This window comes from Equus quagga, chromosome 1, assembly GCF_021613505.1.
Source record: "Equus quagga isolate Etosha38 chromosome 1, UCLA_HA_Equagga_1.0, whole genome shotgun sequence".
Lineage (NCBI taxonomy): Eukaryota > Metazoa > Chordata > Mammalia > Perissodactyla > Equidae > Equus > Equus quagga.
In genome coordinates, this window is record NC_060267.1 from 75,780,707 (window position 1) to 75,918,422 (window position 137,716).

The following is a 137,716-nucleotide window of genomic DNA, read 5'->3' on the forward strand; positions in this document are numbered from 1 at the left end:
CATTTCTATGTCCTGACCAGCTAAGGCTCCCTCCCCTGGGGCACTCAGATGAGTATCTCCATAGGTGATCCACAACCTCTTCAATTTGATACGGTCTCTTTACATGTGTAATACATTTGAGGCTTTTATAGTAGAGAGGGCTTTTAAAAGATCTGTGCTCTAGAGAGAGGCTTATATGGTTAGATGCAGGAGGCATTTCAACATTCTTCAGAGCCAAGTCACAAGAGGTGGCGTTTTCTCCACTTAAATTTTTTTTCAATTGAACAAACACCTCTGTAGTCCTGTTGATGTGCCAGGCAGTGTTCTAAGCACTTTACAATATTAATGCATTTAATCCCCACAACAAAGTAGAAACTACTTTTGTCCTTGTCTTAGAGATGAGGAAGCTGAGGCACAGAGAAGTTAAAGAAAGTCACCCAGCTAATAAGTGGCAGAGCTGGACAGTCGGGCTGCCTTTGTACATGGGGATAAGAGTGACTTCTGCAGGGGTTGCTGGAGATGAGACAGTGTGTGTAAACTGCTGAACAACAGTGCCATTTGTCACACAACAAAATCCAGTAAATGCTAGTTCTTGCTGCCTCCCAGCCCCACATATGGGAGACAGGCTCAAAGCTGTCATCACAAAGATGATGTCAGGCCAGATGAAGTGGAATTTGGGTTCTTATAAACATTTAAAATCAGGAAACATTTTTATTAAATGATTCTACTTTTTGAAGACTAGTTGCATGGTCTTTGGAAGATCCCAGAATAAGTAAAATGATCATGAATATTTTTCTCCCTACTGTTCTCCTCACCAGTCCTGGGCCCAAGTTCAGAGGGAATGGAAGCTGCTCTCTAAGTGAAGAATCTTTAGGTGCCATGATGGATGACAGTGGAATGCAGGGACCCTTCCACCTTCTCTGCAGGCTTCCTAGGGTATAGAACCAAGTCTGCATGAGTGAGTGGATGACAGAACTGGTCCTCAGACAACCACAATGCCCTGAGCCTTAATGCGGCTGAGATGAGCTAGGATAGCAAAGTGGTGACTTTCTTTGAACACCTAAAGTTCCAGGGTTAGGTACCAAAGGGAATATGTCACACTGCTTTTATGCATGTTAACTGACCCACATCTGTTACAACTCCTACCCTTAGTTCCCAGAGAGGAGCACAGACAGCCCTTAGAACCAAATTCAGTTTCTCCCCAACAGCTTGAGCCAAGTGTCAATAAAGACATTTATTTTAGTTAATTTCAAATATTCATTGACCTCTTGTATCAGATTTAAGGCAAAGAAAAGATACATGTCCCAGGATTGCAGGCAAGGCTGTTAACTGAACCGGGGTTTAGATGATATAATCCATCCTTGGTTCCACCAGGGACACCTCACCCCAGGTGACAGGTCCTGCTGCTGGGGCAGAGTTGAGCACTGGGAGGCAGATCAGTTTGAGAGTTAGTGAAAAGAAGAAAACGCTTGGAGGAGGGCAGACTCTTGTAGGTGGCCAGCTGGAGGGGAACCTACCAGCCCTTCCTCCAAATCGAGGTGGGACCGCGGTCGCCTGCTGAAATGACAAGCCCAGCGTTCTGAAGACAGGCTCATCGTCCTCTTCACTCGGCCGGGCGGGGGCTCCAAAGCTGGCTAACTCAGATATCTGAACTCCTGTCCTCAGAATGCTCACCTTCACCTCACCCTGGGGCTCGTCTAGACCCAGGGCTGGCTGTGCAAAATCACGCTTAGGGAAGGGGTGGTGGACAAGCCTTTGCACCAGTTTCCTGGGTCTTCATCCCAGCCAGTCAATGTCATCGTCATCATCATCATCTCCAAAAAGGGGTGTTGGGGGCGGGCGTCCCTTCATGCTCTGACAAAACAGGAAAGAGCAGTCAGTCCTCTCTTGTCCCCGCACCAATAGACTTCCCACCTCGGCAAGGTGAGGTGAGCCAACATCTCTTCCCGGCTCCAGGTTGGAAAGGAGGGTGTTGGTTAGGGTTTTACTGAAAGGACTAAGCCTGAGGCCAGCAAACCTAGGCTTCCAGAAAAAGCTGAGACGAGCCTGCAGAGAAGGGAGGCAATCTTTCAACACAGACAAGAAGACCAACTCTGTTTGGCTGATTTTGTCATTTATTTGTGAAGCACATGTATTGATTTGACAGGCTTCCTCTCATGCGATAACTTACAGATTCCGTGTGCGGAAGGAAGGGTCGAAGGGGAGAGATGGGAGTAAGAGAAAGAAACAGAGAAGCAGAGCAGCCCTAAGGGAGGAGGATGCAGGAAGATGAAGGGAGGTTGAAGAATACAGTCACATTTGAAAAAACACTTGGTGTGGCCTAAAAGTGGCCTGTCTGGCTCTGGACGTGGCCCCACCATTTGAGAGAGTCGAACTGAGAGGCTTGATTACATTACCAAGTGGAGAATCCCAAGAGATGAAGAAAGCCCAGGAACACAGGGCCACAGCCTCCCACACCCCTGGTCTCACTGGCCCCTCCCTCGCCCTCCAACCTGGTAGGGGGATAAGGGGGATTAACAGGCCACGGAGGAGACGCTCCTCGCTTTTCATGATTTCAGCCCCTAGCCTTTTTCTTCTGGACTGGCAGGGCACAGGTCCCATGGGGGTAGCGGGGCTGATGCTGGAGATGCGCACACACTCAGTATTCTCTACGAAGGTGCTTTTGCCCTGTGAGTTACTCTGGCTCAGGATGAGTATGCACAAGGCTGGCCAAATGGAAGGCAGAGTGACACTCAGAGGTCTCTAGGCTAACCCCATCTCCACCACCGACCAACAGACCTGTATCTCTCTCTGGGTATCGTTAAGTGATCTCTAAACTCTGACAGCACAGGATTTTAAAATGTGGTTTGCTGTTTCTGTTTTGTTCCCGCTAAGGTTCTGGCTCTACATTTACCAGCTATATAACTTTGACCCAGCTATATAACCTTGGGTATGTTATTTAACCTCCCTGAGCCTCAGTCCTCTTTTCTATAAAATGGGATAAAAGTACCTACCTCACAGGGTTACTAGAGGATTAAATGAGAATCTCTGTGAAGTAGTTTTCAGAGTACCCAAGAAATAGAAGTTAACTTCATGGTAAGAGTATTAATACCAATAATATACTGCTAATTTAAAAATTCCAACTATATTTAGGGCAGTCACTTGGGATACTCAATTGGTTTTTCTGATCTTTTTTTTCTCTTTGAGGAAGATTAGCCCTGAGCTAACATCTGCCACCAATCTTCCTCTTTTTTGCTGAGGAAGACTGGCCCTGAGCTAACATCTGTGCCCATCCTTCTCCACTTTATATGTGGGACACCTGCCACAGCACGGCCCAATAAGCAATGCCATGTCCGCACCCGGGATCCGAACCAGCAAACCCTGGGCCGCAGAAGTGGAATGTGCAAATTCAACCACTGTGCCACTGGGCCAGCCCCTTTGTTCTTTGTTATTAAGTGCAGAATTCATATTCAGAATTCTCAAATGAAAATTTAATTCTTGGGAAGGCTAACAGGAAGAACTGGTGCACTTTCCCCAGAGGAACAGAGGCAAGAGGGGACAGTCTGGTACACACAAGCTGGATCTCAGTTCTGTCACTGCCTCTTCCCCAAGGTTTTGGCAAAAGGCAAACCTACTCTGGTTAACACATGAGAGGACAGAATTTGCCCCTATTCACCTCATATTTCTGTCCTTGGGGACAGACTGAGCCTGAAGCTGATCTGTGCTCTCCACCAACGTTTCACTCTAGTGCAATTCCCATCACAGCAGTCGAATGCCCCAGTGACAGCCAGGAATGCTTTAACTTCGCACAATGGGGAAGGGAAGGTGCAAGAACTGGGGTCTGATCCAGGCAGCGACTCGCCCTCCTGGCCTTCACTCTGGAGCTTTGTAAAGCGAGGCGATGCTATCAGCCCTTAACTCATTTTCTGCCCTGGCACATTGTGATGACAAAACAAGACAGCAGGTTGGAAAGCAGGCCGAGGAAGCAGAGATTGCTCAGAAACAGGTGGCCTTAGTAGGAGCCTGGGTTTTAGGCCTGGCTCCGCCATGAACTCCCTCTGTGGCTTTAGGCAAATCATCCTCCTGAGGCTCAGTCTGTCTGTGAATAAGGATGCCAGACAAGATCCTCAAAGTCCTTTCCAACTCTAAAATATAATATCCTAGTGGATCTGAGGAAAGCTGAGGCTTTAGCAGCCAAATTTTCTTCACTTTAAGTGGAAATAATTCCTGTGTGGACAGAGATTATGACCCCTTTTCAAGAATAAAGTGGTATCTGACCATCCCCACTCTGCTTACCGAGCTGCCCCCTCCCAGCCCCAAGCCTGCTCCCACAGGGCCCTGCACACAGCGCCCAGGGAGTGGGCCACCAACAGACTCCATGTCTCTTCTCAGAGCCAGTGGGGAAGGGTCCCCAGGTGGTGGCAAGAGGACTCGGCAGCGCCTGGGATTTCCTTACCACCTCGTCTTCATCCTCCTCCTCGGGCTGTGCTTTGGGTCTCAGAACTTTCAGAGTTGCCCCTTTAAACAGTTCATCGTCTTCATCCCCAGAGAGACTGAAAAATCAAGAAGATCAAGTCAGAAAATGTTGTTCCTGCTCCAGGCCACAGTGCCCACAGGCTCTGGGGTGAGAGGCCAAGAGCTGTGGTAACCACCAGGAGATCCCATCTCTTCACTGGCCTCCCAGTGCTCTGGACTCCCTCCATGACCTGCAGCCAGAGCGAGCTTGTAAGGCTAACTAATCAGACCGCATCGCTCTTCTGCTTAAATCCCTTTTATAGCTTCTCGTTGTACATAAAGTCCAAACTGCTAACAGTGACACAAAATCTCACGTGAATTGGTCCCTACGGAGTTTTTCGACCTCAGCTTAATACCACTCTCCTCCTATTTACTGTCCCTCTTTTAGCTCCTTGATTGTGTCACGTCCCCTCCTTCTGCAGGGCCTCTGCACATGCTGTCCTTGCTTTCTGCCATCTCTCCCTCCCGCTGTTGGCAGGGAAGGCTCCTTTCCAGCCTCAGGTTTCAGTTTAAACGTGACCTTCTCAGAATCCTTCCCTAACCACTCAAAGTAGAACAACTCCCCCTTTATTCTCTATTATACATCCTGTTTTGTTTTGTTTTTTAAGCACTTATCATATTCTTATAGTATATAAGTATTTGTCCTCCCCACTAGACTATAAGCTCCTTAACTCAGGAACCAACTCTGCCTTGCTTACCACACTATCATGGGGCCTACCACAGAACCTGTGACATAGTAGGTATTGTTGAATAAATACACAAATGAAGGAATGAATAAGTGAACCAGTGAGTCAAGTCAGTTTCTGAGGATGAGTTGCCAGCCCTGGAAAAACCAGAGACAACCTCCACACAGCCACCTTGTTCCTGAAACTCTGCTCCGGGGCACATACCTGGAATGCTGGGTACAGGGGGCTGCTCCTGCAGCTGGAGAACCTGCCTCTGGGTTCGATAACTCCTTGGAGGGACCAGCAGAGCTAGTGACAGCCTCCTCTTTCTTGAGTTCTGGAGGCTGAGGCTCTCCTCCTGGACTTTCAGGCCCTAAGGCCAGTGGGTTCCCCTTCTCGGGGTCTGAAGTCAGGGACAGTCTCGGGGAGCTTTCTTGCTCCCCAACACAGGGATTTCCCAATGGGCTGGCAGCAAGTGTTTCCTCACACTCAGAGTCCACAGTTACAGGGCCCGGAGGCTTCGGGGGAATTGAAGTCGGGGGCCCCAGAGCTCTTTGGGAGGGGATGCAAGCCAGTTCCGGTGGGAGGGAATCACCCTTCATCTCCGAGAGCGCCTCTGCTTCTGAGGGCTCCCCTTCTCTTCTCTGTATATCATTCTGGGGACAGGAGAGGGCCTGAGGAGGCAATTGGACAGCTCCCTCGACTGCATGCTCTGACGACTCCATGGAGGACTCCCGCCTCTCCCTATTCAGGGCTGCTTGAGACAGTCCAGAACTGGCTGAGACTGACTGCTCCTGGGAAGGTCCTGGAGGCCGCTCCTCTCCTCCTTCCTCTTCTTCATGGCTGCTCTCTCCCTTCTCTCGCTCGTGCTGGTTTAACAGCTGAAGAGTCACCATCTGCTCAAAAGCCAAGGAAGAGGAGATGGTCACTGACAGGAAAACAGCAGCCACTCCTAGCCCTTCAGTCCTTACTGACACAACTGGTCATCTAGTTCAAATGACTGCTTCTTCCTCTCATCGGAGACTGCCCATATCTGTCCAGATAAAAGTCATTCCAGGCATCCCAATTACTGATGAACCGTCATGAATAATTTTTTATTGATGATCCCTTAGAAGGTACTTAGCAACAAGATACCCATTTCAATGCATCAAGCAACCACTGGCTGTACCTTGATTGTATGCATGATGGTTCCCAGAATGGTCCTGCCATCGTAAGATTCCTCCAGTTCAAATTCTCCCCGCAAGTCATGGAATACCTGGTTCATGATCTTCTTGACCTGCATGAAGATGTGGGGAGAGAAAACAGTATCAAAATGCAAGCTGCCAAAATTAAGTGGTAAGGGATGCATGTAAATTCCAGAGAGGGGTCTGCAAGGCTTGAATGAAGCCACTTAGAACTCTGCAGAGGAACACAGCTGGCCATGAACCTCTGAGACACTGCAGGCTGTCACTGTGGAGAGGACAATGTTAAATAATGAGCAGCACTTGACAGGAGGGCCATCAAGGACAGGAAAGCTGTGGTACATGTGCCCAGGGCTGCATTTATTGATGCCTCCCTCCCACCACGACTACCATTAGAGCTGCCACGGGCTAGGAGATGCTGGGCACACTGCCCACTCCTCTCCCGTGATGTAGAGGCACTTCCCACATCTGCCACAACCTCAGGATAGGGCCCTTTGGGGTTTGACGCCAAAGTGACAGGTTCCAAAGGGTTAATTTTTACTTAAGTCAGACAAGTATTATCTGTATTGCTCAAGTTAAGAAAAAAGTTATCAACACAACAAACTGGCCACATTCTTTCTGAATACCTGACATGCACATTCAATCTCTTGAGATGACACGGTTTTCTGCTTCTTCAAAATACAAGCTCACCTTCTCTGAGGGGTCAGAAGCAGCAGCTTTAACCCCAGACATCTGGGACTTGTTCTTCTCCAGGTCCCTGAGGTGGTGTTCGTTTTGCTCTGTCAGGGCTGTGACTTGGGCCTGGAGGGCTGAGCACTGCAAAATGAACAGATGTGGCTATGCCCTCGGGAACCTGGACTAGAGGTGAAAGTCAGGAATCCCAGGGCGAGGAGAACCATCTAAGAATCATGTGTTAACCTCACAGGGGTTTGCTGCTGTCCACACCAGCCACCCCGACTCCAGGCCTGCTGACTCAGAACATTCTATTTCCTCATCACTCAGTCTCAACTCACAACTTCTCCTCCACTTTCCCAACAAGGCCATTTGCCTCATTCCTAATCAGGTCAAGAATAAAATGAAAAAAGAGGGGTATAACTCTATTCACATAGCGATATGAACACTGGACATGAGAAACAACCTATTCACTTCTAAGACTGCCTGCCTCATCTCTGAATCACAGATTTTCAGCTGGCTACTTGAAGGAGAAAATGACCTCCAGATATGGGGACTTTCACAGCATGGCCCTAAGCCATCTCCTGTCTCTCTCGTCTTATGCCAGATGGCCCACCATCCCCACGCTCCATCCCATCGGTGCCTTTGCCCAGGATTATCTGCCGCCTTCTCCACCTGACCAAAGCTGCTTGTCCTTCTTTGCTCTGCTTCCCTATGCACTTCCTCTTCTGGGCCTCACAGCACTTAATGCTTCTCTTTCTTTCTCTCTCTCCCCCTTTCTTGACTGTGAGGTTCCTGAGGGCAAAGTTCTTTATAAGCCCTTCTCCTAACACAGTGCCTGGAACACAACTGGCACACAATAAGTATTTGCTTAACATATGAAGGATCAAATAATAATGGAAAACATGTTCCAGAAAACTATGCTGCTTTTTCTTTTTCTAGGTCACTGACCTGTCAGCCCAAACAAGTATGGGAAAGATTACCGAAGAACTAAGAGCTGAACAAGTCTGGTTTTGTTTTCAAGCTATTAACATCTTTTAGGTTCAAAAGGATCTACAAGACTCAAACAACCTGTTTGCCTCAAATTAACTGGGCTGCCTACGCCCTCTGGCCCAGGAAAACACCTACCTTTTCCTGCAGCTGGAGCAGCTTCTGCTGGTTGGCATCTCTCTGCGCACACACCTCCTGGTACTGCTGCAGGTGTTCATCCTTGGCGGAGGCCAACAGATGTTCACACTTCGCTTCCCACTGGGTCTGGAGCTCAGCCTGGACTAGAGACAGCTGCCAAGAGAGAGTAATCACCATACCTGGGGGATCCAGTCACTCCTAGGGAAGCCCATCTTTTATAAGGCAAAAAAAAGTAAGCTAACAGCCCAGATTTAACAGGGAAACAACCATCTGAAAGACCTTGATTACTTTGAAAGATACTCCAATCAGATAAAGGTGTGACTGTCCAGACAGTCCCTAGAGGGCAGGGCAATAATGTCATCATACTTTTCAGGGTCCGGCCCTCAGCTTCATAGGTTCAGAAGAAACGTTCCTGTCAAAATTCCCAGAGGTGATCAAACTGAGGGAACCAATTCACTCTAATTAAACATACAAACATGAATTTATGAACTTACAAGGAGGAAGGCTGCTGTCAAATGGACGAGATCCGGCTGTATCCTGACACTCTCCCTGGTTTACCTGCCTGATTACCTAAATAAATCTCTTCTTTTCAAGGATGATAATGTGCCTGAAGGATGGTGTCTGGTGGTTGACGACACTGGCCTTATCATGTTTGGAATTCTTCCCCCCCCCCCCATGTTTTACTTATATAAGTAAATTTTCACTAAGCTTTAAAAAAGGAAAGAACATTCTCCATTTGACATCTGGCTTATCTGCATATATCTGGATTGCCTTCTTCCACCTTTCTCCAAAGTGAGAGCATCAACTATGAGAAATGTCAGCCTAAAGAATAAGGAAGCAACTAGAAGCTTTTCTGAGTCCGTCCTGGCTTCCTTTTATTTCCAAAGTGCTTCAGTTTTCCATTACCTGCTCTGCGGTGGCCTGGTCTGTGGACACCCGAGCCTTTTTCAAGAGCTGTCGAAGTTTGTCCAATTCCTCCTGGTAGGACTTGCGAATTTCGTCTATCTCCTCTTCAGCCTGACAGCGCTCTTGAGCTGACTTCTTTTTCCTTTCTGAGAGGTTCTTAGGAACAAGAGAACCATCATCAGCTCTAGCTGTTTTATAGAGGATAAATGAGATGGTGGTGGTGGTGGCAGTTAACCTCAGAGTCCTTATTACATTTTTAAAAACAACTCAATTTTTAGTTTAATTTTCCCTATACATTTAACATTGTTGGCTACCGGGTGAGAAAAATTGTGACAAGAAGAAGGGAAACAAGAAGAGTTTTATCTACCATTCTATTAAGAGATGGGGAACATCTGAACAGTGGTGAGGAACAGGGAAGTGGATGGACACCCTGCTGGTAGGAAAATAAATGGATATTCTCTCTTTGGACGGCAGTTTGGCAGTCCTGTGAAAGGACTTTCAAAATACGCAAACCCAGAAATTCGACAAATTATAATTTATCTTAAGGAAGCAATAAATCATCTTTATAAAGATTGTGTGTTACACATAGTGGTCACTGCAGTGGTATCTATAAGAATGAGATACAGAAAACAGCCAAAAAATCAGAAGGAATGGGTTTTTAAAAACCTAATAAAATCATGGAAGAAACTGGAAATGCAGACCAAGATTTATCCCCTAAAAAAGTGCTAAGCCAAAAGTGCTTTACTAGAGGGTTTTACTGAAACCTCAGAAAATTATTTGTTCTTTTCATAGTTAACCGTTCCAGAACATATAAAAAGAAAGAAATAGTCCCACTTTGTTCAATGGGGCTAGTATTACTCTGATATTAAAATTTTAACACAACAAAAGATACTACACATAAAGTTAAACAGCAAATGAGAAAAATATTTGTAACATCTATCACTGACAAAGGATTAATACCCTTAATAGCGTTTACAAATCAAACTAATATTACAATAGGAAAGAGGGCAAAGGACATTAAAGAGAGAATTCACAGAAAAAATACAAATAGGTATTAAACATATGAAAGCTTTACTACTAACAAAAATACATAGTAAAACAAGATAGCATATTTTACCTATCAGACTATAAAGATTAGAAAAACTGATATATGCAGAGTTGGAAAAAGTACAGAGAAATGGGTTTGCTCACGCAGTGCTGAAGTGTAAGTGAGCACACTTCTTTGAGGGTAATCTGGCAATATTTATTTTAAAAATGTAGATGTGTAGCATTTCCTCTGATCCAGCAATTCTAATTCAAGCAATCCATTTTATGGAAATGCTCAAATGAATTCACAAAAATAGTTATAGTACAAGGATGTCCACAGCAATGCTTGAAAAAATAGAAACAGAAATATCCATCAATAGGCGAATAAATTAATGATACAGCCTCACAGTAGACTACTATGCAGTAGTTAAAAAGAACAATCTCATTCTTATTAGTACATTGTCCATGAGATAAAAAGAAAAGAGCATTAAACATGATCTTACTGTTAATGAATGATATCACTGTACGTTTTGTGTATTATGTTTTAGTGAGTGTATATATGTTTTATACACAGAGTCAACAATCTGGAAGGATAATCATACACAGTTTATAGTTGGTACCTCTAATGCATGAAATTAGCAGGGAAAAAGAAATTTTATTTTTTATTTTATACTTTTCTGTATTATTTGCATTTGTTATAATGAGCACATGCTACTGTTATTTTTAAAAGAAAAATACAATGTTTATTCAACAGTTAATCCTGGCCACTTGGTCCAACAGAGCAACTTCGGCTGTAGAACTTACCTTCTCCAGAGACTCCTTCTCAGCTCGAAGGTCAGTCAGCTCCTCCTCCAGGGACGTCATCTTAAGTTCCAGCTGTCTCCGGCTTTGCTTTTCACTCTTCAATTTGGACTGTGCTTGCTCAGAGGTTTCTTGGAGCTCTGGGATATACGAGCAGAGAGACTCGGCTGTAGAAGCAGAGCTGCGGTGGGCTATACAGCATCCCAGCAGCTCCTTCAGAGCTGCACTCCCATCTCCCCATCCTACCACACAAGCGTCTTCCACTCACTTCCTTCAGCATCATTTCACTGACCAGCAATAGGTTTACCGAGCCATCAACTGACTCCTCCACCAACCCATATTTATCTCTGTAAACATGTGTCACCTCTACACATACCAAACGGAAAAGAAATGTTCCAAGCAGTCAGAGACCACCTTCAAACATCACTCCCACAATTCCATTTCAGTCACCGTCTCAACATACCACACAGATCTTTGTGTATTAGTATTGGTCCAGGCCCTTTCTCACTGCCTGGCGAAGATATTCTCAACTTTCTTGGTAGCTCAGACATTCTACCAGGAGTTTACTTTCAAAACGTCCCCTCTCAAATAAAGCAATTTGGTATATTTCTTAAAATATAACACATCAAAATTAATTTTGTTTGGAAAATTTTTGAGACCCTTAAGGTGCTCTTGCGGAAATTATCCTAGGGCACCACACAAACAGAAGAGGATATCTGTATGACATTCAAATCTAAGACTATCCCTCATGGGTACCCATGTGATGCTCTAAAATGGAAGGGATTTATCTTCAAGGTATCAGTTTACCAAGTGACATCTGTGTTTTTTAGCTTTCTTTTCACGAAAGTCAACTTGGCTTCTTCCCGACTTGGCTGCTGCTCCAGCTACACCCCGCCCACTGGTCCCATCTGTGCCTCCCACATTTGTTTCTATACACTGAGGCGGATGAATCAACATGCTGGTCTTCTTCACAAATCTTCACTCAAATCCCCATGTCTTGAGCAGCACCTCTGGCCGGGCACTGAACTTACACTAATTTGGAGGAAAGGACTTCACAAAGATGAGCAAGACGCCATCTTTGCCCTCCAGAGGCTTGCATTCACCAGGAAAAACAGACACATAAATAGCACTTATCAAAGGCTAACTCTGCTAATGGTCATCATAATGCATTCAGAGACAAGAAGGATTTTAAAGGAGATCAAATATTCTAGAAGAAACTGGGAAACTTTCTGAAAGAGGCATATTTTGGAGAGAAGTGAAGGTAAGTATTAGTGACGGTGAGCACACCAAGTCCAGAGAACAGGAGGAATAAAAAGCAAGACAGGAACTGCAGGATGTGCTGAAGCAGCAGCAGGCTGATTAATAAGCCCAGAGCCAGGAGGAACTGAGCAACGGAACAGGAAAAAGCCAAGCTGGAGAGGCCCTGAGTGCCGGGCTGAAGGGCTGCGATCCACCCTCTAGGAAAGAGGCAACCACCACAGGAAGCACCTCCTCCTGAAGTGTCGACTTCCACTGAGCCACGAGTTCCAGGAACACACGAACTCGTCCAGGCCTATGAGGCCAGTTACAGTACCAAAGATACTGAAGGCGACACTCTCCCAAACAAAGCGGAACTGCGGCCACTGATCAACTCTAAATGCACAGTCAGTTCTGTTGTTGTCCCTTATGTCAATCATGTAGGTTTACACTGGTCCACCTTGATTTTTGGCTCAGTCCTTCACAAACTTCCTGAGCGTTATGCCAAACGGCCTGGGAGGAAGGAAACTGTTGAATTCCTTAAGTTTAAAAGGTCAAAGTTCCAGCCCCTCCACCATGGACATACCCGAGAGCTCTGCCTGCAGTTTGGCAAGCTGGCCCCGGAGGAGGTCTGTCTCCTTCAAGCTGTTGGTCAGCTGCAGCTGCAGCTCGGTTTCCCTCTTTTGGTGAGCAGTCATTTTCAGCTGCAGATGAGAGACCTGCGCGGTGGCTGCTGCTAACTCTTCTGTCACCTTGGCCTGAATAAGTAACAAAGCATGATGTCACTTTAAACATGGGTGTTCCTTGTCTCTAAGTGAAGACCTGACCTCACATACTCCATGCTGACTGAACTGGTAGGAAGCGACCTCAGGCCACCTTCAATCTGTATTAAACCAAAATTACGCCTTCATAATCTGCAAAGTCTCTGACTCAGGAATTCCTTTGCAGAAATTTGTCCTTAGGAAATATTAAGCAAGATTACAAAAACCTGCTACAAGGATGTTCAATACAGCACTGTTTATAGTTGAAAAAGAATGAAAAAATGCTGAAAAATGGGCTTAAGCAAATTATGATACATCTATCCTATACGCAAATATTAGAATGGTGCTGTGAAGGAACAGTTAATGGCATGGGATACAGTCATAACCTACTGTTAAATGTTACCAACCTGATACATGAGAAATGGTATTCTTGCTGTGTTCTAACTTTTCTACGAACAATATGTATTTTTTTAATAAGAAAAGGATATTTTAAAATTTAAACTGAATGCCTCCACTGGCAACCAACTTCTGAGTCTATAATTTCTCCGTAGTAGTACTATAATGTAAAGATCAGACACGTGAGAGTAATTGCTTTGGAGATTCTTAGAAGAACACAGCAAATAAAGAAGGGAATCTTTCAACTTTTTTGACTGCTCAATGTATTTTAAATGATGCTCTGTACTAGCCGAACAGGAGCTGATGAAACCAAAATGACGACCCTGGAAAACCCTCTAATGATATTCTGTGTATTAAGGGTGATGATACAAATGATGATGACAAGAATGGTCAATAAACAAGAAGGGTAAACACATACCAAACACCACACTCGCTGTACCTGCACTGATGAGACGACAGGAAGGGCCGTGATGGGCTGCTCCACTGCCGACTAGTCTGATTTTTGGACAGCCACATATTTATGGGGTTGGCCTGTCTCTCCTGTGCTGTGACACTGCTACCACCCTACTCCTCCTACACTATTATACTTGACACACAGTGTTACAGTTGTCCACTTTCTTATGACACTGGTCCCTTCTTAGGGTATTGACTGTGCGCACCGCAGTTTTAAACTTATTTATTCCAAAGCCTTTGTAAGTTTTCTGGCTTTCATTCAAAATCTGATATTTTGGTTCTCCTAAAGGTGGGGAAATAAAACAAATTAAAACTGTATATAAAATAAAAAGAAATATGCTATGAATGAGTATCTGTGAGTACAGTGACAAAGACTCTCTCCGGGACCAACCTTCAGGCAGGCTCCTCTGAGCCCTTGACCTTCCATCCTGTCTTCGGCCTGACCAGGCCCAGTTGTAACACAAATCCTGCTAAGTCAGTTTAGAGAGAATCTCTCCCTTAGATATCTGATCACGTTCTTCATGCCCCACCTTTGACAGCTAAGGCCTGTCTTTAGCAAGAATCCTATTAGGTCAGGTTAGAAGAATCCCCCCATCCATGATGTCTCCTCTTGGTAATTTTCCATCCACTGACCCCCTCACCCTGCTCCTTAGCTATAAATCCCCCACTTGCCCTTACTGTATTTGGAGTTGAGCCCAATCTTTCTCCCCTACTGCAACAGTCTTGAATAACGTCTTCCTTACTCTTTTAATAAGTATCAGAATTATTTTTCTTCAACAATATGCCACCTTTAGAGTGAGCTCTACGACACTTATTTTCGCTGTTCAGCAGCCTCAGGTTTTCACTGTTAAACACAGAGGACAATGGCAGCTAGAACTTCTAGAAAGAAGAGGGGTTTTCATCTGCCCCAAGTAGAATAAGTTTTACTCACTGTCCTGCCCAAATGGCCTAATGGACACTGAACTAACACAATGCTCAGAGAGCTCTGCATCTACTCGTGGCTCGAGAGTTCACTAATATCGAGCGAGGACCACTTGCACAAGGGCTTGCAGAGGCTAAGACCACTGGAGGGGATGAATCCCAGAGGTCAGGCAGTGGGATGATGGTCCCTCTCTCACCAAAGGACAAGCAGAGTGGAAAGTCACTCAAAAGCTCTTTTTATCTCAGGTCCTTATATAGAAAGGCCTATTAGAAGCGTGAAAAATAATACTCTCAACCAGACACGCATGTATGTGCATAGAGAAAACAGTGAAGGGATGAATAATACATTCACAATGGTGATCTTTGAGTGGGAGGATTACGGGCAAATTATATTTTATGCTTGGTTACCTGTATTTTCTAAATTTTCTAGAATGAACAGATACAACTTTCAGAATCAGAAAAAAGTATGTGTGAATACATATATGTGTGTGTATGATTCTAATTTTTTTAAAAAGTAAAGGTTGGCAACATCAAGTCAGAAAGGAAAATACCAAAAACATACACGATGGATGGGATGGCTCCCTGGTTCCCACCCTGGGTCAAATTCTGTTGTTGACATGGAGAGCTGGGGAAAGAAAGCAACAACAAGAACCACCAAGAATTCGGAAAAACAAGTGAAAAAAAGATTCAAGTTAAAAGCAGAAAAATGGTACCAAAGAGAGACCGTAAAGTGACAAAGGAAAAAGCTGACTGGAAGTGAGACCCTGGGCAAGTCTTCTACTCTTTCTGGGCCTCAGTTTGCCCTTTGTAAAATAGGAAGGTTAAACTAGATGACCTCTAATAGCTCTTCCAGTTTTACCATTAGCCCATGGTTTCATGTGGAAATATTAACTCTGTCAGAGAGAAAAACGATTAATTTCATTTGCCATATCATATATTCATCGAGCACTTAACCATAAGTTTATGAGTTGTGTTTGAAGGCAGGGAACTGCCTCCAGGGACGAAAGGACCTTAATTAGCACCCTTTATGAGGAGAGACCACAGGGAAGACTGTTAAGTAATTAAGAAGTGTATCAAAAGAAAAACAGGGGAGAGTCGAGGCTTGCAAAGTTTCACTGAAATAAAGGTGAGCAAGCGAAGCATGTGGTACTTGGCATCTGACTCATCAAGCACAGTCATACTCAGCCCAGGAGATGCTCTCCAACAGACATGCGTAAAGCATGGCGCCGGAACCTAGTGGGGGGCTGACAGATGTTAGCTGTTATTACTGTTGTAACCACTGCTGTTTTTGCTATTACAAACAAGAGCATCTACCAGGTTCAATGCACTGTGCCAGACGCTTTTGGAGTTTATCAATATGAAACATTTGGGTGGATTAATAAGCTAATTCAGGGGGTTGGCAAACTGACCCACAGGCCTGCAGCCTGTTTTTGTAAATAAAGTTTGAATGGAACACACCCCACTGATAGTCCACATGAGAATCACATGGTGAACTGACTAAAAACAAAGGCGCCTGGCTGCCACCTCCAGAGATTGTGGCAAAAGGAATCACTGACAAGAGTTGTGACTCCTCCCTGGCTGTGTATCAGAATCAAGGGGAGTTTTTCTAAGTTCAGATTCGGACCTTGGCTAAATACGTTGAATTAGAACCTCAAGGTGAGGTTTAAGAATATTTGTTTTTAATCAAGCTCCTCAAGTGATTGTGAGGCAGCCAGACTGGTGTTTGGGGACCCAGTGATCTAGAATAAGCTATAGTAATCATTTTAGACTTGAACAGTAACAGCTAGATGAAACAACATATTTGGGTACCCCTGCTAGGCCTAAGGACTAAAAAAAAAAAAGGGAAGAGAGAGAAAATAAAAGTAGAGGAAGGAGAAATAGCAGTAAAGAGTGCATTCAGTGTGGAGTGGTGAAATTGACTCCATTACTATTTAATGATACCAATGTCACAGGCTGCCGATCTTGGCCTAGACATTAGAGGTCAGCCACAACAAACAGGATGGTGAAAAGTAGCAATGGGAAAGAATCAAGTTGAGGACTGGACAGAGCTGGGCAGGGCAAGGCATTGCTTATTTGAGGATAAAGGGTCAAAGATACTACTTGCCAGGATACTTGCCAGTTCTCTACTTGCGGAGAGAACGCAAAGAATATTAGCATGAGACAGAAGTAAGGAGTCCTCATCATTACCAGAACATGAGAAAGCAAGTAAACCCCACGAGTTACACAGTGCGTTCCACCCAACTCTTCACGTTTTCAAAAACAATTCAAATACAAAATATAAACTATTTCTCAAACCTCTGGGAAAACAGCAGATGAAAGGGTTGAGAAATGCCAGTTGAGAAGTGGTAGCCCAAACAGGGAATCCATTCCGGATAAACAGTGTCACCGGAGCAAAGACAGGAGGAACGGGCTTCAGAATCAGCTGATCCCAACCCAAGACCGACTAGAGTCTTCCTCACAGCGACTCCAGGAAGAGGTCAAATTTCCTGATTCTAAACTGACTGAAGTCAAACAGCAGTACTTTACTGTTTTTAAAAGACTGGCACCTGAGCCAACAACTATTGCCAATCTTCTTTTTTTGGTATTTTTTTTCTGCTTTTCCCCTCCAAATCTCCCCAGTACATAGTTGTATATTTCAGTTGTGGGTCCTTCTAGTTGTGGCATGTGGGATGCCAGCTCAGCATGGCCCGATAAGCGGTGCCATGTCTGCGCCCAGGATCTGAACCCGCGAATTCCTGGGCCACCGAAGTGGAGTGTGCAAACCTAACAACTCGGCCACAGGGCCAGCCCCAAACAGCAGTACTTTAAAAAGCTCTGGCAGACTCAGATGAAGGAACAAACTAAACAACCTCAAATTTCACTAAAAACACTTGTTATGTGCCATAACAGGAATTGTCTGACTAGTTTCTAAAAAGCCGTATAATTCTTACCTCAATTAAATTACTCAGATGAGTGATAGTTTTTGAGTCAACTCATTGCAAAGCGTATTATAAAACAGACTCTGGGTGGTAGATATATTGAAACCTGTCAGAAGATATCTAGTTCTCTTCCCAATGATGGCAAAAACTCTGCTGAAAGCAGACTGGTAAGTACGTACACAAGCCCACTCCTTAGCTCTACACATCCTGACGGGCTTTCTCTCCCCAGTTACTTTACCTTCTCCTGCTCAGCATGCAATACTCTTGCCTGTGTGTTTTCTGTGGCTGTTTGAAGTGAGTTGTTCCTCTTCTCCATCATCAGGTTACTCTGCTCAACATATCTGAAATAAATAGGGGAAAAGTCAACATTTATCAAGCACTGAATGTATACCAGGCACAACCCAATGCACACTCAGTCCTTACAACACTGGCTCCTATATCTTCATCAAAAACAATCTGAAAGCATTTGGTTTTCCTTACATCTGCAGCCATCAAATTTGGAGGCAGGAATCTGAACCAGAGGTGAAGTGATTTGCAGAATGAAGAGGAGAGGAATTTGAAGCATGTGTGGTATGGGCGGGGTGGGCGGGGGGAGATGAGAGAGGAAACAGATTGGAGTGAGGCTTCAATGAAGAGGGGAGAAGAAAAGAAAGCCACCCCACACACAAACACAAACACCATGTGGGAGACAAGAGACATTGGAGAAGAGAAATACAGGAGAATGGAGTTTTTTTGTTTGTTTCTTTCTTTCTTTGCTGGGTAAGATTCACCCTATTATGCGACAACTAATATCCATCACCAATCTTCCCTTTTGGCTTGAGGAAGACTCACCCTGAGCTAACATCTGTTGCAAATCTTCCTCTATTTTGTATCTGGGCCACTGCCACAGCATGGCCACTGACTAGCAGTGTAGGTCCCTGCCTGGGAACTGAACCTGGGCTGCCAAAGCAAAGCACACCAAACTTAACCACTAGGCCACCAGGGCTTGCCAGAGAATGATTTTTTAAGTAAATGCTATCTGCTGTGCCATGTTCCCTTGACTCCCCCATAATCTTCAGAAGGAGTTATAAAAATTACAAAATGCTTGGGTTTTATATGGAAATCAGTGAAGTTCTGGTTGAGTTCTGGTTGATAAAATAGAGTCAGCCCACAAAGAAGAGAGAAGAGTTGACAGAGTATTTCTAAGAATTTTCCAAATATTATCACCACTTTTACACATGAGGAAACTAGGGCCAGCAGGAATAAAGAAAATGCCCAAAGCACGTAACAAATGAGGAGCAGAGCCGGGATTCCAACACAGGTCTGCCTTACATCGCAGCCTACTGAGTTCTTTCTACTGAAATAGCTCTCAGAAACATGCAATAATTCACGTGACAGGCAGGAAACAGAAACAGAAATACATATAAACTTCCCTAAATAAACATGTTTGTTTAACTGGGGCATTTACAAGTTAAACCGTTTTGTCCGTCTTAGCCAGTGCCCCGTACCTGTCATTACCTCTGATTTCGTTCAATCAGTTCACTAATCTTGTCATTCTGTTCTTCTATCCGACCGCTCTTTTCAAAGATCTCTTGCTTCAATCTTTCGTTCTCCTATAAATTCAAAATATATGATGTATAACAAGTTTTTAAGAGAAAAGTGTCAGATAAAAGGGAATAAACTTGAACTGACAGGGGACACTGTTACATATTTTGAGACAAAAAACTAGAACTTATGTCCACAGAGACATAATACTTAAAACAACACATCAAATTATACCTGATGGATACAAATCACTATATCCAATAGATTAAACATAGAAATGGCTATAAAATGAATCAAAATTCTGAAAGATCGTCAAAAAGAAATGTTTCCTTCCGACCAGACAGTGATAAGTTACTTGGATCAAATTAAGCCATAATGGATTTTCCAGAATTTCCCAACTCAGCATAGCATTTATCACGTGCTCTCTGCTTTGGGAGTGGAGGTTTTAAAGAGTAGCACGTCTTGGGAGACTAAAGGGGCAAGGCCTGCAGGCTGAGTGCTCTGTTCTCGATCACTCTCACCTGAACAATTCGTTGGATGTTGCTCATAATCATGCTTGTTTCCATTGTAACCGACATGCTGGGAATGAGCAGGGAATTGCCAGCACTACGCTTCTGTAACTCATCAACCTGCAAGAGGGGTGCCAGAAAGACTTTGTGAGAAATTTTTAAATGAAGAAATAGAATTTACCCAAAATCTGACCACTTTTCTGAGGTGACTACCCAGTTTCTGAGGCAATCTCTAACGTAACCTAGAGTTTTCTTCTGCTAACTGGATCCCAATATAATAACCAACTTCTAGGGAAATAACTAACTACTGTGAATACAGGAGACTCAGGAAGAGTTTACCAAAGCCCTGTTTGTACCCCCGATCACATCCCCACTTTCAACATAGCCCCAACCCTGACTCAGTCACCTTAGTCATGAGATGATCCATTTTATCAGCCACTTTGCTGACTGCCATTCGAATTTCAGTGTTATGTTGCCGGGCTTCAGTCATGAGAAATGAAGCCATGTCACCTGATCCTAAACAGACAGAAACCAAAAAGGAACTTACAAAACTGGAGCAGAGGATATTGTATGAGGCAGCCCTTTCAGCAGAGGAAAGAAAGAAATGAACATTTCCAAATAGTAGGAAATGCTGTAGGTGATTCACACTGTCAGGAGACATAGAGAAGACAGAGACACGAGAGCTCCAAAGTTAATACCTAAGCCATGCACCTGCAAAGTGCACGAGGGATACAATCTGGTCTAAGGGGACAAGATGCCCACTTTGGTCTGCCATAGCACAGATTGCTTCTCCATTCATCCAGCTGAATGCCAGACATTGTACCAGCTACCAGCGATAGAGAAATGAATAAAATATGGTTCCTGCCCTTGGCAAGCTCACAGTCTGGTGGGGAGACTCACAGGTAAACAGATCATTACAACAGAGTGTTTTAAGTGCAAAAAATGGACCATGTACAAGGTACAAAAGGAGCACACAGAAAAGCCAGATTAACTCTTTGGTGACCCATGTACACATTTAAGTCTCTGGGAGGAAAGGAGGAAGGGATGGTAACAATCAGGGAAGGCTTCGCAGTGGAGATGGCAGATTTGATGGTTTCCCAGATAGAGGAGGGGCAGGGCTTCCAGACAAAGGCTGCACCCAGGAAACCCTTACCACTCCAGGACCATAAATTATGTTGTAGAATATATGCGCTTCCTCCTACCACTGTCCTAATACCAAAGGTGGTTACTGTGGCGAAGACAAGCTGCAGAACAAGAAGGCAGGCTACCATCCCAGCTGTTTACATTTCATTTTATCCTTTAACACACGACAACCTCACTTGTCCACGCATATAAGATATCTGAAAAGTTACCCAAGTAACTGTTCACAACAGTTCCCTGTGGTCAGGGAGTTTTCATGATGGGGGACAGTAATTTTTTACTCTATACCCTTTTGTGTTGTTTGACTTTTTTATAAAAGTATATTATTTTCATAATTTAAAAATTTTAACAAAGTAGCTTTCTTCTGAGATACTGAATACCCACAAACAGCTATCATGCTTTCTCCCAATTTCCTACAATGTTTTACTCTTTTACTATTTTCTGTAAACTCTACAGAGCCACGTGGACAGAGGAATTAAAAAGGGCTGGTGGGAGAAAATGCAAGAAACAAAACACAGACAGTGGGCATGAGGGGTTTTTTAGTATGATGAAAATGTCCTAAAATTGGATTGTGGTGACGGTTGCACAACTTTGTAACTTTACTAAAAAAAAATCACTGAATGGTACACTTAAAACCAGTGAACTGTATGGTATGTAAATTACACTTCACAAATCTCTGTAGGGCAGAGATTTATTGGAGTAAAAATGAAAAAAGGATGAGAGGAAGGAAGGTACAGGAAGAGCAGAAGACGAGAAACCAAACCCCCTACCTTGAAAATGGGGAGCCTGAGAGAGTGGCGCTGGGTACAAGGGCCGAACGGGCTGCAGCTGGGAGGTGACGGCTGATGCCTGGGGATAGGCGTAGGCCTGCATACCTGCATAGGGCTGAGAAAATGCCAAGGGACAGCCAGTTTATAAAACATTCATACCTCTCTTTTTTGCTTAATTTGTCTTTGATGGAATAAAATGGATAAGCTGGAAGGAGACTCAAATTTATTGAAGCTGGAGATGGATGAGCTCAGGGTTTGGTACTGGATAATAATTGCAGCAGGAAAGCTACCTATGTGATCCAGTAGTACCCAGTCACTGAAGCCCTACCCAAAAAGTAAGGGGAGGGGGGTCTCAGGCCACTCTCCGGTCCTCTGGTGATATGATTTAATTAAGCAGGAATTCAGCCATCGGGCCTATTGATGGTCTAAGAAATTTTAAAACTAAGCAAACTCTGCTTAATTTCCATTCAGGTAAAAGGAGAGGAGTTCACTGAGATTCCAAATTAAATCCACCAGTTTTCAAAGGCTGCCTCTCCCCTGCTAGATCCTGATGCTTTCCTGTGTGGCCAAGAGCTCTCAGTTTCCTCTGAGCTTTGGTCACCCCAACTATAAAATGAAAATAAGAATACCACTTCTTAGGGTTGTTGTACGGACTAAAGGAAGTGATATATAGGTAAAGTTTCTAACAGCTCGTAAGCGCCTGGCAGATAGTAAATGCTCTATAAACAGCAGCTATCATTTTAATGATGATGGTTATTCTTCCTTGAATTAAGGAAATCCAGTTCACTTCCAAGGACAGACATAACAACCCATCCATTATTTAAAAAGAAAGGAAAAAAAAAAATCTTAGGGGCCGGCTCCATGGCCGAGTGGTTAAGTTGGCACACTCCGCTTCGGCAGCCCAGGGTTTTGCCAGTTCAGATCCTGGGCACAGACATGGCACTGCTCATCAGACCATGCTGAGGCAGCATCCCACATAGCAAAACCAGAAGGACCAACAACTACAATATACAACTATGTACTGGGGGTTTTGAGCAGAAGAAGGAGAAGAAAAAAAAAAGAAGATTGGCGACAGAAGTTAGCTCAAGTGCCAATCTAAAAAAGAAAATCTTAGGCGGCCAGCCTGGTGGCACAGCGGTTAAGTTCATATGTTCCGCTTCGGTGGCCTGGGGTTCACCAGTTTGGATCCCGGGCACAGAACTACACACCACTTATCAAGCCATGCTGTGGCAGGTGTCCCACAGATAAAATAGAGAAAGATGGGCACAGATGTTAGCTCAGGGTCGAGCTTCCTCAGCAAAAAGAGGAGGATTGGTGGCAGATGTTAGCTCAGGGCTAATCTTCCTCAAAAAAAAAAAAAAAAATCTTAGTCTATACAGATACTAATTCTCCACTAGGGAGTGGGGAGAGGGTAAGGTGAAACTTTTCTCAATTCTGATACACCCTGTCCTAGTGGGGCATAGCCTGCCCACCAATGCTTCCACTCCTCCATTACGAATTACCACGGAAGCAAGGGCCTGTTACCACTGGGAGTACGTCTTATCCGTCAAATGTGTCAGGACAGAAGAAAAGGTTCACTATCCTGGCAACAGTCAGCAGAGAGACACAGGCTGCTGCCACTGTCTTCTGTGAAACCAGGAAAAACCTACTTTAAGAAATCACTTTTGGAGGATAACTAGATTGCAGAATTCAGCTGTGTGTTCCATAGTCTCCACTTTCAACTCATAACCATTCTGCTGAGTTATTTGATAGAAAAGAACACCAGAGACTTGAATACATACCCTTCAACCAGACATGTGTGAAAAGGAGAGGAACAAATGTTGGTTGGGCCTCTACTACGGGCCAGGCCTTGAACCAGGTGCTCTGCTCGTTCTCTCATTTAATCTTTACAACAACCTGTAAGGGAGGTAATCCTGTGCCTGGTTTAGAGATGAACAAGTGGTGGTTCCAGAAGAGGAAAAATCATAAACTCTAACTGTGGGGAACTGCCACTGTACGAACGGGGCAGGGAGAAGAAAAGAGACTGACTAGTACCGTGATAAATTAAAACTTTTAATTGATACGGCTTTAAAATGTTATTACCTGAAAGGACTGGGCATTTCCAGATACAGCTGAGTGGGAATCGAGAGGTGCAACTTGCATTAAGGCAGCAGAGGGTGCTTGGAGCCCAGAAACAGACGGCTGAGGTGCTAAGAGAAAGCAAGAAGTTTTCACTGTCATCCACCCCTTGCTTCTTGGTACAAGTCCAGACCAGCACCTTACACACCATCACGCTTCAGACTTGACCACTTTTCTCACCTAGTCCCCTAAAACCAACTCTACTGGAGTCTCAGCAATGGGCTAGTAGAAGGATATTGGGTGTTCTCAGGTCCATGTGACTCATGCCTATGATCCCATTAGCTGGCAGGAAGTGTAGAATGACATACAGGGAGATGTCTTATCAGCTGAATGCAGATTTCCAAAACTGATGATGCAACAGCAGGAGACACAGCAAGCAGACCAAACACACCTCCAGGTCTGAAAATGCCCTACCCAGGGACAAACTGACAAGTTTTACGCTCTAGCCCAGTTCTTAGCACTGAAACAATGCAGCCTAACAATCTAAGGACAGTGATGACAACTTTGGTGCTGACCCATTCAAGGCCACAGAACCCCCTTACCTTGTGAGGTCATCGGTGGTAGCACTGGATGGGCTGGCTGAAGAGAGGGCTGGATAGATGGAGGTGCCATGGGCTGCCCGGCTCCTCGCAGAGCATTCACATCCTGAAACAGGCACAAGCATGCTGCTTGCTACGTATATGGGCCCCTAACTGAAGACCCAGGCTGACTATTCACCCACAACCTGCTTACAGCCAGTGTTTTTAGGCAAAGAAGAGGAAGGAAAGGTGAGAGTTTAGGGCACGGGTTATGGGGAGAAAGCAGTCTGTCATGTACTAGAGGAGAGCCCTTCTCCCCATAAATTATATCAAATAATTAAATATCGTTAATTTCCTCAATCACTCTAAGTAGCTGATGCTTATTGTCTGAAGCAGTTAAAGTGACTGTTCTCCAGAATGTATCACTTTCCAAACCAGCAGCTACCATAAGACTGACCTAGTCTGTTCCCACAGAAGAGGGGTCTCTTGCAAGGAAACCCAGGGAATAAGGCAGCCTCTGCTCTTTGGCTATATAATCTCCACAGACCTCAAGGTACTCACTGAAAATCAGATAGAGTAGGATTCACTGCACCTCGTTACCATGCTGTTTTGGGATAATATAGTTTTAGTTTCCCCCCACATTCATTCTTTTCATAAAATCAAAGCAATGTTGGTCCCTACTGCAATTCTAAACAAAGTTATCCCACAAACATCTTCCTGATCCACACAAGGAAAAGAAAAACTTGAGACATAATATATAGTGACTGCGATCTGCTATGCTGCACTTTAAGGGTGGAAATCTCTCTCTGATCTTCTTTTTTCTGGGGGTGAGGAAGATTGGCCCTGAGTCAACATCCATTGCCAATCTTCCTCTTTTTGCCTGAGGCAGATTGTTGCTGAGCCAACATCTGTGCCAATCTCCCTCCATTTTGTATGTGGGACACCACCATAGCATGGCTTGATGAGCCATGTGTAGGTCCACACCCAGGATCCAAACCCATGAACCCTGGGCCACCAAAGCAGAGCATGCAAAACCAACCACGATGCCAACAGACCAGCCCCTCTCTGAACTTTTACTTTAGAATTCCTCCTTGTCTCCCAATATTCTCAGAAATGTATTGTGCATTTCTGGAAAAGCATCTCAGTTTTATATCACCACAGCTCTAATTCAACCTGTATTTCTAACAATAGAGTGAAAGCAATTATGCTAAATCAATGCAACAGAACACTGGGTTACCTTTAAAGGTAATAAAGCTTTGCTTTACGTACACTATTTATATTATTGATATTAACATAAGTGTTCACAATATAACATTAAGTTAAAAAATCAAGCTACAAAGCAATATATAAAAAACAATGCCCCAGGCTGGTCCACTGGCATAGTGGTTAAGTTCGTGCTCTCCCCTTCAGTGGCCCAGGGTTTGTAGGTTCGGATCCCTGGGCAAGGACCTAGCATCACTTACCAAGCCACACTGTGGCAGCACCCCACATAAAATAGAGGAAGACTGGCATAGATGCTAGCTTAGCAACAATCTTCCTTAAACAAAAAGAGGAAGATTGGCAACAGATCTTAGCTCAAGGCCAATCTTTCTCACCAAAAAAATAATGCCCTTTTTGTTAAATATGTCTTCTTACTTTATAATTTAAATATTCTACAATGAATAAGTAGCACTAAAATTTTTAATAAGAATATTATCTTATCCAAATTTCATTTCCAGAAACCAGATAAAAGCCAATCTTACAACAACAGGTCCCAGAAAGCCTATCCTCCTTTAAAATGTTAAATCTACTTAGAGCTCTTCCAGGAAGAAATAAAACGAAATTGTGAAAAATAAAGCCTATTTTGGAAAATTTTTTCTCAAGAGCATCACTTTTGCTTTGTCGTACACCAAAGTCAAAGAATCCTAAAAATCAGTCTCTGTTATGTGTTCCAATTCAATTGAGAAAGGATGATTTTATTCAGTAAGGAGCTAACTACTGGGAAAAGAACTAAGAACTAAGTTACTTCAGATCATACACCAAATTCCAGATGGATTAAAATTTTAAATATAAAAATGAAATAATAATAAATATTTTATAAATCACGTGACATTTATAATATATGAAAGTGGGAAGGCTTTCTAAGCATAATGTCAAAAGCAAAAAACAAAGGGAAAAAACTGATAGATTTGATTGCAATAAAATTCTTGAACTTCCAAAAAAACCACATCGCACACAAAGCCAAAAGACACAACAGTGTGATCTTTAGTAACACGTAACTTCAGTGGAAAGACCAACATTTTCCAAGAGAGTCTAAACATTCAATCATTAAGTAAGAAACTGAGCATCTTTTATGGGTTGGGCATCATGCTGCCTAAAGAGCGACTTTTACTGACAGTGGAGATCCCAGTAGAAGGCGAAAATAACTACTTAAAATGGACCACTTCTGGTGGTAGACGTACAGAACTGCTTCCATTTCTCAGTGGAAGTACTAATCACAGTAGAAACATATGTACCAATATCAACCTGTATCATTTTGAATATAAGCTCTCTAAATAATGATTCTGGGTGAGATGCAGAAAAAGCAGTAATTTCAACCAAAAGAACAGAAGATAGGAACATCTGCACTATTCATTCTAATACAGCCAGGGGACATACTTCAATTTCTGAATCATTGGAATCCAGCTGTGGTGGAAGGATGGGGAGCATGGGCTGGCCCATTTTAGCCATCCGAGAGATCAACTTGGCCTTGACTGTATCAGGATTCTAAAAAGAGAGGAAAGTCACAAAAATCACTGTAATCAAGGTTCATTCTCTTCAGTCCACTCTGTCTTTGGCTCTTGTATAAAATCCTTCAACAAGTCCCCCTGCCATATATATTTCTAATCATTTCTTCTAAAAAATGAAAATTAAAGATTTCTTGCCTAGAAGCATACATGGGTCACAATTAATAATAGCAGTAAAAAGAATTTCCCATATGTTGGAAGGGACAATGTAGTTTCACACATATTACTTCATTTCAATCAAGTCTCCCCACCAGGCATACTTACTCTCATTTTACAGATGAAAAACTAAAGTATAGATTAAGGGAGGGAGGCATTTCAGATGATAGTACTCTCTCAAAAGCCTGAGTGCCCTCAGCAGAGAGAGATTGAGAAGAGATTTGGGGAGAGAAGGAAAGAGGAGCTCTTTGTTCCAAATTTAGGTTCATTTAATTCTGACTTGGCATTGACTACACACCCGCCCCTGTGCTAGAAGCCTCTGTACCCATTTACTGGTCCAAAGTGCAGCCTTGAGTACATTCCCCTGAGGGTGCACAAGATGATCTATTGGGTGTAAAAAGAAATGATCATAATCTCTATTTTTAAATTATCTTGAAGTTACAGTAAACATAAGACATTAAGCTTGTTTACAGGGATGAAGAGTACGTTATATAATTTGTAAATAGACATACACTGGAAGGATGTGCTCATTTTTTTCTTAACACAATCAAAAAAGCTGGGTCCATCAAGAGAGGACTAGTTATATAAACCATATCCACACAATGGAATATTGTGATCTAGAGATAAAAAAAGAATGAGGAAGTTTTCTATACACTAACATGGAAAGCTATTGTCACATATATTCTAAAATTACGAGCAAGGTAGGTAACACACATAGTGCGCTTTTTTGTGTGACAAGGGAGAAAAATAAAATATACATTCCTATTTGTTTGCATCTACATAGAGAAAGTGAGAGAATATATAAGAAACTAATAAAAGCAGTTACCTAAGTAGGGGGGAAGATGGGAGGGGGTACATGAGGGTAGGGGTGGGAGTGAGTCTTCTCAAAAAGTGCATCTTGTTATTTTGTTTTGATAACTGTACCATATGCATATAATTACTTGTTCAAAACAAAAAATGAAAACTTAAATGTAAAAAGAAACAAAAGATGGTTAATTTTGTTATCTGAATTTTGCCTCAATTAAAAAAACAAAACTGTGAAAAAACAAAAGAAATAAAAAAAGGTTAGAGATCACTAGTCTACCAGAAGTTACTGCAGCTTAGAAACAGGTGACAAAAATAACTGTGTCCAGAGAGTACAACAAAACTAATGCTGAACAATTTTTGTGGTTGTTCAAAGATATGAGATTGTAAGTGTTTTTCAATTTTCTTCTTTCTTGGTTGAACCTTCTGGCTTTAGGAGGTCACTTTTTATATATATTTGATCAATTATTTGCTTTGATTTGTCAAATTCCTGATTTGGGCTGAAGACAAACAAGTCAACTAGGATTGGAGAGAAATTAACCATCGATTTTACTCCAATTATCCCGCTTCCCAGTGTGGCAGGTGAAGGCCACAGAGCTTCAGAACTTCAAGTGCTTCAGCTATCACCTCGTCTGCAGGTAGCAAACTCATGCCTTCACAGTCCAGGCAGGGCAGACACAAACCACAGTGGACGTCCTCCTAAAGGCATTCAGATCCACATTTTACTACGACAGTATGCTAGTCTTTTCATCTTTACACCTGGGCAAACACAGAGGCCCAGTGATCTGCTCAAAGCCAACTACCTGGTGAATTAGTACAGAATTCCTCTGAGAGAATGAAAGGATGAAGATATGTAGTGTTAGCAGTAATGAGGATAATAACAAGAGCCAATGTTAATTGAGCTCTTACAATATGCCCGACACAATACTGAAAACTCCACAGGCATTATTTCACTTAAACCTCATAAAAATCTCGAGAATGACTGAAGACATGCTATATGTAGACTCTGAGCTCAGTGCTTTGGAACGAAATCACAAGAACCCTATAAAGGGGCTGTGAGAATCATTCCATTTTAAAAATGAAGACACTGAGGACCAGAGAAGTTAGAGAATTTTCTCAAGGCCACACGCTTGTAAGAATAAAGATTTGGAGCCAGGTCTGTCTCTGCAGAAGCCCAGGCTGATCTACACTGACTCCCAAGTAAGGGGAACGAATAAAGCCTGAATCATTAGTTCTTGACATTTCTTTTCCCTCTAAGTGACCACACCCTAGGCACACGAAACCTTCTCAGCAAACGGGGGCGAGGGAGACAGACTCGTATACTCACTGTGTTCATAGAAAGCTGCTCGCTGAGGGAGTTAGATTTGGCACGAAGAGCTGGCTCCCTGCAAGCAAGGAAGATATATCCTGAGATGAATACAAAATCCATAATTCCAAGGCCAGATTATACTGGATAAACAAACTGTTTTTGAAAATATTTGCCAATCTAATGGCTGCAAAACAGAACTTGAACTCTTCTTTAGTTTGTATAATCTCTGAAAGCTAATAAAGATTAACAATTTTCCACTCATGCTTATTATTTATAGTTTTTTCCTTGGGTACATATTTTTTGTTCATTATGCCTTTTGCCCAATTTTCTTTCAGGGTTTGGCAGGTATTCTTACATATCTGAGTTCGTGCTTTTATAGACTATGAATATTAATCCTTTGTCAGAAAAACCTGATGCAAGTGTTTTCCCCATTTCCCTCATCCCATTTTTTCCCCTAGTTATTTAAAATTATTTTAGGGGCCGGTCCGGTGGTGCAGCAGTTAAGTGCACACATTCTGCTTCAGCGGCCCAGGGTTCACTGGTTTGGATCCCAGGTGCAGACATGGCACCGCTTGTCAAGCCATGCTGCGGTAGGCATCCCACATATAAAGTAGAGGAAGATGGGCACAGATGTTAGCTCAAGGCCAGTCTTCCTCAGCAAAAAGAGGAGCATTGGCAGCAGATGTTAGCTCAGGGCTAATCTTCCTCAAAACGATAAATAAATAAAATTACTTTACTTTTCAATTGTATCCCTATTTCTGAACCCCTCTAAGAATCATTTCTATGGACAATAAAAGAGCTTGCTACAACTCCAGTATCTTACCCTGATTTGAAAGGCGCCGACGTGGGTGTTGACACAATAGGATCAGCAGAGAGGCTGTCAGCACCAGGTATGGGAGAAGGAGCCGCCGAATCCCGGGAACTAACACTGTGCCCATCAGAGCCGGAATCTCTGGCAAATTTGACCTAAGGAAAGATCAAAGACAGGTGGAAAAGGCTACAAAAAAGCACCCGTCGCCCTCCATCCTCCCTTCTTTTTACTTATTCTCCATTACATAAGTCATTATCTGTTCACTGCAGGTGAATCAGAAAATGCAGATAAGCAAAAAAACAAAAAAAAAGAAAGAAAGAAAAAGATAACAGTCCCCTGCAATCCACCTACTAAGCAATAACATTATCAGAATTTTGGATGTAGTATTTCACATTTATATTACCTTTGGATGTGTATATCTATCTGTGTGCGTGTATATTTTTAACAAAAATGGGGCCATACTGTTTTGCAACCTGCTTTGCTCACTCACTGATACGTTAACACATTGCCATGTTACTAAATGATTAATCTATGACATCATTTTTAACTACTGAAGATTACGTCTAACTTCAAAGGTCATGCTTTTAACTGCTATTATCTACAGGAAAAAGTCTTCAAAGGATGGGGGGAACAGAAGTCATAAATATCTATGTTATTACAAAATACATTTCACCAATTCCTAGTTGTTGGACTTTCAATTTATTTCCAATTTTTCCCATCACAAACAATACTTCTATGAATAGCTTTGCATCTATATCTTTGCACATAATCATTTCCAAAGTATAAATTCACACAAGTTAAATTATTATATGAAAGCTTTGTTCATTTTTAAGAATTCTGATATACACCATAAAATGTGAACTACTTTATACTCCACAAGCAGTATATCAGTCTTTCTTAACACTCCTGTCACACTGGGTATTATCATTCTGTATCAGCCTTGTCAATTTAATAAGCAATGTTAATTTGTAATTTGTTGATTATTGGTAAAATAGATTTTTTTTTCCTATGTTTACAAAATGCCAGTCTTGATGGATTCAAATTGGTTTGTTATCTATCACCAGCCATGATTTCATCAAACTCAAAGGAAAATTGAGAGGGAATATTAAAGTTGTGAAAAGGGCAGCTGGAAGCATGTTAGTGACAGAGGGCTGGAATGGCCCCACAGACACAAGGTGTCCAATTAGGAAAGGCCCATTGAGAAGAAAAGCATACCCTTTGTTGTAGCAGGAACAACAGCCACAATGAAGATGACCGTGATATCTTTTATTTGTATTGTATTGTGTAGTTTATAGTAACAAACACTATCACATTTGGACCTAACAATCACAGCATAAAGCAAACAGGGTCTTTTTTTTTCTTAGGAGGGAGTAGCATTAATTAACCACAATTTGTTACAAAGTTTATTACAGAAATTATACATATTCATGATAAAATTTTTAAAAGGTACAAAAGGGTAGAATATCAAAAACAAAGGTTTCTGAACCTCATTTCCATTTTCCAGAGAAAACTACTTTTAATGCTTCCAGATACTGTCTATGAATGTATGGGCATACATATGTATTCATATGTATATATACAGCCATATGTATATAAGACTGCGCAAATATGTTTGTATATGTGTGTGTACACACACACACGTACACACAAGAGATCATACTATCCATATTGTTTTGCAACTTGCTTCTTTCACTTAACAGATTTTTGGATATTCTTTAAGAACTACATAAAAGTCCACTTTATGAAAAACCATAACTTAACCAGTCCCTTAATAATGGACACAGTCGTTTCCAGGTTTTTACTACTACAAACAATGTGACAGAGGGAGGAAACTATATATCTCTATCTATCCATCCATCTGTAGACATCTTTGCATACTTATGTAAACATATTGATAGGATAAATTTGTAGCCATGGAATTACTAAGTCAAAAGGTATGTACATTGGGTAGGAAGCACTATCTTATAGACAAAATAAAAAGAAGGTTAGTGTAGAGAAGTGATCTGCTCAGGCATGTCCTCTTCTAGACTCTGAATAGCGAGCCAGGAAGGACATAAATGCTGCTCTTTAGATTCCAAAGCTGTTGTTCTTTCCAACTATACCATTTCTACTTAAAAAAAAGACAGACGTCTTCAGAACCTGTTCTCAAATATATTTATTTATTCATTTTACTCAACTAGCAAAGAGAACGTATCAACCCAACACACCACCATTTCACTCACCCGCGTAATCTCCACCTCGAACACGAGGATAGAGTCTGTTGATGGAGTCCATCCTATTACCCCTTCAGAGCCAGCAGCACAGGCTGGAGGGATGATAAGCAACCGCTTCCCTCCTTTTTTCATGCCCAGCATTCCATCTTCCCAGCTCTTTAGGAATCGGAGAAGAGGAGAAGCTCATCAGACACAAACTTCCTCATAAGACAAAATGGGGTATAGGATCATCAGGTTTCACTCATCCACACTTTCAGGTTTGGATCCCGGGAGAGAGGTCAAGTTCAAATATTCCTCCCTCCCTCCATTTGTTATAAGAATATCTAGAATACTGTCATACATCACTTAACAACAGTGATATGGTTTGAGAAATTTGTCATTAGGCAATTTCGCTGTTGCGTGAACATCATAGAATGTACTCACATAAAACTAGATGGTAGAGCCTACCACACAGCTAGGCCAAATGGCACTAATCTTATGGGACCACCACTGTAAAGGAGGTCCATTGTTGACCAAAACGTCTTTATATGGCATGTGACTGTATTGCTTCTAAATTCACTTGTAAAAGCCAGCATATTCAGGACTGGATGAAATATATTTATCTTAGATAATGAGAAAAATTGGGAGGAATATAAGAATGGAATTAAAAGAGAAATAAAAGCTATCATTTATTAAACATATTTTTCCAAATGCTCTGGTAAGTGCTTTACTCATATTATGTTGTTTAATCCCTAAACAACCTCATGAGGTTAGTAGCATTACCCCCATTTTACAGATGAGAAAACTGAGGCCTAGGGAAGTTAAGAAACTAGCCCAAGATCAGACAGTCGGTACACTGTTAAGCCAGGATTCAACACTAGACTGTCCAGCTTTAAGGGTCTACAGAAACAAGTCTCCAAAGGCTTCTGGGAAAAGGAGTCATAAGCAATGCTATGAAGACACACTTTTTGCCCCGTGGATGAATGAGTACTTCACAATGCATCAGTATATCCTGACACAATTATAGCCCACACGTGTAAACTACTCTTTACTTTATAACACACTTGCGCAACTGGTAAAGAAAAAATTCACAAGGTGAACCCAGGGCCTCAGACGCGAATGCCGTCATTCCTCCCAGTGTGTCGTGGTTGTTTCCCACAATGGTTGCGAAGTGCTGGTCCCAAGCATCCCAGGGAGACAAGAACCACCCATTATAACACAGTGCTAGAAGAAACAGTTTCCCCTCTTTCCTTATTAGGCTATAAGAAGGATTTAGTAATTTCCCCAGAGTTACAGGATGAAAAAGAAAGGGCAGGGACTAGAAAAATGAAAGGTACCCATTCTTCAATATATCATCTCATAGGCAAAAATCTCCCAAATACAGATAATTTAACAAATTGTTATACTACTTTTTACACATCCTTTGCAGACTCTCAGAAAATACAGCCAGGTTAGAAATTTAACAAAATTGAATGTAAATGAAGCCCACTACAACTGATAATCCATAGAAAAACGCAGTTAAACCTTTACCTTGATGACTTTCCCTGATCCTAATTTCAAGCGAAGCAGCTTATCCTTGTTAGCAGTGGAGTCAAAAACCTGCAATGTTATCAAAGTACATGAAGTCAGCCAGTTTCAAAAATAATAATAATCATTACGACATCCAACTTAGCACATACCAGCACAGTACTTCTGGAATAGGGAATGTCAAACATGCTGGAAAAATTGTTCTTAAAAGACCTGAAAAGAAGGGACCACATCATGGCTAAAGGGTGTTATCTCACTGAATATCTCTGAGGCAAAGATTTCCAGGTTTGGAAAAAAATAAACTTCTACCACCAAGTATTTAAAAGCATTTTCATCTGTAAAGACTTCTCAAATAAATGATCTTATCTGATGCTCACACCAATCCTGCCAAGGAAGCAGCATAAGTACCACTGACCTCCATTCACAGATGGGGGAAAAAAAATTAAGAGCTTAAATGACTTGACAAGGTCAAGTTAGGATAAAATTGAAACGTGAATCCACATTTTTTTGACTCATAGTCTAAAGCTCTTTCTATAAGACCATACTGCTTTTGAGGGCTTAATAATATTAAAACACAACAAGCCCGATCTACTTACAGTATCTACTATAACAAAAACAGAGAAACAGCTGTGAGGAAGGTCTAAACAGAAGTTTTAAGACCTAATCTCATAAGAATATATTCAAGTTTAAAACTGGTATAGGAGGACAAGACATACATGTGAACAATTACCAGAAAGGACACTTGGAGTTTCCATTCTCTCTAAGCGGAAGAGACAAGTAGCACTGAGAAGATTTTACACACTAACAATTCATGACTATGCCCCAAAAGCAGTTGTAGTGACTAAAGCAGGACAACTAAATGATTTCTATTTGCCAACAGCAGCAATTCACAGTAATAACACCTTACGCTTGAATAGCCCTCGTGCTATTTAAATTACAAAAGAACCTGCAGGGTACGTTTTCTTACCTGGCCCAGCGCATGATTCTGCAAGAGCCAGCCAGTATAGGCCACTTCCAAGGAATCTCCAACTTCTACAGCAGGACCCTCTGCTACAATGAGGTCCTGCGAGAGCACTGCATCCAGGGAAGAGGTGCTGTTGCACTTGGCAATGCACACCTGCGCGACGAAATCGAAGCAGCATAAACTTAGTTTAAGCTCAGTAAGTACTCATCCCATTATTGTTAATGCTCTTTTCTAAACAGTGGCATCCCCTAAGAAAACCGATTAGATGTTTGGAAGTAAATCATTCGAAAGTCAGTAATCTTGCCCAGAATCAAAGTGCCTAAGAGTATGGCATTGGAGTCAGACTGTCTGGGTACAGATCTGGGCACTGCCACTTATTAACTTGTAACCTTGGCCAAATAACTTAACCTCTCTGTGAACTTCATTTCATAGAGGCTTTTTGTAAAATGGAGATAAAAGCTTTGTATATCTCCTAGGGCAGTTATGAAGACTAAGCTAATGGAGGGTACTTGGGCCAGTGCCTGGCAAATAACAGTAAGTACCCAATAAACATGAGCCACCGTTACTATACTGACTTACTGCTTCAGTGTTTGGGAACCTATGAAAGAAGGGACGCTTCTAAAAAAATTTCAAAAGGCATTTCTAAAAAGAATAAACTAGAAAAAAGGCCGTTTACAAAACCATATTGCATTCCAAGAATTCCTACCTCCATCCTTACCCTACAGATTTAGCCATATTGTCTTAGCACAAATCTTAGACAAGATTAAGCATTACAATATTAAGTAAATAAGATTTAAGTATTCTATAGTCAGTGTTTTAACATATACATTGGAAACTTGCTACTCATTTTCTTAAAAAAGTTTCGTTATTGTAACCAAATAAATGCTAACTAAAACAATGAGATGTCATTTTTTATTAAGCAATTAAGACTAAAAGGGAAAAAAAGGATAATTCTAAATGCTGGCAAAGGCATAGTGAGAGAACTGATATAAATGTGAAATAGTACAATCTCTCTGAATAGTAGTGTGCCAAAGTATATACAAAGTACATACAGAACCTAAAAATACTTGAAACCTTTGACTCAGTCTTTCACTTCTAGAAATCTACCCTAGAAAATAATCAGAGAGAAAAAAGGACACAGACTTATACACAAAAATGGTCACTACAGTATCATTTATTTCAGAGACTGAAAACAATCTAAATGCCTAAAGTAAGAGAATGGCTAAATAAATTAAAGAACACTTGTATTATGCACCTTCCAAAACTGTTTCCAGATAATTCTTCATTAAGTGGGTAAAGATGCATTATACATTGTTAAATAAAATAAGCAGGATATAAAATTCTTAAAGGGTGTATCTACTTACGTATACTATGCATTAAAAAAAAGAAACATAACATGTTGCTAGTGGTTACTTTGGGTAGTAAGATTATGAGTGGTTTTTTTTAAAATGTTTTTCTAAATTTTCTACAGTGATCATGTAGTAACTTTTTAAAAATTCTTTTAAAATGCTATTTTTAAAAGATAGCTTTATTTATTCCTTATTTATGAAGTGGAAAATGTTTTTAAAAAGTCAGTTTAGATTTAGCCTTTTTTCTCTTTAAAGTCTCATTTTCGAGCAATTTCAATAAGTGTTCCTATTATTTCCCTGGAATACAACAAGCTCAGGTGAGAAATTTAGTGCCTGTCACTAACAAAATATAGCAGGTTATAAGTTTTCCATATATTTTCCTAAAATCAAGGGAAATCTAGACTAGTGCTTGCATTTTCATGGGAAGAATAAGATGGTATTACCTGTTTATTGAACTCCACAGCAGCCTTTTCTGACTCAAACATGATGGACCAGTTTTGTCTCTGGTCATCATAAAAGGTGCTATAGTTATTGGGCCGAACCTGGGGAAAGGAGAAACGGTGGGATAACTCAACCAAGAGCAGCACGGCAGCTAAATCTGACTGCCTGAACCCACACAGAAGGGCCTTGACTCAGGTGACCCCAAAGAGAGATATCAGGGAACTTTCTTCTTCCTCCCACCCTCCACCAACTTCCCCTTAGTCCACATTCCCACAAGGCAGACAAGAGACCTTTCCGAGAGGCTCTGTTAGGATATCCACTCTGACAGCCAGGGCTGAAGCAGATCTAATTCCTGCCAGCTATGCACACACCAGTCTCTGCTATAAACCTATCCCAAAGGAACTAATTCCAACATGGGAAGTCTTACCATTAGCTCAAAGTTCAGATGAATTCTGGCAACAGTAACTCGCTGCTGTTGACTGATATAAAGAAGAATCTTATACTGTACTCAAGCAAAGACAGGCAGAAAAAAAAGAGAACAGAAGTCAAAAGGCAACACAAAATGAGCAGTAAGATGTCAGGGGTGGTGCTTCATAGAGGCATAAAACTCAAAACTCAATTCATCTCTTAAAGCTTGGATTTTAAATTCTATCCTTTGACTATCCATTTTAATCTCTTCTCATTGTGGTCTTTTTTTTTTTTCTTTTTAAGATTGGCACCTGAGCTAACAACTGTTGCCAATCTTTTTTTTTGCTTTTTTCTCCCCAAATCCCCCCAGTACATAGTTGTATATATTTTTTTAGTTGTGGGTCCTTCTAGTTGTGGCATGTGGGACACTGCCCCAACATGGCCTGATGAGCGGTGCCATGTCCGCGCCCAGGATCCAAACCAGCAAAACCCTGCGCCACCGAAGCGGAGCGTGCGAACTTAACCACTCGGCCATGCGGCCGGCCCCTGTGGCTTTACTCTTCAACTGTCATCAGCAATGTCTTTATTTCACTGGTGTTTTCATTTGTATGAATGGTAACTAAGACATATACAAATGACCAACAGGTACATGAAAAGATGCTTAACATCATTAGTCATTAGGGAAATACAAATTAAAACCACAATAAGGTACCACTTCACACCTACTAGAATGGCTATAAAAAAATCAATGGAAAAATAACGAAGTGTTGGCAAGGTAGTGGAGAAATAGGAACCCTCATATATTGCTAGTAGGAATGTAAAACAGTACGGCTGCTGTGGAAATAGTTTGGTAGTTCCTCAAAAAGCTAAACATAGAATTACCACATAACAGCAATTTTCACTCCTAGTATATACCTCAAAGAACTGAAAACAAGGACTTAAACATATACTCGTATGTCAGTGTTCACTGCACCATTACTCACAATAGGCAACAGGTAGAAACAACCAAAGTGTCCATTAACTGATGAATGGATAAACAAAACTGTTTATACACATACACATTGTTTACAACAATGTGTTATTCTCACACAATGGGATACTATTCAGCCATTAAAAGGAAAAAAGTTCCGATACATGCTACAACATGGATGAATCCTGAAAACAATATGCTAAGTGATACAAGCCAGACACAAAAGGACAACTATTGTATGATTCCACTTATATGAAATATCTAGAATAGGCAAATTCACGGAAACAGAAAGTAGATTAGAGGTTACCAGACGATAAGGGAAGGGGGGATGGGGAGTTATTCCTTAAGGGTTACAGATTTTCTGTTTGGGATGATGAAAAAGTGGAAATAGATAGTGGTGATGGTTGCTCAACACTATAAATGTAACTAAGGCCACTGAATTGTACACTTAAAAATGGTTAAAATGGCAAATTTTATGTTTCATATATATTTACTATACACATACACACAAAACTGTAGGGAAACAAATAATTAAAATTCAACCTCAGAGGGGAGGGAGAGACTATGGGAGCTCATATACAATCTTGCACCAGAAAGGGCTTTCCTTATCCCACGTTAGGTAGCTAGAGTGAGGGGCTGATCACTTTAATCCAATTCAACTATAGATAGACTGAGCTGGTCAGGGAAGGATGCAGGTTACTAAGAGCCTTCCCACCTCTGGGCTGTCCCTGCTCTCAAGCATCATCTTCCTAGGCTTTGGATTAAGAGCCTGGAAGGTCTCTGACTCCCCAGTCCTGAAAGTTCTGCCCATCAGAGATTCTGAGCTGCGTTCTTTAGCTTCCTCTCCAGGAAGTTCAAAATCTAGCAAACGTATTCAGAGAAAGGTTGTTGCTTATTGCTTGTTACCGGTCCCAGCACTATAGGAGGACTTCATGCACCACAAGATTGCAGATGTTTCCCTCTGCCTTTCCGGCACAGCCCCTGGACTTCCACACCATCCCAGAACTCGGCAAATGTTCCATGGAAAAAAAAACCACCTTGTATTTGGAGCTCCTCTAGTTTTTGCCAATGTCTCTTCCCCCCAGTATTCTCTCTGTCTGGCCCATACCTGAGGCTTAGTCTACTCCCAGGTGTCAGCAAAAGTCTCAAGGGAAGGAAACACTCAGTTCATTAGCTCTTCTCTAAAATTTTATTCATCTATTCCTCATCATTTCCACAGCTCTCCAACGAATTTTAAAATCGAATTTTTGCTATTTATCTGCTGTTTTACAGTTGTTACGGTGGGAATGTTGCCTGCCACAAAGTACTACATTCTATTAGGTAGTGAAGTCCCAACACCAGATTTTTAAAATCCAAATGGCAACCTCCAATGAATGAACAGATCTAGATAATAATCATCGATGGCTGCTAACATGACAAAATGAGAGACAACCAGACATTATTTACCTCCAGATGGGAGAATGAAAGAGACTAAAGGGACACAGTAACCAATTGCAATGCATGGACCTTATAGATCCTGATTAAAACAAACTGTAAAAAAAAAAAAAGAAAAAAAGAGACAATCGGAAATTGGAACACTAATAGTAGTGAGTGAGATCAAAGAATTATTGTGGGTGTTTTTTAGGTGTGATAACGGCATAATGGTTATGTTAAAAAATCCTTATCTTTTAGAGATACATACTAAAATATTTACAGCTAAAATTACATGCTGGAGATTTATTCAAAATAATCTCAGCAGGGGAAGAAGGAAAACAGGCAAGAGTTAAGACAAAATAAGACTAAAATAATTGTTAGAGCTCAGCAATGGTTATCTGGGAGTTCATTATCCTAGTCCCACTATTTTTATAGGTGTTTCCAAATTTCCATAATGAAGTTGTCTATTGTATTAGTTACCCTGAACAGGTCATCTTATCTCTCTGGGTCTCAGAGTCTCTGAGGAGGATGGACTCCATGGTCTCTGGATCTCTGAAATTCTGTAATTTCTTATACTTATTTCAACCATGTTCAAAACTTTCTGGAGCAGAATTTGAAGCTAGATACAACCCACAAGTAAATCAGTTCCAGGGCTTCCAGCCACCTCTTCTCTTTGACCCAAACCAACATTATACGGTGTGATCAACTGCCCATCTCATAATCAAACTTTCAAAGGACAAACGCTGGTCATTCATGCAGCTTAAAGACATAATGCTCTCGGTAGTACACTCAGTGTTGTTTATTACCTAACAAAGGAATGTCCTTGGTAAATGGTTTACTCCAAAACTCTCCAAATTCTTAAGCTAGGTCCATATCACAAAGGTGAAACAAAGATTTTGAGTGGTCGGATTTGTTTTAATGCACAAAAGTCAGCAAAATGTGACTATAAACATTACTGTATACCTGACACTAAAAATTCACATTCAATACAAACAATCATCTTAATCCTCTGACACATGAGACATGGGGCAAGTTGGGATAAAAACCAGCTCGTCGGTATGACATGGGACACCTGAATGTACATGAGACGTAGGGACATTCTCACCTCTCTGGCTGTGTGGTCCCCCAGGACTGCAGCACCAAACTTGCCCTGCTTTATGTATTGACCATTTACGCTATAGAAGCAAGAAAAACAACAGGTATTAATACTTTTAAGTAGAAGCAGCTTCTTTTTCTGCCATATAGAAGTGGCGTATCTAGTCATTCAGCCTCTAGAAACAGACAGAGGTGAGCAGTTCATAATTTAAAGCTCTTACACAACTTCTTTACTCTTTAAATTCACTATTCATGATAGCTCAGTGGAGTGGCTTCCTTTGAGCACTTAGAAAGGCAGCTGTTGAGGATACAAGCACTTCCTAGAGAGAGAAGACAGGATAACGGCACTTCAAAGTTTTATGTGCAGAATTCTCCAACTGAAATATTGAAAAGCATTACTGATACTTTGTCTATGGAAGGACTGAGGAGCCATTTTGCAATGAACAGAGGCTTACAGGGAAAAGATAGGGGCTTAACCCACCCTCCCGCCCGCCAGCTGCAGAAAGCACTCCTTCTCAGCTGCTTACCATCGATATGCATGGACTACTGCTGCAAACAGTATGGTGGGAGTGCCTGTGGTGGTGGGTGCTGCTTTTGGTGTTGCCTGATTTCCTGAAAATGAAGAAGAAAACAAAGTTGTCCTTCATTTCTTGCTTGAAACTGATTTTTTTTTTGTTTTAAAGAGTGGCATCTGAGCTAACATCTGTTGCCAATCTTTGTTTTCTCTTCTTTTCCCCAAAGCCCCCCAGTATATATTGTATATTCTAGTTGTAGGTCCTTCTGGTTGTGCTATGTGGGACGCTGCCTCAGCAAAGCCTGATGAGCAGTGCTGTGTCAGCACCCAGGATCCAAACCGGTGAAACCCTAGGCCACCAAAGCGGAGCAGGCGAACTTAACCACTCGGCCACAGGGCAGCCCCTTGAAACTGATTTTAACCATTAAAGCAGCTTCAAAATTCTTCTTTACACCTTACAGTTAGTGGTATAATGGTTTCATGACCATTATCCTCATTGGATCAACAAGACAGTCCTGTAACCTCATCTAGGGGTGAAGACACTGGGGCTCCAAGCAGCAAGTGCCTCACACGATGATAGTAGCCAGCCTAGGACTGGAACCCAGGACTCCAGCTCCACTCCAAACAAGTCTTTGGGCTAGAAAAGAAGCACTGGCTAGAACGTAAGCTCAAATTCCATCTACTTTCTTTTCTCCTTCCAACATTTTGACAACTGTAATAATAAAAATAGTTCTTTCCTCTTTCCTTACTTCTCGGGTAGAAAATTTATGACATTCAGATCACATCAATTACTTAACTTTTGCAGTGGTATAGAGTAACACTGACGTTTTAAAATAGTATATTTAGAGTAAATCGCATATTACACTCTCCATATGAATATGTTGATGGAAGACTAGTAAGAACACTGGCATGGATGTAATAACTAAGAATTTATTTTCAAAAGTATCCTTGTTTGATTTTTTTGTTTGTTTTGTTAAAAACAAGACAACAGGTCCCAAATGGAGTCACTTATACTAACTCCCACATCACCAAACCAGGACTTACAGTTTCGGTTCTCCCAGAAATGGAATCTTAAACCAGTCAATCAGGAATCACCTGATCAGCACCAGTTAGGTAATCTGCCCGATAGACTCCCGCCATCCCCTAAAGGAATGTAACCTCACAATAACCAACTTGCTTATTTGCCTAGTACAACCTCCTTGTTCCCCCCCCGCCCCAGTCGGTCTATAAGTCTTTCATTTTGCACAGGTCCTCAGAGCTCCTTTCTCTCTGCTAGATTGGATGCTGTGTGATTCACGAACTGTTAAATAAAGCCAATAAGATCTTTAAAATTTACTCAGTTTTTAACAGTACTGACATTTTTGTCTGATTATAGAGTACACGTATATGATAGAAAACTTGCAAATATAGAAACACATAGAGAAAGTAAAAATGACCTGTAATCTCAACACCCAAAAAATAAATTTCAATAATTTGATGTATTTATTCCTAGTCCTTTTTCTATACACACAGGCTTTTTTCTTATATTTTTCTAAACAAAATTAATGATATGATTTGACAACCTCCTTTTCTCACTTAGTATAAACATTTCCTTATACTCTTCAAAACAGTCTCCAAAGACAAAATAGTCCTAAAAATGTTTTTTTGTGATTACATAAAATACTACATTACAACTTTACTAGAATTTATCCAATTTCCTACTGTTTGACATGTCTTTGGACTGTTCCCAATTTTTCTCTATCATAAATAATGCTATGGTGAACATCCTTAAAACACATTTTTATTTTTTAGGAAGATTAGCCCTGAGCTAACATCCGCCGCCAATCTTCCTCTTTTTGTTGAGGAAGATCAGCCCTGAGCTAACATCTGTGCCAACCTTCCTCTACTTTATACGTGGGATGCCTGCCACAGCATGGCTTGCTAACTGGCTCGTAGGTCCACACCCAGGATCCAGACGGGCGAACCCCAGGCCACCGAAGCAGAGTGCACGAACTTAACCACTGAGCCTTGGGCTGGCCCTAAAACACATATTTTTATATGCATCTCTAATTACTTTCTTAGACTAAATTCCTAGAAATAGAATTATGAAGTGAAGGAATGTAAAAAATTCTAAAGTTTTGTTACATCCTGCCCAAATGCCCTTGTGAAATGCCATACCAGTTTCCACTCCCACCAGCAGTATGAGTATACCAGCTCGGCAACCCTGGCAGCAAGAGAGGATAATCTTTTTAAATCTTTACCAAGGGGAAGAGGGAGGTAGAGAAAAGGGAATGCCATCTCATTGTTGTTTTCATTTGCATTTATTGATTAGAAGGAAGCAGACATTTTAACACTTTCTATAGATTTGTATTGACCATTTGTTTTGATGAACTGCCCATTTATGTTGTTTATTTTCCTAGTCTGGTTTTCCTTATCATTTTGTAAAAACCTATGACATAGTTTTGAATTCATTAGCAATTTCCAGCTGTATGTAATACCACGATAAAACTTTTCTCCTGCTAAGCAGTGTACGACAGAAAGAAAAAGTAACTAAGGCCAGAGTTAGGTTAGCAGGCCAAGTCTGAAACACTGAGAAAAATTACTGTCTCCCAGGTCCGTCTAGCAACCTCCTTCAGGTTCGTTCAGCGTCTCCCCGTACACTCTTATCTCCCTACCTAATGCCCTGGAGATGGAAGGTCGGTCGTGGATTTGCTAGAGGGATGAGTGAATTAGATGCCCACAATCATGTGACCTTCTCATTGGTGTAACATTTCTTCCTCTCTGAAATGACGGTTGTACAGTCTTGAATTCTCTACTCACAAGGACTTCCTTTTTTTTTTTCCTCCCCAAAGCCCCAGCGCATGGTTGTATATCCTAGTTATAAGTCCTTCTAGTTCTTCCATGTGAGCCACCACCACAGCACGGCAACTGACAGGTGGTGTGGTTCCCGGAAATGAACCCAGGCTGCCAAAGCAGTGAGAGCGCCGAATTATAAGGCATAATCTGTTATATTTATTAATTCTTGTATTCCTTCTATTTTAGTCTTTGTTTCTGAAACAATTTTTCTTACATCTCTAATTCTCACCTGAGTCCTGTCACTTACTTCTGAGATTTTCTAATTCTCATTTACGTTCTCATTTCATGTCTTATATTATTTTCTTAATGTTAGGTGGCTGTAGCTTTTATCAATTTGTACGAGACATTCTCACAGAATAGAACTCTCACTGTCTATAAGGATATTATTCTGCTCCTCGCTCTCCCTGTTCTTATAATAACTTTGCATAGAGTTAGACTCTGACACTGTTTTGTTGCTCATTTTTAAGAGAAATTTGCTTTTCTGAACTTTTAGAAGGAGGTGTGGGTCAGCATGGCTTTCCTAATTCCAGAGGTCCCGCTTCTGTTTTTTGTTTTTGTATAGAGTTCAAAAATAGGGTGGCTTCCTCCCAAGATTTCCTAACTCTATTTCCATGCCTACTTTTATTTGATCCTCTCTCCTTCGACTCTAATATGCCTATTCTCAGTTTTAATTCCACTCCCAGCAGGTTCTTCTCAGTGTGAGTACCTGTCCTGGAAGGTCACCACAGTGGGTGAATTTCAAAAGTTCATGGGAGCAAAACGGCTCCAGTTCTTTTAGTCCTCCTGTCATCCACCCCTTGTACGTACCCACTAAGTGGGCAAAATGCTTTTCAGTTTCAGCTTGGTCTGCCATATTTTCTGTGGAGACCTGTTGACTATTTTGGGTCCTCCTTTCTCAGATTCAGATATCCTCCCAATGCTTCCCTGTTTTTTCCCATGCAAATACTGATACCATGCAGGCCTCGTGGCTGTTAGTGGTATGTCCATACCTGCTTGTGTTTGGGGATTCATGAGGATTCTTTTTCAATTGGTTTTGTTGTAAATATCATCCACAGGTTTGTCTTTTATATCTAGTTGCTCTGCCCATTTTTATATTGAGATCTGAAAAGATTCAAGAACTACACTGCAGCCATCTTCCTCACAAAGACTTCTTATATAAACATTCTTTGAACAGAAAGGGCCACCTGTATTGCTTTTTATTTTTTTACTTTATTTTTTGGTGAGGAAGATTCTCCCTGAGCTAATAACAGCCATGCCACTTTTCCTCTATTTTGTATGTGGGATGTCTCCACAGCGTGGCTTCATGAGTGGTGTATAGGTCCACACCCAGGATCGGAACCCGAGAACCCTGGGCTGCCGAAGCGGAGCACACAAACTTAACCACTACACCACCAGGCAGGGCCCACTACTTCATTTTTTTATTTGTAAATGCCCACATAAGACTGTATAGGTAATTTTTTTAAGTTGAAATGCCTCTATAATTCCCCTTTAAAAGTATAATTAACTCATAGCTGTTTTCTGATTAAAAAAATTAAGTTACTTCATTCAGTGGGAACTGAGGTTATTTTCATCCACATCCATTAACTCAACCACTTTAAATTGAGTCAGAAGCACACTGCTGATGAAGAGATGTGCCAGAGGAAATGTAAAGGCATAGCCTACTAGAAATTCAGCCAAGTAATAGCTTAGAGAACAGGACCAGCAATCCACAGCAAAGCTGCCAAAAGGGACAGGTAAGATTTAGAGCAGCGGGTCAGCAAACATTTTCTGTAAAGGGCCAAACAGTAAATATCTTAGACTTTATAGGCCACATGGTATCTGTGGCAATTATTCAACCCTAAGTATCCTAACAACATCCTCAGTGCCAGCATTGTGCCTAGCACACAAAAGGCACTTAACACTTTCATCTTTATCCAATAAATATTTAATTTTATGTCCCTCATCAACTGTTCTGCTCAGGGCAGTTTCTATCAGTCCCTCACTCCTCTTCAGGTTCTTACTCAAATACAGCAAGGTATAGAGGCAAGAAGAAAAGCTTTGCACTAAGCAAGGTTCAAATTTCAACTCTGTCACTTACCACTGTATGACTTTGATCAAGTCCCTAAACCTCTCTGAGCTTCTAAAACGGTGGTGAGCTCACCTATTTCACAGAATTGTTCTGAGAATTAAATATGAAAAAATATATAGGGCCTGCCCCAGTGGTCTAGTGGTTAAGTTCAGCATGCTTCACTTTGGTGGCCCAGGTTCAATTCCCTGGCATGGACCTACACTGCTCTGCTAACAGCCAGGCTGTGCTGGCAGCCCACATACTGAAAAACAGAGGAAGATTGGTACAGATGCTATCTTAGAGTGAATCTTCTTCAACCAAAAAAGAAAAAAGAAAACATATGTAAAGTACCTGAGACCAGATATATAGCAGGCATTTTAGAAACATTAGCCCCTCTTTCTCTCCCTTCATTCAACAAATGTTCATTCAATGTTTCCTGTGTCCGTCATGATGAAAGGTACAGGGGAAGAGCACTGAGCATCACCTAGTTGGGAAAAATTCGCTGTCTATACCCATCCACCTAACCCATCCAGGTGAACGAAGTGAAAAGCAGCTCTTCCTTCCAGCCAAAACATGGGATAGAACCTACTTAGAGTGCCCTGTGCAGAGTTTTGAAGAGTGGCGTCCACATGGGGCAGATGTGCTTGCCTACGACCCTCCTCCATCAGTTTCCAACAAAGGGCACACTTTCTAGCTGCCGGAATTCAGGATCTCAGAGCTTAGATAGGCACACACCATTAGTGGTAAGCTTGGCCAGACTGATCAAGAATGGACGACCTGGGGCCAACCTGGTGGTGTAGCAGTTAAGTTCACGCACTCCGCTTCCGTAGCCCAGTGTTCACCAGTGGGATCCTGGGTGCAGACATACACATCACTTATCAAGCCATACTGTGGCAGGCGTCCCACATATAAAATAGAGGAAGATGGGCACAGATGTTGGCTCAGGGCCAATCTTCCTCAGCAAAAAGAGGAGGACTGGCAGCAGACATTAGCTCAGGGCTCATCTTCCTCAAAAAAAAAAAAGAATGGACGACCTGGCATACCACTTTTGGAAGGCTGTTTACCCTTCCGAGTAACCTGTTAGGGGGCCCATCCTAAGCTCTTAACTTACCTGTTGCTGCTGTTCCCTGGCCTTTCTTAGGCTGCTTTGGGGCTGTGTATTGGAAGAATTCATTTCCATGGCCAGCAGCTGCCTGATCCAGTCCAAAGAGAGAAGCCAATCTGGTGCTGTTAGTAGAAAATGAAAATGTCATTTCATTGGACATATCTCAAACCTGGAATCGTTATAAAAGCTGCTCACCTCTAACCTTGAACAAATACCTCCTTGACTGTATATCCTACCATTCCATACTGAAAGTGGCAGCTAAGCGTCTTTGAAATCAAGATTGTATTTCTGATGTGAACAGCATCAGCTGACCTTGCACGTCCACAGGACTTTGCTCAAGGCATTTCTTCTTCCTGGACCTCAGCTTCTGCATCTGTAAATTGAGAGGACTGGTCCAGATGCTCTCTATGGTCTCTTGAAACTGTAAACTCTTGCCTTCAGCAAGTCATAGTTTCCTACTTTTTACTAGTTGGTTAAACTGAAATAAAACTGTACTACAAACTTATTCCATCAAACACGGTCCCATTTATCATTTCATTTAACAGGCAGAACCATTCCTTTATCATCCCTTGCAATGACTCATGCCCCAATCATTCCACTGAAATTGCTCTTGCTAAGGTCACTAACAACCTTTTTGTTACTACACACAGTTTATCAGTCCTTATCTTATTCGGCCTTCATGCTGCCTTTTAACACTGTCAACTAATTTGTTCTTCAAACAAACTCTTCTCCTGACTTCTGTGGGGACACCTGTAGGGGTGGGTGGAGAGGCTGGCCCAAATAAGACATTAATAAATGCCAACAGAATCCCTCTCTTGTTGTCTTCCCATCTCTCTGGCTCCTCATTTAACTCCTTGGACTCTTCCTCTTTTGCCCAACCTTTAAGTGTCCATGTCCCCGAGACTTCATACTCTCTCTCCCTTGGCAATCTAATTTCTTTACCTTGGTATCCAGTACTATTCAAATGCTGATGATGTTCAAATCTGTATCCCCCGCCCAGAATTTGCTCCTGAGTGCCAGACAACACAGATACCCCACAGGCAACACAAATGCAATATGTCCAAACCAGAGCTCCTATCTTCCAATCCGCAATGCCCCAGCAAAACCCGTTCTTATTCTTGTGCTCCCTCGCTGGGTGAATGACATTTTGTGTCGGGGTCCCCAAGACCACGCCCAGGTTCAGTGATTTTCTGGAAGGACCACTGGATTCAGCATATAGTTGTACTACTCATGGCTAAGATATATTACAACGAAAGGATACACAGCAAAATCAGTAAAGGGAAAAAGCGCATTGGGGCAAGTCCCGGGGAAACCAGGAGCAAACTTCTAAGAGTCCTCTCCCAGTGGAGTGACACAGGACAAGTTTAATTCCTCCAGCAATGAGTTGTAACAACATGTGTGAAGTGTGGTCTACCAGTCACTAAAGACTCAGGCCCAAGGTTTTTTATTGAGGGCTGGTCACATAGAAACCCTCTAGCACGTACCAAAATTCTAGACTTGTGGAAGGAAAGCAAGGTTCAGTACAAACAACTGTTTGTACAGACAGTTTAGGAACAGCAAGCACTCATCATTTACAGAAAGCTCTGTATCAGTGTGGGGAACTGTTTGCCAATCAAGCTCCCAGGTGTCAGCCAAGTGCCAACCTTGTAAACAGGACTTTCTAAGGGTAACAGTCTCAGGTCTACTGTGTTAACTCTTTTCTGCAAACATCCACAACCAAAACTGAAACCTAGGCATCATCCTTGACTTTTTCCCCCTGGTTCATGACCTATCCTTGAGTCTATTTGATTTTACTTGCTAAATATTTCTTTAACCCATTCACTTCTCCCCATTCTCTCTGTCACTTCCCTAGTTCAGGCCACCATCACATCTAACAGCTTGAAATATTGCAACCTCCCAACTCATCGCCCTGCCTTGGTCTTACCTCCTCCCTACTGCACCCACAGTCGTCTTTCTAAAAACCAAATTTGACCAACTCTCTTTCCTCCTTAAAACCCTCAATAACCCCTCAATATTACCAAGATAAAAAAAAAAAAAAAAACACCAAACTCCACAAGACAGCTTTACAAGGCCCTGCAAGACCTCGCCTCTCCTTACTTCCCCAGCTTCCTCTCTGGCCATTTCTCATCTCCAAGTGTGTGCTACAGCCACACCAAGGTACTTTTAGTTTCTCAAATAAGGCAAGGTCTTTCCAAACTCCGGCCCTTGCGTACGCTGTTCCCTCTGCCTGAAGCATTCTTCCTGTTCCTCCTCTCCCCTGGAAGCTGCCCCTAATCTCAAAGTCTAGGTTAGATGATCTGCCTAGGGGCTCCCGTAGAACCCTATACTTCATTCATTCAAGAAATATGTGCCACACACTGGGCTAAGTGCTGGGTACACACCTCTGAGCAAAACTGGGTTCTATTTTCAAGGAATTTACATACCCTAACAAGAGAATTAGACATTACATAATATATAGCTGCCAACTGTAATATGAGAATGTATAACAGGCAGACACATACTCTATAGAGGTATCATGGTAATTGATTATTTATTTTTATTTATTTATTTTTTAAAGGTTGGCACCTGCACTAACATCTGTTGCCAAACTTTTTTTTTTCCTTCTTCTTCTTCTTCTCCCCAAAGCCCCCCAGTACACAGTTGTGTATTCTACTTGTGAGTGCCTCTGGTTGTGCTATGTGGGACGCCGCCTCAGCACAGCCTGACCAGTGGTACTATGTCCGCGCCCAGGATCCGAACCAGTGAAACCCTGGGCCAGTGAAGCAGAGCATGTAAACTTAACCACTCAGCCTCGGGGCTGGCCCCCTGATTATTTACTATAATCACCACTTGCCTGTATATTTTGCCTACGGTCTAGTATGTAAGAGGCCCAATAAATAGACTCAAAGTCTAGTCTAGCTCTGAGCTCCTCTTCTGCAGAGGCATCCTTAGTTTAGGTGAAGTAAATATTGAAACTCCCTAACAACTTTTTTTGGACTTTCTCCCCAACAACTTTAATGTATATTACATACTAACATTTTGCAAAATAAATTTAATATGATTTGAAACTATCACCTTGTTTTCTCAAGGTGGTGTACTTTAAGTTTTTTTCAAGTTTCCTGTAAATGGGGCCAACGATGCCTACTTTAAAGGACTAAAAGGTTTAAATGAGGTTGCAAGTGTAGAGAGCAGTGCTGGTCTAAATAAGACATCGACAAAAGCTTATGAAATTTAGAAGAGACCAAGATGTCTCCTTTTAGCCAGGGTAATCTGGGCAGATTCCCTAAAAGAACAGGATTCTGGGAGAGTTGGGCAATGCCTTTAACACAGTGAAAAATTTACAAAGCTTAGAACCTAGTTAAGATATAACAGCTTATGTGCAGATAATTGATAAGAAAACAATATCTGTGTTAGCTTCATTAAACTATGGGTATTGGATTTACTATTTTAATTCTGCAGGCATGTTTTATTTCAAGGGAAAGACAAAAGTGTCATAGGTGAACTATATTTCCATAGATGTCCTAAAGGTCAGCCAATTGATGATTGCAAAATTAATCCAAAAGCCAGGTCAATCCAATTATCTTTCAGATTAATTCTATTTTCCATTAATATTTTTATTTTATTTATTTTTTTTTTCCTTTTTCTCCCCAAAGCCCCCCAGTACATAGTTGTATATTTTTTGTTGTGGGTCCTCCTAGTTGTGGCATGTGGGACGCTGCCTCAGCGTGGCTTGATGAGCAGGGCCATGTCCGCGCCCAGGATTTGAACCAACGAAACACTGGGCCGCCTGCAGCGGAGCATGCGAACTTAACCACTCAGCCACGGGGCCAGCCCCTCCATTAATATTTTTAAATGAACTGTATACAGACTGAGGGGCATAAGTTTCTTGTCAATTATTACATTTTTCCACTTTTAAGTGTTCTGAAATGTACATATCTCCCTAACTATGTTAGCAAGAATGGGCTTGCTAACTCCGGGCTTACGTCTCTATGTTTATAATTCATGGGAAAAGTCATTACAGTATTAATTATACTTTAAAAGTAATTGTTAGCCAATGTATTTGGTTGCCAGTGTCCCTATTTATCCTTAGTTTTATACTCCTTTTCTTTTCTCATCATAAACAATAACACACACATTTATGTCGTATGTTTCAATAAATGGCAATTCTTTTTGTTGTTAAAGTACTTCTTTTATGAACTGTGGCATCAAATAGCTACTCCTACAATAATAATAACGGCTCACAGGCAGTCTGGTGGAAATCAGCTTGCCTGATGTCAAATCCAGGCTCTTTTGCTTTTTAGCTGTGTGACCTCAGGCAACTTACTTCTCTGAGCCTTAATTTCCCATTTGTAAAATGGATACAACAGTGAAACTAGCTCATAGAGTAGTAGGGAGAAATAAAAATGATAATGTGTATATATTACTTAGCACAGTGCCTGGCACTGAGTAAGTACACAATATATGTTTTATATACATGTGCACATATTCTATTACCTTAAAATGTCGATTCAACTCAGCTACCCCTGTAAGGGAGAAAGCATGCCCAACAGATGCACAAACTGACCTGCAACTATAAACTTACATCAGCATAAATACAAAACCACAGAACTGGGAAAGGTCTCAAGGATCATCCAGGGCAAATCCCATTATTTAACAGGCCAAGATATGGAGAGCCAAGGATGGGAAGTGACTTGTCCAAAGTCACACTCCTAATTGGGGGCAGAATCAACATTAGAATCTAAGCTTTTCCATATCTTTTACAGAACTCGAAAATGCTTCTGATGACCAGTTCCAGATTTACCTTTTTTCTACCTATCCACTGGTGATCTATCATTACCATGCCTACATGTAACTTTTATATAATCTAAAACACGGGTATATACATAACTGGTCCCTTAAAAATGCTTTGTGATTATTATTACTGGATTGATTTTCTTCTAATACAAAAACGGAAGTTTCTGAGGGGTAGGAACTGTGCCTTCTTCCTGTCTGCATTAGCTAAAGCCAAGTAACAGACACTCAGCAGGCACTCACATATTTCTTCATTTTAAAGTCACAATAGTGGGGAAAAGGCTCAAACAAAAAACAAAAATAAAAGCAAGCCTCCTGATTACTATTTCTAGGTTAACCATGGACTTTAAGAGGCCTGGAAACTTGAAATACAGATTATCAATCATCTAAAAAGCCATCCTAGCACCAATACTCCCACTTCTATTAGGCTTGAATATCCTAAATGGAGTCAAGTCAGTCATATATGTAAATCAAGAATATCCAAAAATTAATAAGCAAATATATTTACAGTAAATTACAGTTATAAAGAGGAACTGAAAAGCAGCTGCAGCACTCACTGTCATACGTTCTACTTCCTTAGAGAAAACCAAAAAAGGAATAGCTGTATCAGAGAACGCTGGTGAATCTTTCTATATTCTCAATCTTAAATTTGATTTGGCTTTTCTGGTTATTACTGGGAACAAAAATAAATTATCTGTATAGCTTTGTTAACTAAGACTTTTATCATTCAATTAGCTGTTGTCTATGTTTAGGAGCACAGTCACATGCCTAGAACTCAAGTGTTTCCGGCCCTTGATGAGCCAGCTAAGGAAAGCAGTATAGCTGAGCCACCAAGAACTTATCTCAGGCCAGGAATCTGGAAAAGAGCACATGACTGTCATTATCCACCCTGCAATTTTCAGTCAGCAGGGGACTGCTTGTTGCATGAAAGTTGGGAGCCCTAACATTCATTTACAGACTTCCCCCAAATACTTGCACCTAGGGAAGAATGTGAATTTAAAGTATATACTGTAAACTTTCAAAAGGCACAGCCACATACAAAATAGGCTTATACGAAAAAACACTAATTCACAAGCCTCAATACACAGACAACAGCAGCAGGTTGGACTGTGTGGAAATTTTAGTGAATGTTTTGGGTGGAAGAGGGAAAAAAGGAATCAAAACACAGCTTAACTCTGAGCGACTAAAAGAAGCCCAAGTGGAACTAAGCAGATGTAGGCCATCTAAAGTGGGTGTGGGGTAGAACAAGACAGTGAGAGTGAAAACAGGATTTCAGGATAGGTAATAGAGCTAGTCACAGTGTAAGCCAAAAGATCCTATTTAAGACCAAAAGAGAGCCAGTGTCATTTTATGGTCATTCATGTTTTCAACTTTCCATCAGGCCTGGAAGCAACTTGAAGGCAGGTACAGTAGCTTAATCATCTTCGTAACCTCTCAGCATTTAATAGAATGAGGGATATATGTTGGTGTATTCATCATTCTTCAGTACACTTTGAAATCTGTTAAACAGATGTTCAAAGAAAGGCTCTGCAAGAATCAGAACTTGGCAGCTCAAAAGTTTGAAGGGAGTCAAGCTGTCTACTGACACAAGACAAGGCAAGGCAAAGGCTAAACTGATTACTGAAGAGATAAAGCCCTGCCTCTTGAAAACTTGTACCCTGGGCTAGTATAACAATGACAGGGTGGGGTGGGGGTGACGGGGGAAGGAGGCAGGGGATAGTGACCACAGTCTCTTACATTGGTTTTAAGGATTAGAGTGCAAATTCACAGCTTTATTCATTCAACAGGCACTTCCTAAGCACTCGATATGTGCCAGGCACCGTGCTGAGCGCTAGATAGAGATGAACAAAAGCAGCCGCAGTCCGGTCAGGGACTCATAATCTAGCAAGTTCAGTATGCAAGGATAGACGTAAACACGCCTAGCTGTGGGAAGAAGGGAAAGGAAGCAATTTATTCTGCCTGGGGCTGCAGGAGAACAGAAACCATCAAAAAGGTGACATCCGAGCTGGGCCCTGAAGGATGCTGGAGCTGACCGACCAAGGCCAGTTCTTAAGTCGTCACCGCCTCGTCCACGAAGAAAGTCTCATATCGGCCCCAGTTGACTCCTATAAGAACTCTGAGGCGGGTATTCTCATCAGCAATCACCCCCATTTCATAGAAAGTGAAATTGTGACCCAGAAAGGGAAAGGCGAACCGCAGGGTCATACTGTGTGTCAGGGGAGAGGTCAGGTCCAGGATCCAGATGGACAGACTCAGTTTCGAGCTTTGCCCACATTCAGAGACCTGCAGAGCACCGGAATGTGGCAAGGGTCTGGACCCGGAAGTGAGGAAGAGCTCTGATAAGAGATCTACCCCTCCAACCTTCTGCCCGGCTCTCTCAGCCACGCCCTCTGTCCCACGCTTCTCAGTCACTCACCCACCGCTAGGCGAGAGAAAGTCGGTGTCGTCTTCATCGCCTGCACCGAACATTGCGCAGGCTTTGGTCCCGCTGCTGTGATGATCTCGGGGTGTTCTTCGGTTCTTTACGGGATGTCGCGAAATGCCGCGGCAGCGTCTGCTTTCCGGCGGAGAGAAGACACGCCTCTGGAGGAGGTAGAGCCAGGCAAAGTGGGAGGACCTCCAGCCAGCCCAGGCTGCGAAATCCGCGGGAACGCCGGAGTCCTGCGCCCCTGCGTAGAACTGGTTGGCCAGCGCGGCAGGCGGGGCGGGGCAGGGATCGTGCTCGGTGGAGGCAGCCGACACGTTTAAGCCGGCCGAAGTGGAGGGGGCTTCTGAAGAGTGGTGGAGGGGTGACGGGCCAAGATTCTGAGACGGAAGCGCCGGTGGCGGGACTCGATCTGGGAAGGTAAGCCCGTCCCCTTCGCCTCTCTTGCAGCCCAGGCACGGGCACAGTCCTTTCCCCTCCGGGACAAGGACCCTCCACGCCATTCTTTGCTCGGCAGAAGGAGAAAGGGCCTCGGACTGGCCGTCTGGAGCCTTGAGCTTTCGGCCCGGCCCCAACAGTGACATACCTAGAGTGACCTTAGGGCAGGATGTTCGGTGACTCAGTTTCTCCATCTGTAAAAATGGGCCGGACGCCCCTACCGCTTCTCCCCTGTGACCGACCTCGCTGTATGTTCAACGGGCTATTTGTCCAGTGCTTCCTATGCCGGCTGGTCAGGAAGCTTTTAGACCTCAGAGGTCATCGAATTCAATCTGTGCCTCGTAATTCCAAAATTTGCTGATAGGGAAAGGAAGGAACGAAGCACTCTGAAGACTAGTCCGAGGCCACGCAGAGTAAAGGGCAGACGGGCTGGATCTCTGGTCTCCTGACTCCGGACTCAGCTGACTGCTGAACAAGAACCTTCCCAGACCTTGGACACTGTATGCCTTACAGAGTGGTTATTGCGAGACCGTGGCGTACATCTTGAGAGAAGGCCCCTCTCTAGAGTCCATCTGTGCAGGAGAGCTGGGATGTTCTCGGGATGGGTAATGGAAAGGAGGAAGTTTTACAAGCTGGCAATCCACAGCCCCAACCTTGGCCTGGGTTTTGCTTAGTCGTCCTACGCAGACCTAAGGCAACATCAATTGTTGCTGACTTCTCTGCCTCTAGTTTGCACCCTCTCTGTGTCTTATATAAGTGTTTCTTTGGTTACCCTGGTGTAATTCTTGGCACAGTCTCTAGGCCTGGCTTAGCCAAGGTGTGGATAAGCAGCTAATGTCCCACTGTAGCGTCCGTTTCCATAGATCTCACTGGAGTTCTTTTTCTCCGGGCTTCTCTCAATCAGGTTGACACAACAGGTGTCCCTTACCTGAATGTTGTCATCTATTAGCATGAAACTGAAGGCAAGTGATTTGTAGCTCTCCCCCAGAAAACTCCGTACCTCTTGGTACTTCCCTTGTTCCACTTTTTATTATAGTTTGTGTACTTCTACTAAATTGTAAGCTCCTCAAAGACAGGGACAGTTTTATTCATCTGGGTGTCTCCTGTGTCACAGAGCACCGTCTTGCCCATAATGAGCTAATTTCTTGTTCGATTGAGTAATTCTTCCTTTATTCCTTAATTTACTCTTTCAGGATTTTTTTCCCCGTGTGACTTAAAGAGCCCAGTAGTGGTTCTCACCTTCTATAGATAGCTTCCAGAAAGATAAAAATGCTGTACTAGCTGTGAACTGAGTTACTTAGTCTCTTTTGTTAACTGAAGACGATTTTACTAATGTTTAAAGCTTTACGGGAAGGGAAAGAGGGGAATAGGGTAGCGAGAAATATTATATGTAACTCTAATTTTTGTTAGTAAATTATTCCTCTGTTAAACTGAGACAGAGGACTGTTGTCCGCTTCCTGTGTTTATTTTACAGATTAAGATGGTCGAAGTAATGAAGGCTGACAGTGTTAAAGCAATGATGTAACGGGAGGCTAAGCACTATAACAGGAACTTTTTGCAGTAGCTCTGGTTAGAATGTGGACTTGGCTACTTCTCAGGGAAAAAAAAGAAGGAACCGCATAAGTAACAGCTCTTTGTAACCCCTCTCCCCAGTACTGGCCCTTCCTGTCCCAGCTCTGAAACATCTGAGTAATACTTTGAAAAAATGCTGACTGATCATTTGAACGGTTATCTTGCATTCTTGAATGGGGGTGTTTTCATCCGGGGTGTGTAAGTAGCCTTTTTAAATAGGCAGAAATCGTAAAATCTCGATCAGCCTTTTTTGGTGATTGAGACACCGCAAATCCGCATGCCCAGATCACCACTGTGGAAATACAGCTGCTAGTACTGGTTGTCAGTATGAGGAAGGGGAAGATGGTGGTGAGGTTTCCTCTGTCTTTCACGTTTTAAACTGCAGGATTGGGCGCACCTAAAAAGCCAGTGTCTTTCTGAATTAGAATATTGGACTGGGATTCAGACAACCTGAATTTTCATCCCAGCCTGTCTGGCTCACTCTGAGCTTGGCCCTGGCTCCCTAAACTTTATAAAAGGACTGGATTAGACCTAGACATCTGTTAAATACTACTGGGGATACAGAGGTTAAATAAGGCACAACTTTGATCTCAAGTATGAATTAAGCAGTTTTGCTTGTTTTGCTTAAGTACACAGCTTTTAGATGTATTTATAAAATGTATGACCCCCTGAAGATTAACCAGGAAGCAGCAATTTTAACAATTCCTTTCAAATTGTCGGCAGTTTTGCTACAGAGATGACAATTTTTATATGTAGGTACACCCATACACATCTGTGCTGGTGAATGCATTTTACAACTAATAGTTTAAAGTTATAACCAAGTTAGACCCTAGATGTGGAGATAGGGATATAAATCAAAGATGGGTTTGGGGGGGTTGGTGTAATGTTCTTTCTGTTCAGTCACCGAAAACAGAAAAATGTCAGAACACAATTGAAGAAGTATCTGAAGACCTGCTATGTATACGGCACTGCGCTGGGTGTTGCCTGGGATAGGAAAATATGTAAGTCGTTGTTCCTGTCCTCAAAGTGCTTATAGTTGAATAGCTGGGATATTGAAGTATGTGAGTAACCGTGATAGAAGACAGAGCAAAGTAAGTCCCATAAGTAGAAATTAATTATTCTGGGACTTCAAAGGAAGAAGAGATCCTATCTAGTTTGTTAGAGGGTGTGAGGTTAGATAATGGGCTTTGAAGATGAGTGGGGGTCCAAGTGGAATTGAGGAAGTAAGGCTGTCCAGGTTGCGCGAGTGGCTTTGGCAGAAGCACAAAGGCAGGAAAGAAGGCGCAGAGTTTTTTTACAAGAGTCACCCTCTTATTTGATGCAATTGAGGCCAGTCACTGGTTAACTGAAAAAGTAAGTTAAAGCAGGGACTCATACAGATATTAGTTAACCCAGACCTTAAACATTTTATTTTAACTTAAAATGTAAACATCTTTTTGCCATTCTTTTCACATAAACCTTTTCTTGGCGTGTGGGTCTCAGGGATCTGCGGACTACAGCGTGAGGGCCAAATCGTGTCCTAGCCTGCTGCCTGTTTCTGTGAGTAAAGTTTTATTGGAACGTAGTCACACGCATTTCTTTATATATTATCCATGGCTCCCTTCACGTTCCAGGTAGAGTTGAGTAGGTAAGTGTATCTGCGTGCCTCGTCTTTATCTGGTCATCCCAAAGCTTTCAGCTTGGTTTTCATAGAAACAACTACTCTAGAGTCTATGTAGTATAGTAGTTAAAATCTTAAGCGCTGGAGACAAATCATTTTGCCATTTATTAGTTGTATAGGCCTTGGGCACGTTGCTCGGTTTCCTCCTTTGTAAAAGAGAGACAATAATAGTATCTAGTTCCTAGGGCTCTGGTGAAGATTTTATGAGTTAAAGTACTTAAAACAGTACCTGGCAGGTAGTAAGTACTCAGTATTAGCTGCTGCCGCTGTTTTTCTCTTCTCGTTTATACTTCATTCAGTTACATATTTACGGTAGTAAGCACAGTGGCATAAGTTGGTTTTGTGAACAATCATAACTGACACCCTCGATATGCACACAGCTTCCCTGAGAGGGAGAGCAGAAGTGTTGCTCCCCTGTTGTTGGAGGTCGGCCTAGCTAGTGTGTCATCAGCTCACTTGGTTAGGAGAGTTCTGTGGGATAGTTTGCTAAGAGAATAAGACGCCAGTACACATAGGGAAGTAGTGGATTAAAATTGTAAAAGAGACCAGGGCCATATTTGTCAAATACCTTAAAGGCCAAGGTGACAAGTTTGTATTTAGCCCAGTAGGAAATGGAACTTTTTATTCTAAATGACGTGATTGATGTAAAAAAAAATTCAAATGGTTTAGGAGTGTAGGAAGTAAAAAGTAAAAGTTTCCGTGGCCCCACCCCATGTAAGTAGCCACCTCATTTTTCTAATAGTCCTTAGAATGTGGAGTTAGGAGGATTGAAAGAGATAAGCAGGGTAAACACTACCTGGGGCACTGATATTGATCTATTAAAAACCTCAATCCAGTTTTTCTTTGGATTATAATCTGAATTTTGAAATGAGAAAAGTAAAGATTCTAGACTGAATGTGAATAAAATGAAATGACCCCTCTAAGGTCTTTAAGTCTGTTCCTCTCCTTGCTCCAGTTTGGCTCTGCCCTGCTTCTCCTTTGTGCCTTCCTCACCAGAAGTGCTACAAAAGAGAAAAAGATGACATAATTATCACTGGAAAAGCAAATGTTCGCAGTGAGTGGCGAGATGACTTCCACTAGTGGAAGATGTCTGAGAAGTCAGTGACCAGGCAACACTTAGCTGACCCTGCCATTGAAAGTTAGCAAGCCAGGCACGATTAGGGAAAAGGGAGGGGGAGGGGAAGGGCAGGTTGCCGAGGCCTGCACTCCCACGTGCAGCTTTTTTAGCATAATAAAGCCATTTAAAAAATCAGAAGTTTTCTGTAGTTTATGACTAGGTATGAGAAGTCATCAAGAGTCTGATACTTAATACATTAACTGTTCGGTTTATGCCGAAAGAAATCTTACAGGAGAGACTGGGAAGGAAATGCTTTTGAAGTTCCACGGCTTTGAGCAGTATCATTTCAGGATTGAGGTAACATCCCTGAGCAGAGGAGGGGGCCATCCTTAGGAATGCAAAGCCCTGCAGAGAAGGAAAGGGTTGAGAAGGGTCCGCCCTACCTCTTTTCCTTTACACAAAAGGCCCTAGGCTTTTATATACAACCTGCTTTTGTGGGCTGAGGACCTTGTGCAATACAGCGTAATGAGATGGAAACCTGTGTGGCTAAAGTAAATATGAGAACTGATTTCCAGGGCACTCATAAAAAGCAAAACTCTAGCAACCAGTGAAATGTTAGAGGACCTTTTTCAGCCGTATTGTCTTTCCCTAAATAGGTAGTAGAGTTATTATAGAACTCTGCTGAGCATTTATAGGGTTTTGAAGCAGTTTAGAGCTACCTAGAAGTTTCACTTTGTGAAATGAAAGGCAGAGAAATCCTGCTGACTGTACCCCTGGGGGCCTTCCTCTCTCCTACCACCAAAAGCCAAATCTAGAACCCTAGTCTTTGATTCCTAGCAGTACTTTTCCGCCACACCATGCAGCCTCCATCTGAAGTATTGAACAACTTTTCTCATTTTCATTTACATTCTCTCAATGCGTTTTCATTGAATCATCCGTTACTAATTAAAGGGAGGGGGGAGTAAAAACGGAACAGTTAAAGTGTTTTCTGGTTTCTGCCTCCCACCAAATTAATTCCTAGTATTCTTCACAGGCAAACTAACAATATCGTGATCCAGACAATTGAGATCCTATATAAAAAAAGGAAAGTTTAAGAAGGGGGACCTTTGTCTGCCTTTGATTATAATAAGAAGGCGGTTAAAGCAATATTTTGCTAATGTGTATGTATCTGACTAGCTGCTTGTTCTTTAAATCAAACTGTAAGAGGCTATATACTTTAAGTGACATGAAACTGAGCCCTGTCTGTGACTCAGACATCTCCTTTCAGAGATTAACTTTGTCATCTAATGAATAAATAAGCTATTATTAATAATATTACTTAAGTAATTAAGGTATAGTACTTACTATACCTTAGAATTAGAAAGTATTTTGACATATTTGATCCTCACAACCCTGTGAGATTGGCAGGGTAGGTATTTTTATATCCCTTTTGCAATAAAGGAACTAGTATTCGTTGGTTTTAGGTGATTTGCTTAATACATGCCAAATTTATGTCTATACCTCTGATGCCTAGTCCCGTGCTTTCTCTACTCATTACACTGTCAATAAAACACCCCAAGGGGCTGGCCCGGTGGCTCAGCGGTTAAGTTCGCACATTACGCTTCTCGGTGGCCCGGGCTTTGCTGGTTCAGATCCCAGGTGCAGATATGGCACCGCTTGGCAAAAGCCATGCTGTGGAAGGCGTCCCACATATAAAGTGGAGGAAGATGGGCATGGATGTTAGCTCAGGGCCCGTCTTCCTCAGCAAAAAGGAGGATTGGCAGCAGTTAGCTCAGGGCTAATCTTCCTCCAAAAAAATAAAGACATAAATAATAAAAAAATTTTTTAAAAACCACTCCAAAATCTTTGCATAAATCATAATAAAGCGCCCATAGTTAGCACATTGGAAATGTGTCAAGACTGTAGAAGGATCCAGTAAGAGGAGTATGAAAGGGTACATCTCGTGATTGCTTTATTCCAGGAAGTAGTTTAGCCAACACAAAAGGTATCAGAGAAATGGAGTGTAGGAGCTGGGAGATCCACTCCCCATTGGACTTAGCCCCTTCTATCATTGCATAACTGAAAGACCTTTTCAGTTTGTTTGTTGACATATCAAATTTGAGTTGTCCTATTCGGACCAGACAAATAAAAGCTTTTCTAAAAGCTTTGTGAAGAATGCAGTTGTACACTTGATCTTCTTTGTACAGAAAGGTGCGAGTGGGCGAGAGAAACAGGAGCTTCTGTTATTTGCCACTGAGACGTGCTATATGGAGCTCAGAAACCCCTCCTGCTTAGCTGCTTCCCAGCAAACCTTCTGGAGAAATGCGAGTGGTTAACCTCGTGTACAGAAGGGTAACGTGAGAAGCACATGTTATGAGTTCAGTTGGCTAAAGAGTATGTTAGCATGATTAGTCAATAACATGAGCCTCAGTTTCCCCATCTGTAAAATAAAGGAGTTGGACTTAATTTCTTTAAATGTTCCTTCTTCCACCCGCATCTAACTAGTTCCCCTCCTAGGGATCACAGTGTTACCACTTTGTTGTATCCCCGCCCCCCAGAGGTAACATAGGTGTTTACAAACAATATGTATATACTTTTTTCCCTTTTAAAATTTTTTACGCTTCATTACCATTCTTTGTGCTGCAGTTAAAAATTTGGAACCTTATTTATTTAGCTACACACTAGTGGTTAGCTATGGAGTTAGTATTCCATACTCAGTAGGAATGACCTGGGAAGATGCAACTCAAAATAAACATGTATCTTTTTGTTCCCACAAATCTCATTCTGTGTGTATGAAATCATAAAGATCAAAGCGAATATTAGGTTAATACAAACTCCAGCTTATAAATGAATGAAGTTGTACATTTAGAAGAGGCAATTTGATTGTGTTGACTTTTGTGATTTTAGAATACAGAAATTCATAGACTGTCTGTGGGAGAGCTGTGATCAGCTCTGTGGGACAGGAGATAACCAGGCTCACTTGTGGACTATAACTCCTATAGTTATAGATGAGAGGATTATAGGGCCTAACATGTAGCTTACTGGGGTAGGGCCTACCTTTTCAAGTATAAGCTTTCTGCAATACCAAATTCCCAGGGAAAGTTGCTGCTGGGTAGCTCAAGCTAGAAGCATCTCTAGACTTCTTTCTGCCTATTATTTGGACAAGTTGTAAAAGGCCCACAAGCTTTCTAGAAGCTAACTATGAAAAGAGTTTCCTTATTCTGGCTTCAGAAATACCACAAGGTGTATGGGGCTATGTTATAGCTTAGAATTCAGGGCTAGAATTACTACCCCTCACGTACACTTAAAAAACTAGAATGTAGAAAAGATAAGGGCCAGCCCGGTGACACAGTGGTTAAGTGCGCATGTGCCGCTTTGGTGGCCCGGGGTTCGCCAGTTTGGATCCCCGGTGCAGACATGGCACTGCTTGGCAGGCCATGCTGTGGTAGACATCCCACATATAAAGTAGAGGAAGATGGGCACAGATGTTAGCTCAGGGCCAGTCTTCCTCAGCAAAAAGAGGATTGGCAGCAGATGTTGGCTCAGGGCTAAACTTCCTCAAAAAAAAAAAAAGATGGTGTTTTGAGTGCATCTCTTTTCCTTCCCCAAATCCTAGTGAAATGACTTTAGAAATATGAAAATAAGAAAAAATGTGATATTGTGATTTATAACAAATATATATTTGGTCTTTATCCCATTTCTGGTTTCTGGCACAGAGCTCCTAAAATCCTCGGGATTTCCTAAGGAGAGCTATAAAGGTGTCTTTTGTTATATTAATGACACGGCTCCAGGAAAGCCCCAGTCTCCATCCCTGATGGATGGGGCCTGCTTGCCAGTGAAGCCACCAGTGTGATTAGAGGGTGGGAATTTCAGCCCCTGACCTCCCAGGAGGAGAGAGGGGTAGGGGAGATTGAGTTCCATTGCCAGTGGCCCATGATTTAATCAATCATGCCTATGTAATGAAACCTCCATAAAAATCCAAAACATTGGGGTTCAGAGAGCTTTTAGGGTGGGGAACCAGAATGCTTCCTTGTGCCACTGTGCTGGGAACTCCATGAGGACAGAAGCTCCTTCGTTTAGGACCTCTCTCTATATATCTCTTCATCTGGCTATTGATTGCTGTGCTGTCATATCCTTTGTAATAAATTGGTAATCTAGTGAGTTAATGGGCTTCCTTAGTTCTGTGAGCTGTAGTAGCAGATTAATTGAACCCAAGGAGAGGGGGTTGTGGGAACCTGTTGATTTATAGCCAGTCAGTCGGAAGCACAGGTAACAACAGGTTACCTCCACTGAAGTGAAGGGCAGTGTTGTGAGACTGAGCCCTTGACCTGTGGAATTTCGTGCTATCTCCAGGTAGTGCCAGAATTGAGTTGAATTGTAGAACACCCAGCTAAGGTCAGAGAATTGCTTGGTGGTGGAGGAACCACCCATTAAAAGCGTCTTTTATAATTAGAAAACAAGGAGAGAGAAGCCTGAAACTTTAAGACACTTCATAGAATGTAGATGCAGATTGGAATCAACTGAAGCAAATTACTGACCACCTGGCACAACGTAGGTGCAGGATGTCCTTGCCTGTGCGGTTCAGTGGATAGAATTCACGCCCTGAAAACTCCCAGAATGAGAACAGCAAAGGTTAGGTGTGGAGTAATGGGTGAAGGCTAGATCAAAGGACTTGGGGACTTGTGCCTCTGCCAAGTTTAGAAAGAACAGTCGATTCATGTAACGATAATGGATATCGAGGGCTTGCTGTGTTTAGGCACCGTGCTATGTAAGTCTTTAAATGCACGCTGTCATGAGGCAGGTGCTACTGTCATCTCTATCTTAGAGGAAACTAGCTTGCCCTCCTAACCGCTATGCCCTCACCTCCGTGAGCGCCTCATAACAATCCATGCAACAGTCCCATAAGGTGGGCTACTTTTATTATCCTGATTTTAGAGCTGAGGCACAGAGATATTAAGTAATTTTCCCAAGGGCCCACAACCAGTAGGTACAGTTTTACCGCTTAGAGAATGAGTCTAGCTCCCTTGGAGAGCCGCCATGGAAAAGAAAGGGAAGATAGCCTTTCTGCCCACAGCTTCCTCCTCCTGTTTTTTTGTTTGTTTTGGTGGGAAAATATCTTTCCTGCCCACGCCTTCCTCGTGTTTTTTTGTTTGTTTTTGGTGGACTATCAGAATCTCATACTGAACTCCAGTCTCAGAAATGCAGGAGCGAATGGTTAGGGACAGATCCTGGAGTGCTCTGCTGGGCGCAAATCTTAATTTCATTAATTATGTCGAAAACTACATCCCACAATCTCTCCACACAGAGGGTTTTTTTTTTTTTTAAGTCAGCAAACAGTGCATTTCCTGTTTGAAGTCTTTCTGGTAGTTCAATTCCTGCCTTTCCCAACTAATCTAGAAAAATAGAACTGCAGAAGATGTGTCATTTCCACTTCGTCTGGAATTTAGAGATTTTATTCACACAGTGAGTGAAAAAAACCTCTCTCAAATCCCAAAGATCAGCCATTTGTTAGCCTAGAAGGTTATTTGATTATTAGATGGTGGTATGTGTAAATTTTAAGTTAGATTAGGCCAGCTCTGTGCCCTTTTGGAATACCAAAATAAGCACATGTTTTATTTTAGTTCCTAGTTGAATTTTGACTTTCTTTTTTTCTTTTTCTTTTTTTTTAAGCTCTCACTTGTTAAACATCCAGTCCTTAAATCCTCTGTGCTATAGATATTATGTATACACCTCTATAGTTCAGAACTGTGGTTCTCAAATTTTACAGTATGTAAGAATTGCCTATATAGCTTAGTAAATATCTAGCTCTGAGGCCCCATTCCCTGAGAGGAGATTCTGTAGTATGGAGTGGGGTCCATCATTTTCTTTTTTAGCCAAAAGTCTCAATAATTCTGATTCAGGCAGTCCTTGCACCACACTTTGAGAAACCCTTGAGTTAGGAAGAAAGTAATTAACATTTATTATTTACTAGATATGTTATTAATGTCACACTTTCATATGTATTTTTACGTTTGATGTTCAAAATATTGTGAGATTTTATTATCCCAGTTTTATATCATCCCCACGAAGTTTTAGTAACTTGTTCTGAGTTTCAGAGATGGCACAGCTTTATGACAGCCAGCAGTCTGACTCCAAGATCCGGGAGGGCTCTTGCTGTTTCTGCTTCAGCAAGGTATCTCTCAGCAGAGATGATTGTTTAAGATCGGTGAATTGGGAATTGTTAGAAAGTAATATTAAAGTATGCTCTGAAATGTGTTTGATAAGTAAGTGTTAAAGCCACTGAAATGCTAGAATGTGTAAAGCATATCAAGTAGTATTCAGAATGTATCTAGAAAAGACAAGTATGCATTTGTGTCTCATTGAAGCAATATTATGAACACCTAAACTTTTCTAATTGAAATAGGCCATACAGATGAGTTATTCTTTCTCTTCACTAAGGAAACTGTGACCATAACGATTAAACTAACTAATGTAATGGAAAAAACTAGGCTACAACCAAAATTTCCTGATTTCTAGTCTTATGTTCTTTCAAATTATAATAATGGTAAAGGTTAAGGTGGGCTGCAATCCACATGTTTCCTGAGGATTATCCAGAAGACTGTTGAATCAGTGGTTGGGAATGATGACTCTTTGTGAAAGATTCCCCGTTTGAATGTTCACACAGGGGCGTAATAATTAGAAATGACCTGGTATTTTAAAGGAGTACAATAAATGGTCCATAAAAATAAATGTCCTTAAAAATGGACAGTTTTATGAGTTTTTCATTAAAAGTTCTGTTTTCTAACCCTGAAAATATATAGTAGAATGACATTTGGGGCTTTCATGAATTTTAACAGAATGCGGAAATACAGCCTGGAGCTCAGGCTGTGTGAAGCCCATTCTCACCTTGCCTAGAGCCACGTAGACATAGAGCAGCCAAGAACTCTGCAGGTAACAGTTTTAGCACAAACTGCATGCCATAGCATGGTATAAAGCGTTGCAAGACACAACTGCTCTGGAGGCAGGTGACAACTAGGTTTACCTCCTCCCGGACAACTTAACGGGCAGGGACCTCAGACTCAACAGGGCAGGTGGATACCTTGACCTTGGTTTACTCCATATGTGGGGAATACCCACTTGTGCCTCTCCATAAATACAGGTCTACATTTCTTTCTAAGCCTCTCTCAAAACTACAGCTCTGTTTCCTTATCTCAGTTTTTCAGGATTGCCCACGGAAAGCAAAATGGTTAACTTTGTGTGAAGAGACAGGGACGCAAGATAGTTAGATGAAAGTACCGTGATGTGAGTAATTGTAAGAGCGCTGGACTTGAGATCAGAATCGGGATTCTAATTGCAGACTGCCAACAGACCGACTGCCACGTGACCTTGGCTAGTCAGTTAACTTGTGTACCTTGATTTTCCATCTGTATAATGAGTAGCCATTCTTGTTTAATCCAGGCCTATCTTTCAAGTGCAGTTAGGTTTGGAGACATACTACACTGTTGTGGCTCAGCAGAAAAACCTAAGAACATGCCACAAAAGTAATGAAGTTACTGTTGGACCCAGACTTGGAATCACTCAATCAACAAATATGTATTGAAGACCCACCTAAAAGATATATTAGACTGTGCATAGCCTTAACCTAAGCCTTACAATGCATTCTATAAACAAGATGTGCGTAGTTTTCTTCAGCCTCGTTATTGAGCACTCACAGAGCATAATAATAATTCACAGAGTAATAATAATGCTTTTACATATGTTATATGACCTTGTTTTTGCTTTTTTGGTTGTTTTTTTTGCTGAGGAGGATTCACCCTGAGCTGACATCCTCTGCCAAGCTTCCTCTTTTTGCATGTGAGCTGCCACCACAGCAGCATGGCCACTGATGGATGAGTGGTATAGGCGCATGCCTGGGCACCAAAGTGGAGCACACCGAACTTGACCGCTAGGCCACCCAGGCTGGCCCTATATGGTCTTTTTTTGTTCCTCTCAGTATTTCTTCCCATTCATTATCTTATTTGAATCATATAACAACCCTGAAGGAGAACAAGACAGATGTTATCTCCGTGTTTCCCTGAGTTTTGGATGAGACACTGAAACTCAGAGATCAAAAGTGGTTCTCGAACAGGTAGGGTGGGGGCCAGCCAGGTGGCACAGTGGTTAAGTTCTCACAGTCCACTTCGGTGGCCCAGCGTTCACCAGTTTGGATCCCGGCTGCGGACCTATGCACCACTTGTCAAGCTATGCTGTCGCAGGCATCCCACATATAAAATAGAGGAAGATGGGCATGGATGTTAGCTCAGGACCAGTCTTCCTCAGCAAAAAGAGGATTGGCAGCGGATGTTAGCTCAGGGCTAATCTTCCTCAAAAAAATTAAATTAAATTAAAAAAAAAGAGGTAGGGTGATTTCTCCCTCTAGGGGACTTTTGGCAATGTCTGGAGACTTTCTTTTGTTTTTTAGGAAGATTAGCACTGAGCTAACATCTGCCACCAGTCCTCCTCTTTTTGCTGAGGAAGACTGGCCCTGAACTAACGTTTCGATGCCCATCTTCTTCTACTTTATATGTGGGACACCTGCCGCAGCATGGCTTGACAAGTGGTGCGTAAGTCTGCACCTGGGATCTGAACCAGCGAACCCGGGCCGCCAAAGCAGAACGTGCAAACTTAACCCCTGCACCACCGGGCAGGCCCCTGGAGATATTTTTGGTTGTCACAACTGGGACGGTGCTACTGGTATTTAGTGAGTAAAGGCCAAGGGTACTGTTAAACATCCTACAATGCATGGGACAGACCATACAACAAGGAATTTCTCAGCCCTAAATGTCAGTAATGCCAAGATTGAGAAACTCTGACATGGATGTCTTACTGAAAAGAACACGGAGTAATGAAGTTGGATAGACCAGATTCCAAATCTTGGACTCAGTCTAGTGTATTTTCCACTGTCCCTAAAACAAGGCATTAAAAATTGGAGTCACATAAATTCAGGATTTATTGCTAATGTTTTGAGGAGGTATGAGTGAAAAGTGGGATTTGTTTATATCACTGTCAAAGGTTTCCATGTATAGTACAGATTGTATAATCCAATAGAAATCTATTAAGCACGTGCCATGTGTCTTATAGTCTGTTGTCCATGTCTCCACGGGGAGCTTAGTCTACCTTCACCATATTTTTTTAATTTATTGAGCAACTAGCAAATTGAGTCATTTACCCAAGTGCTTTTGAAATCTGGACACAGCCCCTTTAGCAGCCTCTATACATAGTACCTGCTGCCCTGGCACTTTTATAGGAAATGTCACCAGGACACTCAGCTAGAAATTAGCAGAGCCAGAATTTGAATACCATCTGACTCCAAACTCAAGCTCTTAACTATCTTCTGTAAGCTTAACTCTCACCTACAAAGAGTGGCATATGACTTTAGAAGCTCTTACAATCCAGGATAGTCCTGGTAGCATATTCTTCGGTTTTGCCCATCAAACCGTTTTATAACCCAGAAATTAGAAGTTTCTCCTAATCCTTCTAAAATTTTAGCAGATATCTTTCTGGATTCTCAGAGATTAAAGAATTATACCCCTGGCTCTGTAAGGATTTTTTTTTTCCCTTCTATGAATGCCTCACAGAATAACTTGAGCAGGAACTATTAATAGGGAAGAACAAATAAAGGCCAGTTATGCTACACAGCAGCCAAAGTACTCTATCAAAATGTGAATCTGATCATATCACTCTCCTGCTTATTACCCCTAAATAGCTTCCAGTTGCCCTTGTAATAAAATTTAGTCTCCTTAAAATGATCTGGAAGACCTTCTTAACTGATACCCTTTCTGCTCTCTCTTCAACCTCTTTGGCTTCTCTTTCTCTCACTCAGTGTACTGTTCTATTCATGCTGACCTTGAATGACCTCGATTTTTTCTTTTGCCTCAGGGATGCTGTTCCCTTCCCTTTCTACTCAACTCCACTAATCTATCGGTGTGTTTAAATGTTACCTCCTTAGAGGGGGCTTCTCTCTTTCTCTCTCCACCTGCCCGCCTCCATATAAATTAGTTCGTTCACTTTTATTCTCTGCCACAGTACCACCTGTCACAATTTGTGATTATATATACCTATACATATTTATTTGTTTGCATGTTTAAAATTGTTTGCTTTTAGAGTAAGCTCCACAAAGGCAAAAATCTGGGCTTTTTGTACCTGGCTCCTTGTGAGTAGGTGTTGAAACCTACATGGATATTGTAAGAATTAAATACTTTTTGGGGTTTTTTTTTTTTTTTTTTTTGAGGAAGATTAGCCCTGCACTAACTACTGCCAGTCTGCCTCTTTTTTGCTGAGGACGCCTGGCCCTGAGCTAACGTCCATGCCCATCTTCCTCTACTTTATATGTCGGACACCTACCACAGCATGGCATGCCAAGCGGTGCCATGTCCGCACCCGGGATCCAAACCAGCGAACCCCGGGCCACTGAGAAGCGGAACGTGAGAACTTAACCGCTGCACCACCATGCCGGTGCCAGAATTAAACACTTTTTGAATGAATGAATATTTATTGAGTGTTCTTCCAGATGCGGTAAGGAGGTAGAAATTAGTTACTTGCCGTCAAGGAACTTGCTGTATATATATGGTATTTTTGATCTTGTATTTTAAGAACTGTAAGTCAGATTTTCCATAAGAGAAGATTGCTAGAGAAATTCAGAAAAGAGAGTTTTCTTCTGTCAAGGATTCAAGGAAAACCTCAGGGAAGAGGTAGCATTTTAACTAAGCCTCAGTGAGCCAGATTGTAAACTCAAAAGAACAAGGACCATGTTTTAACTTTCTCCTAGTTCTGACACATTTCAAGTGCATGATAAATGTTGAATAAATAATGGCAAGATCTGCACATACGCAGAAAATGGAGGAAAAAAGAAATTACAGGGAATGACACGAGCCCAAAAGGCATACAAGTGTCAAAGTGCTAAATTTATTCAGGACAAGTAAGTAGATCATTTCAGTGGAATATTTGAATGTGAAGAGGATTAAATTGAAATGAGACTGGAAAGTAAGTCTGTAACAGACATAAATGCCAAATAGTGAGCATAAAATAAGTTTATCAATATCAAAAGTTGGATGTAAAGATGCTTAGGTTTTTCTTTGCAGACAGAGATTAGTTCCTGGAAGTACAGACTAAAATGCAAATTATAGCTTGAGAAATACATGCAAATTATATCTGGAGTATAGATACTAGTTTAGCTTGGAGTACTGGTTCTGTTAACATCATCACCATCAGAGAGCAAGATTCAGATTCCTATGGAGCATTTGCTCTACTTGGCTTGCCTGGAAAGGGAGTGCTTCCTTATATTTCTGGAAGGGAGCAACACTCTAGTCTGACAAATCCCTAGGGGTGTGTGAACAGTTATTACAGAATTTGTATATTACTGAGAAACTCCATGCAATGACTTCTAATTCTTCTAATTCTTAGTGACATTTCTGTGACCCACAAATTAAGAGACAGGGCACTCAGGTTTCAATTTCAAGTGGTCTGCGTGCGTATAGATGAAGAAATGGCTCGTCCATCTCTTTCAAGACCTAATTATTAGAGCCAGAATTCCCTCCTTAGCTGGGTCAAGAAGGACAGGCATCCAAGAAGAGCCCTTTAAATGTCTACAGTTGATGAAGATGAGAAGGAATTTTGGAGAAATACCTCCATTCAACTGTCTCTCCTACCTTTTCTCAATACCATTCTATCCACGTGATGACAGAAACAGGCAGAGATTGAAAAGGTCATAAAAACACCTTGGGGTATTTTGTGACACCTCGTCCCAGTCAGAATTATTAGGAAAGGCACAGTGTGCTATGAATGTTCATAGGTCTTAGAACTAGACCTTGGAAAATGAGGATTTGTTGCATTAGAAATTACAAGGATGGGCATTCCAGACTAAAGAAACAATTTGAGGAAAGATACTAGACAGAAAAGCATAGGGTATGTCCTACGCACAGTAGAAACTTTGGTTATTGGACTCGTTTGGCTGGAACGCAAAGTACATGCAGGCAGAAAGGTAGGTTGGGGTTTTTATTTTAGAGATCTGTGATCTCACAACAGGGAGGTGAATAGACAATGGAGAGGTTAGTAGGCAATGGAATTTTTTGAGCAGATAAATAGAGCCATACCTTAGGTAAATTAATTTGTCAACTGATGTATCATATAGGATGAACAGAGGGCAGGGATACCATTAGGAAAACCCCTGTTTGTAATAGAGCTGCTGATGGTGAAAACCAGAGGCAGGCTGGGTGAATATTCTCGTTTACTTGGGATTAGGAAAAGTGATCAAAATTGTGACGTTTATGGATACAAAATCGTGACATTGGATAAATATTAAGGCAGGTTTAATAGAGAATAAGCCCTGGGCCAGGAGTGAGGACACATGGATTCCAGCCAAGGTACCTTCACAGCTTTCTAGTATAACATTGAACAGTTTGCTTAAGCTCTCTGAGCCTTAGTTTCTCTGAACCAAGAAGAGATACTGTGAGGATAGAATAAAATAATAGAGTTGGGTTTTTAGGAAGCAAATGCCATTGTTTCATACCATGTCATTTGTTCAGATTCCGTGCCATTATTCATTTGGTAGATGTGCAGAGCAAAAACATTTTCTTTCCTTTTTCTCCCCAAAGTCCCCTGGTACATAGTTGTATATTCTTAGTTGTGGGTCCCTCTAGTTGTGGCATGTGGGACGCCGCCTCAGCGTGACTCGCGAAGCGGTGCCATGTCCGCGCCCAGGATTCGAACCGACGAAACACTGGGCTGCCTGAGCAGAGCGCGCGAACTTAACCACTCGGCCACGGGGCCAGCCCCCAAAAACATTTTTAAGTTGATCTTGTCTTCCCGTTTGCTCTTTTTTCTCTACTGTCCTTTTATGTGGCACTTGTCAAGGTTTAGTGCCCTAGAGACTTAGTTCATATAAAGGATCTGAGTTTGGCGTTTCAGACCACTTAAAGGTCAATAGCAGACTGTGTGTTCTCTTCCTTTCTTCCACTTAGGAGTTTTGTTTACAGTCTCCTTACGTTTGTCAGAAATATTTTACAAAAGTATCTATAGAGGCACATTAGGCCAGAAAATGTAAATGTTAGATTCTCCCAAGAGCTTTGTGGTTTCATACTCTAGGCTTCTATGCAATAAGTAGGTAGAACTAGATGAATTTGTAATACTCTACCAACTCTTAAAGCGTTCAACTTGTCTGTGTTACTTCTAGATCAACTACATTTTGCTACTTCTTGGTATAGAGCTATTGAATAATTTCTAAGCATATCCATCAAATATTATTATATAGCATTTCACACTCACTAGGTGGTAGAGAGGAAACTGAGGTTTGCCCATTGTGTCATTAACAGATTGAGGAATGTCTTCTTATGTCTAAGTTGCCAGGGGAGAAATACAGAGAAAAGCAATTTATTTCCCCAAACTCTTATTGTAATCTACTACGTTGTGCAAGGTATTAGACAATGCGGGAGATTCATAGGTTAACTAAGACAGGATAGGGTCCTCATAGAATTTATAATCCAATAGTCAAGATAGGGATAGAGAAGCATTCTGTTTTCTGCTGGAAACAACTGAAAAAATGTAGAATTAGGTTTTAGTTCTGGGTGAAACTTTATTAATCATATAATTTGGTGTTTATACAGTTAAGGAAAATGAATCTGTAAAATATAAAACTACTTGCCCAATGTAGTATTTATCACCCACATCTCTTTAACGTTTAGACTAGTCCTCTTTCCTTTATATTTTGTTGTTATATGGTAATAGTGTGGTCCATCCATGTCTGCCCAGAAGGCATATGTGGTCTAGAGACTGGACGATTGGCATCTAAGGAATTAAGTTTGTCTTTAGCATACTGTCCCTTGAAAGTGATAGTGTGCCACATAATCAGTTCCTCCAGATCAATGTTGCCCCAATAGATTTATCATCTCCTTTGTTCAGCCTGAGCAGCTTAATAAGGTGGAGGAGAAATGTGGAAAGATGAAATTCAGGATGATAGAAGGGGGTCACCTTCAACCAGTATCTGGAAAGAAGTGTTTCTTTGTCTTATCCTGATTAGAATCAAATCACGGGTTTGCTTTCTGTCTTTTCCGTAGATCGTTAGAATGAGATTCTGAAAGCAGCTCCTGAGTTACTGTCCTTTTTATTAAAATAGATGTTCTTAGGCAAGAACGTCAGAGTAAAAGAGCTACTGCCACTAATCCATAGCTGCTCTTGTGTTCTTCTAAAAACACGTCAGTCCGTGTAGCATTTCTTGTTTGCCTAGATCGCTGGCCACTCCTAAATGAGGGCTCTTTAAGTGTAATCGTTTGAAGTAGTTTTCCCTTTATGTCTCTGGCAGTTGGTTACTTGGGAGGCAGCCCATTCGTTTGTTCTATGAGTAATTGAGCCAAATAGACTCTGCTATTACTTGAGGATCTAGACTGGGCATAGTGTGGTTTCTTTCCATGAGAAGGGCTCTTAGGGGATCCTGTGCAGATTGTCTGAAGTAGGAGAGCCCGCTTTGCTATATGGTGAAGAAAGAGAGAATAATATTGAAATCTGCAAATAATCACTAAATTAATTATTTGCCCATTCTGTCAACATCTTTCTAATCTCAGCCCAACGAGTGCCGCGAAGAAAAGCAAGTGATAATTTGTTGTAGATGATCCCTTGGAGTTATTTTTATTATTAACAAAAGCAAAAAGTTGGAAGGGAAAATGGTAGCCTTTGTTTTATTGAAGAATTTTTGAAAGGATAGAATCTAAGATGTTTGTTTTCTTTTTGGTGGTAGTGGTAGTGATGTGGTGGGGTTTCGGCAATTATTCTCTTGAGTTCTGACTGTGTTTCTAGACCTACGATTGTAGGAAGTGCCCTGTCACTTCCCATCACCTGCCAAACCTAATCTGAGGCGAACTGTGTGTGTGAGAGAGACAGAGCCTTTAAGGTCTTTACATTTCTTCTTTTCTTATTGACCTGACCTGTTTTCTCTCTACCTCCATTGCATCATTGTACTGACTGTTTTTAGTACACTGATGTGGCAGAACTTCGGGAGTCATAAGTTTTTGCCAGATCTGGCTGAGAACCTGTGTAAACCTATTATCTGCTCAAGTCTAATACCCTTTGTAAATGAAATTGGCAAATTAAGTATCCTTATGATCACTGCACCTCAAGAAGGACGTAGGCCAAGGAAAGGCAGCTAAAATATCGAAGGGTTGTGTGGTTATATTCATACAATTATGACCACATTTCTGCCAGTCAATTTGAAGTAGGAATGTGAGGTCAGGGCCTAGGGGATGAGTCGAACAACATAGCTTTCAAGGGGAAGGGTCTTCCCCCTATGTATTCGTCAAATTATATTTCCCCCTCCCATTTACTGGGAGCTACTGTGGTTTTTCTAAACAGCTCCAGTGTATTGGCCTGGAATGCCAAGTTATGGAGAGGCACCTAAGCCCTATTTGTGATTACATTATATCAAAGTCTCCCCTTTACTCCTGCATTTCTTTTACCTCCCTCCCCAAAAGGACTCCGTAAGTGTGGAATTCCTAAAGCCATCAAGCGAATTTTAAAGTTCACCTATAGGGGCACTTGAAACAAAGCCAGAGCCATTTCTCAGAATATCTACTGACCCTGTAGGGGTCATCAAAAGACAGGGGTAGTCCAGTTAAACTGGCTGCTTGACCATATGAACCATGAATCCCTGTTTATGGTAGTATAGTATTTTTGACCTTGAATTTCCCATATCACTGCTTGCCAGAAGCTTGTAAGCCACCAGGCATAAATAATGACTGCAGAAAGCAGAAGAGTAACTACATAGATTTCTCTTTGTTTATTTTTTTTAAATCTAAAAAGGAACATGACCCTAATCGTTTTAAGAATAAAAACTTTCCTCCTAATCTTCCCTATCATGGAAGTCAGGAAAGACTGCAGGCAGTCTCCGAAAGAATTGTCTGAGGCTCCAGATTACATCTGTCTGAGCTGGAGAAGAGGGACCATGTGGCAGATGTATGACCACTTCTGTGTAGTCTTTTTGTGGGGTCTAATCTTTATAGTCCCTATGGATTATTGTTTCTTATCCATCATTGTGCAATACCAGGAAAATAGAAGAGAATTATTTGAAATTTAGACTAAACCTATTAGAGGTAAAGTCAGTGCTAAGACTCAGAATGGGCATCAGAATCTGGCCTTCTCGCTAATTTCTTAACTTCTGCCCGTAAAAATCATGTTTATTTTTGCTAGAGATGCTAGGTTTTGCAAAGAATCTGGCCTTCCAGTTAAATTTTACAATGTGATTGTGTCGGGGGTGGAACAGGAAAAGAGGAAACTTCTTTTATGATGATCCTTAGAAGTAGACTGAGAAAGAATTAGACCCTTGAATACCAGGAAGTTTTGAAACCTATTTGTATAAATACTGCACCATCCTTGCTAAATGGAGGAAGGAAGAGAGCAGAAAGATATGCAAAGCTATAGGACAGTCAATGCAGAATGTGTCATTTCATTTCTCATACCTAATAGTATTCAGGGCAATAGAAATAAGTTGGCATATAGCCAACTTCAAGTACCCAACTGAAGATAAATGTTCCCTAGAAACTGGGTAGTATAAAACCTTCTTGAGAGATAAACTTCTTGGCTGTTTTATCTGAACTAAGTTCCATAGAAACTCATGCTTGATTTTTTTCTACAGTCAATTCTTGGACTATTTCTCTTGTATTTCTTTAAAGATCCGTGGTGTTTTCTATGCTAGAAGGAGGAGCTATTATGTACTATCCACATGAGTGTCCATAGCCACTTTGTGGTCTCAGTTAGGAGACACGATAGGCAGAAAGGGGCTTGAAAGTGGGCTTAGCTAGAATACTTTGTAGGAGAGAAGCTAACAGAAAGCTAATATTTTGGTTACTGGATGGCTTCTCCCACAAAGTTCATTCACTGAGTTCCCCCCAATCTAAGGTCTTTTATCCCCTCATATTCCACATAATGATAATAGCTTTTTGTCAGGCACTTTGCCAAATGCTTTATGTCTGTCAACTCATTTCATCCTCCCAGCAGCCCTTCAAGGGGTTTTCTCCTGGCTGGAAACCAGCTCCAAAGAGGCTAAGGAACTTTCCCAGATTCTACACTCAGACCACCTTCCACGTTCCTTGTCAGATGCTCTCCAGCTATGTAGTTAAACTCACCACTCCATTCTCTAATGCAAAGGTGCTTCTCCAGTGTGGGTCCCTCTTGGATTCTGTTAGAGAAAACTGGTTTGCCTGAATTGGCAAAAATGTAAATGAAAGTACAGTATTCTTAATCTTTCCACCTAGTTATAAACTCAACTTGGTAAATAAAATATTACAGGTAGATTTTATCATAGATTGAAAATTAGGAATCCTAAGGTTTTTTTGTTGTCATTTGTTTTTCAGTTCTGTCCTTGAGTTATGTATTCAGATTTTTCTTGTTAGTAATCTTCTTTATAAATAATTTGTAAATTTGATGAAATAGAATAATAAGGATAAGAAGAAAAGTGAATGGTGGAGGTTTTAAACAAGAATGGAATGTTAGCCTGGAATTAACACATGCACATAGATTGTCCTAAAAATAAGCTGAAATTAACACACGCACGTAGATTGTCCTAAAACCAGAAATCCAGTGAATCGATAAACACAAAAATTTTGCTCAAGGTCCGTCTATCACTTATCATTGCTAACTCTTCCTCAAGTTCCATTAATGGTAATTGCTTTACAAATCAAGAAACTTGATTCCATAAAAGTACAGTATGGCTACTTTGCGGACGTTGAACCCAGATCTTGGAGACAGTGGGGTGGAGCTATAATATAGACAAAACAGTTCTCGAGAGCAAGTAAAGTTGGCTGTGGAGTTTAGAGAAATTTAAATAAACCAAAGACAAAACAGCACAGCTCATGATTAAACCATTTTTTTCAGATTACAAATTGAGACAGCAAATAGTATTGCTGTGTCACTCTTTGATTTATTCTTGCTTCAGTACCCATTTTTATTCTGGAACAAGCTGAGCTTGGGGTCTTAGATTAAAGCTACCAAAGGAAACAGACTAACACTAACCAACTGCCAGTTTACCTCCTCTGAGTAGAATCTCTTCTAGAGGGAATGGGTTAGGGGTGTTTGATTGCTTTAGAAGATGAGTTACCCGAATACATAAGGCCCATCACTGAAAAATTAAGTAGAAAGAGAAAAGAGTATAATCACTTTTATTTATTGTGCTTTAATAATAAATTTTTAAGTTTTTCCTCTTTTGATATCATTTGAGTTTGGCATATTCCTCTGGGATTTTTCCTAGAAAATGACTTTTAGTGAGCAGGATTAGTTTGAGTTTGTGCCTACAGTGTATGTTCGTAGGTTAATTTTCACCAGATTTGTACCTTCCTATTCATATACCATTGGGCAAGCTTTGCATAGGATTCCATCTCAAGAAATTCATTGTTCACTGACAATGAAAGGAAGTAGATTCTATTCCTGCTCTATTTCCAAGTATATTTGAATATGAAATGTTTCCTACAAAGATGACACTTCAAAACAGATGCGTCCTCTGAAAGGCATTCTTGAGATGCAGATATATGAATTACTGGGTCACTATATGTCTGAAGAGATTTGAATTCGTCTCTTCATTGAGTAGATGTCTCCAGTTGATAATGAGGCACCTGAACAATTAGGATCTTGTGGATCTTCAGAAAATGTTCGTGGGAAGAACATGTAGAAGTTCCTCAAGGAAATCAAGGTTACGAATCTTAGGTAGTTTGTGGTGCTATGTTCTTGCTTTTTAAACTGTCCTTTACGTGTTATCTTATGCTCCCAAATTAAAATTATGACTGTTCCCTTTTCCCCTGCTAGCTTTTGGCCTTGAAGCTCCTTGAGGAAAGACACCATGTCTGGTTCATCTCTATATCTCCCTCAGTCTCTTATGCCAGAAGGCACTCTACAAATTTTCACTAAATCTTTGGCCAAGCTTCCTGTTGATAACATGGAATGAAATTATCCTTATGGTTTTCTTATGCTATAATCACTTTTCAGACTCTTATTGGAAGAGAACAAAATTTGTGACCTCTACTTCAGTCTCTTTTTGAGTCTCTTTTTGGCTGGCAAGTCTTTTCATTCTTATTTCACTTCATTTGCTTGGTTCATAATCATAATTTATGATCACTCAGATACCAGTGATCTCTTGATCCTACCACAATTCTTTTTCTTTTTTTTTTTTGAGCAAGATTAGCCCTGAGCTAACCACTGCCAATCTTCCTGTTTTTGCTGTGGAAGACTGGCCCTGAGCTAACATTCCTGCCCATCTTCCTCTGTTTTATACATGGGATGCCTACGACAGCATGGCTTTTTGCCAAGTGGTGCCATGTCCACACCCGGGATCTGAACCCGCGAACCCCGGGCCTCTGAGAAGCAGAACGTGCGAACTTAACCACTGCGCCACCAGGCTGCCCCCCTACCATGATTCTTTATCTGGAAACTGCTGCCCACTTACCATTTGTCCCATCATTGAAACTTTGTGTATGCTCTCTTGTTGATTATTTTTGTGTGTATTCTATTTTTTACTGTTTACTATAAAAACTTTGTGGACAAAAATCTTGCTATATGTCTCTTTGTACTTCCAATCTTTTATGGAATGCTATTAATAAGACCAGACTGTCAAGCTCTGTAATTATAAAGTAATATAGTATCTGGCATGAAAGTTACTTAAATTCAAAGTTGAACTTTGATTATCCCTATTTGATGCCTTGCCATGTCCTTTGCTGGAAATAAGAACCTGTTTATTAAGCTTGCTGTCCTATTATAATAAGAAGGGAGTTGAAGAGGGGAAAATGGCTGAGTATTTGTGCTTTTGAGTTAGACATAGATAACCCCTGAATCTGTATAAATTTTCTATCTAGCTTGCCTCTTCTCCACCTTAGTAGAGCTGTCCTAGTCCCCTGTTTATTTCCTTCACAGCACTAATCACACCATGAAATTGTTGGGTTTCTTGTTTCTTTCTCCATCAGGTACCTTGTTTGTCTTATTCCCTGTTGAATTACTAGCACTTAGCTCAGAGATTGGCATGTAGTAGGAGCTTGATAAATATTTATCGATTGAGTGAATAATGAGAGGCACATTCAGGCTCATGAACATGAAATCCCTACTTGGAATTTCCAAAGCACTCTTTCCTGCACCAACTGGAGTTGAGGGACACAGAGAGAGAATCCACCAACCTCCCCCTCCACCCTCCTCAACTTTCCCCTCCCCACCCTCATCCCAGCTACAGGAGTTTTTGCTCCTTGGTTTATGTCCCAGATGGACTTTGCAGTAAAGAGGCAATGTGGTAGTAAAGATGCAAGGCTGAATATGCCGTTGTCTAGACTTAATTTAATATAGACTATCCAATTTATACCTTGTTGTCAGTGTTCTTAGCTCTAATGCCCTGCTAGGATTGAAGTTGTATCTAAATTCTGAGCACACAGCTTGCCTGGGGCAGCGATAGACCTTTTCTTCAAATTTAAATTAGCTGAAGGCTGGTTGTCCTATATGTGAAATTGTATTCTTAATATCCTGGTTGAACACACACAGGCCATCCAATTAGGTGAATCATCTGAAGTACTTTTTATCTACTGACATTTGTGATTAGAAAGCCTTAGAGCAGTTGAATTTCATTAATGGCATCAATCTGTCCATTATTAGCAAACTGCCTATTTCCTGCAACCCAAAGAAGCTACTTTTCTTCTCCTTATCTCATATTTAAATTTGAACATTCATTGAACGTGTCTATTAAAGGAACAATTCTGCAGAATAAGGGTTAGGTTTCTGAAACTTCTGCCACAATCTCCAAAGGTGAGCCCTATTCGCACAGTTCTTTCTCTCTCCATCTGTAGATTATGAAGAATAATTCTGAGTAAAGATGCTACGAGAGCGTTCATTCATTGGATGAAATATCACATAGACAAAGTATTTATCAAGAATTAAGATTTTATTTCCTTAAGTTATTATGTATAATTCTTTTTCTTAAAAGAATTTTCTGCTGACTCTCAACTTTTCCTGGAAAAATGGACCATTCTCACCATATGGGGATGAGCCATACGGACCACAACACTACCACGCCACCGTCTCACCACCACCCGACCACTTCAGCCTCCCACTCGCATGGTGGGGATATGGACCATATGAAGATGATGGTGAGTGCCCCAGGAGAGGCAGCCCAAGCCCTTGCTCACCCACTTGGGTAATAGAAATAATCGAGTTTTAGGACTGGAAGGTTATCTTTAAAGGTCAGTTTACTGATGAGGACAAACTAAGGCAGACCCAGACAAGCCATGTGATTTGCCCAAGATCATGTGGCAGATTAATTACAGAGCCATGCCAGAACCAAGATTTCTAGGGTTCTTTCTTCTGTGTTCCTTTCTTTCAAAATTAGCCCTTTTCTGAATTAAGTTCTGTTCTTTATGCTTTGTGTAGAAAAGAGAAAAATACAAAAGTTGATGGTGGGGGCAAAGGAGAGTTCTAGTGGAGAGTGCCTGTGGTAGTAATGCTAAAAATTCAGAAGAAAGCCTCCCACTTCAGTCAGTGTCTCTCATTATCTGCTACTTTTAAATGTACTAAGCTTCTTTACCTAAAATTCTCCTTTAGAATCTGTAATCATCTCTAATTGTCTTGTTTTGGTTTTCTGGCAGCCTATGACCTTCTACTTTGGCTTTAAGAATGTGGAACTGTTGTTTTCTGGTTTGGTGATCAATACACCTGGAGGTGAGTAAGCCATCAGGTGGTGTTTGAAGATAACAGTCACATGAGAGACAGTGACAAAGAATCTGGAAACCCAGCACCTCTTTCTGCCATAGTTACTGAATCATTATAGTTATGATACATAACCATTTTGCTTCCTGTTTCCTACCCAGAAGGTAAGGATACACAATGCTTACCATAAAATAAGGGGTATTTATGGTAAACCTCCCATAAATAACATGTGTATGTTTTAGAGTTTCTGAAAAATAATTTAGATACCAGATAGGAGTCTTTTGTAATCCATTTCCTTTCATCCTTTTCCAGAGTGTTTCCTTGTCTGATAAGTTATTGGTCTTGGACATAAGGCTATAGTCAAGTTCGAAAGACATAAGAAGTATTTTATATATACATACCACAAAATAACCTTAGGTTAAAAACTATTGATCTAGTACAATCCTTCCATTTTACTGATAAATTAAGCCACATATAGTGAAACGATTAGCCCTAAATCCCATAGAGTTAGTATGTCAGATCTAGGACAGGGACCCAGAGCTTCCAGACCTGCCTAGTCCAGTGCTCCTTCTAGCTTACCAAACTGCAGTCTACGTCATTCCTGATTGTTGGCAGGGCCCATCTTAGAGTCCTAGTTTTGGGGTAACTAATCACCCATTTCTTTGTGTCTACAATGTTGAGCTGGTGTGCCTTAAATTCAGATTGCACGAGCTCACTGGTCAGTTGGACTGCTTTGAGTACCACCAGATAGATCTTTGGATCCTCAGAGTCAGTTTGTTCTGAGAAGAAGGGGAGCACTTAGTTTAGCTAGTGTATTAAATTAGCAATTTGAATACATTCATATTGTTACCAGTGTTTCACAATATGAAAGACTTAGAATCAAAATGCCTGCTCAAGAAATAGAGTCAACACTCAAAAATAAGTTGTTTTAGTCCTTTTCTGCATATTCTACATTGTGTGTTTCAATGTAACAAGCTAATTTAATGACATCAAGCAACCAGACCAAAAGGTTATTTTTGTTCAGATATTTTTTTGGTATCTTAATCAGAAAATGAATATGTTCTTCAGTGGAGGCAATGTTTTCACTAACACCATCTTAGCTGTTCTCTTCTATCTGTACAAGTGAAGAGGTTAACAATATAATGAATTCAGAAATTGAGAGTAGCACTTTTTCTATGTTGTCTTTCTAGCTTGGACAGCACAGAAGCTAATGACTTTGCATGTTTGACAGTACCACCATCTTTTCCTTCCCTACTTAGAAATGGCTGGAGCTTTTGTGGCAGTGTTTTTACTAGCAGTGTTCTATGAAGGACTCAAGATAGGCCGAGAGAGCCTGCTGCGCAAGTCACAAGTCAGCATTCGCTACAATTCCATGCCTGTCCCAGGACCAAATGGTACTACCCTTATGGAGACACACAAAACCGTTGGGTAAGAAGATTGAACCGATCCAGATGGAAGTTCTGGAGAGCTGTATTAGTTAAGCAACAAAGCAGCTATCTTATTAGCAACAGCCCTCTTCTTGAGTTAGTGATTCTATATGACCTTGATCAAAACCATCTTTGGAGGCTTGGGGTTGTGGGTCATGAGCAGGCCAAAGGAGGAATAACAGAAACTCTTCCGCAAACATGAACGTTTATTCTGAGTTTTAAGAACTGGTTAATTTGGAAGAAGGTAAGAAATCTGTATTTTAAAATATTTGCCAAAATAGTAAGAAGTTAAGAAAAGAAATTAGGTCAGGGTATAGAAGAATGGCAGAATCCAAATGATTCCTTTCTATAAAAAATTGTACCTAGCCAGCTCTGGTCTCATTTTGTTTACAATATAAGACTGTACAAATGTCTGTATTCCATCTAAGAAAGTATTTGGATGACTATTGGTTTTTCCCACAGATTGGCAAATGCTTTTTGAGATTCAGTTTTAATAGAAATGTAGGTCTTAAAACTAAATTGGAGCTCAAGGAATCCTATAGACCAATATCCTGCTTTCAAGTAAGCACAATACTATTTATTCCCATTGTATTGATGAGCTTATTGAGGCCCAAATAGGTCGTGACTTACCTAAGGTGACAGAACTAGTAAGTGACAAAGGGGATAAATAGCTAGGTCTCCTTATCCCCAACTAGTACTTTCTACTACACCCAACCTTTTATTTTATTTCCATTATTTTAGAATGTAAACTTTGCCGAGGTGGAAGGCTTGAAAACGTCCAGTCAAATAAGTATGAGAGGGTTTAGGGCTTCCCTTTCGGGATCCAAGGTGGAGGTCAGTCAGGGGATCACTCCTCCTTCCTCTCCCCTTTCCCAAAGAGGGTTCCTTCTGCTGACATGTAGTCATATCTAACCAATGTTTATAAACCTGACAGCCCTATCATGTTTTATTTCCAGGGACCAATAAACAACATACGTACACACAAGTACCCATGAGTTGCCAGGGTGGCTGTAAGGGAGTCCAGTTCAAGTTGAGCTCATGACTACAACCATTCCCCCTTTCTCCTGACCTGCAGAGCGGCCTGAACACCCCTGGGGGTCCCTGACTATTGTGTCCCTGTTTACTCTCCAGGCAGCAGATGCTGAGCTTTCCTCACCTCCTGCAAACTGTGCTGCATATCATCCAGGTGGTCGTCAGCTACTTCCTCATGCTCATCTTCATGACCTACAATGGGTACCTCTGCATTGCTGTCGCAGCAGGAGCCGGCACAGGATACTTTTTCTTCAGCTGGAAGAAGGCGGTGGTAGTGGATATCACAGAGCATTGCCATTAACGTCAAACTCCATGGTGTGGCCTTATCAATTGCAGTGGGAAGCAGTTCAAGGCTGGAAGACATGATTCCTACTCCGATCTTCCCTTCTTGCTCCTTATCTCCTTACACACACACAACACACACACACACATATCAACAGAGGTTTAGCTTACAGTCTCTGAGCTAAACTGGTAACCTCCCATTTTTTCCTAATGAGCTGAGATTCTCAGTTCTCTTGAGGCGAAGCCACCCATGAGATGTCCTCTCCCCCCCCCATCATCTCAGATCCAATTGTTGTCTAATCCAGGTAGCGTTCTATTCGGCAGCTTGATCACCTGTTTCCTCTTGTAGTCTTCTTTTTTCATTTTTTTAACAGACAATATGTGAATTTGATGTATTTTTCCTGAGTCAGTGAAGGAAAGGGATTAACTTCAGCCAGGATTGACAGCAGCTGAGGGAAATTCTTGCCCAACTAAATCCAGAACCCAAACTTAACATTAAAAAAATAAGTTCCAAGTCTTTGGACTCAGTGAGTGAGAAATACATTGTGCCTTTCCCGAGGTGCGATGTGTTGCTGAAATCTTTGTAGTGGGCAGAGGGGTGGTTTGAGACTAAATTCAGGCCTGGAGCTTGCAGAAATGTGCATTCTTGGGTGGCTGACTCATCAACTTGTGTTCCCACTTAAGATTTTGATTAGAATGAACTTGTCAATCAAAAAAAAGGATGACAATCAATTTGAGAAAATAGAAGTAGATATTTTAAAACAAAACCATTGACGTTTTGACTTGGTACCTTGGTTTGTCACAGCTGAATGAAGCAAGAGTTTGAGTCGTTTTCTCCCATTAATTGTTTTCATGTGTCTGCCTCTAAACCAGTAGTTTTCAAACTTTAGCATGCATCAGAATCACCTGGAGGGTTTGTTAAAAGACTAGTTTATGGCCCTTAAGCCAGAGCCCCCAAATTGGCATTTTTAACAAGTCCCTAGGCGATGCTCTTGCTGATGGTCAGGGGACCACACTTTGAGAATGTCTGCTTTAAGCGAAGGGAGTATCACCTGGTGAGTGAGCTACCTGGTATTGGGCATGGAATTTGAATTGCTATTAGTAGGTGGTGTGTCTGGGCTTAAGTCAGGTACCGAATGCTGCTCATCTAAACACTTAGTCATTCCACAAACATTGATCCAGCCACATCTGTGTGTATGTGTACCCAAGCGCATGTGCACAAAGGGCTGTAGCCAAAGTAACTTTTCCCAGCATGGATGAAATCACTAGACCTTATCTTAATAGATCTGTGTTTTCTTGGAAGTACCTTGAAGATTGAAAAGACCTTTGATCTGCAGTGTAAATCAGCCAGTTCGGGCCAGAAGGGCAGAAGTCCAGCCTTCTCTTTGGAGAGACTTAGTGTATGGTCTGCTGATGGCCAGATTTTCCTCAGCCCCCAAACTCCATGCCCATACCAGGCAGATCCTCTTTCTTTTGCCCATCTTTGTTACTCTTGGGGCTTAATTAGATCACAAGTGGCCAAAACTCTTTTCTCAATGAAGAATCACATGGGATTTTTATTCTGTTTGGTTGTTAGTATACACTGCAGTCTGTTCGGTCCAAACTACCTCTGTAAAGAGACTCCTCCTGTGCTGGTCTGTTAAATCCTGCCCTCCTTGGTGCTAGACTCCACTTGTGCCTCAGGGCCAAGGGGACAAAACACTGCTATCCTGTTGGCCTCTGTTGTGGTTTTGAAGTTTGTACTTTCTCCGTGGGTGCCAATTAAGTATTGGATAGCGAGGAATGTGTACTTGCATGGCTTTGAACCAAGGGAGGGTTCTGAGCCTACTGGACGGAGGTTAAAATTGAAGAACAACATTTAGAGATGTGTGCTTTTCTCTCATTCCAGGCCCTTGTAACGCTGACACTTAGCATCAGCAGAGTGAATCACAGGTACTGACAGAATCCAACACTAAGGTGTAAATAGTCTCTTATTGTCTCAGAAGCCAAGGAATAATAAAACCATGAAAAATAATAAGAATCAATGGTTAGTAGTGACCCTGGTGCTCTCTAGAAATCTTATGTGAGCTGCTGTGAAATACCCTTTCAGGTACAGGACCTTTTCAGTATGGTTAATCAAGGCTGGTTAAGACAAAATGCTGTGAATTTGAAACTCAGAAACATCAGTTTGAGCTAGGTCTTCAGGTACTCAAGATAGAGTCTCATGACAAACCTGAATCCCGCAATTCTTCGATCAGGTCGCCAAAGGAGGAAGCTGCTGAAGGAGGAAAATTAAAGCTTAAATTCCATCTGCCCTGAGCTCTTGGATTGTGATGATATAATGGTCTTGTTGACTTTCATCTCTGTGTCCGTGTTCACTGGGAATTTAGTGCCTGACTTCTTTGTTCCTTTTGGATCAGATTTCTCTTTTCCTCTTTCCCTGTTCACATTAGAAAGGCGTATCCCCATTTCTTTGGTCCCGTATTCTGCTCTGCTTTTCTCTTCCTTTCAGTCTTTTATCCCATTTATCTAGTTTATTAAATCTCTATGAACATTGCTGTGCAGTCGATATAGATACCAACCAAAAGGCGTAAAACTTGGTAGAGACCTTCAGCGTGGTTCAAGGAGCAATTGTCCAACTAGAATTTCTATAAGGCTAGGTAAAGAGCTACCTACTACCATCCGCAGAGTTGCAGAATCTTAGGTGCTGTCTCCAGTCTATGCTAGAGGAACACTAAGCTCCCCGTTGCCCACAAACAGGGAATCCTTTGTGTCCAACGGGGAGTTAGAGGTTAAGGTTTCTTCACTACTTCTATGGTAGGGTTGTCTGGAATTCCCTTGCAGGCTGTGGGGCACTGGTCTTGGATTCTAGCCACAAGGGGTTTCTTATAAGGAGAGGGGGCAGAGGGTACATTTTCATGTCATTTAATTTTGATCCTGCCCTCTCTAGCTGCTGCTTTTAGAAGATACATCTAAAGATACAAAGTCTGCATTTGATATTATGCCTTAATCACTGAGTCTACAATTAATGTTGACTGCTTTAGATTGTAAGCTCCTGGAGAGCAGTATTGCTGTCATAGGAATGTTTTAACAGTGTCATGTACAAAAGAAGAGAATAAATATTTTGATTTTGTGATTTTATCTATGTCTTTCTCCCCAGAGTGATGTCAGAGTAAGTAGTCTGTTCATTGTCCACATAGAGTCTGGCCATTACCATCAGTTTTTAAGATGTCAGTCTTTTAGGTGGCCTGATCTCTCTGTCTTCATCTCACTCTCCTCCTCCTCCTCCTCCACTTAAAATGACAAGCTAGTACGTGCCAGAAGATCTACATGACCTTTTGCACAGGAGACAGGGTCTTCATGAAGCTGCATCAGATAACGTAGTATACCAAGGATTCCTGAATTTAGAAGCTAACTTGTCATATCATAATCCCTTCCTTGTATTTATACTGTCAGGCAAGAGGCCCTGAGTTGGGCCTCTAGGAACTTCACTGCCAACCCTTGCGATGAGCATTGGCCCTGCCTATCCCTTTGGTAATGCCAGAATGCTGGTGTTATTTGCCCTTCCTACTGGCCCCCAGATGGGCATCTTGCCATTCAGCACCACGCCTAGTCTCTTCCATAGTGTAGTATGATAAGCATGGACTTTGGAGTCAAGCATACTTGAGTTAGTCCTGGCTCCACCACTTAATAGAAGTGTGACCTTAGGCAAGTTATTTTAATAATCCCTAAGCCTGAGTTTTCTCACTTATAAAAAGGCGATACTAGTACCTATTTGAATTAAGAGCAATAGGTATGAAGCATCCAGCACATGATAGGCATCCAAGCCACTTGTTAGTGCTGTCAAGTCAATTCCAACTCCTAGTGACCCTGTGTACAGCAGAGCGGAACCTGCCTGGTCTTTTTGCACCATCCTCTCACCTTGTGGGGCTACATCAATGTTGCGCTGCTGTTCGTAGGGCTTTCATGACGAGTTTTTTCAGAAGTGAGTGGCCAGGTCCTCCTCCTTTGTCTTTGTTTGGAAGCTCCCCTGAAAACTATCTACCTTGGGTGGCCATGCGGGTATTTGAAATACTGGTGGTATAGCTTTCAGCATTACAGCAACACGCAGCTGCCATGTATGCCAACCGACAGACAGGTGGTGTGGTTCCCTGACCAGGACAGGAACCTGGGCCGCAGCGGCGAGCGCGCTGCATCTGAACCACTAGACCACGAGGGCTGGCTGTCCAAGCCACAGTAAGTATATTTTTATTGTCTTCTGATTATCGTTATTCCAGCTTTCGGGAAAAGGAAAGGTCCACTCTTCTGGATAAGGTTGGTATCTCTTCACAGCACTTGACCATCTTCCTGAGTTTAAGCAATCCAGAAATGAACGCTAGGACCCGAGAAATACACAATTGATGCATGTGATTTCAGTTGTGTCAAGATTTACAGGTGCAATGAGCTCTTATCTACTAATCTGGTAACTGTCTCTTTTATAAATAGCATGGAAATTTCCTGAGAATTGAAACACCAACTCCTCACTCCACCCCTGGTGTCCCCACATTCTTAGACCCAGCAGTGGAAGACTAGGAAAGCGGTGTAGTAAGAAGTTTAGAAGCGTTGGTTCAGAAATCAGTCTGCCTGGGTTGGAGTCTCAGCTCTACCCCTCAATAGCTGAGCATTAGTTTTGCCTTTTGTAAAATTAGGATAAAATACTCTCCCCATAGGAGTTAAAGATTAAATGAGATAATCTGCATAAGGCACTCGGTACAGCGTCTTCTGCACACAGCCCTCCGAGTATCTGCTAACAGGAGGGAAGGGGAAAAAATTCAGGAGCCACAATGTTTTTGTGCTTCTGTGTCTATTCATGGTGGAAGTCACAGTGACAGCCAGCCTTGTTTCTTCCTCTTTTTTTTTTTTTTTGCCCTTAGCTATTGGCCTTTGCAGGCTTCAAAATAATGTAACATTTCCCTATCTGAAGCCTGATTCTTGCTATGTTTTTAAGACTGTAAGATAACAGAATTCAAGGTCCTAGATAAAACTGGAAGAATAAAGGGTTTGTAAGAACGGTTGGAGGAAGGAAAACTGTCTACTCTTTCATCCCTGCCTCTCCCACACTGTTATTACCTAGACTTAACCCAGAAAGACCCTGCGAAGGGGTCTCTTCAGTACCGATGATTCCAGAGGTTCTTTCTACCACAGCTGGTGGTTCCCTGTAGTTGAATTAAACAGTGAAAACAACAGGACATAATTGTAAATTACCCTCTGAGCTGCCTCTCAGATTGGCTCGTAGTGGGAAAAACTCTTAGACAAGTTGAGAAAAGGAGAATTGGAATGATGGTAATACTGTTAGAAACATTCCCATTATGTTTCCTTCCACTGCCTGTCCTCCCAAACTTACCCCCAACTAGTTACAAAGCCATTCTATAAACGGATTCTAGAAACCCACAACTTGGTCAAGTTTACACCAAATCACTAGAATCTAATCTCCACAAGGGCAGATATCTTTGTTGATTTTGTTCATTGACGTGACTAAGTGCCTAGAATGGTACCTGGCACATAGTAGGCGCTCAATAAATACTTGCTGAATAAATGAGTTAAATGAAAGTCAGTGACAGGGACCAACTGGAAGTGTTCTGTGCTAAGAGTGTTTGAACACAGATGGGAAGAAGGATGTTACCTCTTGTCAAGGAATTACCTTTTAAAGTCTGGGGGCTAACAGTGTTATTATACTTCCTTAAGGATGTTGCACCCTTTTCCAAAAATAGATTTATTTTTAAAAACAAAAATCAGACAAGTTTTATAGAGTCAAATTTTCCAGAGACAAACTAGAGTTTGGATTTCAGCTTAGAGTGAAAGTTAAGCATCAGTAATCTCTTGCAGAAGTATTTCTCTCTGCAGGAGGTTAAACATTCTGCTTGATTCCAAGCACTCGATTCTCTAAATCTTGTTTGTACTTCTGCCATCATTTTACTCCATTCCGGGGCTCTGGTACACAAGATAATGCACCTTTAAAATTCAAAACTTCCAAATTGAGATGAACGATTGTTGGGCTTGGGTTGGGGTTTATAACCAATTCGATCATTGATCATTTGTTCCCGGCTCTTGGGGTCACTGCTGAGCCCAATGGCGCCTTCTCCATCACTGCCTCCTACAACTTCCACATCTTCCTTTTGTTTCTTACGGTTCTGAAAGTGTAAAAGTTTTAGGATTAAGGCAACAGTCTTTCCATTAGCAAACATTTATTTAGTACCTACCATGTACTAGGCATAGGGTAGAGGGTAGGGTTAGGGTCTACGGAACAATAAACTGAAATCCTAGGTTTAGATGGTTAGGGTTACAAGGGGGATACAGGGATATAGTGATAAAAGATATAACCCCTACCCTCCAGTATGTCACAGTCTAACAGGGAAACAGGCAGACAGACAAGTACAACAGGATGACCAGGGCTATGACACAGGAAAGCCCACACTGCCAAAGAGACACAGAGCAGAGGTGAGGAGCTGAGGGGGCAGCAGTGAGGTTCACAGAGGGAAGCTGCAGTTAGAAAGATAACTAAGAGCTGGCAGACAAGGCAGAGAGAAGGATGTTTCAGCCAATGTAGTATTCAAGAGAAGAGAAGGAAAAATAAAGCTACTGGTAAAACGATAACCACCAGAAATTAACAGCTTGACTGACACCATGAGATTAAATGTAACACAGGGATAGAGGTTTTGTGCTATCTTATCAAAAGCCCTGAGTTTTGAGGTTTCATTTTGTTTTCAGATAAAAGGTTTGGCTTTTTAGTCACAAGTGACTGCAGAATTCACAAAGCCTATGTCTCCGTTTAGTCATTTTCAAAAAGAGAGACTAAACCTTATCCATAACTGCCACTACCTGTGTGTGAAGACGGTATCAGATGCTGATAACCTTCTCTGGGAGAGGGAACATATGTCTGATCTCGAGTTTCTTACTAGAAGAACGGCTTGACTACTCTAATCACTGGAATTGCCACCCTTCTTCATCACTTACTGCTGAGCTGTGAGCATTTAAATGCCAACATCTAAGTATTATAGTGCATCAAACAAGGTATTGCACATATATATATAAACATAATGACTTTTCTGAGTCACTCTCTAGTCTACCCTACCCAGAGGCAACATTAGAAAGTTCTCCCCAGACACCTTTGTGAAATCAAGTTCTAAAGGCAAAGGATGCTAGCGTTTTATAAGCCATAAAAAACCCTGAGTATCCGAATGGAATGAATCATTTCAAAGGCTTCCCACCATGAAAACTGCTGACTCTTTCAGAATGCAGAGTCATCAAAATGTCATCCAACCAATTTTAGTAAGAAACGAAACACCAGTTTTCGACTGGTTTCATTTCAGTTCGGGGCAAAACTATCCGTCCCTCCTAAGTTGCTGTAAAATAGGTCAAACCCACTGGCTAATTGTCCTTAGGAGAAAGACTAACTCAGCAGTGTGCTGACTCTAAAGAGTCAAAGGTCAGCGTGCTAGTATTTTATGAGACTCATGATAACTGAAGTTTAAACCATACTCAAAGCTCACCCTTAGACACTATCAATATGAGCTTTTAAAAAGCAAAAAACTATGGGCCAACCACAGTGGCTGAGTGGTTGCTCAAGTTTGTCATGCTCCGCTTTGGCAGCCCAGGTTCGGTTCCCAGGTGCAGACCTACACCACTCGTCAGTGGCCATGCTGTGGCAGCAGCTCACCTACAAAAAGAGGAAGATTGGCAACAGATGTTAGCTCAGGGCGAATCTTCCTCAGCAAAAAGAGGAAGCTTGGTTGGGGCCTGCCCTGTGGCTGAGTGGTTAAGTTCGTGCGTTCCACTTCGGCAGCCCGGGGTTTCACTAGTTCGGATCCTGGGCATGGACTTGGCACCACTCATCAAGCCATGCTGCGGCGGCATCCCACACAGTACAATCAGAGGCACTCACAACTAGAATGTGCAACTATGTACTGGGGGGCTTTGGGGAGACGAAGAAAAAAAACAAGATTGGCAACAGATGTTAACTGAGGGCAAACATTCCTCAGCACAAAAAAAAGGAAGCAAAAAATTATAATGCTTTGGGGCCAGCCCGGTGGCGCAGCAGTTAAGTGCACATGTTCTGCTTTGGCGGCCTGGGGTCTGCCAGTTCTGATCCCAGGTGCGGACACGGCAGCACTCATCAAGCCATGCTGTGGCAGGCATCCCACAAATAAAGTAGAGGAAGATGGGCACGGATGTTAGCTCAGGGCCAGTCTTCCTCAGCAAAAGAGGAGGATTGGCAGCAGACGTTAGCTCAGGGCTGATCTTCCTCAAAAAAAAAAAAAAATTATAATGCTTAGAGAACGCTAAAGGCCCCCTGGGGTGAGAAAGGGGGAAAAGAAATCCAAGTTATCTGTCTTAAAAAGAAACATACACAATACATAATAAAGCCATTATATTCATAGGTGTGTACAAAATATCTAGTAGGACAGCAAATGAGAATAGACTTGTATTGAGCATCTCCTCTAGGCCTGGCATTGCCAGGAACAGATGCAGAGAAGAAAACACTAATTCCTGCCTTCAAGAAGCATATGGCCTCGTGGGGGAAAACAGAAAAGCAAACAGACAGTTACAACAAAGAGTGACAGTGCCTACAAGAGAGGTGCACAGGGGGAAGAGGTTGAACCTAACCCAGCGGGGGGCAGGTAGTCTAGGAAGACTTCGGAAAAGAGCTGAGTCAAAAAATGAGCAGGAGTTATCCTGGCAAAGAAATGGAAGGGCATTTCCAGTAAAAGAACAGAGTGTACACAGGCACTGAGATTCAAGTTAAAGATAATTCAGCAGCGGCAGATAGAGTGGAGTAATGAGCAAGGCCCAGGTCATAAAGGGCCCTGCATGCCATCCTAAGGAATTTGGACTTCACTCTGAAGGCCACTAAAGAATTTAAGTCTTTTTTTTTGAGGAAGATTAGCCCTGAGCTAACTGCTGCCAATCCTCCTCTTTTTGCTGAAGAAGACTAGCCCTGAACTAATATCCATGCCCATCTTCCTCTACTTTATATGTGGAACGCCTACCACAGCATGGCTTGACAAGCAGTGCCATGTCCACACCCAGGATCCGAAACAGAGAACCCTGGGCCGCCGAAGCGGAACATGCGCACTTAACTGCTGCGCCACCAGGCCGGCCCCAGAATTTAAGTCTTATTAATGGACATCTAATACTGTGGGGTAAGGCTGCACTTAAAAATACATATTGAGCTCCTACTATGTACAAGATGCTGGGAACTCAGCAGGGAAGAAGACAGATGTGATTTCTACCATCAAGGTTCCTAATGTAACTGGTTTTACAATAAACAAACCAACCATTGTAAATTATAATAAATGCTATGAAATAAAAGAATAAAGTGCCTTGAGAGACCCTAATGAGATGCAGGCAGCATGGATAGAAATGATACGCCTAACTAGGACGGGCTCAGAAGAGGCCTCTCAGACGAAACGACATTTAAACAGAGAGATGAAGAGAGGGGGAGCACTCGAGGCAGAGAGAAGTAACATGTGCAAAGGCCATGAGCGATCAACAGTTTGGCATGTTCAAGGAAACAAAGGAAAGCCAGTGTGCCTAGGGTACAGAGAGCAAGGCAAACCTGAGAGCGGCCAGAACATACAAATCTTGTAGGCCACGATAAGGAACTGAGATTTTATTCTAAGTACAGGAAACCAGTGAAGAGTTTTAAGCAGGGAAATGACATGATCTGAATTTCTTTAAAGATCATTCTAGACACCTGATGGGGAAATGGACTGAAGTGACAAAAGTGGAAGAAGGAAGACCACTTAGGATGCTACGGAAATTGCAGAGAGAGAGAGGATGGTTACTTGGACTAGGGTTGTACGGTGGAGATGGAAACGTATGGGTAGATTCTAGAAATATTCTTGTGGTAAAATCAAAGGATTTATGGACAGAATGAACATAAAGGGCGAGGGAAAGGGGGACCTCAAGAGTGACTCTCAGGTTTCTGGCTTGAGCGACTGCACAGGTACCGAGATGGGGAACACTGAGGAGAAACTGATTTGAGGAAGAAATCAAGAGGTTTTCCGTTTTAACATGTTAAGTGTAACAGGCTGAATAATGACCCCCAAAGCTATCAGGTCCTAATTCTGCAGATGTGATTAAATAAAGGATCTTGAGGTGGGGGCGTTATCCTGGATTATCCAGATGGGCCCTAAATGCCATCACATGTATCCTTACTAGAGGGGGCAGAGGGACATAGAAGAGAAGGCCATGTGATCAGGAGGCAGAGACAGCAGTGACGCAGTCACAAGCCAAGGTATGCCAGTGGCCACCAGAAGCTAGAAGGGTCACGGAACAGATTCTCCCCTGGAGACTCTGGAGGGAGCATAGTCCTGCTGACACCTTGATTTTGAACAGTGGTACCAATTTCAGGTTTCTGGCCTACAGAACTGTGAAAGAATAAATTTCTGTTGTTTGAAACCACCAGGTTTGTGATAATTTGTTACAGCAGCCACAGGAAACTAATACATTAAGTTTGAGAGGCCCGTAAAGCATCCAAATAGAGATTTCAAATGCTGTTGGTACAAGAGTCTAGAGTTCAAAAGTTAGAGTAATTGCTTTAAATACTCCTAAAGGTTTGAAAGTCGTGCTCTTACTTCCAGGTCCTTTCGAATACTCTCAAATTCCTCAATGTCATCAAGCTTGAGCTCCAGGCGGGTTGGTTTTCGTCGCAGCATACTGAAATCAACACCAAGGGCCAGGCCCAGTGAACTATTAGCTGCTAAAAAGGCAGAAAGAAGGAAAAACTAGAGGGGATAAATCTCAGCTACAAATATAAGATCAATTGTAAGCATGCATGCTAAAACGAATGGCGATACAAAAGACTCATTTGGATTCACACATAGGCTTCTAAGTCTTTAGGTGGATGATTATTACATTTTTATTACATGATGGAGATCCACAACTTTCTAATTCCAAAAAACTCTTTCATCAAGAACTTAAAACGGCAAGCTACCTGTAAAGAGAATTCTAGGCAACAATCACTTTAATCTCATGCTCCTGTCACATTCAAAGAAATATTCTAGCTAAAAGGATAAAGCTAAAGATCACATCTTAATTCAGCATAGTTAGTGGGAGAGTATATAAGCCACTAAATTTGATCAACTCTACATGCAAATTGTGAGAGATCTGTGATCACCCCTGAATGCTAAAATCAGTTTACTAAACCTCATGAAAACTTCCTCTAACTCACCAGTTCACAGAGTTATCCTCAGAGGCTAAGCAGGTCCTAAATGGATACGTCATTCATGAAACAAACACTTCTTGTGCTCCAGCACAGAGTTAAAAGGAAGACACAGTCTGTGGGGAAAACAAACATGTAAACAGAAAATTGCAACACAGTGTAATAAAACTCTGACAAGGGTAATGCAATGGTACCAATCCAGTCTGGCCTGAGCATGGCATGGACAGGAACATGGAGAGCTTCCTGGAGGAGATGATGTCTTAGTTGACTGGTGAAGGACAGGCAGAGAAAGAGATTAAGGTCACTCCAAGGAGAGAGAACAAATATACAAAGAGGGTCAACAGAACACTCCACAGAGTCTGAAAACCCTAGGTAATGCTTATGCTAACAGAAAACATTTTTTTAAGAAGAAAATAAAACTCCCCAACTGAGTTTAAAATCTGTGCGTTGCATCCTTATATTCTCCACAGCATCCAGTAGACTGTATCTATGATAACCAGTCAGTAAATGTTCTCTTGAATAAACTGAGAGAGCCGATAAAGTCAGTGAAATGAACTTTTCTTCAGCACTGTGCTATGCTTTTCCATTTCCATTCTTTACATTTTTATTTATACATAGAAATCCTGCACGCCAACAAAATTACCCCCACTTTACAGATGAAGTGGAAGCTGTTAGTTTGGTTAATAAATGTCAGCTTCCTATAAACATTATACATAGGTTACATGGTGAGGATTCACGTAAGATGACTGATGTAATTGACTGATGTAATGAGAATGATGTAAGCGAAAGCTCCTTTAAAATATTAACAGATATAAATTATTGTTACATGTATCTGGGATGTATCAAGGACTGTGAAATACACAAAGGAAGAAGCGTTTCCTTCTCCTGTGAAGCTTGGGACAGATAGAGGTGATATTATCAACCCCAAACACTAGCACATTACATTTCAAATCGCTTTATATTAAATCAGATAATATCCTGATACCAATGTAGGCAAATGGCAGAGGAAGCCAAAGTTTGGGGAGGGGGGGGAGGTTTCGGGGGAATGCATTTTCTTAACTTTTTCTGCTGATTGTGAAAAGCTCGCCACTACAAAGCAGTATAGGGTAGTGGGTACAAGCGCTCTCTGGAGGCAAAAGAGCAGAGGGCAGAGGTTCTAATCCCACCCACCAAGTATCTCGAACAATTAGCTTCATCTTTCACTACATCTTAGTTTCTGTAACTGTACTCTGTTGTTGTATGGATTCAAAGACGTAATGCTGAGTAAGTTCCTGGAACGTAACTTGGCATTTAGTAATCGCTCAATAAACAACAACCAGTATTATTGTCATTGTCCTTGTGGGTAAGGGCTCTGTCAGCTCGGGAAACACCAATATTTTGAGCATCTCCACCCTCGACATGGGAGCAAAAGCCTCGTCTTGTTCATCTCTGAGGACCCAGCACCCAGCAGAACGCAGGGCCCGGCAGAGTTGCTTGCGTGCCGATTACCTGTCCCCTCACATCCATCATCTCACTCTGCATCTGATATATCTGATACAAAGACCGGGCTGAAGACAGACAACAAAATCAGGCGTGGCTCCTCCGCCGGGTCATTATTATACTCTGGCGCTAGAGGGCTCTTCGAGCTTAATCTCTCGCCGCTGCTCAAACCCACCGCTAATTCCCCCAGCTCAGGGGGAGCCCCTAGGAGAGAACTTCCGGACAGCGGAGGAGAACAGCTCTCCTTCCGTAGCTCCAGGGCAGCACTCGGGGGTCCAGGGCGAGGGTTTCCACGGCAACAGGGACCTCCGCTCCAGGACGACGTCAAACCGTTCGTTGGGCCAGGAGGGACAGCAGGCCCCGGAAGCCCTCGATTTGCTCCAGAGTTCAGCCCCGAGCCGCGCGCCTGGACGCACCTACCTGTTTTCAAGCCTGCTCGGCCCCTTCCCAGAACCTTGGCGCCCACCGCGACTCTTCTTCCAGGCCAACTGGACTACACTTCCCAGACTACTCTGAGCCTCTCTCCTCGCAGAACCTCGTCCTCCGCGTGCTTTCCTCGGACGACTACGGGTCACGCCTCTCGACGCGCCCAGACTCTTCCCTACTACGATTCCCGTCATGCTCCACGCCACCCAGGACGCAGCGTCGGCTCTGGGCCCACTTCCGGTAGGTGACGCAGTTCCGCTTTGCTGGGCGCGCGGTGGACGCTCTGAAGCGTAGGGCTCGGATTTCGCTGGGGCTTCGCGGCTCCAGAGCCCAGCATGGCTTCCTCACGCGCCTCCTCCACGGTACAGATCTCAGCTCTCTCTGGCAGGGAGCGCGGAGGGGTGGGGGTCCCCACGGGCTGGGGCCGTTAGGGCAGGTGCTAAGGCGGTGGAGGTCTGAGGAGCAGCGTTTTCCTGATCCCTCCCTCCCTTTTTGTGCTTTAGCTCACTTGCACCCCTCGCTACACCCGCGAACGGTAAAGACCTCTTCCGACTGATCCAGAAACGCAGCTCGGAAAGGGAGGACGTGGTGTGTCTTGGCCAAGATTTGTGTCTAGGAGGCCTCTTAATTGTAACGAGGCCTCCTTACTTTATATCTACTGCCTCACGTCTGAAAACGTTTGAAATGTATAGACCGGCAGCGTTGTAACTTGTTTCCCCTTAACATCGCCTTGGTTATTTCACTTGTCCTTGATGTTTCCCCTGTGATGAGCAGTGACCCTGGAAGGGTCATAAAACCCCAGAATTGCGCTTCCAACCGAATGAAGTGAACACGTTTCAGAGCAAACCTTTGATAGGAAAATTAGCAAGAGAAATTCACTAGTTTTATCAGCTTCTTTCTATCTGCAAAACTTAGGTGATCGAGAGACTGAAACACCCCCCTGAATCAGTGAAAACGCATCTGAACTGGTGTCCAACTTGTCCTTTCGGTTGGGGAGGAAATAGGATTGAAGCTCAGGATGAGCTCCATCCTCTGGGGAAGCGGGTCAATTGCTAAGATGAAGCCTTAGGCTAATCCAGGTCTTTAACTAAGCAGGCAACCAAAACCAAGGCACCCGATGACTTGGTGGCTCCTGTTGTGAAGAAACCACACATCTATTATGGAAGTTTGGAAGAGAAGGAGAGGGAGCGTCTGGCCAAAGGAGAGTCTGGGATTTTGGGAAAAGAAGGACTTAAAGCGGGAATTGAAGCAGGAAATATTAACATAACCTCTGGTAAGATGCGAATTGTGAGTCCGTCTTTGCCTTTGGTGCTCAGATTTTTGGTTATGATGCCTTCCCTAAACTTAGATGTCACTGGCTTTATAGCGTCAACAAATTTCAGTTTTTAAACTTGGATCTGTGTAAGGCCATACTTTGCCTACCCTATCCAGAGAGCCTTTTTGTTAAAACATTTTGTATAGTTTTTCTTCCGTGAATTGTTAGTAATTTTACCGGGAATTTATTCAGTGTGTATTTAGATTCAAAGTGATTCCGTTTGTCTTTTGGAGATCCAGCATAGTTGTGGCATTGGTTTGGAGCTACGGTGGTTTATTATATATTTATAATATTCTCCGTTTTTTAGTTTTCCAATTACTTTTCACTTAAAATGAGATATCTTTTTTAAATTATAAAAATAATAGTTATTGTGGCGCCTGGCCCTGTGGCCTAGTGGTTAAGTTCGGTGCATTCCGCTTTGGCAGCCCAGGTTTGGTTCCCAGGCACAGGCCTGCACCACTCGTTGGCGGCCACAGTGTGGCAGGACCCACATACAGAATAGAGGAAGACTGGCATGGATGTTAGCTCGGGGGAAATCTTAATCAGCAAAAAAATTTTAAATAGTAATAGTTATTTTCATTTTGAAAAAAATCAAAGAATGTAGAAATGTGTGAAGTAGAAAATCCTGTAATCCTTATTAACTGGGTGTATATCTTTCCAAGAATTTAATAAATCTATAAAAGTGTATAATTTTTTTCCATAAATGAAACCATGATATACAAATTGTTTTGTTACTTGCATTTTTCCCTCTGTATACTGTTAAGGATATCTTTCCATGTCAGTAACTAATAGTCCACTATATTTTTAAATAAAATTATAGTGTTTGTCATAAGAAATGCAAACAGTACAGAAGAACAAAATGAAAAGATTTCTTTGCAGAAGTGATTTCTGTCAAGTTTCTCATTGATCCTCCCAAACATTCTTTTCTATGTACATGCGTGACTTTTTAAATCTTTTATGCTGTTTTAAACATAACTGCATCACTACTGTACTTCTCATTTTCCATCCAAATGCTTGTATTTGGTGTGAGTTTTAAAACTAGCTGCTAGATTATCCAAAAATCTTATAGTCAAAGAATATCATTTTCATGGTACTTATTTCCAATTTACAAGTTATATTTGTGGTGTCCTTGTACTGGGACTGTTTTAGAGAATAACTTTGGCAATTGTTAAAACGACGTTTCTGTTTTACTTTCTGGATAGAAGACCTCGTTAACTCATTTGCTAAAGATGCTCCATACTCTTACTCTCTCATCTCATCTCTCAGCTATGTGTTTATGTAGGTGTAAGGTTACCAAATGGAACAAGGTGGCGTGAACCATATTCCTGCCTTTGAAAGCTGTGTCATTTAGTTTTCTGTGTTTGGCATAATTTAATAAACTGAGAAACAGTAACCTATAAAGTGTGTAATAGATTAGACAATTAACTTTCCCTAGGGGCACACACAGACTCAAATTGTGAGAAATTCTTTCTTTCCCCCATTTGAAGAAGATCTGGTGATTATGCGGATGTTGCATATTCTTTTCATAGGAGAAGTGTTTGAAATTGAAGAGCACATCAGTGAGCGACAGGCCGAAGTATTAGCTGAGTTTGAAAGAAGGAAGCGAGCCCGGCAGATCAATGTTTCTACGGATGACTCAGAGGTCAAGGCTTGCCTTAGAGCCTTGGGCGAGCCCATCACGCTTTTTGGAGAGGGGCCTGCTGAGAGAAGAGAAAGGTGCCCTTTCTAAATAGTTATCCTTCTCTTTTTTAATCACAGGGTTCTAGTTCTAAATTTCGGTTGGTAATCGTAGCCAAAGCTTTAATAGAATGTCTCAGATAATATTAACAGAAGAGTTTAGCCCATTATCTGAGTCTTAGGCCAATTTTGATTCCACGACTAACTTTTCTTTATAAACTGTGCAGAAGGTGTTAACATAATCTGCCCCCACCAAGTGTGGAATTTTGCATTGGTAAACATTTGTCATTGAACTTTGAAAATTTAGACAACAAACGCATTCCTTGACAATGACATAAAACAACGATAAGCGTTTTCTGGATATTACTCAAAGAGGGCCATGTCCTCAGATAATCCTCCTCTTGTGATTTTTAAGTTTCAAAGTCTCTTAGTTACAGGCTAGTCATATGCAGTTGTGAGGCCCACCTCTTTTTATCCACTGTCCAATGTCTCCCCTTCGTCATTTTTTTTTCCTGGTTTGTATAGTCTGTACATTTAATCACTTTAAAACCTCTAACATTATCTCATGTCCATTAACTGGAACCAACAATGCTCGGCCTCTTTAATTTACAATGAAAAAGAAATCACTGTGAACCCACCTAGTATCTTACACAACCAGCTGGGCTGGCCACAGGGTGGGGGTATGAGAGAGGAGGGGGCGCCTCTGGGTAGGTGTCCAGGTGCCAGGAACGGCTAGAGGAGAGAAAGGGGGCTCCCAGATGAGGGGGACTGATTGTCCTAATGGGAGGGATGCAAAAGGAACGTCAGAAAGTGTCGAACTGGGGGGCAGGAGACCTCAGAGCTTTCTCCATCAGGGCACAGTATTGGACAGGGTGCAGTGCCACTGCCTGCCCACCCCTGGCACTTGGAGAACCAGTGACCCACGAGCCCTTGGCACAGTAAGCGCCACCTGAAACACAGATGACAGCCTGACCCCTTCCACCGTGAACCCTCTTTCCTAGGGCCACCTAGCCTGCCTGCCTCTTCAGGACTTGGGGCTCAGCTAGTCCTCTCTCATTACATTTACTCTCTTAAGGCCCTTACCCCTCATTTCCTCTTCAACCCACTGCTGACTGACTGACCGCTACCACGTTGAAATTGCTCTTTACTAAGCTCATCAACTCATCTTTACTAAGAACAGCCCTAGTACACTGGCAGCCACTCCCTCCTTGAAACACTCCCTTTCCTCAGCTCTCATAAGACCAAATCCTGATTTTCCTCCTATTTCCTGACTGATTCTCACTCGCCTGTAAGCCTCTGTATTCCCTGCCTAACCTTTATGTGCTGCGGTTCTTTCCCCTCATTCTGCACTCACCCTGGGTGATCTCATCTGCTCCCTGGCATCCTTTACCATGTGTATTCTGATGACGCCCAGATCTCTGTTTTAGCCTAAATATTCCATAGGTACTTCAAATTTGGCATGTCTAAATTGAGCTCATCTGTTCCTACCCCTGTCCTATTCTCCTTGCAAATAACACTACCATTCAGTTTTCAGTTGAAAACCTGCCTCACCTCCTTTGTAATCCATCAGTGAAATCTAGTCTATTCTACTTCTGAAATGTACTTGCAATGTGTCTTCTTTTCTCTGCCTCCATTGCTTTCACATCTAGACTGTTGTAACAGCCCCAAACCTGTTGTGTTAATTGCTTCCTTAAATTCCTGCAGTGTCTCCTTCTTATGCTTAAAGACTCCTAATCATGCCTTCAGCCTTACCTTGTGCCGCTCTTCCCCAGTTTACTAGACTTTGTAGCCACAGCGGGCCTCCTGGAATACTCAAGCTTTTTTTCTGTCTTGTCACTTAATTTTTCTTTCTGTTCCCCTCTCCTGCCTTTTAAAGCCCTTTTATTCTTTTGGTTTCAGCATAAATGCCATCTCTAAGAAGGCTTTCCTAACGTGACCACTTGTAAAGTAAGCCCCTCCATTATTTTCTATCATAGTATGTTATTTTCAAAGGGTAGACTTTTATTGTTGTTTATTGTTTGTCTTCTCCAACAGAAAGTCTGGCTGATTGTTGTGTCCCTTAGACGAATGTCTCGAATCCGTACTGCCGCTGTCCTCATTCAGTCCACTGCTGAGACTCAGGCTTCCTACAGCAGTACCCTGTCCACTTTCCCTGCACTTATTCTGCCCTTTTCAAACCATTCTCTATACTTTTCCAGGGATCTTTCTCAAACGTAAACCCTCCTTACTGTGGCGTTAGGAGCTCTCTGTGACCTGACCTCTACTCACATTTGCAGCCATATCCCTCACCAGCCCTTTTCTTGTGCTCCATGCTCCAGCCATATTTATTTGTGCCAATCATATTTGTGATTCCAAGCTCAACATGCTTTTCTTATCTCCAGACCTTTATATTTCTTAACCCCCTGCTTCAACTGTCCTTTCCCATTCTTGACCTATTGCCCCGACTAGTTGAGGACTCAGTTCAGGTAGCGCCTCCTCTGAGAAGTCTTCCCTGACCCTCCCTCCAAGGCTACGTTAGGTATCCTTTTGCGTTCCCCTTTAGCACCCTCTGCTTACTCTGTCGTAATACTGACATAACGTGCTGTAGTTCCCTGTTACTCTCCGCACTTCCCCACCCCGACTGTGCTAGTGGAAATCAAGAACTGTTTCTTAAGTCATTGTTGTGGACTTAGCACCTGGGTCAGTATCCAGCGCACTGTGGCACTGAGCGAAAGTTAGCTCTCTTCATAGACTCAGTGGTAGTGGTACTGGGGCTAGTCGACTCTAAATTGAGTAGAGCAATTGGTTATAGTTCAGTTTAGGGAAACTGCAAATAAAGATCAAGTGAAAGAAATCACACTGGAAGTTGAGACGTGGCAGCTGACTCTTACAGAAGGCCCCTAAGGGTTTGATTGGTGAGAGATTAGGGGAAGCTTCCTGTCTTTTTGGATGTCCTTTCCACATTCTCATCTCGCCTCTGTTTAATTCTGATGTTTTTTGTTATAGGTTAAGAAATATCCTCTCAGTAGTCGGTACTGATGCCTTAAAAAAGACCAAAAAAGATGATGAGAAATCTAAGAAGTCCAAAGAAGAGGTAAGATATGCCTTTGGCTTCATAGTATAAACACAAAATGAGGGAATAGTTCTCTCATTTTCTGTTTTCAGTGGTTTGCTAGGGTGAGGGGAGAAATGTTCCTAAAGACTCTGCTGTTCAGGAATAGTTGTTGGCAGTAGTCTGTGGTTCCTGTGTAGGAATAAATGGAGATTAGTGGGGCCAGCCCTGTGGCCAAGTAAAGTTCCATGTGCTCCACTTCGGCAGCCCAGATGAGGACCTACTCCACTCATCAGCCACGCTGTAGAGGCGTCCCACATACAAAATAGAGGAAGATGGGCACGGACGTTAGCTCAGGGCCAGTTTCCTCAAGCAAAAAAGAGGAAGATTGGCAGCGGATATTAGCCAGGGGCAAATCTTCCCCACCAGGAAAAAAGAAAAGGTTAGCGTGTTTCCTCTTCAGGAAAGAGCCATGGCATTCCTGGAGTAACTTTTACCAAGGAGCCAGAAACCGCCCAGTAAGACGTCACAGAAGTGAACACTGTAGAAAGCACATACGCCTGACCTCATCCTATTACTGAACTAATTCACCTTTTTTCTAGGCAGTTATGTTAGGGAATTGACAGCTATGAGCGGGGCAGGAATGCCTCAGGCTTAACATTTCTGCTGTTAATTTAACTTTCAGTATCAGCAAACCTGGTACCATGAAGGACCAAACAGCCTGAAGGTTGCTAGACTGTGGATTGCTAATTATTCACTGCCCAGGTAAGGAGAACCTCGAGAAGGGGAAAGAAGCGTATTTTTTCTTGTTTCCTTTCAAGGACTGAAGATCTGCTCGATGATGACTGTGGTTGTAAAGTGAAATTGAGGGGCTGGGGGCTGGCCCCGTGGCCGAGTGGTTAAGTCTGTGCGCTCCGCTGCAGGCGGCCCAGTGTTTCGTTGGTTCGAATCCTGGGCGCGGACATGGCACTGCTCATCAAACCACGCTGAGGCAGCGTCCCACGTGCCACAACTAGAAGAACCCACAACGAAGAATATACAACTATGTACCGGGGGGCTTTGGGGAGAAAAAGGAAATAATAAAATCTTTAAAAAAAAAAAAAAAAGTGAAATTGAATAGTAGAGACAGTCCTGTGGACCCTTGTTTACAACCCGTTTGCTCATGGTGATTATGGTGTTTGTCTGTCACAGAGCCATGAAACGCTTGGAAGAGGCCCGTCTCCACAAAGAGATTCCTGAGACAACTAGGACCTCCCAGATGCAAGAGCTGCACAAATCTCTCCGGGTAAGATGCTCAGCGAGTATCTCATCTTCAAGGTGCTTAAATATTGGTTAGGTTTTCTCCCTTGGCCGCCTCTAGGAAAGTACAGGCAGCTATGGTTATCCCTCTGCTTACACTGCTGCTGTTTGGGAGGGCCATCAGTTTAGGTGGCAGGACCCTGTTGTCCTTTGTACTCAGCAGAGGCCTGTGGTTCTGCTCTTTAATTTTTCCTTTTACTACGTTGAAGCTGCACTTTGTGTCTCCCCACGTTTTTCCTGTGTATATCTAGCTGACACAGAAGCTAGTGATACTAAGACTGTAGCAGACAGCATGCTGGGGTTCCAGATGAGCCTTGACTCCATTCAGTCATCACTATATGTGTCTCCTCACAAAAAAAGTATCAAAGAACCTTGGGTTGTGTTAAAACCATAAACTTGGTTTTTTATGGTGGAAAAGCCAAAACACACTTGGATTAGCCTATTAATGATCACCATTTGTCTTTTTTTTTTTAAGTCTTTGAATAATTTCTGCAGTCAGATTGGGGATGATCGGCCTATCTCCTACTGCCACTTTAGTCCCAATTCCAAAATGCTGGCCACAGCTTGTTGGTAAGTCCTGTGTTTTTTTCCTAAAGGGGGGGACAGGTTCAGGGAAAAAATTAGCATTTGTCTTAGGCTCTGTTTCCATATCCTCTTCCTCTGCTTCTCATGATCACACCAAACTAGGAATGCTCCTGCTCTGCCCATTATATTATGAATAGTCTTTCTGAACAGTTCTGACTGTTCACAAGGGACCGCAGAGATCTGTGACATGTGGCAGTCTGTCATGTTCTTGACACTGGTGTTTTGGAATAGGTCATATAGTCAGCTGTGGACTAACTAGTGTCCACACTTGACTGTAGCTTTCCTTTTTTTTTTTTTCAAGATTTTATTTTTCCTTTTTCTCCCCAAAGCCCCCTGGTACATAGTTGTATATTTTAGTTCTGGGTCCCTGTAGTTGTGGCATGCGGGACACCGCCAAAGCGGAGCGTGCGAACTTAACCACTCGGCCACAGGGCCGGCCCTGTAGCTTTTCTGTTTTAGTTACATAATTTAGGCAAGATGCTTCATCTCTCAGCTTCAGTTTCCTCATCTGTAAGTGGGGTGAGATGTCTGTAAAGCTTTTTGCCTTGATAGTGCATGGTATGTGGTAAGACTCAGTAAATGTGAACTGGTGTTTTGATGTTTATTTTGTTTTGTACTTACCACCACATATGCAGAAAACTCTTAGGATGTGATTACTTTGTTGTTTTGTTCTATTCAGTTATGAGTTATTTCTGTGGGACCTGGCCACCTAGAGGGAGGGAAACTTCCCTACGTTCTATGCACAAGAACTACTTGACTAGGCGGAAATTGAGGCTGAGGTTCAGGAGAAAGCCAAGGATCCACACCACTCCCTCCCCCTCCCCAAGCCTCAGTTTACTGCCCTTATAAAGTAGAACTGATCATTCCTGCCTCATCTATCTCACAGGTCTGTTATAAGGATTATTTGAGATGACAGATATGAAAGTAATTGGTTGAAAATTTTCTGAAATAAAAAGTCTAAAAAATTTAAGTACTTTGTAAGCAGCAAAATGCTGTACAGGTTTAAGGTGATACTAGCATTATTAATGTTATTATTATTTGGGTAGTTTAATTTGTCCTACCTTCCCTCACAAATCGATCCAAAAGTTCAGGAGAAGAGCAACTTGTGCTGTATTAATTATAATCTAGTAGAGGCCTCTGCTTGCATGAAACCCGGACGTAGCTTTCTTCTATAACCCTTCAAATGATAAGCCTTTTATTTTTATTTTTCTGTCTGCCACTGTATAAAGTTTATTGGGGGTGAGAAGAGACTGTCCTTTAGTAATGTTACCAAGGTACCTTTTCCTTCCCAGACCAACCCTGGCTGAGATGCTTTCCTTTGTATTTGATAGGAGTGGGCTTTGCAAGCTCTGGTCTGTTCCTGATTGCAACCTTCTTCACACTCTCCGAGGTGAGTTAGAATGTTGTTTGAATCTCAATCTTTTTCCCACTGTGAACTCTGTCAAGCAGTAAAACTCTGGCACTCTACCTTATGCTCAGACCCAGGACACACAAGATTAATTCCTGATTCCATTTGACTTGGTTTGTTTTTTTCTGACCGCAAGGCTGGAAGATAATGACGTCATACATATAGCACATTTCTCTCATGTTCAGCCCCACACTCTGGCATTTACAATCTCTAAACCAAAAAAGCAAAAGTGTTTTTTGTAATTTAGTTCATTTTTTTAAAGAATTGAGTAGTCACTTTAATACTCTATGCGTCCGCCTGTTCCCGCATATATATCTACATTATTCGTCATAGTCTGTATTTGCACATCAGTTAGAAAGCCGCGAGAACCCTTTGACTTTTATCTCCGACACTCCTTCAGGCCATAACACAAACGTAGGAGCAATTGTATTCCATCCGAAATCCACTGTCTCCTTGGACCAAAAAGATGTCAATCTGGCCTCCTGTGCTGCTGATGGCTCTGTGAAGCTTTGGAGCCTTGACAGGTACGCATTGCTGTTCTGTCCATACTGCAGTCACTAAATTAAATAGTTGATTGATTGGTCCTTGGAACCCGAAAAATCTGGCATTTAACCCCAGAGATGCTGTAAGAGTCAAGGTAACCTAGAGTAAAAACTTAATGGAGGATTTCTTAGACCTTTTCTCACCAGAGGAGTTGTCAGGTCTTTCTTATCTGTTAACTTTGGACGTTGATTTTTTGCCTCAAATGTAGTGGCCACTGTTTCCTGGCTGCAGTTATTCTGGAAAGATGCATTCTACCTCCTATGCAATAGACTGATCTTGGAAAAATACACTGTTTGGTAGATTGACTGAAGATAATATTATTCTCGGCAGCATGTCGGTTCTTAGCGAACAGCCACGGGGGAGCGGAAAGTGAGGTTCTGCCTGGCAGGATTGCCAAGGAAGAGATGTGTCCTCCCACAGCGTCACTCCTCACCTAGACTATATTCTCCACTTACAACGTTTTTCTTTTTAATGTGTTGATGATTACTGTCTTCTGAGAAGTTTTTGGAAGCATCTTGTTGGCTAAAAGACATCTGAATTCACTTGCTTGGTTTTCTTTCTTTGGGAAAGCGCTTGAGGCTTTTATTCCAGGGTTTTGTAAAGAGCTAATTAGTGTCTCCACTCTGCCAGACAAGGTCTTACCCATGAGCACAGCCAGTTTTAATTGGCCTTGGTGATGCTTAGCAGTGTTTGTTCCCCTAGGACTTTGATTATCTCTCTGTGTGCACATTGACAGAGTTCCCTTTTTAATTGCCCTCTTCAGGGTTTATGTTTATTTCCTTTTCCTGGTGTTTCAGATCATCTTTCTGTGGTTTCTGGGCAGTAGAATTTAATGGCCACCAAAAGGAAACTAAGCCTCTGTCTGTTTAGGATTCCCTTATTCCATGCAGAACCTTGAACAGGCGAAAGTTTAAGAAAGATTTACCTGTAATCCACTTGCACCAGAACTACTTGATTTCTGTCGCCTCACGTCTCTGTGGAAGTATGTTTTCTTTCCAGAATCCCAGCACTACTTTGGTACAGGGAGGCTATTTTCCTTTCAATAGCTAAAATATCTTTTGTTTTTCTTTGATCCTAAATGGTCTGTAGCATTATGGGTTTATTAAGTTCTTAAATTGAGGTGGAAAGACAGTGTGTATTGAAGTGCTATAGGCAGTGTGCCCTCTGGGCACGTGAAATAGTCCCAAATCTTTTAAAACCAAGAGAAGTGGCTTAAATTGTTGTTAGCCCTAAAGTTTGAACAAATGTAAGTTTAGTTACAATTTGGCTCCTCAGTTTGAACAGAATGGGTGCATCTCTGTACAATAGTTAATAAATTCAGTGGATATTTACCTGACTATAAAATAGTTGACTCACATATGCTTGATTCCTTTTCAGTGATGAACCAGTGGCGGATATTGAAGGCCATACAGTGCGCGTGGCCCGTGTGATGTGGCATCCATCAGGACGGTTCTTGGGCACCACCTGGTAAGCCATCCTGTTGTTCTGTCCGTACAGGCCTATGCCATCATGTTAATCCTTCATGGCTCTCTGTCAGGTAAATTTTTAAAGCAAAGATCTTCAAGTTGGATTTCCTTGAACTACAATGAATCAGAATCAAAAGAGAGTATATGATACAGTTATGGCTAAGCATGTTGCTTTTAAATTGAAGTTAATCTGGGGCCGGCCCCATGACCGAGTGGTTATGTTTGCGCACTTTGCTTCTGGCAGCCCAGAGTTTCGCCAGTTCGAATCCTGGGCATGGACATGGCACCACTCATCAAGCCATGCTGAGGCAGCGTCCCACATGCCACAACTAGAAGGACCCACAACTAAAAATACAAAACTATGTACCCCGGGGGCTTTGGGGAGAAAAAGGAAAAATAAAATATAATAAAATAAATTGAAGTTAATCTGAAATTTCAAAATCACTAATAGCCAGAAAACTAGAGTTTTCACTCTTTCTTCTCTTTCTTGACCAATGTTAGAAGTGTATATTTTTTTGTTACACGTTGTATTACAGTCTGTCTGCTTACAAATTGATCTCCCTTTCTAGTTCTGCAAGTTCAGTGAGAGCAGAATCTGTTAAAGAACTTGCTAATTGAGATATAATTTACTACAGTGGAATGGATTTATTTTAAGCGTACAGTTCAGTTAGACCAGACAAATGCATGCGTTCGTGTGACCCACATTGCTGTATTATTCAATTGTATGACTCTGCCGCAGTTTATTTATCCATTCTCCTATTGGTGGACATTTGGGCTATTTCCAGGTTTTGCCTAGTCAGAATAAAGCTGCTATAAATATTCTTGTACAGTGCTTTTTGTGGACGTGTTTTTCTTTCCTCTCTCTGAAATAAATACCTATGAATGCACTTGCTAGGTCATAGGGTAGATGTGTGTTTAACTTTTTTAAAGTTCCAGAGTGATGGTGCCCGTTTGGTGGTGCCCAGAATTTTGGTTCCTTCACATCTTTGCTAGCATTTGGTGTTGTCGGTCTTGTCATTTTGCCCAATCTAGCAAGTGTGGTGAAATCTCGTGGCTTTCAATTTTTATTACCCTAATGACCATTGGTGCTGCGTGCTTTGTCATATGCTTGTTGACTGATTATATATCCTCTTTTGTGCAGTGTCCGGGTGCTTTACTCATTTTTTTTTTTTTTACTGATTTTGTTTTTCCATGCTAATAGACAGTTCTCCAACCATTTATTGAAAAGACTTGCCTTTCCCTATTGAAATTGCTTTGGCAACCTCACTAAAAATCATTTGACCATACAGGTGTTGGTCCATTTATATACTCTCTGTTCTGTTCCATTGACCTATTTGTTTATGATTGATTTTTTTGTATCCCTAGCATCCAATTTAGGGCCCAATAAATGTATAGATCCTCAGTGACGAAAAGACATAACAATGGAATTGGGTAAGAAAGAAATCAAGAGACTCTTTGTTTGGCCGTTATGAGGGAATTCTGTTCTCAAAAGAGCCACTGGAGTAGGTTTATGGAAGTCTGTGGTTTCCCACTTAGCACCCAACACAGATATGCCGAGTTGTTGAGGCATTGTTTATGCCAGAAAAGAATTTCTTGTTTAGGTGGTTGCATGAATAGTTTCAGAAGCATAACTTGAACTGCAGCTATTGATAGGAGCTGAAGAAATATCTGCTGGTTAATTGTTAGTTTGATTTTTTAGCTATGACCGCTCATGGCGCTTATGGGATTTGGAGGCTCAAGAGGAGATCCTGCATCAGGAAGGTCACAGCATGGGTGTGTATGACATTGCCTTCCATCAAGATGGCTCTTTGGCTGGCACTGGGTAAGGCTTCTTCCATGTAGCCAGGGGCAGCTCAGTGGGCTCACCTCTTACCTGCACCGCTTCCACAGAGAACTGGATTCACAATGTTCATTTATAAATTATTTTATCAGGGGACTGGATGCATTTGGTCGAGTTTGGGACCTGCGCACAGGACGTTGTATCATGTTCCTAGAAGGCCACCTGAAGGAAATCTATGGAATAAATTTCTCCCCCAATGGGTAAAATGGCTCATTGAGTGGGGGTGGAGAGGGTTCTCAGTCAGAAAGTACTCTTCATTTCTAACTTCGGTACTACATCTGACCCACAGCTACCACATTGCGACTGGCAGTGGTGACAACACCTGCAAAGTGTGGGACCTTCGACAGCGGCGTTGCGTCTATACCATCCCTGCCCATCAGAACTTGGTGACTGGCGTCAAGTTTGAGCGTAAGCTTTCCTCCTGTTTTAAGCCTAATCATGAGACAGACAGACAGCATTTCCGTGGAATGCAGGCCAGGCTTCTGCTTAACTTGGCAATGGAACAGGAGAGAATTTGGACTCTGATGCAGGAGCAAATTATGATTTCCTTCCCTCCCCTGCGCTTTCAGACAAGCTATGGCACAGCATGCTGCTGCTTGCTGGGAAGTAAGGAAGACTTCCAGGAACGCTTAGCTTCATTTTTTTCTCCACGGAAGTCCTAAGCAATGCGTCCTTAATATTCTACACAGGTTGTCTGTCAGGGAAAGAGCAAAAAACCTTAATAATGTTACTTGCTTTCCTCAGTCTGCCTGTAGGTGTCCCTTTTTTCTGGAGGCCTAGGAGTATAGGTCAGAGTAGTGGTGGGGTTTTCTGCGTGTGGAAATAACCTTCTCTTTTGAAATAGCAGATTTTTGTGCTTTTATTTTCTTATGCTATTTTGAATACTTGAATTCCTCAAGCGCCTCCCCTTTTCTCTTGTAGCTATCCATGGGAATTTCTTGCTCACTGGTGCCTATGATAACACAGCCAAGATCTGGACCCACCCCGGCTGGTCCCCGCTGAAGACTCTGGCCGGCCATGAAGGCAAAGTGATGGGCCTAGACATTTCTTCCGATGGGCAGCTCATAGCCACGTGCTCATATGACAGGACCTTCAAGCTCTGGATGGCTGAATAGGCAGGACCGTGGAAAAAGAACTCTTACCTCAAGCTCTCCCTTCAGAGCCATTTGCAAAAGAAAGGAATTGATGTGTTTTGTCCTATCATGTTTTTTGCCGATTACTGTGTATAGACCCCCCGGTAGAATTGGGTCTCCAGGATGTCAGCCTCCACTCCCGGCAGGCAGCCCAGTCCTGGGTGTTGGTGAACCCCTTTCGTGGCTGACAATTTTCATCTTCAAGCCCTCCCACGAACTGTGTAGACAGTATTTTTATGAATCTTTTGTTTGAATGCCCTATTGCCTCCCTCCCAGCCCTCAGGATTGTGACTGGCTCCGTTTTTAATTCTTGAAACTTGGCTTTCCTGTACATGGTACATGCTTCAGGACTACCTCTGGCCCACAAAGCCAGGCGGCTGCACTGTAGTCTGGAAGCCCTCGAATGAAGAGGCACATCTCCCCACGCCCTGGTTACACAGTGTCTGACAGAGCGAGAGCCCTTCCTCCATCTTGAGAAGGGGGGTGAAGAGGTCAGCCCCGGCCGTGCTCAGGGTCATGCAGGAAAGAGGACTTTCTTCTCCCTGTGAGTTCACTTGGAATGCTCACTGCATCAGGAAGCTGAGAACTGAACGTTTGCTTTCTCAGAAAATGTCTTCCATTTTTCTTCGAAGTTTGGTGTCCTTCCTGTTACCCAAAGCTAGGCCGTTGTGTCAGAATTCAGTGAAATTTTTAGAAAGCAAACATGGTGTCTCTATCGCGCGGCTTCCTTTCTATTGGTGATTTAAAGGATGTACCCTTTAGATTGAGGTAACTCAAAAAAATCTCTAGTGGCTATTTCTAGACAAACTTTTTTTTCTTACACATTTGCTACAGAGTAAATCCTATTATAAAAACTGCCCTTTAAAGAATTATTTTGTATGGTTAAGCATTTTCTGAATCTTAGCCATTGGTTCACAGAGCCCCCTTTTTTTGGTTTGAGATAGAACAAATGATCTCAGATACGGCTTAGTCCAGTTTCTGTCTCCTTCCAAGTGCTCTGTTAATAATTTTTATAAAAAAATAGAGGGCTGTTGCATTGTGGGCCAGACCACCAGTGAACTGTATCTAGACTCTTAATTCTTACTGGCCGTGCAGGAGTTACCTTCACCTCTTTCCATCCCAAATGTGCAGCCACTGTCCTCTGAGAGTCCCCAGTAAACTCGCACAAAAGTGCAGCAACTTGGAGGGAGAAAGGGTTGTGTAGAGGGAATTCAGGAAGGCCTTGTAGGATGGCTGCTTCTTGAATGTCAAAACACTTTTCATTCGCTCTTCCAAGGAGGGTGAGAGGGTCTGTCTCGCTCTATTCTGTGAACTGTGTGTGTGGTTTATAGCCTAGTATTGTTTACCTGGTTCCAATTACAACCACATAGTTGCATATCCCGTATACCTCTGAAGCTTCAGGGTCCTCAGCTCTGCCCTCTGCTGGCGCTGCGCTGTTTAAGTGTTAATTGGCTCTGTTTCCTTCATAGTTGCCCATGAAAAGAAATTATTTTTCATTGCTACCCTTGTAGCATGTATGAACTAATACCGAACATTACTTATTAGCATGCAGTTTGGGTATAGTGTGTGAGCAAAGGTTTTCAGTTGTTTCAAGTTTAAATTCTATTAGTTCTGTTAAACTTGTCTTTTTTTTTTTTTTTTTCCCCTCTTGGTGGTTGTTCCAAAGGATTTGGAGGCGGCCACTGGGTAAAAACACTTCATCTAAGCCTTTGGCAAAATATATGTCTTGTTTGGAATCTACATTTCTTCACTGGAAATATTACAAGAAAGCAGTTAGCTGAGGAGCATAAACCAAGGGTGGCGTTTCATGGTAATGGTGAGAAATACACCCACGACGTAACAGGCCACTTATCTCGGCCTTGACACTGGGCCAGGCTCATTGAGACATCTCGTTAAATCTTTACAATCTTAGGAGTTAATTATTGTTGCCTTTTACAGACAAAACTCAAGCTCAAAGAAGTTTAGTAACTTGCTCAAGTTACCCAGTTAATAAGTGGTGGAGCCTGGTAGTCTGTGACTCTGTGAAGAGATTTTGTAGGGCCCCAGTGAGTATGTTGGCAACACTGGCCAGACAAAAAGACCAGTGCAGGGGCTGGCCTGGTGGTGTAGTGGTTAAGTTCGCACACTCTGCTTGGGCGGCCCCCGGCTCACACGTTCAGATCCTGGGTGGGGACCCAGCAGCGCTCGTCAAGCCACACTGGCAGCATCCCACATAAAATAGAGGAAGATTGGCACAGATGTTAGCTCAGCAACAATCTTCCTCAAGTAAAAGGAGGAAGATTGGCAACAGATCTTAGCTTGGGACCAGTCTTCCTCACCAAAAAAGAAAAATGGTCCAGGGCTGGCCCAGTGGTGCCCTGGTTAAGTTCTCACCTTCCGCTTTGGTGGCTCAGGGTTCGCCAGTTCGGATCCCGGGTGCGGACATGGCACCACTTGGAAAGCCATGCTGTGGTAGGCATCCCAAATAGAAAGTAGAGGAAGATGGGCATGGATGTTAGCTCAGGGCCAGTCTTCCTCAGCAAAAAGAGGAGGACTGGTGACAGATTTTAGCTCAGGGCTAATCTTCCTCAAAAAAAATAAAAGAAAAATAGTCCGGCCAGCATGGCCTGTACAGCATGTTTCGTGTGCAAAGCCCGAGCCTTTTACTGCTCCCCCTTTTGTGCTGCCCCTTTGACTGGTCACTGCATCTCAGTCTGACTTCATGCCAAAGGGAGTTAGTAATTTCACCACTTCCACTTGATGAACTTATGAGGAGCTGCTAGTGTTATTCAACAAGAAACTATTTGCATTCGAGGATCGAAGATACTTTGTTGTGTGGAACTGTCTTGAGCATTGCAGCCTGTTTTAGCATCCCTGACGTCTGGAGTACTAAAACCCAGCAGCACATCCCACCCTGTTGTCACTGGAGTTTGAGAGATGCTCCCGGACATTTCTAAAGGCCCTCCAGGAGGATGGCGCTGCCCCGAGGTTAGAACTACTGAATGTGAGAATAGGAGATGCTGTAGAGTCAGGTGTATCCTTCCCTATGCAAAAAGAATCCATGTCTTGTCTTATTTGGATGGTGTATCAGCCACTCCAAGAGTGTAAGTTCTATTTCGACTGAAAGGCCTCCACCACTTACTAGCTGGGTGACCTGGATTCAGGCAGCCTAACTTGGGGCGCCTCAGTTTCATCTGTGGAAATAGGGCTGAAGATAACTGAGCAGTAGGCCAAGTGCAGGGGCAGGTGTTCCCTCCCAAGCTTCCCCCACTTCCTCTCCTTGTGCCTCAAGGCTCTGAGAACATGGTGAGATCATTGCCCCGCTTACTTGCCACAGGGTTAAGGAGCAGGGATGTGTAAAGAAATGAAGTCAGTGGGGAGAGGTCGAGTCCCAGCTTTAGTGTAATTATCTTTGATGGCGCAAGTGGACAGGCAGGTGCTGGTCCCCTGGCGGGATGTGTAGGCGTCTTTCCAATTTTGCAATGGAGAATATCCTCTGCACATTGGAGCTTGAGACCGTTTGGTTTTACTAAACATAAAATGTGTCTTGGCTATTTTGGAATATCTTGTACATTAAGGCCCCTAAGAATTTATAGAAGCTAATCTCAAACACACAAAACGTTATTTAGAGCAAATAAAACTGAGTCAATTTCTCGTCTCTGAAATCTTGTTCTACAAATCCAAAAAACTCAAAATGTTATCTTTTCATAATTGTGATACCATTTTAACCACTTACACTGTTTCCGAGCCCTGGGCCTCCAGGCAGCATTAAAACTGTGGAAACAGAAACCAAGGTTTTAGACACTGCAGAGGCGGCAGCTTGCAGTCAAGCAGCAGCCCGAGCATCCATGTTCTATCTAGTTTCCTTGGTTCGTAGATTCTGTCATAGAAAATGAAACCAGGGTCCCCTGCCTGCGTGGCCCGGGATGGGAGCTATGCAGGGTCTTCGCCTTAGCTCTTGAGACCAGAATGACAGTGCCTGAGAGCGGGGAGTGAGGGCTGCGCCCAGCACCCACCAGGAGGAATAAACACCTCCTCCAAATCCCAGATTTCCTTTGATCCACTGACCCTGGCCACTTTCACCTTTAATCCTTTACACTCTTAACACTCCATAAACCACGCAGAGTTTGTCTTGTACAGGAGGCAGCTGAGTGAGCACGCCCTCCCTGCTGGAAGGGTTCTGCCGCCCCGGGATAATCCCCTTGTCTTCCCCTCGTTCCAGCACAGCACCAGCCAAACAAATGGGTGTAGGATGAGTAAGTGAATGAATGAATGAGTGCAGACCATTTTTACTGGGACTGGTGGTAAGATATCCAAGCAGAAAACAGAAAGGGGAAAACAAACACATTTGCTCACAGAACTAAATCTCACTTTCCAAATTTTTTAGCAACACATAATAAAAAGAGCAACTCAAGGAGATGTGAACCGAGTTCAGAGCAGCTCCAAGGAGAAATGCGACTTGCTATTTCTGGTGGTCAGCTTCCTGGCTAGTCGTCCAACCCTTTGGCACAGCTTGCTACGTAGCTCTGGAGTCACAGACCTGCTTCTCTGCCCTTCCATGACCCCATGGTTCACACGCTCTTCACAGCTCTCCCCAGCCCTTTAGCTTTCAGAGGTTCTCATTATAGTAGGACTGTCTCTGTTCCCAGAAGCAAACACAAGGTCTAACTGATCCCTGGGTTGTAAAAATGAACAATGCTACAAAGGAAGGCAGCCCCAAACGAGGCTCTGCAGTCCCCATGCCCAGCAGCGGCCGAGAAAGGCTTGGTTCCTTATCCGGAACAGATGCTCACCCGACCCCCCAAAGGAACTGCTTGGTCCAAAAGATGGAGAAGATGAGCAAGAGCATGACGCTCAGGATGACAGCCATCAGGTAGGCAAAGATCCGGAACTGAGGGTTGCGGGAACACTCCCTCAGAGAGTAGTGGCTGGGGATGGAGATGGGCATGGGCCTGGTGGCAGAGGCCATGTCCTGGGGGGGCCCAGTCTGGTTCACAGGCTCGGGGCCTAGGTCCAGTGTGTAGACCTGGGGCTGGCGCAGGAAGTAGCGGCTCTTGGGCTGGTCCTTGAGACAGAGCTGACGGCCTTCCAGGATGACGTGGTGGGGCTCCAGGCGAAGCAAGGTGAGCATGGCAATATCCGTGGGCAAGTCAGTGACAGGCTGCCCAGAGGCCAGCACAGTGGGCTGGCGACAGAGTGGACACAGCAGCTGGCGACGGGCCGGAGTCACCAGGCTGAGGTGGGCCAGGCATTCCAGGCAGAAGGAGTGACAGCAATCCAGCACTTTCGGGGTGTGGAACGTGTTGTTGAAGGGGTTCCAACAGACAGGGCACTCAGCCTCAGGCTCCTGGCCCTGCTGCTCGGCCATCCTCAGACCAGACGCCGGGTGGCCTTGCAGGAGATGACCTGGCAGGCAGAGAGAAGGAGCAAAGGAACACCCAATGAACTGTGGCCCTGCGCTTGCTCCTAGGCTAGGAGTTCTGTGGGTTGTCAAAGGGTATTACCACCCACATTTCACAGATGAAAGGACTTAGGCTCAAAAAGAGGAAGCGATTTGCTCCAGATCACCCAGTTCCTAAGCCGCGGAGTTGAGTCTGGTGCTCCTGCAGCGTCCCCTCTGGGCCTGAGCCACCCCACCGTTGGTGATCTGCCACCGAGGGAGACTGCAGCCCCTCTTTGGAAATGGATACAAATGCCCCGTGTGCTCCACGTGGCTGCCCTCGGCTTCTCGGGCTCCAGGGAGACAGAGGGGAGCCACAGTCTGTGGTTCATGCTGGAGGTCAGCTACTTCCTTCGCTGCTGCCTCAGATCCCTGACTAGTGCAGAGATGGGCTTTGTGAATCCCCCGGTCTGTCCCTCCTCCAGGGACAAATGCCAGGCCCTTTCCCTCCTCCCACTCGGCCACAGAGTCCATTTGCCCAGTCTTTGATACAGGGCATGGTGCTGGCCTGACGAGGGGTCCCTGGCAAGGCGTCTCCCCTTGACCCGGCAGCTTGAAGAGGCTCCCCTGCCCAGGTCCCCAGATCAGCCCTTCCAGAGCCTCCTTCCAATCCTCGGCCTCCTCTGGCTCCTCCTCCCTCCTTTTGTTCCAGGAAACCCCCAGGGCACCCACCTGGGCTTCGCTGGCACTAGAGCGGTCAGGCAGACTACCCTGAAGGACCTGATGTTTCAGTCTCTCCCTCTCCTGAATCCACAAAGCTTTGGGAGACAGCCTTCTTGCCACCAACCCCGGGGCCGTCTCCATGGGAGCGCACACACATAGCACCTGGAGCTGCCAGGTGGCCCAGGCTGCAGCTTCTGGAGCTCACCTGCCTGCAGCGAAGGCCAGAGAGCTGCCTGGGTGCAGGGTGGGGAGGCATGGGAGCAGAGTTCCCCCAGGGCGTGGCAAATGCACAACCCTGGAAGGCAAGGATCTGCAAGGCTGTGGGCGGTCCCTTCAAGACCTGGGATCCCGGCAGGAAAGGTAGGGGTGGCAATTTCCTTTTTCTAGATTGTGGAGAGGGTAGGTGAGCCTTCTGGCTTCCTCACTCCTGGGCCCTCGTTCTTCTCTAAAATGGCTGAAACCTCCTTCTCACACAAAGGAGCTGCCTGCCCTGTACTTCAACTGCTGTGAAATTCACCTGCTGCACAGCCTCAAGTCTTTGAATATCAGATCCAGCAAGTTCTCTCCAGTCTTCTGATCATTGCATGTGCCCAAGTAGCTGCAACTAGAACTTGCAAGCCTGCTGCCTTCTTTGTTCTTAGAACACAGCCAGCCAGCCTGGCAGGCACTGAGCACTGAGATCTTAGAGTCCAAGCATTGGCAATCCTACCACCCTTGACGCCTTAAAAGAGGGATCCAGGAGAAGGGCTGCAGCCCCGCTTCCCCATTTCAACCAGAAACGCTTAGCTTTTCTCTGTCGGTCATTTGAATAAGCCGAAGAGTGGAACTGCTGAGGAAATAAAGTTTAAAAACCACTTCTCCATCCTAACCCCTCACTTTGCAGATTGGAGGCAAGAAGTGACTCTCACGCAAGGTCACCCAGCTTCTTTCTTTCTTTCTTCCTTTCTTCCTTTCTTTTCTTTCTTATTTTTGAGGAAGATTAGCCCTGAGCTAACATCTGCTGCCAAACCTCCTCTTTTTGCTGAGGAAGACTGGCCCTGAGCTAACATCCATGCCCATCTTCCTCCACTTTATACGTGGGACGCCTACCACAGCATGACCTGCCAAGCGGTGCCATGTCTGCACCCGGGATCCGAACCGGCGAACCCCGGGCCACCGAAGCGGAACGTGCACACTTAACCGCTGCGCCACCGGGCCGGCCCGCATCATCTACCCTGATTGAGTTGACACCTGAAGCAAAACCCACTTACACTCTCTCACCCGTGCTTCCTGGTTCTCTTCTAGGCCTCTGTCACTGCTCCGGATAGGGAAGAGGAAATGAAGAGATGGAGGAGGAGGGTGGAAAAGCTCTGACCAGAGCTGGGATAGTTTACCGAGGATCCTTACCAATGGGTGCCTTCTGTGGATCACTCATCCATCTACAAACAGTTATGGAGTTACTACTGAGTGCTCACTATCTGCCAGGCGCCATGCTGGGCGTTGGGTAAATAATGGTGAATAAAATAGACATGGTCGTTGACCTCATGATATTTAGCGTCTAATGAGGGAAAGAGACATTTAATGAGTAATGGGCCAGAAATAAATACATAATTTTAATGAATGCTATAAAGGACAAAAAGGAAAATGGGCTTAGGCGGCTAGCTGCTGCCGATGAGACCACCAGGAAAGGTTTCTCCAAAGAGGTGACACGAAAGCTGAGGTGGAAGGATGACAAGAATCCAGCCATGCAAAGTGAAGGACATTCCAGGCCAAGGGGACAACATGTGCCAAAACCCTTACGTGAGACAAAGCTCTGCCAAACTCAGGATGTGAAGTGGGGGGGAGGGGCAGGACTGAGGTGCAGTGGGTGGAGCTGCGGTGGGAAAGTGGCTCAGAATGAAGGCAGAGAGGGAGGAGGCAGGCCCTGAAGCTGGGGAATGAATGCATGTGGATTTTATTCTAGGGGTGAGTGTGAATGTGTGTGTGTGTACGGGGTGTCACCTGATTCCATTTCCATTTTAAAAACACAGTTCCAGCTGCAGAGCAGAGAACAGACTGGAAGGTCAGAGAGGAAATGGAAGACCAGTTAGGGGCTCTAGCAGTGGCCCAGGCTGGGATGGGGGAGCTTGGTGTGTAGGTCAGGCCACGGTGGAGAAGATCCATGGGGATGGGGTGAAAGATATCTTCCCAAGAAGCAGCAGACAGCATAGATTCTGGAACCAGGTTGTTGAGGCTCATGACCCCAGATCCACTGCTTATTAGAGCCGTGATTCCAGCTGAATTGCTTAACCTCTCTGTGCCTCCATTTCTTCTTCTGAAAAGGAAGCTAAAAGTAGTACATCGGAGGGCAAAGCTCTTAGATAGAGCCTGGCACCGAGTAAATACTGTCTGTGTGGTGGTTGGCATTCCTCCTACAAATGTATTTGAGAGAGAGGAAGGGTCAAGGCTGACTTCGAGGCCACCTAAGTTTTTTTTCTTTTTCTTTTTTAAAGATTGGCACCTGAGCTACCATCTGTTGCCAATCCTTTTTTTTTTCCCTCTTCTCCCCAAAGCCCCCCAGTACATAGTGGCATATTTCAGTTGTGGGTCCTTCTGGCTGTGCTATGTAGGACGCCGCCTTAGCATGGCTCAATGAGCTGTGCTAGGTCCACACCCAGGATCCGAACCAGCAAAACCCTGGGCCACCGAAGTGGAGCATGCAAACTTAACCGCTCGGCCACGGGGCCAGCCCCCCACGAAACTTTTATGCACTGAGCTTGGAGGAGCCCCTGACTTCCAGAGTGTGTCAGAAGCAGACCTCAGGGGCCGGCCCCGCGACTGAGTGGTTAAGTTCGAGTGCTTCGCTTTGGTGGCCTAGGGTTTTGCCGGTTCAGATCATGGGCGTGGACATGGCACCGCTCATCAGGCAACGCTGAGGCAGCATCCCACACGCCACAACTAGAAGGACCACAACTAAAATATGCAACTATGTGCTGAGGAACTTTGGGGAGAAAAAGGAAAAATAAAATCTTAAAAGAAAAAAAAAAAGCAGACCTCACTGGGAATCCATCCCCCGGAAAGAATCAAGGACCAGTGCAAAGATTTGATCACAGAGCTACCTGCAAAGCACAGTTCTAACGATGAAGTCTTGAAACTACCCGGTTACCCAAGAGGAGGACATGGATTGAATAAATTCTACTTCATTCATATGAAAAGACTTTCTGCAGCCTTTCAAATGATGGGATCAAACATCTATTAATAGGAAAATATGGTCGTAATATGTCATTCAGTGAAAAGAACCAGTAATAAAACCATAATAAAACAATATAACCGCATTTTCCAATAAATGTGTGCAGGGGAAGAAAGGTCTGAAAAGACAGGCGCCAAAATGTCAACAGTGGTCATCTCTAGGGGTAAGATTATAGGTGTTTTGTTTTGTTTTTTAATTCTCTTAACTGAAAATTTCAACTGTACTACAGTAAGCTTGTGTTACTATCCTTAAAGATGCCCCCACCCTCCCCGAAGCAGAGCTGCGGTTTCTGAAGTCCCAGGGCCGTGATAAAGTGCTGTCCGAGAGGCATGATCATTGTTGCATCAGCACCCGAGCCCATACCTGCCGCGGGCCCTCTGTCGTTTCCGGATCAGCGGGTCAGGCTCCAGCCTCTCCAGGAGACTCTGGCCTGTATCCGCCCACCAGCCACCCCCAGGCCAGCACAGCTCGGCTACACTGTCCTGAACACCACCCCAGAGGCATCGCCTCGGTCTATGGCTGAGTCAGACAGCCAGATATCAACTGTCGGTAGCATCACCCCAGTGTTTTCAACCTCGAAAGGAGAGAGATGAAGAACGAGCATTTTTATAACACTTCACGGTTTACGAAAGACGCCAGTCCTTGCTAGGATCTAAGTGTGGCAACTCACATTGACATGGTATAATTGCCTTTTCCCATTTATTTCCATTTGCATAAGGCCATTTGGTTCTTTAAAACCACCCCATGAAGGAAGCAGGATAGGGAGTTGAAAGTGTGCAGGCTTTGGAACCAAACTTATTTGCTGGGAGGCTTAGATAAGTGGTTTAACTTCTCTGAGCTTCATTTTCCTCTGTAAAATAGGCTGATAATCCCACCTTACAAGGTTGCTGTGAAGAAGGGATAGTGCCTGAGCAGGTAAAAGCACGCCAGGTGCACCATACATAGCGGGATGCTTTCATACCCATTTTATAGATGGGGAAGCCGAGGTTCAGAATGGTGAAGTGACTTGCCCGAGACTTCACAGCTCAAGAATGGCTGAGCTTAAAAGGTGATCCCAGGAGCCTGACATCCCAGGCCAGTGTTCACCCACTGAACCACGCTGCCTCTCAGGACACTAGGGCCTTGTGGCCCACCCTTCCGTGGCCCTCTCTGGCTGCTTACCTGCTCCCTCCTCGCTCCTCCTTGCTGGCCCTGCAGATGTGCTCTGTGCTCTGACTTCTTGTGGCTCGGTTTCCAGGCAGCTGTGGGCGGGTCTTATTTGCATGGGTCTTCACGCACCTCCTGGCCGGCTCTCTCTCTTTCAGGTTTTCTCTTCTTCCTTCTCACGACTTTAACTGTCTGCCGAACTGGAGACAGCCTGGAAGTTTCGAGTTCATCTTCCTCCTGTGAGTCACTCTGGCTTCTTCTCTCATGAGGTCAGAGTCCACTGATCCTTGCAGACCTCTGTCCTGTGTTAGGTTGGTCTCCTGCCATCATCTCTGAGTGTACTCGCCCTCTGCGTGCTGACTGCCTTGACTCTTGACGCATGCACAGCCTTCCTCTGCCGGGAAGGCGGGCTGTCTCTAAGCCACTCTGCCCCTCAGCCCAGACAGAGCCTTCCTTATTCTGATCGCTTACAGCCAATGTCCAAAGTGCTCTTGCAAAATATTAATAGAAAGGCAAATAATCCAACAGAATCAGGGAAGAGCCATTTAAGCATAAGCATGAAGAGCCCGGGCTCTCAATCAGGTTTGACTTCTGGGTCAGAGTCAAATCCTCACTCAGAATCCAGACTCTACTTACTAGCAATGGGGACTTGAGCAAATTAGTTAATTTCTCCAAGCCTCAATTTCCTCACCTAACCAGGCAAATAATTTTACCTACTTGAGGCCAACCCCATAGCCTAGTGGTTAAATTCAATGTGCTCTGCTTTGGCAGCCCAGATTTGGTTCCCAGGTGCAGACCTACACCACTCATCGGTGGCCATGCTGTGGCAGTAACCTGCATACAAAATAGAGGAAGATTGGCACAGATGTTAGCTCAGGGTGAATCTTCCTCAAGTGAAAAGAGGAGATTGGCAACAGTTGTTAGCTCAGGGCAAATCTTCCTCAGCAAAAAAAAAAAAAAAAAAATTTAGCTACTTGATCTGCAGATTAAATGAGATAATCCATGAAGAGATCATAACACAGTGCCTGGTACATGGGAACATGCAGCAAATGTTAACCAGAACTATTATTATGATACACAATGAGGCAAATCACAGGAAGAGAAATGGAAATGGAATGTCTATGTAATTGTTCAACCTCATTTATAATTATAGAAATTCACATTTAAATGAGACACTGATTTTTTTCCTATCTGATTCACAAATATTAAAATAATAGTAACTAAAAAACGCTGCCTATTATTTAAAGGAATAATAGCAGTTCCTTTACTGACCTTTTAAAGGGGTTTGGAAAATAAACAGAAATACATAAATGTATTTGACCGGTGATGTAATCAAATGCCCTAGTCCCCTCATTTTATGTTTTTAAATTTTTCTTTTATTTTGGAAGGGGTAATACATCCACATTGTTCACTGTGGGAAAGGTTTGATTTTGCAATGAAAATGTTCTTCTCCCAGCCGCCTAGTTTCTCGAAAATTAGGGTATTATACTATTCGTTTCTTGTATTTCTTTCCAAAGATGTTTTACTGGTACACAAACAAAATGACTATGGCTAAATGTCTATGTATTCCTTTTCCTTCTTTTTACAAATGTGTATATTGTATTCACTGTTCTGCGCCCTGCTTTTTCCTGTAATGATGGATCTGAGTTACCATTCTCTGTTAATACATTAAGAGCTTTTTCAGTTTTTTAATGGTTTATCATAGTTCATTGAATGGCTGTACCATAAATTACTTAACCATTCTCCTATTGGTCCAATCTCTTCATTTTCTTTCTTTCTTTTTCTTTTTTTTTTTTTTTTTGAGGAAGATTAGCCCTGAGCTAACATCTGCTGCCAATCTTCCTCTTTTTGCTGAGGAAGACTGGTCCTGAGCTAACATCCGTGCCCATCTTCCTCTACTTTATATGTGGGACGCCTGCCACAGCATGGCTTGATGAGCAGTGCCATGTCCACACCCGGGATCTGAACCAGTGAACCCGGGGCAGCCGAAGCAGAATGTGCAAACTTCACTGCTGTACCACTGGGCTGGCCCCTCTTCTTTTTTTTTTTTTTTAAGATTGGCACCTGAGCTAACGTCTTTTGCCACTCTTCTTTTTTTCTTCTTCATCTTCTCCCCAAAGCCCCCCAGTACATAGTTGTAGGTCCTTCCGGTTGTGCTATGTGAGACACCGCCTCAGCGTGGCCTGATGAGCGGTGCTAGGTCCACACCCAGGATCCGAACTGATGGAACCATGGACTGCCGAAGCAGAGCGCACGAACTTAACCACTCTGCCACCGGGCGGGCCCCCAATCCCTTCCTTTTAAATATGTAAATATTGGATGGAAAAATAAATGCCGAAATGATTACAAGATTTAGATGAGCCTAGAATTGTGTGAAAATAAAGTTGTGGGCTTGGGGAAGTCTTAGGTCCCTAAAAGAGATCTCTAAGCAATTTTCCCCCTCTTTCTAAGCTGGAGGCAGAGGGCTGCCTCGAAGCATGCCTTGGTGGTCTGGGGATCCCTCTCAGCTCTGGAATTGCCTGCTTTCCAATGTCACTGCTGTTAACTAAAGTTATTGGGGATTCAAGACCCTGATTTAGCCCAGAGGATCTGCTTTGTATTTGACAGTTTGGAAACCATGCTTTCTGGTTTGACGACACTCGTGCAAACCATGAGGAAGTTCATATACTTTGACCTAATAAAATAATTCTCTGGAGGTATCCAAAAGCTATATGTGATATTGAGATTTATGATAAATATGTATTTGGTCCTTGTCCTATTCCTGGCACAGAGCTCCAAAAACCCTTGGAATTTCCTAAGTGATAAGAGCGATAAAGGTGTCTCTCATTCTGTTAATGAGGTGAACTTTGGAAAGCCCCTTAGGTAACCTAAGGATGGGGGTTGGTTGCCAGGGGAACCAACCTGGAAATTAGAGGGTTGGAACTTCCAGCTCAGTTTCCTCCACCCAACTCCCGGGAGGGGAGAGAGGCTGGAGATCCAGTTCAATCACCAATGGTCAATGATTTAATCCATCATGCCTACGTATCGAAGGCTCCGTAAAGACCCAACGGGACGGGGCTCAGAGAGCTTCCAGGTTGGAGAACACATGGAGACTTGGGGAGAGTGGCTTGTTCTGAGAAGGCGTGGAAGCTCCGCTCCCTTTCTCCACACCTTGCCCTATGCATCTCTTCCATCTGCCTGTTTCTCTATATCCTTTATAATAAACTGGTAAACGTGAGTAAATGTTTTCTCTGAGTTCTGTGAGCCACTCTAGCAAATTAACCAAACCCAAGGAGGGGGTTGTGGGAACCTCCCATCTATAGCTGGTTGGTCAGAAGCACAGGTGACAACCTGGACTTGCGATTGGTGTTGTAGCGGAGGAAGGCATTTCCTCTACCCACTCTGGGTCCTTCTGGCCGGACAATGAATTAAATTCACATGAGACAGAATAACAGGAGAAAATTAGACAAAGCTTTATAACGTGTATACACGGGAGAGGCTCAGGCAAACTGAGCAACTCAGCCAACTGGCCGAGGCTGCCTGTTGAAGTATCTTCAGCTACAGAGAAGGAGGACGTTTGGGGTAGCGATTTGGGGCTTCAAAAGGGAGGAAGGCAACCCACATGGAAATGGAAAAGCAAATGTTTGGTGAATAGAACTTTGATAAGAGTGGGCTTAGCAAGGATCCTCCCAGTCTACCGGAACCCAAAGTTATCTGTGGTGATGGCCTGTCCTGGAGACAGGCCTTTATTTTAAATTTGTTTTAGGCAGTTAGTGGGGAAAGGTCGAGTGTTCTTGCTGAGTCTGAGCCTTTATTGTCTGCAGCTAAAAATGATCTGCATACCACAGTGGCGCATCCTGGGGCGGCCTGCCCTGGACCCCATCAGTGTCTGAAGTGGGGGACAGTCTTGTGGGACTGAGCCCTTAACCGGTGGAATCTGACACTATCTCTGGGTAGATAATGTCAGGATTGAGTTGAATCGTAGGACACCCAGCTGTTGTTGGAGAATTGCTTGATGGAGTTCCACAGACACACATCGGAATTGATGTCAGAACCGGAATATGCCTGTATGTTTTGGTTGAGTAAGAATGTTCATCGCAGTTTTATTTTAACCACAAATGATTGAAAACAATATAAAAGTCCAATGAGAACACGTCAGTTCAATGGAAAACTACATAATCATTTAAATGACGTTGCGGAAGAATTTTTATTGATTTGTGGAAATGGTCACAATATACTGTAAACGGAGGGGGAACGTGGTTTACAAAATGGTGTACGTAGTATGAGCTGGATTTTGTAAAACAAAATGTTACAGTGATTATCTCTGGGTGATGGGCTTACTGGTATTGTCATTTTCTTCTAACCTATATTTTCTAAGTTTTCATTAATACATATGTATTATTTTTATAACAGGAAAATTGAATTGGAAAGTAAGTCTGAGTTTTCTGCAACCAGGGAATGCAGAATTTAAAAAAAAAAGCAGAGAGGACACGTAAGAAATCAGTCACGGCATTGCAAACGTTGAAATAAACATAAAATAAACCAAGGCCCCTTTCCAGGTCACTAATTGTCTGGTGAGCAAATGCATTATCATAATGTCTCTGGGTGGTCGGGGCTGGGGAGTCCTTTGCAAACACTGGAAAATTTTTCCAGGGAGATACCCAGGAGAGATAGTGAGGCGTCTCAGGAATTTGAGAGTTGAACAAATTCAGTTCATGCCTGGGGCGTGAGGTCAGCCAGCTGGAAAAGCATCTCGTCTAAGCTGTACCTTGGAACCGGATGAGTGAAGAGTCATGAGACAGTCAAGAGACATGAGCCAAGGTCTGGAGCGGCGGTGCAGGTATGAAGCCATCGGGGAGGAGGAAGCAGCAGAAGGCAGGGGTGAGCAGTAGAGGATGGACAAAAGGCAGTGATGAGGCAGGTCTGGGTCAGGCGACCATCAGCGTTTAACAAGCCCCCCGCTCCTCGCCGAGGGCAGGGGGCAAATCTCCCTGTGGGGCATCACATCGTCGTCATCACTCAGAACCTTGCGTAGGCCTATCTGGACTTAGTCCCAGCAGCGTAGGCATTTCCTGGAAATTGTTAGAAATGCAGAACTTCGGGCCCACTCCAGACCTGCTGAGTCAGAATTTGCATTTTTACAAGATGCCTAGGGGATTCAGAAACACGCTAAAGTATGACGAGTACTGATTTACGAGAAATAGCCCCAGTATATGCTCCTTGACCTGTCCTGATTACATTCGTCTTCAGATTGATAAAGACTTCCTAAGGACTGACACCTGGAAGTAGAAATCCTAGACAGGGCTGGGTCAATCCCAACCTGGGAATGGGCATCCCCGGCATCTGCTTTATGCAGCATCCGAATTCGTTTTACAAGGTCACAACCCCTTGGGCCACAGAATGTTTCATACTAAAGATCGTATGCTACATTTACCATACGTCAAGTAACGCTCCCAGTGGGATCTAAGGCAGCACCCTGTAATCCAATGCATTAATATCCTGCAATTTATTATAAATGGACATCAAGAAGAATAAACACCATAAGGTCAGGTCAATTTTGGCACCAAATTTAATGAAAAAACTTTGTCCCTCAGAGAGTGGGGATTTTAGAATTTTGGATACGGGCTGTGAACTATTTCATTTACTTTATTTTTAGAATGTGTCAACTGTTAGAAACACTGCTGTGGTGCTACTTCCCAGCCCTTGTTAACCTCAGACTCAGCAAGAACTGCAAGATCTAGATACTCTTTCAAACATAAAGTAGTTCGCAGACTTCCTCTCATCAAGCAGGTCACATCTGTCATGGTTATTCCCAGATCAACTCAAGGGGTTGTGTGAGAAGCAACTGGATTTTGATGAAATTAAGAATTTATCCCAGCTAATATTCATGCCAAATGTCAGAGCTGAGGCTGGAACCCAGGGTCTCTGACTCCTGGTCTCATTTTTCCCTCTCCTGCCTTCGTCTGAGGACAGTGGGTGTGAGCTCCTGGGCAGCCTTCTCCCCTCTCGGACAGGCTCCGGCTGAAGGATGAAGGATGAAGCATGCGCTTCTTGCACGTGCCTCTTGGTATGTTTAGCAACATGGAACTGAAACTGGACAGCTCTTTCTCCAGCTGGGCTGTGAATGAAGCATCTCGCCGTTCAATTCCCTAGACCTGCAGGCGCGTCAAGGTGGCAGCACTTGACCCTCGGAAGGTCCTTGGTGTGAGGTGGTCCCGGCACAGCCAGGTGAGTCCTCACACTTATTCTGATGAGCCCTGCCAGGAAGACAGTGGCAAAGAGTTGGCTGGAGGCTGTTTGTATTAGCAAGGTCCAGGGAGTCTCCAGGAAGGTCTCAAAGGTCTTCTCCAAATGCCAGGAGAGAAAGCTCTTGGGCCAGGGTCCATCTCTGCTCTTGTAATGCTCAGTGGCAACACTGGCGGAGGGCCCTCTCACAGGGCTTTTGGTGTCAAAATCAGGACACCAGGGAGCTCCCTCCTCTCGGGGTCTGCAGGTCTCATTTCTGCTCCTCCTTGGGCCTCCTGGCCTCTACCTTTCTCATCTGTGCTCCCCTCTATATCTGTATAGTTTCTCTTCTCTCACGGGGGTTTATGCTTTAACTTTTATTACAATACATGTCCAATATAGAAAAAGTAGGAAACTCAGATGAATATAAAAATTACTGAGCCTTCGGGACAATGCTACGCACTATTCCAGGGCTCTGCCTGAACTTGATAACTCATCCTTGATGACAGCTCTAGGGGTGGGTCCTTTCATTGTACCATCTCTGTTTGACAGATGAGGGCACTAAGACACAGAGAGATCAACTCACTTGCCCAAGGTCGCAGGGCTAGGAAGTGACAGACGGGATTTGAACCAGGCAGCGTGGGGCCAGAGTCCACATCCTAACCAACAGGCCGTACTGCCACCTCTCGGGAGAAAATAAACTCACCCCAAATCCTACACGCAGAGGTAACCACCGCCATATTTAAATGTATAGCCTTTCACTGTCTTTTCTTTATAAGTATTTTAAATAGTTTTCATAAATTATTATCAAATGCATCATACTCTCTGGACTGTTTTCTAACCTATTCTTTCACTTAGCTTCCTACGTCAGAGTCTTCTACAGTCTTTTCTTCAAAGTGAAAGTAGTCTTATTTTTTTATCGTAAAAGGGATAAAGGAAATAACAAATTTATGTGTTTGCTTGAATCTGCACCAAGTGTTGGCGAGGATGTGGACCAGCTGAAACTCTGCTAACTCCCTGCACCATGAGTGGGAATGTGAGTGGGGACTTTTGTGGAAAAGAGGTGGTATTTACTAAAATTGGTCATGCGAATTACCCTGTGCCCAGAAAGGCCACTGCTAGCTTTACAATGAACACAAACGCATGCATATGTTCACCAAACGACCTTTTTAGAATGTTCACAGCAGCACTATTGATAAGAGCCCCAAATTAGAAACTATCCAAATGCCCATCAGTGTTTTAAAGGATAAATTATAATATTTTCACCCAATAGAATATTAGACAGCAATGAGAAGGAAGGATATTCAACTACATGCAACACTAAGAATCAATTCTACAAATGTGTTGAGCAAAAACCAAAAATGAGGGTACACACTGTTTCACTTAAATCTATTGCTGCAGAGCGAACTATCCCGAAACTTGGCATCTTCAAACATCGGTTTCTTATTGTTCACGATTCTGTGGGGTAGCTGTGCAGTTTCTCTCCTGACTTCATCTGCGGCTGCGTTCAGTGCAGGTCTGGCAGGGCTGGAAGGGCCATGGCGACCTTGTTCACCTGTGTGGTGGTGCTCAGTTCTTCTCCACGTGGCCCGGTCGCCTCCCTGACACAGCGATCTCAGAGCGGCACTCCAAAGGGAGACAGTGAGGCTGCCAGCCTCTCAGGGCCTCGCCTCAGCACCAGCGGAGGTTCATCCCTCTGCATTCTATCGGTCCAACCAAGTCAAAAGACCAGCACAGATCCGGGTGGAGAAACGATCCTACCTATCGGTGAGAAGTCACCTTGCAAAGGGTCACACATAAAGGGGTGGGAGAAATTTAAGGCCATATCTTCCATCTACTACAATAGAATATGATTCCATTTATATAAAGTAGAAAAGCAGACAAAACTGACATACGCTGTTACAAATTCCTTGGCAGGTAGGCCTGGAGGGGAGGCGGAGGGAGACCACCTGGGTCCCTGGGTGTTCTACGCTTTTCCATCTAGCTACTGGTTACTGCAGTGTGTTCAGTGGAGGAAAACTCAGCGAGCCGTGAACTTAAGATATCTGACATGGTTTATGATTGCTATAGTGGAATTAAAAGTTAAAAATACAGACAGTGGCTTAAAAAGAATGAAGTGCCTTTCTCTCTCAGGTCACAGTTGATGAGGCTGTTGGAGCAGCTCAGCTCCTCGAGGTTATTTGGGGCCCCAGCTTCCTTCTCTCTTGCTGTTCCATCACCTTGTCCTCATCTGAACAGTCGAAGCTGCTCCTGGCAGTGTGTATTCCAGCTGGCAGGAATGGACTCAGAGGGGTAATCCCGGATGAACACGTTCCTTTCAAGCTAATAAGGTGGAAGTTACACACATCACTTCCACTCACAATCCAGAGACAAGCATTCATTCTCATGGCCATGCCTGGCTGGGAATGTAGTCTTAGCTGGGCAGCCTGTGCCAATTTCAGGAAATAACTAGCTGTCTGCCACATTTTCAATGATGAAGCTGTTTTTTTTTAATAATTATGTTTTCAAAAGGCTACTCAGAAATAGCTATGTTCCTTTTCTCTCAGTGTTAAAAGATTAAAAACACCAACTAGGGGCCAGCTGGGTGGCGCAGTGGTTAAGTTCGCATGTTCTACTTCAGTGGCCTGGGGTTCACAGGTTCAGATCCCGGGTGCGGACATGGCACCGCTTGGCAAGCCATGCTGTGGCAGGCATCCCATATATAAAGTAGAGGAAGATGGGCACAGATGTTAGCTCAGGGCCAATTTTCCTCAGCAAAAAGAGGAGGATTGGCAGTGTATGTCAGCTCGTGGCTAATCTTCCTCAAAAAAAAAACAACCACCAAGTGACCTGAGTTCTACGTTTCAACTCCTGTGTCAAAATGAAGGCCATTAATAACCATCACTCATTTTCCTTAAATATATAAATATATTTAAATTATAAATCTATAAGTAAATATATACATTTCTTTAAATTTTAAATATATAATTGGCCAGATTCCAAGGGCTTATATACTTTCCTGGAAACGTCAACCGTCTCTGGAAAATTCCTTTCTATGATTTTAGAGGGGCAGCCTCTAAAGTGAAGTGTTCACTGAGTGTTCAATGAAGGAATGAATGCATTTTAGCAGCCTGTATTTTAGGTGCTGAGAATACCTGATTAAGGCATATAAGACTAAAAAATCCTATAAAAATGTATTAATCCATTTTCTACTTACAATCCACAGATAAGGAATTTTTACACCAAACACACATGTAGAGTTTAGGGCAACAACTTTATTGGTAGTGGAACCTGCTAAGGGATCAGAGGCCTGTTTTCTCACGAGGATTCTCCCTCCCACAGCAGCCTGCTCCCTTCCTTGGGACCCCTCCCAACCCGCTCCCTTGGATTTTCTGACATACTGCTGTCCTCCTTCTGGAAGGAAGGGTTGGCCACAGCACTAAAGTTCAGGATACGTGAGGACTTTCCCTGAGGCGCCTTGTCTACTGCTCCCAGGCACTTGGCCAGGAGGATCTCCTTGGAGCCAAAACGTTAACAAACTGGTCTAGAAAATACACAAACAATGTCATGGTCTGTAAATCTCTATCACGAACTTTGTGACATCATGCAAAGGCAAAGGGGTGGGGAGGAAAATATCCTGGCTTTGAGTCAGGCAGACTCAGATTCAAATCTGTTCTCCCGCTTCCTACCTACCATCCAAAGGATTGGATGTCCCTGGCCTCTGCCTCCTCATCCGTCAAATGGGAGGAAGAGCTGTACTGAGAAGAAACGGATTCAGCCGTCCGCAGGTGCCTGGTGAAGCAGCTTCCTCTGCCACCACCGCCCGTCCCTCCAGAGCTCAAAGATCCATGGCCAAAGGAATCAAAGGGAAGCTGAACAACGACTACAGGTTTAGAAAACAAGACCAAAGGAGAATGGGCGAAGGAACGGTAAACGTTTTGTGTGGAAAGGAGAGCGTTTAGTCCGCACAGAGGGCAGTCAACAACTGGCTGCCATTTGTAAGCTCCCACTACCTTGCTTGGCATTTGATAGTCACGTCCAGTCCTCAGAGCGGCCCTGTGAGGAACCTATGATTATGAGCTCCATATTATCAGTGAGGAAACTGAGACTTTATAACTTGCCCAAGCTCATCCAGCTAAGTGGAGAAGCGGAGATTCAAACTCAGGCCTGCCGCTGTGGCCTAGCTTAAGGTTCTCCTGCCCAGTCAGCAGAGACGGCGCACGGGAGCTGGCCCTAAAGAGGAGCAGGAGGGAGACAAGAAGCCTGTCTGCCCGGGTGTCAGGCACTGGCAGGGCCCAGAGAAGACAAATGCAAAATCCTTCCTTGGCTGGGATTCCTCAGGAGGGAACCTCCAGGCCTCAGCTGCCTTCCCGGTGGGCTCGCCTCAAGGGACGAGGGGCTCTCGTTTCACTGGAGGAAGATGGGCTTGTGAGCACCAGGCTGGGGACTGACCCGGGGGCCACACGGGCAGACCCGAGCACCCTGCCCCTCCTCACTGAGGGGCCTCAGTGGCGCCCAGGTGAGTCCATTCTCTATTTTTTCTTCTACGTTCTATTATTGCAGAGATTCCGTTTGCCTCACGCTGGCCATTCCCAAGAAAGGGTTTATATAAAACTATTAAAATGTACAAATGAAATTTTTTCGCCTCGATCTCAGAACTTCTCCATTTTCTCATCTGCAGAACAGGTCTGACGACTCCCACAACCCTGGACAAGGCCCTGTGGTTGTCAGGCGCTTCGAGCCATGCCAGGTCTTATTTTCACACGACCTCAGCACCATGCAGGCAGGCACCAGGAGCAGGCAGCCTGTGCCACCCCCCCCACTCTGTGGCTACTCCCAGTAGAAGCTGAGGCTTTGGCTTTCTTGCCCAACTGATTCTTTACGTTGCTGACTGGAGCTCCATCCCATGTCTGCAATCCGTTTCCTCTATGGGGCTGCACTATTCTCTCCCATCTAGATAATTGGGAGGCAACCAAAACAGAGTTTCTCTCCCTCCTGTGTTTTTTTCTTTTGTGGAGTCCTGGAAAAGGTCAGATCAATGGACTCAGACTCAGACCCTGCGTGCTGACTCTCAGAGGCCTCTTTCTCTTATACCTACAGGTTATCAGTTTGAGCCAAAGACTTGTTTTTTTGAAGAGCAGTCCCAAAAGTTCACTAAAAATTGCATTTGGATTTAACTTAGATGAAAACTTTGTTTACCTCCATGTTTCTAAACTCTGCACGCACCTGATTATCAACCACTGGACTTAAATTGACTTCTGACACTGATATACCTTCCAAATGAACCGAAACAAAGAGCCTCAGCCCCACATCGCCCTCCCCTCGAGGTCACACGGAAAAACAAAGCCACACTGAGAAAGGAGGGGCCGCAGTTTGCTATTGTCAGGTGAACGTCTCTTGGCCTCAGAATGCTGCCACTTCCCGCAGCTCCAGCCCTGGGCCGTGGTCCACTCTGAGTAAGTGAATTCCTCTGCTGAAACTTGCACACAACAAGGACCTGGTGTCGCCAACAGCCAGGGAAGTCAAAGGTCCCGATCCATCCAGAGACAAGGTGGAAAGGCAGGCTGGGGGAGAAAGGGCAACCAGCAGGTGAGGCCAAGAGTGCAACGTCTTTTGTGAGAAATGCACGTAAAGAAAGCAAGTGCCACTCGGATCTCACTCAGATAAGAGGGGCACCGCGTGCTTCAAGGAACGGGCCCCAGCGGGGAAGTCAGAACTTGGGTCAACCCTACAGAGATGGCACAGGGGCCTAACAGGATGTATACCACCTACAAGTGTGTTCAGACAATCAGGGCCTCACTTGCAAGGACAAGGTAAAAAGCTGCCCTCGTTACCTGCCCAGGAACAAAGCAGGGGCCGGGCAGAGCAAAGCAGATGAGGATACTGATCTGCAGCTGCTGGCATCCCGGGGTCTCGCTCCCTTCAAGACGGAGGATAAGGGGGGGACCTGAGGGACAGTCTGGGGGGGTTCAGCTGCCAGTCTCCCTCCACCTGCATCTTGGAGGCTGCTCTTCCAAGAACCACAGGCGCACACCTGGTGGGCAGGGCCACACTTTCAGACCTGGTTCCCGCTGGTCTCAGGTTTATGATCACTGAATGTGAAATAGCCGCTCTCCCCACTGTCCACAACTGTCACACCCGGGTGGTTGGAGTGGGCAACCCCAGGTGACGGTAAGGCAGGGCTGTCCCGACTGTGGAAGTTTGGCTCGTGTGCCACTAGGCATGATCCTACATCTTTTCTCTGAAGGGACTACCCTGTCCTCCCCTGCTGGGGAGCTGAGTTTCGGGAGATTACTATAGAAGGGATCTGGTTTGAGGTTCTCTAAACTAATGCAATTCCTGTGTCTGGCAGAACCCTGTCTCCAGGACAGAACAGCATGTAGCCAGCGGGGTGCTGGTAAATCGGCTTTCTCGAAGAAAAAAAGCAACCACCTTTATTCATAGCATTTGCCAGTTTTCGTGGTGTAAATACTCCCACCACGACCGTATCAAATATTCCTGAATATTTAACAATCGGCAGTAGGAGCTGTCTCCGGCACACCGCAGCATCGAGGACTCTGGGGAGCTGTGTTCCCTAAGACAGCGTTTTCTCCGGGGCCTTCAAATGTCATGACCTTACTGCGATCTCAAACCTCAGCTGCGGGGTCAGGACAGAGCAGGGTCTCTCTGAGGCTATCCTTACTCCACCTCACCCCCACCAAGAACTGAGGCTCTCATTTTAGTCCTTGAAAAATGAATTTCAAACTGGCAGTTCTTGTTCTCTTTTCCCGACATTCTCAGCATCACAAGTTAAAACCTGATGAGAAACTTCAGGTAGAAATAATATAAGAGCCAAATGCATTTGAGCTCTCAGGAATGACTCTGTACAACGTGATGCCAGGGGTTATGTGGGGACGGCTTTTAAGCAGAGGTGGAACAGACCTTCTGGCATCGTGCTGTCATCTCTTAACCACCAGGGGACTAGACAGTGGCGGGACATGGGTGGCTCTCTACATGCTGAGCAATGGAACGAAGGAGTTTTAAGGAAGCCTTTAGGACTTCACGTATCTCAGAGATGCACTAACAGCAGGCGCTTACCTCCAGTATCTCGGTTCCAAATCTTCACCCTGCAGTCATGTGATGAGGTAGCAACGACAGGCATCAAGGCCAATGCTCTTGGTAGAAAGACACAGGATGCAACAGTCTGGAAGTGCCCCTTATACTCGCGTATTCTGTTCCGTGTCTGCCTTAGGTCCCACAACTGCAAAGTAATGTCATAGATAGGCTAGCTCATGCATACGTATCTCTCTAGCTTCATACATGCTTCCTTCACTGACATCCATCTCCCACCCTCTCAGGATCCTCTTACTCCCTCCGCTTACCTACTCATATAGCCACCCCTTATCTCCATCCCACCCACAACCATCCATCCATCCCGTGATTATTTTAAGCATCAACTATGTCTCAAACAACCCTGGTTAAGGAAGTGCCAGAAGGGTTGTTGCTTTCCTCCGTAACACCATGGTTAGGGAAGTGAAAGTTCCAAGTCCTCCAGCATGATGGGACAGTCTGGGGTTGCCGACTTTCTACAACAGCTCAAGAGCTGCCCTATATCAGCCTCTTGGCGTCTGTGGGTCCTGTGGGGTCCTTCTCACAAGTACATACAGGCGCAGACCTCCTGGTTTAATGCCTAGACGTTGCCCTTTGCTATATGAAGACCAGAGTCCACAACACGGGAGGCAATAGTCCCACTAGTCCCACTCATGTTGACACAGATCAGACCACACCTGGCGAATAACGTTCAGGGAGGAGAGCAAACTGAACTGTGTCCAAAAACTAACGAAATCGCTGGAGACCGTGTCATCCAAGGGACAGCGGTAGGAGCTGGAAACACTTAGCTTGGAGAAGAGACGCTACATCAACAGCCTGGGACTCAACACCTCAACCTACCACTTACTAGCGTTGTGGTCTTGTGCTAGAGATTGCAACTTGCCATGCCTCCATTTTCTCATGGTAAAATAGGAATTATAGTAGTACTTAACTCACGAGGTTTTTTTTTTTTAGGACTTTTTTTTTTTTTGAGGAAGATTAGCTCTGAGCTAATACCTGCTGCCAATCCTCCTCTTTTTGCTGAGGAAGACTGGCCCTGGGCTAACATCTGTGCCCATCTTCCTCTACTTTATATGTGGGACGCCTTCCACAGCATGGCCTGACAAGCGGTGTGTAGGTCCGCACCCAGGATCCAAACCGGCAAACCCCGGGCCGCCAAAGCAGAATGTGCGAACTTAACCGCTGTGCCACCGGGCCGGCCCCACGAGGTTGTTTTAAGGATTAAATGAGATAATGCATGTAATGTGCTCACACCAGTGCCCAGCACATAATAAATGTTTGACAAAATAGGAATTGTAAATTGTTCAATTTGGATACTAGATAACCCTTTTAACGGATACTCTTCACCTAGGAATAGTTGGGGCCGGCCCTTGACAAACACTGGAGCTTCAAACTTCCTAAAGAGCTTGACCCTCCTTGACTGTGACCACTTGACCAATGGGAATACAACTGGTTCCTCCAACAGTCCCTCTCTTTTCTAAGCTTTGCTGGGAGTGGGGACATTAGCAAGCCAGTTCTGTGTGTAGCACTTTCCTATCTTTTTAAAAAAAATTTATTATTATTATTATTATTATTATTTTTGGTGAGGAAGATTCGCCCTGAGCTAAGATCTGTGCCAATCTTCCTCTATTTTGTATGTGGGTCTCCACCACAGCATGGCTGCTGACGAGTGGTGTAGGGCCACGCCCAAGTGGAGTGCACCAAACTTAACTGCTAGGCCACAGGGCTGGCCCCTAGCACCTTCCTAACTTGACTTCATCCCATTCCTCTTTTCTACGACCAGAGAGCCCTAGGCTAATGGATGTTTCTTGAGAGAAGCTTCTGGAATACAAAGGATCACTTACAACATGCACTTGGGATAGGCCTGAGCCATCAGGAGAGCCTGCCTGTACAGCCCAGGATAGACCCGAGGCCAGAGCAAGTCAGACACTTGTCAGTAACCAGACCCCTGGATCCCACACTGTCTCTTACTGTGGCTTCACAGCCCTCCCCTCCAAAGCCACTGCTGCAGGAGATGCACATGTGTCCATCCTCACTGGCCTCGCAGTAGGTCTGGATATGCTGCTTTGTGGGAAACTGATGAGCTACCTGTAGCCCCCGACTGTCCCATAATCTGAAAGACATTACAGCAGGAGGTGAGTTTGTAGTAAATGTGTCTGAAATACACCTGTAATAGCCAGCTAACATAAAAGTCTGGGCTCTTTGCTGCTTCAGCCAGTCAGAATGGAACACCATGATTTACCTAAAAACAGCAACATGAACCAGATCAATCTCAGAGACTCCAAAGCTGGCAGGAAATAGCCAAATTGAATGACACTTGAGTTCTTTCTATTTTGAGATCTAGTTAACAGGAATTTAGAGCAAGCATCTTAATTGTACAAGTTAATTTGTTAATTTGGTCCTTTGGGATACTGCTTTCAACAGACAAGAGGATATTTTTATGCTTATGACTTAATTTTTTTAAAGATACTTATTATGATACAAAAAAGCAGTCACCATTCTAGATACAAGATTTAAAGGACTTCTCTCTCTCTCTCTCTCTTTCTTTCTTTCTTTGTGTGTGTGTGTGTGTGTGTGTGTGTTTTGAGGAAGATTAGCCCTGAGCTAACATCTGCCACTAATCTTCCTCTTTTTGCTGAGGAAGACTGGCCCTGAGCTAACATCTGTGCCCATCTTCCTCTACTTTATATGTGGGATGCCTGCCACAGCATGGCTTGCCAAGTGGTGCCACGTCCGCAGCTGGGATCCGAACCGGCGAACCCCGGGCCACCAAAGCAGAACGTGTGAACTTAACCACTGAGCCACCAGGCTGGCCCCATTCCTACCATTTTCTAAGTAGAATCTCTTCTGAGATCCAAAGCTTCTAGTCATGCTTCTAGCCTAAGAATGAATGACTTATTTGACGCCTGTGATGGTGATTCTGACCTGCTTCCCCAGGGAGGGCTTCCCTGAGGGCTGGGTGAGTGACCACATCAGCTGAGCAGGGGTAGCCCGCAGAGCCAGGTGGCTTGAAGGGATGGGACGAGCAGGTGACTGATCCTGGGGTTCATCTGAACAGGTTCACACAGCGGGGGCAGGCAGAAGCGGCTGCTTCAAAACCATCCAGAACAGGGGCTTTTTCCTGGCCTGACCTCCTGGCATTCACCCTCCACCCAGACAACCCAGAGGGCCAGATCAGAGAGGCCACAGCCCCGGCGAGGGGCAGAGGGCAGAAGGGCACCGCAACACAGAGGAGCAGAGTGGGAAGGGAGTCAGGGAAGCATGGGAGCCACAAACCTTCACCAGAAACACCTTCCCTGCCGCGCAGTTAGCCCACCTGATGGTTTTATCTTCAGAAGTCTGTAGGACATACGGTTCTCTGGGGACCCAGCACAGGTGAGTGACCTGGAAGAAGCAAAGCTGTCCAAACTTCGCCACACCAAGTCCCTGCTCTGCTGTAATTCCTGTAAACTACGCTACATGGCGTCTCTGCACCGCTTCTCAGGGACGCTG

The 137,716-nt window shown here is 43.2% G+C and overlaps 6 protein-coding genes across 15 annotated transcripts in view; 2 read left to right on the forward strand and 4 right to left on the reverse strand.

Annotated features, from left to right (window-relative positions):
• Window positions 1–1,193: 1,193 nt before the first annotated feature.
• Window positions 1,194–54,146, reverse strand: FKBP15 (FKBP prolyl isomerase family member 15). Its single transcript, XM_046667347.1, has 28 exons — window positions 54,008–54,146; window positions 46,828–46,943; window positions 40,848–40,932; window positions 40,331–40,400; window positions 36,862–36,936; window positions 36,437–36,535; window positions 34,648–34,797; window positions 33,684–33,752; window positions 32,184–32,330; window positions 29,974–30,116; window positions 29,169–29,226; window positions 26,754–26,861; window positions 24,141–24,243; window positions 23,563–23,669; window positions 21,481–21,595; window positions 19,977–20,086; window positions 19,583–19,690; window positions 19,035–19,129; window positions 17,776–17,878; window positions 12,675–12,846; window positions 10,856–10,992; window positions 9,026–9,181; window positions 8,120–8,272; window positions 7,010–7,135; window positions 6,307–6,414; window positions 5,364–6,034; window positions 4,415–4,511; window positions 1,194–1,833 (listed from the first exon to the last, which is right to left on the reverse strand). Exons 1-28 carry the CDS (start codon window positions 54,058–54,060, stop codon window positions 1,756–1,758), a joined length of 3,612 nt encoding a protein of 1,203 aa, XP_046523303.1. The 5' UTR covers window positions 54,061–54,146; the 3' UTR covers window positions 1,194–1,755.
• An 85-nt stretch (window positions 54,147–54,231) lies between these two features.
• On the forward strand, window positions 54,232–86,252 carry SLC31A1 (solute carrier family 31 member 1). The gene is made up of 5 exons (XM_046667361.1): window positions 54,232–54,436; window positions 79,673–79,835; window positions 80,331–80,403; window positions 81,651–81,819; window positions 82,950–86,252. Exons 2-5 carry the CDS (start codon window positions 79,707–79,709, stop codon window positions 83,149–83,151), a joined length of 573 nt encoding a protein of 190 aa, XP_046523317.1. The 5' UTR covers window positions 54,232–54,436; window positions 79,673–79,706; the 3' UTR covers window positions 83,152–86,252.
• A 2,592-nt stretch (window positions 86,253–88,844) lies between these two features.
• Window positions 88,845–96,368, reverse strand: CDC26 (cell division cycle 26). 3 transcript variants are annotated; one of them, XM_046675773.1, is made up of 4 exons: window positions 96,214–96,368; window positions 94,324–94,430; window positions 93,728–93,809; window positions 88,845–89,281 (listed from the first exon to the last, which is right to left on the reverse strand). In XM_046675773.1, the coding sequence occupies exons 2-4, from the start codon at window positions 94,374–94,376 to the stop codon at window positions 89,105–89,107; spliced, it is 312 nt and encodes a 103-aa protein (XP_046531729.1). In that variant the 5' UTR covers window positions 94,377–94,430; window positions 96,214–96,368; the 3' UTR covers window positions 88,845–89,104. The 3 variants fall into 3 exon arrangements, with proteins under 3 accessions (XP_046531729.1, XP_046531737.1, XP_046531746.1); XM_046675781.1 differs by having other exon boundaries at window positions 93,728–93,852; window positions 96,214–96,335; XM_046675790.1 differs by lacking the exon at window positions 96,214–96,368 and having other exon boundaries at window positions 93,728–93,849.
• PRPF4 (pre-mRNA processing factor 4) lies at window positions 96,338–112,689 on the forward strand. Of its 3 annotated transcripts, none has more exons than XM_046675738.1 (14): window positions 96,338–96,459; window positions 97,315–97,492; window positions 99,064–99,250; window positions 102,197–102,284; window positions 102,928–103,007; window positions 103,434–103,527; window positions 104,017–104,111; window positions 105,458–105,516; window positions 105,935–106,058; window positions 107,455–107,544; window positions 109,243–109,365; window positions 109,476–109,583; window positions 109,673–109,791; window positions 110,305–112,689. In XM_046675738.1, the coding sequence occupies exons 1-14, from the start codon at window positions 96,412–96,414 to the stop codon at window positions 110,496–110,498; spliced, it is 1,587 nt and encodes a 528-aa protein (XP_046531694.1). In that variant the 5' UTR covers window positions 96,338–96,411; the 3' UTR covers window positions 110,499–112,689. The 3 variants fall into 3 exon arrangements, with proteins under 3 accessions (XP_046531694.1, XP_046531715.1, XP_046531705.1); XM_046675759.1 differs by lacking the exon at window positions 96,338–96,459 and adding an exon at window positions 96,468–96,581; XM_046675749.1 differs by lacking the exon at window positions 96,338–96,459 and adding an exon at window positions 96,493–96,581 and having other exon boundaries at window positions 97,312–97,492.
• Window positions 112,690–114,777: 2,088 nt separating this feature from the next.
• Window positions 114,778–121,334, reverse strand: RNF183 (ring finger protein 183). 2 transcript variants are annotated; one of them, XM_046681673.1, is made up of 2 exons: window positions 120,968–121,334; window positions 114,778–115,901 (listed from the first exon to the last, which is right to left on the reverse strand). In XM_046681673.1, exons 1-2 carry the CDS (start codon window positions 121,068–121,070, stop codon window positions 115,285–115,287), a joined length of 720 nt encoding a protein of 239 aa, XP_046537629.1. In that variant the 5' UTR covers window positions 121,071–121,334; the 3' UTR covers window positions 114,778–115,284. The 2 variants fall into 2 exon arrangements, with proteins under 2 accessions (XP_046537629.1, XP_046537638.1); XM_046681682.1 differs by lacking the exon at window positions 120,968–121,334 and adding an exon at window positions 116,608–117,271.
• A 10,313-nt stretch (window positions 121,335–131,647) lies between these two features.
• Window positions 131,648–137,716, reverse strand: part of WDR31 (WD repeat domain 31) — a 16,458-nt gene continuing 10,389 nt past the window's right edge. For 4 of the 5 annotated variants that reach the window (XM_046644881.1, XM_046644889.1, XM_046644862.1 and 1 more), the window contains 4 exons: window positions 137,541–137,608; window positions 136,196–136,337; window positions 134,213–134,375; window positions 131,648–132,699 (listed from right to left, as the gene is read on the reverse strand). In XM_046644881.1, the coding sequence (XP_046500837.1) occupies window positions 132,539–132,699; window positions 134,213–134,375; window positions 136,196–136,337; window positions 137,541–137,608 (534 nt within the window). In that variant the 3' untranslated portion in view covers window positions 131,648–132,538. The remainder of the gene's footprint in view (window positions 132,700–134,212; window positions 134,376–136,195; window positions 136,338–137,540; window positions 137,609–137,716) is intronic. The other variant, XM_046644897.1, reaches the window with a different exon arrangement.

Bases quoted from the DNA above. Each gene is read 5' to 3' on its own strand.
- SLC31A1 (XM_046667361.1), top strand. From the start codon at position 79,707: ATGGACCATTCTCACCATATGGGGATGAGCCATACGGACCACAACACT. The intron at 79,836-80,330 runs GTGAGTGCCCCA...GTTTTCTGGCAG, and splicing joins TGGACCATATGAAGATGATG to CCTATGACCTTCTACTTTGG. The intron at 81,820-82,949 runs GTAAGAAGATTG...TTTACTCTCCAG, and splicing joins GAGACACACAAAACCGTTGG to GCAGCAGATGCTGAGCTTTC.
- FKBP15 (XM_046667347.1), bottom strand. From the start codon at position 54,060: ATGTTCGGTGCAGGCGATGAAGACGACACCGACTTTCTCTCGCCTAGC. The intron at 21,596-23,562 runs GTAATAACATTT...GCATTTTCTCAG, and splicing joins GAAATGCCCAGTCCTTTCAG to CCCTATGCAGGTATGCAGGC. The intron at 6,035-6,306 runs GTACAGCCAGTG...GCTTTTGAGCAG, and splicing joins CCATCATGCATACAATCAAG to ATGGTGACTCTTCAGCTGTT.
- CDC26 (XM_046675773.1), bottom strand. From the start codon at position 94,376: ATGACGTATCCATTTAGGACCTGCTTAGCCTCTGAGGATAACTCTGTG. The intron at 93,810-94,323 runs GTGAGTTAGAGG...TGTTGATTTCAG, and splicing joins GAGGATAACTCTGTGAACTG to TATGCTGCGACGAAAACCAA. The intron at 89,282-93,727 runs GTAAGAGCACGA...TTACACTTTCAG, and splicing joins GTATTCGAAAGGACCTGGAA to AACCGTAAGAAACAAAAGGA.
- RNF183 (XM_046681673.1), bottom strand. From the start codon at position 121,070: ATGCAAATAAGACCCGCCCACAGCTGCCTGGAAACCGAGCCACAAGAA. The intron at 115,902-120,967 runs GTAAGCAGCCAG...TCTGCCTGCCAG, and splicing joins GAGGAGCGAGGAGGGAGCAG to GTCATCTCCTGCAAGGCCAC.
- PRPF4 (XM_046675738.1), top strand. From the start codon at position 96,412: ATGCTCCACGCCACCCAGGACGCAGCGTCGGCTCTGGGCCCACTTCCG. The intron at 103,528-104,016 runs GTAAGATGCTCA...TTTTTTTTTAAG, and splicing joins AGCTGCACAAATCTCTCCGG to TCTTTGAATAATTTCTGCAG. The intron at 106,059-107,454 runs GTACGCATTGCT...ATTCCTTTTCAG, and splicing joins AAGCTTTGGAGCCTTGACAG to TGATGAACCAGTGGCGGATA.